Below are 144,179 nucleotides of genomic sequence, written 5' to 3' on the forward strand. Positions count from 1 at the left end.
ATAGAGACTGATACGGTATCCTCCCAGACTCATCAAGTATACCATTCCTTTTACGAAGAGATGAGTATAGATAATAAGATCCCCCATAATGCTAAAAACCTGTTCATCGATCTAGCTGAAAGTATTGCTGGTAGTCTTAATGTTACCAACTGCTATGTGTGTGGAGGTACTAACATGGGAGACCAATGGCCTTGGGAAGCAAAGGAGGTAATGTCCGGTTCTGAGGCAGTTGACCAATTAATATCTACACAAGCCGATTATCATATGAGTGTTAGAGGTAAATCTGAGTGGAGATTAAAGACCTCCATCATAGGTTATGTTTGCATAGCAAGGAAAGGAATAATGTATAACACTTCTGTAGGAGAATTAACTTGTCTAGGGCAAAAAGCTTATGATGATGATACAAAGAATACAACTTGGTGGTCGGCTTCAAATGTCTCAGAACCATCTAACCCGTTTGCTAGATATGCCAATTTAAAGGATGTGTGGTTTGATCTATCCATCACATCTACTTGGAGAGCCCCAGCAAATTTGTACTGGATCTGTGGTAAGAAAGCCTATTCGGAGCTGCCACAGGACTGGGAAGGGGCATGTGTGTTGGGTATGCTCAAACCATCCTTCTTCTTGTTACCGATTGAAACAGGTGAGACTTTAGGTGTTAAAGTGTATGATGTGAATCATAGGAAGAAAAGGGGACCCATAGAGATAGGCACCTGGGAAGATAATGAATGGCCTCCCCAGCGTATCATAGACTATTATGGGCCAGCCACGTGGGCTGAGGATGGTACCTTTGGTTATAGAACCCCTATTTATATGCTCAACCGTATTATAAGATTACAGGCGGTGGTTGAGATTATCACTAATGAAACATCACAGGCGCTCAATCTTCTAGCGAAGCATAACACCAGGATGAGGACAGCAGTATACCAGAATAGATTAGCCTTGGATTACCTTTTGGCAGTAGAGGGAGGTGTATGTGGGAAGTTTAACCTAAGCAATTGCTGTCTTCAAATAGACGACGAAGGGCAAGCAATAGCTGAGCTTACTAGCCATATGGTTAAACTAGCGCATGTGCCTACTCAGGTATGGAAAGGGTACAATCCAAGTAGTTGGTTTGGTAGCTGGTATGAGTGGTTTGGAGGGCTTAAGGCAGTGGTAGGTGGAGTCCTACTGATTTTACTGTTGTGTCTACTCCTACCGTGTCTTATACCCCTAGTAGTTAGGTCTGTGCAAAGCCTGATAGGAAGTATAGCAGAGAGGAAGGCTGCTGCACAGATAATGGCGATATATAAGTATAAGGCTCTAGATCAAGGAGAACAAATGCAGGAAGACGAGTGTTAAAAGATTCACATCATAAGATAAGTCTGGTCTGGTTCAAGGTAACTTGCGGTGTAAGCAAAACCAAGGTTAAGTGATGCCTCAAGTAATTGTAAAATATCAAGAGGCATCAAAGGGGGGAATGTGGTGGAATCTCGGTAAAAATAAATTTAGTAGGCCGAGATTACCACGTGGCATGTGTACGTGCATATGCTGACGTATCGATCAGTTGGTTGGACGTGGCAAGATACGATCAATAGTGTACGGAGCATGTGCAAGAATACAGGATATAGTATTCCCCTCCTCCATTGTGCTGGACAAGCCATGCGGTCAAACAGGAAGTTAATTCTTATTTGTATTGATTGGTCAAGGGAATGTGCGGGTGGAGCTTAATATGGGAGGAGTTATGTGCCTATATAAGGAGCCTGCACTATTGTCCGGGGCTCAGACTTTGCTGTATTTTGGTGACGCTAGTCCCTCTGAGTCCCGATCGGTGATCCAATAAAGAATCTCTTCCTTCCTGAAGAAACCTGTGTCCATCTCTCTGTGCTTGGCTTCCGTCAGTTTCTCCGGTATCATTTCTTATATATGCAGTGTTCTCCTTGTTCACATTTTTGTGATACAACTTTGAGATATAAATACATTAATAAAATTATGTAAATAAAGCAGCACCTTAAAGTGCGCTAGTCGAAAACAATACACTCTAATAATATCAGATATTTTAAGGTGCGCTGTGCCTTTAAGGGTTAAATTATTTAAAATTGGTGACTTCAGTGAGCACTGTAGAAGCATATACAGAGTATATTTTTTTTGAGAAATTGTTAATGGGGTTTGTTTGTTTTTTACCATATTTTGTGTGGTGTGAGATGATGTTATCAATGCATGACTTGAAAGATGAGAATTTGCCTCCATCGGAGTAGAAAGCACAGTGAATGGATGTCTGTGGCACAAATAATGAACAAAGGTTTTGTGAATACATCCACACTTTTTGTATTAAGTATAATTCATGTAAATATATCAGAAGCAACAATTAATAAAATATTAGGAATAAAAGGGAATCATGACATGTCACACATGTCATGTGTCCTTAAGGGGTTAAACCCGTTCATGAATGGATGGTAGTTTGTATATATTTTATAACTGAACGTATGACATCTGTCTTGTTTTTACGGAAGGAGGGTCCACACAAATACTGTGTTTCTTGTCCCAGGTCACACAAGTGATTAAGTTGGGCATGTTCAAAATGCACAAAGGGAACAATAAAGTAGTACAATCATATAAATCTAGGGAAGAGAATAAAACGTTCCAAAAACAAAAAACAGCCATAGCAGGAGCATGCTTATCGTGGGGGCATAAAAGGCATTAACTGATTTTGCGGTTGCTGTATTCTGTTTTTTTGTTTGTTTGTTTTTTGTATTTACGGTTACTTTGAATACATTTGTTCTGTTTTTTGTTTCCTGTGGATTTAGTGAGTTCACTGATGGTGGTTGCACAGACCAGGGAAGCAGAAATTAGAAACTGTAATCCTAAATCGCGTGTCCTGGATTTTTTGTATTGCTAAAGTGCACGCACAAATTAAGAAATTTAAGAAGAGTTTTATGGTTACCAGAAAAAAGTCAAACTTCTTCTACAGCATCCATCCAAAGGGGCATACACTATGGGAAACTCTAGACTCTAGGGAAGAGAATACAAAGTAGATTTCTACCTTGTTCACTTAAAGAGCTATTCCAACCAAAAAAAAACCAGTGAATTAATAACACTGGTTTTGGTTAAAGTAACCCTTGCTGGCAAAACTTGCCTACAATCCCATGGTAAAGCCAAGTTCTCCCCGCAGTATGGTCACCTCTGGTAACTTCACTCTATGTCACTACAAGTGTAGGGATATCATGGAGACCAGACAAAGGGAGGGTCTGTCACCATTAATTGTCCATCACTTGCATGCGGACAACGGACACCTGTCATGCATAGATTTGCCATTAGCAGCTTGGAATGCTCATTCAGGGTCACAATACAAATACAAAAAGAGAAGTCCTGCGCTTAGTCCCATTACTACTGGGCCAGCAGCAACGACTACAATACACATCAGCCCCAATATATAGTAAAAACCAAAGATAAGAAAATGTTACTTGCGCTTTCTCCTTAATCCCTATGTATATTTAGACAAATGGAGGTTATTTAGTTGCTCCAATGGCCATTGGAGGGAATGCCCGCCTGCCAACGTCAAGGCAGACCCCCCTTGTTAAGGGTTAATAAGTATAGGGGTGTATATAAAAAAATACCCCTTTCTGTCTCATTAGAGATATCTTTGCCAGAAGCTCAAGGAAGCAGGCTGAAGGGTCAGTGTTAGGACCCGCTTAGGGGGGTCTGCCTTGACGTTGGCAGGCGGGCATTCCCTCCAATGGCCATTGGAGCAACTAAATGACCTCCATTTGTCTAAATATACATAGGGATTAAGGAGAAAGCGCAGGTAACGTTTTTCTTTTCTTTGGTTTTTACTATATATTGGGGCTGATGTGTGTTGTAGTCCTTGCTGCTTAAGCGCAGGACTTCTCTTTTTGTATTTGTATTTACTTTGTATCACACAGCCTGGTTACAATGCTGCTACCCATCCCATGTGTTCCCTATTAAGGGTTAATAAGTATAGGGGTGTATATAAAAAATACCCCTTTCTGTCTCATTAGAGATATCTTTGCCAGAAGCTCAAGGAAGCAGGCTGAAGGGTCAGTGTTAGGACCCGCTTAGGGGGGTCTGCCTTGACGTTGGCAGGTGGGCATTCCCTCCAATGGCCATTGGAGCAACTAAATGACCTCCATTTGTCTAAATATACATAGGGATTAAGGAGAAAGTGCAAGTGACATTTTCTTATCTTGGGTCACAATAGACACTACTGTCGGCCATTATTCATCTAATGATCAATCCAAGGTGTTCTGAAGGTAAAAGGTAACCAACAGATGGCGCTGTACAGGCATATAAGATCTTTAACAAGCAACAGTCGGCATTGCGCAGGCTCCACAGCCAAATTCATGTGGTTGGTAGAGAGCACATAAGACATGTGACACATAACCAAATCTATAATGGGCACAGGGTGACTTAGACATAAGAAACATCTAGGAAATCACAAGAGGTGTCAGACATACAAAAACAGACCGTTCCATAACTCCCAACAGCAAACCCAGTCACACATAATACCAAGCGAAGGTGTAGCAACTCTGGAGAAAATGGAGGCCAACCGTTCCTAAAATAGCTGAGAGAGAGTAGTGCAGAGTTTATGGTCCCAGCGATGGTGAATACCGTCACATGCATATTTTAATACAAATGTTAGTTCTGTAACAAATACAGTCCTAAATTTAAATAAAATGTCACAATATTGCATGACAAGTGTGCAGCATGGGTATATTCAATATATTTCAGAGTGTTATATTTTTTAATCATATTCACAGATTTACTGAAGAATTAAATAAAAACTATGTACCGTATTTATCGGCGTATAACACGCACAGGCGTATAACACGCACCTCATTTTTAGAAAGAAATTCCAGGAAATTTCCCCCCTCATCCCATAGTATTCCCCCCCCTCATCCCATAGTATTCCCCCCTCATCCCATAGTGTCCCCCCTTTCCATAGTATTCTCCCCCCTTTCCATAGTATTCTCCCCCCTCCCATAGTATTCCCCCCTCCTCCCATAGTATTCCCCCCCTCCTCCCATAGTATTCCCCCCCCTCATCCCATAGTATTCCCCCCTCATCCCATAGTGTCCCCCCTTTCCATAGTATTCTCCCCCCTCCCATAGTATTCCCCCCTCCTCCCATAGTATTCCCCCCCTCCTCCCATAGTATTCTCCCCCCTCCCCTCCCATAGTATTCTCCCCCCCTCCCCTCCCATAGTATTCTCCCCCCCCTCCCCTCCCATAGTATATAGTATTCTCCCCCCTCCCCTCCCATAGTATTCTCCCCCCCCTCCCCTCGTATTCTCCCCCCCTCCCCTCCCATAGTATTCTCCCCCCCTCCCCTCCCATAGTATTCTCCCCCCCTCCCCTCCCATAGTATTCTCCCCTCTCCCCTCCCATAGTATTCTCCCCCCTCCCCTCCCATAGTGTACTTTCCTCCCCCTCCCCTCCCATAGTGTACTTTCCTCCTCCTCCCCTCCCATAGTGTACTTCCCCTCCTCCCCTCCCATAGTGTACTTTCCTCCCCCTCCCCTCCCATAGTGTACTTTCCTCCCCCTCCCCTCCCATAGTGTACTTTCCTCCCCCTCCCCTCCCATAGTGTACTTTCCTCCCCCTCCCCTCCCCTCCCATAGTGTACTTTCCTCCCCCTCCCCTCCCCTCCCATAGTGTACTTTCCTCCCCTCCCATAATTACTTACCTGTCCTGAAGCGTGGGCCGGCTTCACACCGTGCACCGCGGAACAGGAACTTTAATTTAAGGTTCCGGTTTCCGGCGGGACTGAAAGGAAGTGTGCACACTATTGTGCACACTTCCTTTCAGTCCCGCCGGAAACCGGAACCTTAAATTAAAGTTCCTGTACCGCGGTGCGCGCTGTGAAGCCGGCCCACGCTTCAGGACAGGTAAGTAATTATGGGATATCGGCGTATAACACGCACCCACGATTTTTCCCCTATTTTCAGGGGAAAAAAGTGCGTGTTATACGCCGATAAATACGGTAATTAAAAATCCCCAATATAGTTACTAGAAGGGTGGAGGGGGCATCCACTGGACTGGTTTGGGATCCAATGGATAAAAACAAGCAAAATATAGTGTATACAAGCTGTAATCATTGAACTGTTTTTTTGTGATTTTGAACATTTAAAATGAGAAAAGTTAATGGTAGATACATAAATGAAAAAGGATGCAATTCTGATCTTTATTAAAATAGTGGACATTTTATTTTTACACTTTTTTTGACAAGTGTTTACAACTACAAGTGGTTTTATTTTGTAAAAATTAATGAAAAAATAGATTAGACTTTTTTTAATAAAGACATATGGCTGTTACATTTACATAAAGTGCTCTAAACAGTAATCTTTCTACACACTGTGCTTTTAATTTCAGATATTTTTTTAACTCTATACAACAGGGCTGACTAATTTGTAGTGTCAAGTTCTTGTATGACTGCAATTTGTATGAAACATCGCTGAAGGCGAGGGTGTACACAAAATACACCCTTTAGAGTTAGATGGGCCAACTTGAAACATTACAAATGTATTTGCCATTAAGAGGATTAAAATAAACTTCTAAATTAAACTCTTTACAATGTAAATCACATGACGCACTAGGTTCGTTATACACTTTAAGTGCTGTGGGTAGTACATTTAAAATAAACATTAATTAATGCTGGGGTCCACAAATTTTAAAAGAAATGAGAAATTAAAAATGTTGGAAGGGGGATATTTCTTTTGCATTTCCACCATTACTTATTTATTTTAAGGGCACCATGATGCTTGGCACGGTCTGCTCTATTTGAATTGTGCCCAGATATATAGGCTTCTAGCAAGCAGTGCATATGTATACATATATATAGTAATGAAACAGAACTGGAGTTTTGTAAATCTGGACATTACATAGTAAGTGCGTTTAATAGTAGGTGGAGTTACCCTTCTCTTATTTATTTACTATAGTAGTTATAACTTCACACTGATTATCAGAAGTATAATGTTCACATACTTTGATCTATTTTTTTTTTTATTTTTATAAACCCATATTTAATGTTTTATTTGAAATTTCCCAAGAAAGTTGATCCTTCTTCTGATGTGCTACCTGATCCATTTTCATCAGAGTCGTGTGAACAGTGGTATTCAACTTTGGGTGGTTTCCCCGGAACCCAAATGATATGCAGGCTGCAGGATATCATTTCCTAAATAGAAATATATATATGTTTATTTACATATAGGTAGATATTTAAAATCCATCATGAATTTTAATTTGCTTTCTGTAGTGTTTATTACATTTTAGAAATGTTTTACATCCTTACCTCATTTGGGGTTTCGTACAGAAGGACATCATAATCGAATGAGATTAAATCATCCTTTCGGATCTGGGAAGAAAGAGAAAAAATTAGTTAGAGTTGGTTTTGATGAATGTTACTTAGCTTCCCACCAGAATAGAGAAAGTTATAAGTTGCAGACATATATTTAAATAAATAATGAAGGTAAAGAGGTACAAACATCTAACGTTCGAGCACTTGCTGCTACTAAACTACAATTAACATATAATTTATCATAATGTTCTTGATCATTTTAATTGGATAAAATAATAAAGTTGAAAAAAAAATCTTACATTCACTGGATTAGTAATGCCACGGAACATTGTACTTTTCACATACCAAGTGGGGAATAATTATTTATACAGACCTATTGTCACGGCGGCAACATACATCAGTAACCCCCTTGCCCTGTCTAGATTGTCCTACATGTGTCTGTTTATGTGTCTGTTTGTTACTGGCTATCCATTAATGCAATAAACTCTGTATTTTCTGTCATGTGATGAAAATTGCCTGACAACACTGGTTTATTATTATTATTGACATTTATATAGCGGCAACTAATGCCACAGCATTTTACAATATTATAAAAGGGAAACATTTAACAATAAATGAGACAATTACAAAATGTTACAGGAACAATAGTTTGATTAGGACCTTTTTATGTGATAGATCTCCTGTTACTGTGTCATCAGACATGTGGCTTAACCACTATCTTTTTCAGAATAACATGGATTGTGGTCCTACCAACACCACCTTTCTCCGTCAACCCTTCTAGGAGGTGCATATACTCAAGCACCTTACCAAAATTCCAACCTATATGACCGTCATCATCAGATAATGGAGGTGCATCATATACGATAAAAAAATCCTAAATAATATTACAGTATTTTTTCATTTCAGTCTTTCTTTACAAAATGTTGCCACCATTCCTGGCATTATAAGACAAGAGTCAATGCTAGATGTTCTACTTTGTATTCATCTTCTTACCACTTGCTTAACGTTCTTGATTTGTTGCAGAACGTATTCAAGTTTCTCTGTGCTTTTTTCCCACATTACATAACTACTTCCCAATTCAGCAAGATCCAAAATTGGCACAAACTCAGGCTCCACATTTCCAAAGCTGTCTGCAGGGACAAGAAACAACAGATTAAATGGATGCATACTGAAAGAATTTGTTACATCAATCTACCAGGCATACACAGCCAACATAACTTAGGGACAGGTGGCGTTCTGATCTGACGCATACCTTGCACCTCTGGGATAGACAATCCAGGGACAAGTCTAGGGTGAAGAAACAGTAAGAGATCTCAGGGGAAAGCTCACAAGCCCCCTCAGGCTCAGGGCCCAATGTTGTAAATACCACCATTACTTTACTACAGGGGCATCAAACATGATTATTTTCCTAAACTCGATGGTATTTATTCAGGAAACCTTAATTTTTGGAGAAGTGATAAGTTTGCATTTCTCTTTTTAATGCACCAAAATTACCATTTTAGTGAATTCCTCTCTTCTAATTCAGTTTACAGAATTTACAGTTACAGAATTTAAAATCCCAACCCCAAGGTTAAAATAATTTTCTTTTTTTTAACCTAGCTCAAATCAGACATTTTTTTAAATGTAATTTTACATCGAATAGAAGTATAGGCTCATGTTGACGGTTAGTTGTATGGAGTTGCATCCAAGAACTGTTCACAGTAACAGATACAAAGTACGTTCTACAGACTGAGCAAGAAGAAAACAAAACTGGGTGAAAAACGCTCTAGAAAACAGAAGATATAGATGGAAGAAAATGTACTTGTGAGGCCCAACATAGTTGATAAGTAAGTGACTGTTCAAAGAAACACTATAGCATTCCAAATGCTAAAGTATGCCCATGTCTCTAACTTTAGGTCCATGCCTTAATCGCTCTCCTCCTCCAACGACGTCATGCCAATGGCGGACCTAATGCACATGCGATTTTGAAGGTGTTAAACGTCCTAATGCAAAGCGTGAAAAGCCAGGAAGCGCTTCTGGTGGCTGGAAGACAGCCATTAGAGGTTGTTTAACCCTGCAATGTAAACATTGCAGTTTCTCTGTGAAATGTTTTCACTTGCAGGGTTAACCCCTTAAGGACACATGACATGTCTGACACGTCATGATTCCTTTTTATTCCAGAAGCTTGGTCCTTAAGGGGTTAAGGACACATGACATGTGTGACATGTCATGATTCCCTTTTATTCAAGAAGTTGTGTCCTTAAGGGGTTAAGGGGACTGGGGCACTTCACCCAAACCATTTCAATGAAACAAAGAGGTCTGGGTGCCTATAGTGTACATTTAAAGTCTATATCTATGATGTCGGGACAAGATGGCTAGCTGTGTAAAAATACTAAGTTAAACACTGGGTATCTCTGATTAGGTTAGCCAGACCTCCCAAACTTTCTTATATATCCTCAAAAAAGCCAAATCTTTGTTAGGAGTTTGAAAGTAGCTCCTCCATCCAATTTTCTACAGTGGGAGAAATTGACTATTTTAAATACAGTGGAATAACAGAGTTTACATTAGAACATTAAAGGGACACTTCAGACCCCTAAAGTTTCTTGCGTAAGGAGTGTAACCTCTTTTTCCATTTTAAAAAAGCGGCGATTTCAAGAGAAATGTAAACTTTTATAAATTAACCTTCTTACACCCACTGGCTGTAAATGATAAAACCAGTCATATTACTTATTGGTTGAAGTGGACAGTCGCAGAAAATCTGGCCTGGGTTAAAAGGGGATGGCTTGGAAAGTCTGCAGACAAGAGAGCAGCAGCTTTTGGAAGCTGTTTTTAGTTATACCTGCAGTAAAAATATGCATAATTAAATGCATATATGTTTTCATTGGGGACATATCTACTAAACAATGATTTTTGTTTATTTTTGTATTTGGACACTGGAGTATCCCTAGCAAGGAGTTCTTATATCATTTAGGAGACATGTTTGTGATGGAACAATATTAGGGCTGATTATTCTGGAAAAGATGCGCCAGTAATGTTAAGGGTGATGGGAAGAACTGCATCCCAGAAGGATTTAATAAACTGGCATATCCACCAGATTTGACTTACTCCTCCAGCGTGTCCTATTTATCTTGGGGCATAGAAGCATGCACAGAGTGGGCCTAGTCACACCCTAATGCAGCCGGAGAGCTGACTGCTGAACAAGCCAGCAGGGAGATCAAAAGGTCTCCCCGACAGGCGCTGTGTCCTCCTTCCCCAAAAGCCAAGTGCTAGCTGTGGTCACACGCCGGGGAGGAGGGAAAAGTTGGCCTGTTCTTCCAGGCCAAATCCTCTGCTCCTTTTACTGTATTAGAGTTACCATGGCAACACACTGATACAGTTCTTAGAGCTGGCGAGAAGAAGCAGACATGTTACATTTCCCGCTGGACCACTAGGGATCAGGCTTTCATCGCTGCTGACCTAATGAAAGTCTCAGGGAAGGGGGAATAAACATTATTTAATATTATGTTTAATTAAAAAAAAAAATGTTTAATCTTCCCCTCAGCCCCTTATCTGCCCCACTATATCCCCTAAAGCTCCCACTACTGCCCCAAACCATCACTACAGCTCCTAAACCCTTACTACTGCCCCAAACTCCAACTTAAGCCTCTGTCCCCCCACTACAGCTCCTATTTCGCACTAACACCCCTAACCCCCTGCTACAACCCCTTATCTCCACACTACATCATCTAACTCCCCCACTTCCACATCTACCCCCCACTACAGCCCTTAACCACAGCCACTAATCTATTTCTACCGCACTAGAGTATCTCACCCCCACTACAGCCCCTAACTCCAACTCCAGACACTATTCCTCAACTACATGCCCTATCTCTGCTACAGCCCGTATTCCCCACTTCAGCCCCTATCCCCAAATATAGCTAACCCCACTACTGTCCCTAACATACACTATAGCTCCCAGCCCCCACTACCACCCCTATCCATCACTAGAACCTCTATCCACTCACTACAAACCCTATCCCCTGACTATTGCCTTTAAAACCTCACTACAGCATCCCCTCCAGCTAGCTATACTGGGCTGAGGGGCATCTTGTACTAAATGTTAGTTCCACTTCCCATCTTGTACTAAATGTAGTTCCACTACTTCCCTTATGTATTTGCCATATTTCACACATTGCCACACACAACACTCACATCGGCCCAAGCGTATCACTCACAGTTACACTCGCAGCTACAAGTACCACTCACAGCTACCACACGCAGGCACACACATCACTTACAGTGCTACACACAGTCAGCTTTATACGTCACGCACAGAAAGTCACAACATACACACAGCTACAATACTTAAAGGAACACTATAGTCACCTAAATTACTTTAGCTAAATAAAGCAGTTTTAGTGTATAGATCATTCCCCTGCAATTTCACTGCTCAATTCACTGTCATTTAGGAGTTAAATCACTTTGTTTCTGTTTATGCAGCACTAGCCACACCTCCCCTGGCTATGATTGACAGAGCCTGCATGAAAAAAAAAACTGGTTTCACTTTCAAACAGATGTAATTTACCTTAAATAATTGTATCTCAATCTCTAAATTGAACTTTAATCACATACTGGAGTCTCTTGCAGGGTCTAGCAAGCTATTAACATAGCAGGGGATAAGAAAATCTTAATTAAACAGAACTTGCAATAAAGAAAGCCTAAATAGGGCTCTCTTTACAGGAAGTGTTTATGGAAGGCTGTGCAAGTCACATGCAGGGAGGTTGAGCAGTGAGGCTGCAGGGGCATGTTCTATACACCAAAACTGCTTCATTAAGCTAAAGTTGTTCAGGTGACTATAGTGTCCCTTAAAACATAATGGTTTATAGATTTATTTATACTTTAGTTTAATTTCTGTGTCTCAGTAGTTCTTACCGGGAATGTTCTTTCCAATAAGAGGGGTAGTTTGCTGCTTCATTTTCTTGTAGAAATTATAATCGTCGTCATGAGCCTGCATCATACTTCCATTACCTGAACAGGTCACAGATATGGCGGGATGTGGGTTCTCTTGGTGAAAGTATACTGTTGCAGAGCACAGGCTAATATCATCCTATACAGGGAAAAATGCACACAAGTCATAAAAAGGTCTGTCGGGCTTTCACTCAGGTGCAGTGGAAGCCAATGTACAATCCCCCAAACACCCTGTAATCTGGAACAGTGTGCACTCTGTAATTTAGGAAAGGTGCACCTAATTTACATCATCATCACATGTTCTACCTTAATCAAACATGGCATACTGCAACACATCCTATGTACAGAGTAGTAGACACCAGTGTTGGTATAAAATTAGATCTCGGCTCTCTCATCGCCAGGTCTTCCTTGGTAAATCCCCTCTTTGTTTTAGAAGCTCCGAATGTTCGGTATGTTAAAAGAAGACTGCAAGAAACATAACCACTACTGCATTGTAGTGGTTATGGTTCCAGGAGTTTCCTGGCACCTCCCCATTGTAAGGCGTCAAACAGTTTTAGAACAACAGCAACATGAGGTTTTTCTGAGTGAAAAGAGCTTCCTGCTCTCAATGAGTGGTGGTGGGGTGTTTCACCATCTAGAGCCCAGTCAAGAAGCCAATCCATTCAAAAATGGTTTGACTCGGGGGGCGGGGCCTGAGCTTCATGGCGGCTGGACGTGCCTCGTGTGAGCTCCGAGCTCAATCTTCTTTTCTAGCCCGAATTAAAGCACTCCAGCCAGCCAGAACCCACAAAAACGCCTGAAGCTTGGTCATACTTACCTCAGGAGCCAGCCGAAGTGCCCCCAGGTCTGCCGCCCTCGGGTGCACGGAGCGTCCGTCGAGGGTGTCGGGAGTGAGGCCTAGAAGCATCGCCGGACGGGTGAGGCGGCCGATCCCCCGCTCTGCGCGACCTAGTGCCCTCCCAAGCCGGTAATACAGCCCTGTTCCCCCCCCCTCTGGACCGGTGGGGGTTATCCCGGTCCACCCTAGCGTGTACCTGGCACCAAGCAAATTTAAGCTAATCGCAGAAACACAGAAACACATCAGATGGCGGCCCAACATACCCTACAGGACAACAACTCCCAGCAATCCGAGCCGGAGCCTCTAAGCCCGGCACAGATCACTCAAAGGAGACTGGACGAAATTTTTACCCGTTTCTGGGCAGGATTGGAGGCACGCCAAAAAGCAGCCAAGCCCCAACACCGGGTGGACGACTGGGAAGCTGAGAACCGGACGGTAAGGGGGCCCCCTATGATCGTTCATGTATCTAAAGTACATAAACCCCCGTCCATCAAGAGATCACCTAGGCCGAGGGCCGCAAGGGGCAGAACCTCATGGCACCGTCCACACAGGCGGAGGATCATCCGCTACAAGCAGCCACCTAAAACCAAATCCTCCTGCTTACCCCTTAGAGGGGAGAACAGGGACCCCAGGAGCCCCCAGGTCCATGGCACGAAGAGGCTGGCCTGTCAACCGGCCTGGGGCTGGAGGGATGCACAACAGAGCCATCAGAAAGCTACAGCCACCCTCATCCTCAGTGCACAAGACTCACACTTCCTATCCATGGGAATAGGCTGAATTAACGCCCGCCGCCCAAAGCTGTACGGCCACCATGGGACTAACACCAGTTGACACTGCTGGGACTTCCATATATGTCTCACACGGGACAGCCTGACTGGGTTTCACATACGCATGCATGCTGCAGCTGTCTAACTTTTATGTTTTGCTTTACCTGCTTTTGTGTTAAAAGTTTTCTCAGGCTAGCTTGATCTTAAACAATAACGTACACAATATTTTTTGATGCAGTATCTCATGCGTTATAAACAAGCGGACGCTATGAACCCAACCAGGGTATTGGATGACTATCCTCCAGGTGGAGCAGGGCAGCCATCCTGAAAGGACCGAACCATGCCTTTAATGTTTATCTTTGTTTGTTTTTCACTTATGACGTTTAGCACTGCAAAACTCCCTGACCTAAGGCAACAAGAGATACTTAAGCTGGATAACCCTCTAACTATTCTCCTAAAACCCTGTCTGACACCTAGTTTTGTTTTTAACCTTATATGTCCAGGCTGCGTTAATGGTACTTATAGCCACTCATGTTATAGTCCAAACCTCACATAACTGTATAGTACAGTGTTTCTATCAACTGACTACTCAGTACAAGCATAAGCATTATCACACTTTAGACAATTTTGTTAAAGCTTGTTTAGCCATGAACGCCAGACCTGACTATGAAGCCTATCTTTATTACTTTTGTTTATTATCCTTAAAAAATGTGCAATTGATCTACATATGCCATGTACCTGTGTTTTTGGAGTGCTTGTAATTGCTATTGTGGCATTGCAAGCATAACTGTCATCTCCTGCACATCAAAAATAAAGAATTAAAAAAAAAAAAAAAAATGGTTTGACTCCTTGCAATGGCGCTGCGCCAGGGCACTCCTAACACCATAACCACTAGAGCACACTGTGTTTATGAGGCTCGGCGTGTTCCCTGAATGTGTGCAATGTAAACCAACTTCACAGCAGCAATAAAAAAAAATCACTATATGTTTAGCAATTGGGTTGTATAAATAAGACATTTAAAAAAAAATCGGTTTCTCTAAATAGTTATAGCCGTAGGATTTCAAACTCTCAATTACATATGAAGTTAAATGTTAAACATGAAATGTTACTTTAGTACAATGACTAGATCATTAACTGGCTACATAGAAGAACGTCCAAGGTAAGTTGCCAAACCATGCTAAAACAGTTTAACATCTTACCGTGTGATGGAGCCAGAGCACTCCTAGCACCATAACCACTACAGCGGGCTGTAGTGGTTATGGTGTTTGGAGTGTCCCTTCAATACTAATAGCACAGAGATCTGTAACATAAAAAGGCATAGTGTTATATCATTTGTTATTCTTTCTTTTCTTAGACTATACCTTTGTATTTAAAAGCATGAGATTAGATGATCAGACTGACATAAATGGAATATTTACTCCTAACCTAACAAATGATTAGAAGATGAAACCAAATGGGTTTATTCACCAAACACTGCATTTCAAACTGCATTACACATCATTAGTGAATAGTGAGTTCCTTGAAAAACAAGAGTTTTGTATAGTTGGGTACTTACATTGTTTTTCTGGGCCCTGGTTGTAAATGTAATGTAGTATTTGTTTCCCACTTCTGGAACAGACTGAAAAAAATAAATTAAATACATTTAAAAAAATTATAATAATAAATATATATATATAAATATATATAAAACTTTTTGCTGAACTGATCCTGATGAAAGCCACGGACGATGGCTGAAACGTTGATTATGACTATAATTATGTTTTAACAAGAAATGGAATAAAGAAAAAGACCGTGAGTGCAAGCCTTTTTTCACTATTTTTATTATTATTTTTGGCTGTGGCTAGGATGCACCCGGCATTTGGAAAAATCTGAAAGTGTGTGTGCAGGGATAAAAAGGAATATATATATATATATATATGTATACACACACACATTTCTATACAAAACATCTGACAATCACACAGTGAATTAGAACACAGTTTAAGATATAGGGTTGCTTCATCAGACTAACAATCTGAATTTGATACTTGATACAATATAGCTAATATTTTTACCATATAATTTATATAATGTGTTAATTTATTTCCAAGAGAGGTAACCTACATCAAAATAATGTATGACGACACGTTAGGGAATCAGTAACTGATGATAAATTCTCTGTTCAAACTACCTTAAAGAAATATGAGTATAATTACACCAATGCAAATGTACGATGTATTCAGAACAGAGTATAAAACTCCAGAGGTATAATTCATATCTATTTATATATATATATATAGTAGGTCCTCTCCTGCAACTGTGATCAAAACAAAACTCTAAGCCCTCAATGAATACTATCCTAGCAACCTGCTTTTCTATCCTTCCCTTACCTTTTGTGTCACATTACCCCACTCCCTCTAGCATGTAAGCTCATTGAGCAGGGCCCTTAACCCCTCTGTTCCTGTTTGTCCAACTTGTCTGGTTACAAATATGTGTCTGTTAGTCCACCCATTGTACAGCGCTATGGAACTTTTTGGCGTTTTAGAAATAATAATAATAATAATGTATAACATTTTGGCAACAGATTTCAAGGTAACATTTTAACACATTTGTCATTTACGAATCATCCTATGTAACTATCACACTGCACTAAATACTTTATTTTCCTTCCAATTATTTATATTGAAATTAATGTAAAAATATGCAATCCTCAGCAGTCAAATTGGCAGTTTCTTTGTAATAGATACATATAATATATATATATCAAATAAATGTTCCATTTTATACTCCACAAAATGGCGCCTTCCTTAGTAAATGTAAAATTTCCTAACAGAGGTTTCCCTGTCAGGTTTCTTCAATAAATTGGGAATTTTCTATGGAATGCCAAATTGTAGGCCGAAACAGTCAAATTAGAAAAATTCTGATCAGTTTAATGAGTTGCACTCATTACATTTTTCGCGTACATGATATAAATTTCGGAAAGTGTTTAAAACGCAGCTGTTCTCAAAGTTCTCAGTCATACCATGTGTTGTGTAGCAAAACTGAATTTGTATAGGACAACTTGAGGCTGTAAAAAACCCAAAAACGTGTGCGTGTTGATGCTATTGTCTAATCTTTCATATTTTAAAGCTACTGGGTCTTTATATAACTCTGAACATTAGTCAATCCTCAGTATATGAAGACTTTCTTAAGAAGGTTCTTTGGAAAAGAAAAACATTTACTGTAACAGATTACACAATTGCCGTTAAGTGGGAATTCCCTTTCTGTTAAAAACACACAGAAAGCCCATTTCCTATTTTATCCACAATCCGTTCTACTTACAGGAAATTAACATTATGTAATTTGCTGCAACATTTCTTCAGACAGGGATATAATTACAATAGGTGGTGCTCTAGGTGTATTCAAGCAAACACTCCCCCTTAATTACCCAGCAACCCTCTCACATTCAACCACAAACTACATTATTATTTTTATATAGCGCCAACAAATCCGTAGCGCTGTACAATGGGTGGACTAACAAACATGTAATTGTAACCAGACGAGTTGGACACACAGGAACAAAGGGGTTGAGGGCCCTGCTCAATGAGCTTACATGCTAGAGGGAGTAGTATATAGTGACACAAAAGGTAATGGTTGGAGTAGAGAAGATTCTAGATTGGTAGAATAGTATTCACTGAAGTATGTTTTGTTAATTTTCTAAAATGACAGTTGCAGGAGAGGAATCAGTAGGGAGCTATTAACAGTTTACAGTTTACATGGAATGCCAATGCCATCAGAACACCCAGCAACTACCTAACAGCCACAAATTGTACATATAGCATCCGCCAAACACATATATAACTGATACAGTGTCGATAATAGCCTGATTTAGCACTGATATCATGATGTCAAACAGCACCCACAAACAACACCACATATGTGCAACCACATATCTGTCTTCTAATACTCATATTAGGGTTATAGCACCCCTATATGAACTATACAAAACCTTCTGACCACTCAGTAGAGACATGATGAGCTTTGCAAAACCCTACCCCCTTTTCTACATTGCAGAGTAGTCATCAGAGCTTTTAGGTCACATCCACAACTTGTCTGACTTTCTTGACAGCTTTTCATAAATAGACAACCATATTTCCCATATTGTGCTCTAAAAATTGAAGAAAATACTGACCAAGGTGCAACCTTACCTCCCATTGCTGTACCATTTTTGCCATACAGATTCAATTATTTCACTGTTAACATATACAAGGATCCCATACTTTCTTTTGCTTCATCTAAATATTTTATTGATCCCATTGAATCTGAGTTTTAGCTTTCTTGCCTATGTGGAAGCGATGAAAGTGCATATTGTAGAATTTTTTAAAAAAAAAGGCATTTTTTTTACTTGCTCCATGATTGTGCATCTGGCAAATCATAGAGCAAGTAACAGATAACTGGGTTTTTTGGAGAAGGTACAGCAGATATCCCACCTACACAGCCACACAGATACACACACTGTCATATACACACACAGAAACACGCATGTGAGTACACACACTGAGATACACACATTTGCACATACACTCAGATACACACACTCACACACTCACACACAGATGCACACTCTGCACACACATTGTATATGATTTGCACCCGTCTCCCCCATAATACTCAGTAAACAGGGGCACGGTTGCCGCAGCCTTTTAAGAGCCGACTGGGCCCCTATAACATTAAGACATAGTTCAGGATTTCAATGAGACAAATATAGATAGTATTACCAAATCAGGCCAGACACAAACATTTGAAAATATATCAATACATTTATTAGTATATATCTGGCCTGCATTAGGAGTTGGCTACACTAATTGGTGTTACCATATCAGCTGATCAACATTCCTGGCTGCATTCTGTTTTTAGCTTGCATGATCCCAATTTCAAACAACAGGTTAATGAATAAGAAACCTGTGCCATGTCTTCTGCTAGTGCAGTGAAAATGTAAAACATTGACAGACCACTATGGTTATTAACCTTAATTAGATGGGTAAAATGTTTGGACACATTTGCCAGAACGAGGCGGAAATTGTCAGCAGGGCTGCTATCATGGGGGTATATATTAATATATATACATACACACACACACAGCCGCAGGCAAAGGAGATCAAAGACCCCCCTCCATGGACCATTGCACACTTATGCTGCAGGAGGTGGAGCTTAGGAGATTCTCAGTCTGCACCTACACGAGTCCTCTCTCTCACAAGCCGTGGCCTGTCAGTACATTGCCATGGGTTACTACAGCAATGAGCTGATACCACAATGCTACAACACCAGCCTAGGCTTGAAAGTAGAGCCTGCACCAGGCAGAAGTGAAGGCCGTGTGCCAGTATCAATGGACCACCAAGAAATGTCATGTTTACCCTCCCTGGCCTGAAATAAAATAATAAATACATAAAACTGCTTTCTTCTTAACCCCACAGAACACAATCCCTATCCTGTCAGAAATTCACACACTGCATTCCTTACACAAACATAGACTGCATCCACTATACATACACTGGATTTACAATAGGCATACACTAAATACCCTAAACATATACATTTATATAAACTACAAACACACATTACATGGTCTACAAACACTACATTCCATTCCAAGCTTATTTTCATCACAGAGGCCCAGTGACAAGAACGCCCCCTCTCAAAATGAGCATGTTGGTATAACGTTCTTCCAGGACAAATCGTATACAGTACTGAAGAGCTCTCACATGAGATAAATGTCCTGGATTTGTTCTGCGCAGCACAAGAAAATTTATTGACACATTTGCGCTGTGTTTGCTTGTGACTTGTCTCTGGTGTCTGGAATGTAGTGTGTGAGTAGATAGTGCAATGTGTTTGTAGGAGATCCAGAGTGCATATAAGGGATGTAGTGTGTGTTTGTCTAGAATGTAGTGTGTGTAAGTGGTGCTGTGCGTGTATAAGGGATGTAGTGTTTGTGTGTTCGCAATGTAGTGTATGTAATTGGTAGAGTGTGTGTGTATAAGGTATGTATTGTCAGTATCAATAGGGGATTTAGTGTGTATGGGTGCAGGGCTTAAGATTTGTATGTGTGAGGGTTGCAGTGCGTGTGTGTGAGGGATGCCATGTGTATGTGTGTGAAGGGTGCAGTGTGTGTGTGTGGGCGGGGGGTGCATTGTGGGGGGAGCAGCGTGTGTCTGTGTGAGGCAGGACAGAGCAAAGCAAATATATTTATTTTTTAATAAAAAAAAAAAATCCTAAACATTATATCCCCCCTCCCTTCTTAACTTAGGCCCGGATAGGGAAACATTGCTTGCAAGCCCTGATGGTCCAGTGTTACTGAGTGAACTTTAGCTCATTGGCTAGAATTTACTCTCTTGAGACCTGGTTGGAGTGTTGCCATAGTAACCACTTTGTGAGAGGAATCTACAGGGGCAGCACTGACTGCAACTCTAAGTGCCTGCTAGATTTTGGTGGAATTGGGGGCGGGTCCTATTTGTGGATTCAGGCCCCACAGTCCCAACTTCCAAGCCTTGAACATTGAAAGTGGCCCCAGTATTTCTGATGAAATCCCAGTTTATCTGCCAAATCTGGGCAGCTACTAGCCAGGCCTAACATTTACTCTCCACTGCAAACCTGGAGATTCTGTTTTAAAATAACCAGGACTGAATTTACACTCAGTAATTCACAATACATGTAGGCATGTATCAGGGTCACGCATTTGGCGTTTGCATACACATCCAGAATTGTTCTGTCTGTTGCTTTATAACATGATATGACTTTATACTCTGGTTTTTCATGCATGTATCAGGGTCACCACATGTTCTTTATATTTGGCAAATGTATAATATAAGGCTCCTTTAAAGAAACGCTCCAAGCACTATAACCACTACAATGCACTGTATTGTTTATGGTGCCAGCGGTGCCTTGCCCCTCACCTCCTCAATATAAAGTATCAAACCACTTTAGAGTGGTTTGACCTTGAGTTCTGCTGGGCAGGCCCGGATTAACATAGGGGCTGATGGAGCTGCAGCCCTGCTCTCTCCCCTGTCCACGACTAATGCAGAATGCTGCAGTACTTATGGTGCTTTGAATATTTCTTTAATCAATGCTATATTGTAGAATTATTGTATATAAGCCCTGCCCCAACATAGTTATTGACAACAACAGACGTTTACAGACATTAATCAAGGTCACTTAATGCAAATGGTGCTGCAGGGTAGCAACCATTTCAGTATAGGCCATGTAGTATACATTTTCCTTAAGTGACTTTGATTTATTAATGTATAATAGAACAAGCCGTTTCAAAAAGACTTGCACTGTCAGTACTGTTCTTTACAGTGGGAAATGTCTAGTACTCCAAACAAATGTTCTGAATCTCAATATAAAAGGCAATAGCTGAACTAAACACATAACTGATTGCTACATTTTTCCAGTTCATCTTGCGGACTAATAATTCAAATTAATTTTTAATTCACAGGTACATGAAGGTAGTTTTGCCAATGAGTGATTATATCCTAGTCAATGAAGACACAATCATGAAGGTCTAGGTTAACCCTTTTAATACCAATTACATTTCTTACTATCATCACAATCTGGCAACTAAATAATGTATATGCCAGTGTGGAGTACCTTGATTATTCCACTTCAAGAGCTGTATAAAGTCTTGCTGTCATTCTATTATGGAGAGATTCCATGTTGGGTAATGAGCCATCGGGAACGGATGGTTGTAGGGTTATAGAATGTAATTGTTCCTTTGGGAGTTAAAAATATTGAACTGGAGATGTGTTAACTAAACTGGAGATGTGTTCACTAAACTTTGTGGTGCACTGCCTATTAATTTAAACCATAAAATTACAATTACCATTATTTATATAGTGCCAACATTTTCTGTAACTCTGGTCAATGTGTAAACAAGACAAATGTTTAATTCATGTTTGATGTACCGGAACAGTAGGTGAAGAGGGAACTGCCAAAATGAGGTTAAAATCTCAAAGGATGAGGGACAAATACACAGAGGAAATATGAAGGATGTGGGGGTGTTTGGTAGGAGGGAGCACAGTAGATGAGAGATAGCAAAGGGAAGTTTATAAGGAAACAGGGATTAAGGGAGAGCTAGTATGCTTCTGAAAAGCCCTGGAAATGTTGTGCCCATTCACAAGAAAGGTAGTAGGGAGGAGTCAGGCAACTATAGGCCAGTAAGCCTTACTTCAGTAGTGGGGAAAGTAATGGAAACCATGTTAAAGGATAGGATTGTTGAACATCTAAAATCACATGGATTTCAAGATCAGAGACAACATGGGTTTACTTCAGGGAGATCATGCCAAACTAATCTTACAGATTTTTTTTCGATTGGGTAACTAAAATAATAGATCAGGGTGGAGCAGTAGACATTGCTTAACTAGATTTCAGTAAGGCTTTTGACACTGTTGCACATAGAAGGCTTATCAATAAACTGAAATCTTTAAGTTTGGATTCCAATATTGTTGAATGGGTAAGGAAGTGGCTGAGTGACAGGCAACGGAGGGTTGTAGTCAATGGAGTATATTCGAAGCATGGGCTTGTCACCAGTGGGGTACCTCAGGGATCTGTACTTAGACCCATTCTCTTTAATATTTTTATTAGTGATATTGCAGAAGGTCTCGATGGTAAGGTATGTCTTTTAGCTGATGATACTAAGATATGTAACAGGGTTGATTTTTCAGGAGGGATAATCCAAATGGCAAATGATTTAGATAAACTATAAAAATGGTCAGAGCTGTGGCAACTGACATTTAATGTGGATAAGTGCAAGATAAAGCTCCTTGGATGTAAAAACCCAAGGGCAGAGTACAGTAATGTGATACCCTACTAACCTCAACATCTGAGGAAAGGGATTTAGGGGTGATTATTTCTGATGACTTAAAGGTAGGCAGACAATGTAATAGACAGGCAGGAAATGCTAGCAGAATGCTTGGTTGTATAGGGAGAGGTATTAGCAGTAGAAAGAGAGAAGTGATCATGCCATTGTACAGAACACTGGTGAGACCTCACTTGGAGTATTGTACGCAGTACTGGAGACCGTATCTTCAGAAGGATATTGATACTTTAGAGAGAGTGCAAAAAATGGCTACTAAACTGGTTCATGGATTGCAGGATAAAACTTACAAGGAAAGGTTAAAGGATCTTAACATGTATAACTTGGAAGAAAGACGAGACAAGGGGAATATGATAGAAACATTTAAATACATAAAGGGAATCAACACATATAGAATGTAAGCTCGAGAGGGGCGTGGCTTGACTGCACATGGAGTAGGTCGCACGCTGCACTTGCTCCCGGGCCCCGATCCGCCTAAACCCAGACCCTGAGCGAAATTTGCGGTCCACATGGGGAGAACCAAACGTATGACGACCCCGAGACCTCCTCCTACGCCCCATACCACCCTTAGACCCGGTCCGATGGACGAATTTCTGTCCACACCTCAGCACCTCAGAGATACACGCGGCACGGACAAGATGGCGCCCACCTCCCCGAGCACCAGCAGCCTGGCGGGCTCCGCGAGTGACACACCCGGCGCAGCTGCGCTGTCCCAAATGTCGCTGGACATAGCGGCTATATCGGCCAACATGCTCACACGAAGTGACAAGACGGCCCTGGTCGCGGAGCTGCGTACCGTCATCCGGGAAGAGGTAGCCGCGGTGCGCAGGGACCTGACGGCCCTGGAGCAGAGGGTGGATGACCTGGAAGAGACTCGCCTCCAAACTGTGCAATACCAGCAGGCCACAGACCTAGCTACGGCGAGACAGGGGAATATACTTCTTGAGATGCGCAGACAGGTCGAGGACCTGGACAACAGAGGCCGCCGCAATAACATACGGGTACGGGGCCTCCCTGAAGCCGACAATGAGTCCCCACGGGAACTGCTGACGGGCCTTTTCTTGTACCTGCTAGGAGAAGACGCACCCCCTGATATTTCCATGGAACGCGCACATAGAGCGCTCCGAGGCCCTAGAAGAGATGGCCAGCCCAGGGACCTGATTTGCTGCCTCACTTCGTTCCAACTCAAGGACGCCATAATGAGAGCGGCCAGGGCCCGACGCACGCTCACATATATGGACTCCCAGGTCATGCTCTTCCAAGACCTGTCGCCTCTCACGCTAGATGCCCGCAGAGCGCTGAAACCGCTCACGACCATGCTAACGGAGAAGCGGATTCCCTATAAATGGGGCTTCCCATTCAGCCTACAAGCCAAGATCGAGAACCGTTGGCACTCGCTGCGCTGGCCCAACGACGTCGTCAGATTCCTCCAGTCCGCTGGACTGCCACATGTCCACGTTCCTAACTGGATTCTTGAGTATCCGCCTGCACGTCCGACTGGACCCCACCCAGCGGCCGAGAACCTGTCGGGCGACCGTGTTGCCCCCCTTCCGCAACGACGTGGAGGCCCTGCCGGCCCAGAAGAATAACACCCGGTGACGCCACTACCGACCACCTTTGCCTAGAACCATGGACCTCACCCTACGCTACCTAGCCCTTATAAAGGTACCACACCTGTCCCTCTGACTTTGCTGATTTCCGACCTCATCCTGTACTAGGTGGACACTGTGAAGTTGACCGCAGGTTAGTGGGGCACTATCACTAGCTCATTGCAGGGCTTAAGACTTAGAGCTGCACTTTGGGTGGGGGGGTTTTTTTTTTTTGGGGGGTCACGGACAGTACTGGGTGGGCTGTGATGCGTTGGACTGTTTGGGAGGCGGGTTTGGGCTGCCCAACCTCATGTAGTGCTGGCTCTTAGTCGTACCCGGGCCTGGCAGGTTGACACACTCAGGGGGCAAGGTATTGAGGTACGACTCCCCACGTGTAATGATCTTGCCTATATCCATTGTTTTCAACTTTGTTTTCCCATGACATGCTTAACTTGTTTTTCAGACAACACCCCTGGCACATATCCCATAGCTAACGATAATTAACGTGCCACCTTACTGGTTCATATATCTTGTAATGCATTGCACTGTATTCCACATGTTGACCCGCCCCATTGATTCCCGTCTTAGAGATGTCGTGGTGTTTAGCCCGCGGCACTTAATGCCCCAGTACTTGCCGCCCACCTAGCGAGGATTAAACAGCTGACGTAGGTGCGGCACCACACTGCCCGATGTAGGTCGTGTTAAATTGTACTTATATTGTTGGCCACTTCCTTTGCCTCCATTCACACGTTCCCCAGAGAGGCTTCGATAACTGGACTGTTGTACTTGTATGTCTAACGGTTTGTGATGCTTTATTTCGAAAATGTTTAATTAATAACGTGTATTCCAAAGTTGACATGGGTGCCGTTGCGTTTTCCATGACATACGTTGTTCTTGCATACGCCTACTATGCTGTCACCCCCTGCTGCGCTACTGCACGGCCACTCCCTGTATAATAGGATAGCTCGCACATGGGCCGGGGTGACGGGTGCTGGTCTCCCTTGCGTAATGGGTACACTACCGCCATTCATATGCCCTTTCTATATAGCCGATACGCCTAAATTATACCACACGTGCCGCCTGCGGCATCATATGCTACTGGGGCCGGTACTGCACTGCTCTCGCTTCTTATCCAGCTACATGCTACATTGCTTGGTGCCGCGCGTGGCGATCCCCTCCCCCCCCTTACTGCCATAACCCACCTGAGCGCCCTATACACACGTGTCGCGCCCCATTTCCAGGTTCCCGCTATGCCTCAGGCACGCGCAGCAGGGCCCTAATGGGATGCAAGGCACGCCGCCTACTATAGGTACTGTGGGCCAACACTCATATTGTTATTCTCCGTAAAACTAGTACCATACGCACACCCAAGAGATCCATACCCTGTGCTTGTTATATTTGTGTAGAAAAATGTTTGTGGTTTCCCGAACCCTGTTATGGTTTTGCTGATGACTTGGGCTAAAAGGCCGATGTTGAGAATATAACGTTCTGTTCACATGTGTTGTCCTACATTGTATTGTGTTACACTGTGCTGTATTAACCGTATCTTTGAATGACACACGGCTCTGACTACCACTTCCCGCAGGCCTGCCCTGGGGGCCAGCCCCCTCCCCCCCCCCCCCCCCACCCCCGCTTTGCCTTCCCCCTCCGCCCGCCCTCTGGACAGGGACGTAAACCCACGGTGCTGACAGATGCCCCTACGTTACCGACGGACTTGCAACCCCCCCTTCTTCTCCCCCCCCCCACTCCCCTGGACACGCAAAGATCTAGACAGCCATCTCCCGCGGCGGATTGGGAGCCGAGGGACATGGGTGCCGATTACATCCCTTCACGTGACACAGACTCCGTGGGTGGCCTTCCCCGCACCTCACGCAACTGAACTTTTTTGTAAATAAGACCGTAGTTCTACGAGACTTTCCAGACCCACAGTCTCCCGAACGCTGTCAACCGGTCAAGGTTCACACGTTGCATTTACTCTCCCTCCTCCCCCCTCCCCCCCCCCCCTTACTGGATGGCGTACTCCCATCCCCCAGGCGTCCACCGTGCGGGGGCTGGAGCGGGATTCGGCCCGGCCCTGCTTAAATACTGGTCCAATAATACTGGGGGCCTCAACCAACCGGAGAAACGTTCGCACCTGCTCCGCCGTCTTTGGGCGGAGAGGGTGTCCGTGGCGTTCCTGCAGGAGACGCACTTTCGGGGTCCTAATGCTCCCAAACTGGAAAACAAACGTTTCCCCCTGGCTTACTATGCCAACCACCCTGACTCTAAGAGAGCAGGCGTAGCAATATTGTTCGCACACAACACACCCTTCTGCCACGTAGAGACCCAAAGAGATCCGGGAGGCAGGTATATTTTTATCAAGGGTACGATAGCTGACCACACGTACACATTCGCTTGCTTATACTCCCCTAACCGCGGCCAGCACACCTTTCTTTCCCGCACCTTAAACAGGCTGAACAGGTTCAGGGAGGGGCTTCTTTTGGTGGCTGGTGACCTGAACATGCCACTTGACCCACTCCTGGACACGTCACGGGGAACATGCACGCTCCCGCCGCACTGCTTGCGGACAGCTACTAGGGCTCTGACTAACTTAGGACTAGTAGACTGCTGGAGAACCGCACACCCTGATGACAGAGACTACACACACTTCTCACACGTCCACCGCCATTATAGCCGTATTGACTATATTTTCATGTCCCAGGAATACCTCTCCCTCCTACGCGACGCGCACATTGGAATCACGACCCACTCGGACCACGCCCCGGTTACAGTCTGCATGAGCTCCCCACTTTACAAACCAAAGGACAGGCAATGGAAACTGAACGCATCCCTACTGACTGACCCTGTCACCCGCGCATCCACACATCAGACGCTCACACAATACTTCGACACTAACGAAAACCCGGACACACCACCCCTGACGGTCTGGGAGGCACACAAATGTGTTGTGAGGGGCCACTACATCGCCATTTGCACTCAACGTAAGAGAGATAGACTCAAGCATTTCACCAATCTCACCACCAGGGTTACTGACTTGGAGAACAAGCACAAACAGACATTAGATGACGACACCTACCTACAACTGACTGAGGCTAGGAGGGATCTTAGGGACCACCTTTCGCAGGGACTGCTGCACACCCTGTCGAAGTCGGCCAGATACTTTTATGAACACTCGAATAAGAGTGGTCGACTTTTAGCACGGATGCTCCAGACAAAAAGACGGACGCAACACATTCATAAAATAAACACACCTGGCCAACGTAGCACACGACTCCCAGGAGGCATTCTTGAAGCCTTTCAGACCTACTACGCTGACTTATACAACCAGACACAGACCGCTCACGGACAAACATCTCAGACGCACCAACGTCAAATCACCGACTACCTCTCCCAGCACATAGCCAAAACGCTCACCCAGGAACAATCGGAGGACCTAGAACTACCCCTGACACTTGACGAACTTAAAGGCGCTCTAAAGTGCATGAAGCCTCACAAAGCACCGGGCCCGGACGGATTACCGGTCTCATACCTTCGCACTTTTAGTGACACACTCTTGCCTAAACTTCTATCCGGTCTGAACTCGATTCGCGAAGGAGGGCAGTTCCCGACAGACACGCTAGCCGCCACCATCACAATAATCCCCAAGGAAGGTAAAGACCCATCTAATTGCTCGAGTTACCGCCCGATCTCGCTCCTAAACTCGGACCTTAAGCTCTTTGCTAAAGCGCTAGCACTGCGGATCTCCCCGCTCCTCCCGGATCTGATTCACCCAGATCAGGTCGGGTTTATCCCGGGTAGGGAAGCCCGTGACGACACGATCCGGGCCCTTAACGTCATCCATATCGCTAAATCCAAGAAACGCGAGGTTGTCCTGTTATCGACGGATGCCGAAAAGGCGTTCGACCGGGTAGATTGGTCATACCTCGCGTCCACTCTCCACCACTTCAGATTTGGCCCACAGCTGCGCAACTGGGTGGCGGCTTTGTACACGACCCCGACAGCACGCATTCGCGTCAGCGGTGCACTGACGAAACCTTTCCCCATCAGCAATGGCACGCGGCAAGGTTGTCCCCTGTCCCCCCTCCTGTTTGCCCTCTCTCTAGAGCCTTTCCTGGAGGCGGTCAGACGGGACGGGGGTATTACGGGGGTGACCCTGGAAGCGGAAGAACACAAACTTGCCGCCTATGCTGATGACATGTTGTTCTTCCTGGAGCAACCCTTAATTTCCATCCCTAACCTCCTCAAAGCGTTCCGCGACTTTCATCGAGTTTCCAACTTGAAATTAAATATGTCCAAGTCAGAGGCCCTACCTCTCCTCGATAACACCGAGCTGGTTGATCGGTTGAGCTCAGAGTTCGCCTTCTCCTGGCGACCAGATAGACTACGGTACCTGGGCACTTGGCTGCCGAGGGATCTCGCACAACTTTACCCGATGAACTTTCCTCCCCTACTCGCTACTATCCAAAAGGACCTATTGCGTTGGTCCCCAATGTATCTCACCTGGTTCGGCCGCATACAAGCCCTGAAAATGAATGTCCTCCCCAGACTTCTATATCTTTTCACGACACTACCTGTCGCGATCCCACAAACGTTCTTCCGTACACTGGCCAGAGACATCCGTAGCTTTGTATGGAACCGCTCCGCTTCCCGCATTCGCAGAGCCACCCTGGAACGCCCAAAGTCAGCAGGGGGGGCCGGACTACCTTCCGTGCAACGATACTACCAGGCCACACATCTACAAAGGGTGGTGGACTGGCACGCGAACACGGGTGCCAGGAGATGGGTGTCTATGGAGGTACAGCAATCTCGCGGTACGATCCCTGCTAGACTCTGGCTTGGCTCCCTTACGTATTCCGAGCTCCGACTCCACAATCCCCTCATAGACGCCACCCTTAGGGTATGGTGCTCATTACGCTTCACGCACAGGCTCACCACATCACCTAACCCACTGACCCCGATCACACATAACCCGTCTCTCGCGGACGGTCTCACCCCCGCGGCAATGCGAAATTTTCACCAGACGGACTGGCTCTACCTGCATCAGTGGATCGCAGACAGGGCCCTTAAACCGTTACCCGATGTCGTATCGATTCAGCAGCCGACCCTGATAGACGCGTTCCACTATCACCAGGTGAAGACATACTACACAAACATCCAAGGCAAAGACCACATTCACAGACAACTGACCGACTTCGAACAATTGTGCACTGACAGAAAACACCTTGACCACGCTGTATCCCACCTCTACGTACGCCTACTGACACCGGACAATGAGGGCACACTGGGGTTCACGGACAGGTGGGAACGGGAGACGGGCGTGCACTTGACTGCCCAGGAGTGGGGCAAAGTCTTTCTCCTAACCCACAAATGCTCCATTAGCTCCAAATACCAGGAGATGAGCTACAAATTACTCACGCGCTGGTATAGAACCCCTGAGGTGCTCAGACACATGCATGGTACAACCTCTGGCGACTGCTGGAGATGTCACTCCGCTCTGGGCACCACCCTTCATATTTGGTGGACTTGCACACGCATAGCTCCATACTGGCACATGATACACGATAAAATTAAAGAAATCACGGACACGGACCTCCCATTCTTGCCTCTGGCAATGCTCCTTCACCACACATCCATGCCCATTCAACAGTACAAAAAGTCCCTCACAATACACCTGCTCTCTGCTGCGAAAAGCCTTATCCCGCTGCTTTGGAAAAGCCAGGCGGCACCCACTTACAAGCAATGGGTAGACAAGGTTGAGGAGATCCGTGGGATGGAAATGCTAACTGCGTCCCTGCGGGAGCGCTCGGACAAGTGCGCCCTCCAATGGTACCCCTGGACGTCCTATACTGCACGGGGACGGGCCTGACCTCGTACTCCGGGCCCCCCCAGGAGACGCCTGATACCCTCGCCTGCTACCCCGATCCATATCCCTATGACGGGGATTAGTCCCCAGACTTAGCCACCCCCCCCTCCTATACCCAACCTTTGACTCATCTGACAGCTATAGACGCGCCTGTAATACATTTTACACCTGAGGAAGGTGCCCCATATTACTAACTATAACCCGCTTAGGCGGACACGCTGTACACTGATTGTGACTTTATCATTGCTGAAACATTATACTCGATTATGTATCCATGCCGGGCTCGATGTTCTGAGCCGATGTATGTCATCCTTTGCAATTTGATGTTTGTTTCCCCTGCCCCTCCCCTCCCTTTTCTTTTTTCTGTACCCCTTCCTTACTTGAAAAATCTCTCATAAATAAAGAATGTCTAAAAAAAAAAAAAGAATGTAAGCTCGATTGAGCAGGGTCCTCTTCAACCTATTGTTCCCGTAAGTTTATTTGTAATTGTCCTATTTATAGTTAAATCCCCCTCTCATAATATTGTAAAGCGCTACGGAATCTGTTGGCGTTATATAAATGGCAATAATAATAATAATAATAATAATACAGTAAAGGAGGAGACTATATTTAAAAGAAGAAAAACTACCACAACAAGAGGACATAGTCTTAAATTAGAGGGGCAAAAATTTAAAAATAAAATCAGGAAGTATTACTTTACTGAGAGGGTAGTGGATGCATGGAATAGCCTTACAGCTGAAGTAGTAGAGGTTAACACAGAGAGGGAGATTAAGCATGCGTGGGATAGGCATAAGTCTATCCTAGACTTAAGATAAGGCCAGGGACTAATTAAAAGTATTTAAAAAATTGGACAGACTAGATGGGCCGAATGGTTCTTATCTGCCGTCACATTCTATGTTTCTATGTTTATCAACTTGTATTACGTGTACCTCAAGGGGTACGTGCACCAAAAGCAGGAGGTACACCAAGACATGGCGGGCTGGCAACTTTAGGGCCCCCCCAGGAGGATGTGCGCTAAGGCAGAGAAGGCACCCGAGCGGCTCTCTGTGATCTTCCAGCACTGCTCCCTCACACGCCCTACGGTGATAAGTCATCCAGCCCCGACATCACAACACATGAGCGAGCAGAGCGAGAAGACTATGAAGATGAGAGCAGCAACACTAGATACCAAGGAAAGGTATGGGTTTGGGTGGACTTAATAAAAATATGTTGTGAGTGTGTAAGAGAATGAGTGTGTGTCTGTCTGTGAGTGTGTGTTTCTCTGTCAGTGTTTGTCGGTCAGTGAATGTGTGTTTGTTAGTGTGTGTCATATCAGTGATACTTCACTTTGTGATTAATAGTTCATACACTCCTCCTTACATTTTACATTATGTCATATTTATTTGAAAAATATTCTTTACTACCTTTAGTCAAGCTTGTTCTCCAATATGGGATTAACTTAAATATCAGTGTCTACACATTTCGTTTGGAATTTAAATGAACATAAATTACTTTTTTGATGCAGAGGCACTTAGGATTTCTTTTAAGACCTGCAGGTGTACTTTCCCATAAAAGGTTGAGAAATGCTGCTCTAAAGAAGTGTGTTTAGGGAATATCTTTAAGTACTGCAGAGACTGGGAGAGTTGAATGTGCTGCAGGAGAGCATTCCATAAGGAAACTAAATAAGAATTGTAAATAAGATTATAGAAATGTCAAGGTGCTCTGCACACGCATTGCTAATGGGGGTCCTTGGGGGGATGAAGCCCCAGATGTGAGGCACTTTTAGGTCCCGGATGTCTACAGATAGTGGAGGAGGCAGAAATACATTAGCTTTTTTATTTTTAATTTACATCAGGCTTCTGCTTCTCAAAGCAGCTGCCTATTAGAAAAAGAGAGATCTGTAGTGTAGTGTTCTGTTGGGCTACTTAGGGGGAGTGAGTGGTGCCCCCTGGATCTGGAGGGGGTGCTTAGGAACAGAACTATGTTGCACATCCCTTTATTAGATAGGTAGACAGGATGGCATTTAATAACAGTTTTTTTTAAACATGTGCATGTTTCTGGCTATGCTGTCTTGAAATCCTGGACAGCATAGCAGCTCGCTGTTCATCAGTGGAAAATGCGGGGATATGTCACTTCACTGTTAATGGAGAGGCCATTGAGTTTCCATCGCGCTCAAGCCCCAAATGTTTCTGAAACCTAGGAGAACCCCTTGTACCATGAGTACCCTAGCATCCCCCCGTGTAAGTGTAAGTAGTCAAACTTTTTCCAAATAATGTGACAATGTACCTGGGATCTGCCACGAGCACCACTGGAGCAAAGATCTTATATTAGTTCCACTAAGCTAAGCTCTGCCATGTAGTGCTCGCTCATTGGCTGATAGCATCAGCTGAGGGGCCAAAAGCCAATGAGCACCTCTCTGCACCACTCTCTGCAGGAGCATGTGGGCAATGGAGGCCCAGGTAAGTTGTCAAGCTGTTCTTAAACGTTTTGGCTACTTACACTGGGGGTGGAATGACATGGCACTCCTGGGACCATAACCACAATAGTCCTTTATGGTGGTTGGAGTGTTCTTTTAATGAAAAAAAACACACCCAGCATAACTAACTGTAACCTAATTTACATATTGTACTGTACACATGTATGCAGACAGCACTGTAATCTACACTAGCAAACTAAATCTACCACAGCTTGAGGCTGTGCTCCAAGAACAGTTCACAGAGGGAGAAAAGTGGATCGCAGATAACAAATGTTTCCTAAACACTGACAAAGCTGTCACAATGACCTTTGGAACAGTACCTAAATTACATAAAGTACAAAATTCCCATCTATGCATCAGCACATAATTAAATAACACACTGACCACAGTCCGTTCTTTCAAATGTCTAGGTCTGTGGCTAGACCCTAACCTATCTTTTGGCCTCCATGTTAAAAAAAACTCTACGAAACTTTATCCAGAACTAGGTGCCCTGTACAGAAACAAATCCTGCCAGTAAGGAAACTGATCGTACAACAAATGCTAATGCCAGTTATTAAATATGGGGATGTAGTGTATGCAACCACACTGCAAACCCACCTTCGGAAACTTACTTCAGTGTATCAATCCAGACGCACCATTCATCTTTCCAGCCTTGTGTTTAGGAGCTTTTTTGGGATGCTCCCACACTACCCAAGTAGAATGCTCTCCCCAACTGTTCCCACCGTCTATAACCCTGTCGTCCAGTACCAGCACTGTATTTAGTCTACCCAAAAAAAAAAGTGTCCCCATCCTCATTTTCCTGCAATTATGGAATAACCTCACAGACATGATCAAATCTTCCTCCAGTCTAAAATCCTTTAAAGGGACACTATAGTCACCTGAACAACTTTAGCTTAATGAAGCAGTTTTGGTGTATAGAACATGCCCCTGCAGCCTCACTGCTCAATCCTCTGCCATTTAGGAGTTAAATCCCTTTGTTTATGAACCCTAGTCACACCTCCCTGCATGTGACTTGCACAGCCTTCCATAAACACTTCCTGTAAAGAGAGCCCTATTTAGGCTTTCTTTATTGCAAGTTCTGTTTAATTAAGATTTTCTTATCCCCTGCTATGTTAATAGCTTGCTAGACCCTGCAAGAGCCTCCTGTATGTGATTAAAGTTTAATTTAAAGATTGAGATACAATTATTTTAAGGTAAATTACATCTGTTTGAAAGTGAAACCAGTTTTTTTTTCATGCAGGCTCTGTCAATCATAGCCAGGGGAGGTGTGGCTAGGGCTGTGAATTGAGCAGTGAAATTGCAGGGGAATTATTTATACACTAAAACTGCTTTATTTAGCTAAAGTAATTTAGGCGACTATTGTGTTCCTGATCTCTGTCAACATACCTCAATATAGAATGCCCTTGCAATCATGGTTAATTTTCTTACCTGTTCTTTGTTAAATCTAGATATGTGTATTTTAATATTACTTTGTATTTTTAATATTATATTGTACTCTACTGTAACAATGCAATGTTTGTGGGCTCAGGACATACTTGAAAACAAGAGAAATCCCAATGTATCCTTCCTAGTAAAATAGTTTATCAATCAATAAATAGCATGGTTAGCTTTAAAGGACCACTCTAGGCACCCAGACCACTTCAGCTTAATGAAGTGGTCTGGGTGCCAGGTCCAGCTAGGGTTAACTAATTGTTTTATAAACATAGCAGTTTCAGAGAAACTGCTATGTTTATCAATTAGTTAAGCCTTCCCCTTTTTCCTCTAGTGGCTGTCTCACTGACAGCCGCTAGAGGCGCTTGCGTGATTCTCACTGTGAAAATCACAGTGAGAGCACGCAAGCGTCCATAGGAAAGCATTATGAATGCTTTCCTATGTGACCGGCTGAATGCGCGCGCAGCTCTTGCCGCGCGTGCGCATTCAGCCGACGGGGAGGAGAAGAGGCGGATCGGAGGAGGAGAGCAGGAGGATATCTCTCCGCCCAGCGCTGGAAAAAGGTAAGATTTAACCCCTTTCCCCTTTCCAGAGCCGGGCGGGAGGGGGTCCCTGAGGGTGGGGGCACCCTCAGGGCACTCTAGTGCCAGGAAAACGAGTATGCTTTCCTGGCACTAGAGTGGTCCTTTAAGGAAAAGAACTTTCCAAAAACATTAATTATTCAAAAATCCTGAACAAGTACAGAGAAATCAAATATGCAATTGCTAATTTAAGTAACAAAGAAATCTAATTAGCCTAAAAAAATGACAAGCATACAACACACACAAAAAAATATACCACCTGCCCAGAAAAACTACACGGATCCTGCAGAATGGGCCTCATTGAGCCATGCCATTTAAATAGTATCTGTGAATTATACATTTCCCTCTTTATGGCTATTATCACAGTTTGTCTTTCAGAAAGTGACCTGGCAGGTGGCCATTTAAGCTTTGAGGTGTAATGATGCATACAAAGTTACTCTTCCCAAGTTCATGCCGTCCGTAAATGAAAACTGTCTGTATATTTTTTTTTACAAGTTACTATACAATGAATTGGAATGCTAGTATCATGAAAATATGTGCTTTTTACATATCAAGGGAAATTCCTTAGGCCTAGCTGCACAGATTTATTTGTTCTCAACCAACTTGTATAATCAGGTGAAATGGCCTAAAGAAAAACCTCCAATTTGGGTACTCACTAGCGTAATAGCAGTTACAAAACCAAATATTCCACCACTTCTAAAACAGGACGGTGATCAATTTGGAGATTTCAGCCAGCATGCCCTGAATTCAGCATCTGTGCAATGAGATAGCCTACTGGCAGGTTAAACTGTTTAAATAAATACGTTGATAGCTAAATATATGCTGATCCATTAGCTTTGTGGCTTAACCCCCCCATACCCCACCCCACTTTGCACAACAATTAAAAATAACATATAAAAACAGATTTGTATTCCAGTTTTTGTTTCAAAACTACTCTCTTCAGTTGACTCCAAACACAATCTCAGCGGTGTATGTATATGTAGCTGAGATTAATCATTGACAAAATGTACATTTATTGTTTCTTTGTTGTATTGTTTGTGTTAATACCTGCAAAGCTTTTTTTTTTTTTTGTTTATTACTTTGAGTTTTCTGGAGGTTTTTGATTTAACATGTTTTATCATGATAAAGGCTACCTGTATATCTAGATAGAACTACATGTATTGCACTGTATATGGGTACTACAAACTGTATTATTCTGCATGTCTTAGTAGCACTATCTGTGTCAGTGTATCCAAGTAGCATGGACTGTATTACTGTATGTCTGAGTAGTACTATCTGTGTCAGTGTATCCGAGTAGCATGGACTGTATTACTGTATGTCTGAGTAGCACTATTTGTGTCAGTGTATCCGAGTAGCATGGACTGTATTACTGTATGTCTGAGTAGCACTATCTGTGTCAGTGTTTCTGAGTAGCATGGACAGTATTACTGTATGTCTGAGTAGCACTATCTGTGTCAGTGTATCCAAGTAGCATGGACTGTATTACTGTATGTCTGAGTAGCACTATCTGTGTCAGTGTATTCGAGTAGCATGGACAGTATTACTGTATGTCTGAGTAGCACTATCTGTGTCAGTGTATCCGAGTAGCATGGACTGTATTACTGTATGTCTGAGTAGCACTATCTGTGTCAGTGTATCCGAGTAGCATGGACTGTATTACTGTATGTCTGAGTAGCACTATCTGTGTCAGTGTATTTGAGTAGCATGGACTGTATTACTGTATGTCTGAGTAGCACTATCTGTGTCAGTGTATCCGAGTAGCATGGACTGTATTACTGTATGTCTGAGTAGCACTATCTGTGTCAGTGTATCCGAGTAGCATGGACTGTATTACTGTATGTCTGAGTAGCACTATCTGTGTCAGTGTATCCGAGTAGCTTGGACTGTATTACTGTATGTCTGAGTAGCACTATCTGTGTCAGTGTATCCGAGTAGCATGGACTGTATTACTGTATGTCTGAGTAGCACTATCTGTGTCAGTGTGTCCAAGTAGCATGGACTGTATTACTGTAGGTCTGAGTAGCACTATCTGTGTCAGTGTATACGAATAGCATGGACTGTATTACTGTATGTCTGAGTAGCACTATCTGTGTCAGTGTATCCAAGTAGCATGGACTGTATTACTGTATGTCTGAGTAGCACTATCTGTGTCAGTGTATCCGAGTAGCATGGACTGTATTACTGTATGTCTGAGTAGCACTATCTGTGTCAGTGTATCCGAGTAGCATGGACTGTATTACTGTATGTCTGAGTAGCACTATCTGTGTCAGTGTATCCGAGTAGCATGGACTGTATTACTGTATGTCTGAGTAGCACTATCTGTGTCAGTGTATCCGAGTAGCATGGACTGTATTACTGTATGTCTGAGTAGCACTATCTGTGTCAGTGTATCCGAGTAGCATGGACTGTATTACTGTATGTCTGAGTAGCACTATCTGTGTCAGTGTATCCGAGTAGCATGGACTGTATTACTGTATGTCTGAGTAGCACTATCTGTGTCAGTGTATCCGAGTAGCATGGACTGTATTACTGTATGTCTGAGTAGCACTATCTGTGTCAGTGTATCCAAGTAGCATGGACTGTATTACTGTATGTCTGAGTAGCACTATCTGTGTCAGTGTATCCGAGTAGCATGGACAGTATTACTGTATGTCTGAGTAGCACTATCTGTGTCAGTGTGTCCAAGTAGCATGGACTGTATTACTGTAGGTCTGAGTAGCACTATCTGTGTCAGTGTATACGAATAGCATGGACTGTATTACTGTATGTCTGAGTAGCACTATCTGTGTCAGTGTATCCAAGTAGCATGGACTGTATTACTGTATGTCTGAGTAGCACTATCTGTGTCAGTGTATCCGAGTAGCATGGACTGTATTACTGTATGTCTGAGTAGCACTATCTGTGTCAGTGTATCCGAGTAGCATGGACAGTATTACTGTATGTCTGAGTAGCACTATCTGTGTCAGTGTATCCGAGTAGCATGGACTGTATTACTGTATGTCTGAGTAGCACTATCTGTGTCAGTGTATCCGAGTAGCATGGACTGTATTACTGTATGTCTGAGTAGCACTATCTGTGTCAGTGTATCCGAGTAGCATGGACTGTATTACTGTATGTCTGAGTAGCACTATCTGTGCCAGTGTACTAGCTGTTTACTAACCATGAAGGGCTGCAATAAACATCCGGAAATGTAAAGCCGTGAGCTGAACCGATCACTCTATACATTGTATGCAATCTCTTAGCCAAAGCAAATGGTATTCCATTCTTTGGAATATTTAGCTTACAGGTAAAGTGCTTTATTTGACTGCATGGTTTATTGGATGCACCTTTTACCAAGCCCCTTGAGCAAAAGCTGTTGTACTTCTTGTTATTATTCCACTATAGACATCTGCACAAACAAGGGTGAGAAGTCCATTGAACCCTGTGTGTAGAAGGCGTGATACACAATGACATCAATGGCAGTACTGAAGAGGTTTACATTTCCAGTGCAGCTCTTTGCTATGTGATAAAACAAATCCCATTCCAGTATTGTCTCATAAAAGACAGTCATTTACATTAAAAATCCAGAGGATCTGGCCCATAAAAGTACAGCTTAAAACACATCTTTGGGTTTTCAGGAAGCAGGGTGAGGCCTTCATTTTCCACATCTGGTTTCCTGCCTGGCTGTCCACATGCAAAGATAATGCAGATACAAACATGCCAAGACAGAAACCCTTGATAATATTGTAGCTTAGAATCCATGTACATTGCTTAGGAGTGATAATGAGAGAAGTTATAATAAAGCAATTACATATCCTAGGCATTGGTCTTGATGGTCAACTATGATGACGAGCTTAGTCAAGGTATGTAGCTAGAATATGAGAGACGGGCTAGATATAATTATGAGATAAAAACATGTACGTTTACCACCGGATGTCAACCCCAAGATTATGTGTCATAAGAGAGAGAATAATAAGCGGAGCTGCCCTAAAGTAGTACAGCAAATAAGCCATACCGAGGCATGGAAGGTTTTACTTAGTGGCAGGTGGGTAATAGTGGACATTGATTTCCAGGATCCCTGTTGCAGGAGAGTTTAGTACATGGCGATTATCAACCGGCCTTATTGGGCTGTGTTTATTTTCAGCGGGACTGCAGATGAGCCCAAGGGAGAATTAAGTAAGCTCCATAATGGGGGTGGGGTTTTGCGTTTGGGGAGCAATTATGAGCATTGTCGCATTACGTAGGGGTGTTAATGACCCATATAGGTCTGAGGGTCCCGGAGGACAAATCTAGGGAAGAGCAAACAAGAACGTAAAACAAAACAAAGTGCAGAGGTACAATATTACATAAAGCAAGTTTAATGGTAAGCAAGTTTAAGGTAAGGTTAACATAGGGAGGTCATTCGGTTAGGCGCCTCATCCTAGGGCCATCGAGTTGGCAGGTGTAAAGACCGCTACGTTTTCAACGTCCCACTCGTGTGTAGGTCTGTTTGGCCTGGAAGTAGTTTTAGCAGTCAGTCTCAGAGATTGCAGGAAGCTCTCGGCGTTGGACACTGAGGTGAGTCTGTGCCTGTTACCATTCCTCTCTGCCACAAGCGCCTGTGGGTTCCCCCACCTGTATTGAATGTCTGCTGTTTGCAGTTGAGAGGTCACCTCCTTCAATGTTGCACACCATTGCAATTTGAACCTGCTGAGGTCTTGAAAGAAGCACAGTGAATGCTGTTCAAAAATGGTGATTGGCCTTTGACTTGTGCCATAAATGTGTCCTTGTCAGTTCGTGACCGAAAACATACTATAACATCTCTTGATCCAGAGGGTTTGTTTCTAAGGCTCCCTGGGAGGCAGTATATCCCATCTAGTAGCATTCCTTTAGCCTGTTTGGGTGTTAGAGTAGTGGAGATTAGTCTCCTGATGAACTGTGGGAGCTCGCCAGCATTGATAGCATTTGGGATCCCCCGGGTTTTTAAATTGCGCTGTCTTGCCATATCTTCCAGCTGTCCCATTTTTGCCCTCAGCTCTGCACATGTAAGGGCTGAGCTGTTGTGGTGTCCTGTTTGACTCCGAGGCTGCTGACATTTTCCTCTGTGGATTGTATCCTGCCTGCCAGAGTGCCTAGGTCTGTTTTCAGGACCGCCATTTCCGAGGCAATGTAGTCCTAGATCTCCGTAACCATCGCGGTGATGTCTGTTTTTGTGGCCAATTGCGGGTCGGGCTGCCGCTGGGGAAGAACTTTGCCACTTTGGGTGTGTGGCTAAAGCTCCTCCGGTTCTGGATCTTTCTCCTCTGAGGCCGATGTGGATCAGCGTGGTGTATCTGCCATTTGATCCGCCATTTTAGGCCTGGATGGCTGGGTGAGTAAGAAGCTGATATCCCGGGTGTGGCTCTCACTCGAACCCCAAGATTTGCGGGAGTGCTTGCCCATGGTCTCTTGCTCCAGTTTGTGCTTTCTAAGTACAAACCAGCTTACCCAAATAGGGTAATTTTGGGTTTCAGGACTATTCTGTATGGGAGCTCAGGGTGAATGCGACCGCTCTGTTAGCTAGTTGGCTCCGCCCCCCTACATACATTTTTGATGCCGGGAAATGTGGATCAATCTCATTCTTTTCCTCCTTACTATACTGGAACAACGTATGTGCCAATTATCTTTTCAAGATTCACTTATTTTACTATGGGAAAGAATAGTACAGTGGCACACAGTGGGAACGAACCTCATAAACTGATAAAAAAAAATTGTATTTACAATATTTATTTTTTGAGATAAGAGATCAGTAGTATATGCCTGGATAGCTGTGCAATTAGGAGTTACGTATATAATCTGTGCATAGTGATATAGGCTGTCGCCAGTAATATCTGCAGTGATAAAACCATTCAAATGTATCTGCAGCCCACTATGTAAATATGCTTGATATGGGAGCATTCATTCACAACAACTGATAGTTGACCTTATTCAAATTTCTCATATGGAAATTATAGTTAAAGGTAAAGGCCCAAAAATAATTAATAAAAAGTCTCTGAACATTATAGGGAAAGTCCAGGCACCAATAGTGCAATCATGGGGGGCGGAGCTTAGCGGGCAAAGCGGACGGTCGCATGGTAGCGGGGCTCCCGATAATTGAGCCGACAAACCCCCTATACAAACGAGCAAAAGGATCAAATCACCTCTCCAGACAGCCATCGAGACCCACACATCCTCAATGGGTCGAAAAACGAAAAAGGCGAAAGCCGAAAAACCCCGACAGAGCATGGATATCGGGGCTCTGTGGCGGCAGGCACAGGCCGCAACCGGAGCGCACATGGCGGCTATGCATGGCGGATGCTCCGATTTTTCGGATGGGACCTCTGAAGGAGAGGATGGGGACCCCTCACAGCCCGAGACCATACAGGTACAAACGCTGGTACAGGCACAGCCACCCATGAAAGCACCCACCCCAGTTACTATGGAGGCTTTGGGGGAACTCATGGCAGACCACCATAGAAAGATAGCTGCAGATGTGGCCCTACTCAGGGAAGATTTTAAACTTGTCACAGTCAGGCTGGGAGCTGTGGAAGGCACCGCCAATAATCACACAACGCAGATTGCAGAATTACAAGCGGCAGTACATGACCTAAAGCAGCAGACCCTGCTCCACGAGCAGCTACTTGCCTCCCAAGAGGATAAACTTCGCCGGAACAACATAAAACTTAGGGGAGTCCTGGACTTTGTCCCAGAGGCGGAACTACCACATCTGGCCAGAAGGCTTCTCACCACGCTAGTGACCCCGAGAACAGCCAAGGCGATCACCCTCGATGGCATATTCCGCCTACCAAAGTCCGCGAGAGCCCCACAAACCGCCACAGGGGACCTCATAGTCCGGTTTCAATCCATCAGTGACAAGCAAGCAATCATGGCAGCAGTTAGAGGCCAACCGACACTTACCTTCGAGGGGATGGCACTTTCCTTTTTCTCTGATCTCTCAGGGGGGACATTGGCGTGGAGGAGATCCCTGGGCCCATTCACATCCCTCTTACGACAACACCAAATCCGGTACCGCTGGGGACCAGAGCGCACCCTTCTGGTTGACCGAGGAGGCAGCTCTCACATGGTCCATAACATGCAGGAGGCCACGGAGGCACTGGGACTATTGAACCTCCCCACGACTGCGCTCACTACAGCGACAGACACAGCTGGACCCACGCGCACACTAGGGAGGAACGCAGCCGCCGCACCGGAATTTGTCCCTCGACGACCACCTGCAAACCCATATGCGGCAGCCACTACATGAACTGGAGCCCGGTACTGTGGGACTCACTTTAGGGCATGCCCCCCACCGTCGACCATTTGCATAAGACTCTACACATGTTACAGTTGAGAACATTTTAAGTGTTAATTTTGCAACCACGGAAATAGTTTATTTTTATTTTTCTTCTTCTTCACTAACCTCACTAGAATGTGCCTAATAACTTCCTGCTCACGCATATGTTGACATACGTTGTGCACACAATCTCTTACAGCTTAAAGGCTTCTTATGCAATACCACATATACACTAGACCCGCTACTCACTGTACTCCTAAACAAGTTAAAACGTATTGAATCTTGGACATATTTCAGGAGCACCCACACTATTACAGGCATCCAAAGGCACTTTCACGCCATTTATCTATGGCCCCACCTGAGCTTCCCCTCGGGGTTACAGGCGCTACCTGACCGGCACAAGGGGACGCTAAACTACTCGCTATAGACAGAAACAGGGTAGACAGAACGCAAGGGCCACCAGCTCATCTCAGGGTTATACAGCAGGGCCCACACTACGCAGTACAGCTCCCTTCAGCATAGAACAAATAACATGCACGCCCATGCATGGCGCATCATTATGTTCCAGGACCGAGCTTTAGGTCACCTACGATATGCGGACAACTACTGCCCCCCACAGCCACATCAGCTTCACCCCTCATATGCCGCAGCTAAGCGCCCTGCGAATATTATTCTCACATTGTTTCAATGTCATATGTCCAACGATGGACAACTTAATTAATGCCAAAGTTATGTTTAGCTTATTCATCGTTTTAATGTTTTCAGTTTTGCGAGAGATAACCTAGAGAAAACACTCTCACTTGATAGTTAGCTGGTTTCTGCTTATTTTCAGTAGACATACTCGATGACCATGTATTCACTTATACCCACAAAAAAGTGCAAGGAATCTGTATACCACGGCACTGTTACCTCATGTAAGTTTAAATTGGGCTTGTACCACTGTCGTGGCGCAACAAGCCTGCTATGTTCATGATTTGCACAATAAAATAAAGATTGACAAAAAAAAAACAATAGTGCAATCATGCATCTGACAGCACATCATTAAAACTTTTTTGCATAATGTTAAATGTAAAATTCTCTACAGTTTTATTCCCTTGCTACTCTCAGCAGTGGTGTTACAAGGTGGATGCGGGGTGTGTGCACAAGGGTGTGCATCATGGGGGGGGGGGGGGGGAGATGACACCAGGGCTGGTCTTTGGGGTGTGCGAGCTGTGCGAAGGTGAAGTAGGGCAGGGTTTTGTAGAAGGGGTAGTTTGACAGGTTGTGAATGTACCGCCTCCAAACAGACGGCGAGAGTGGGGGTGGGGGGGCACCACAAGATTGGCTTGCACAAGGCACCTGAACACATAAGACCGGCCCTGGGTGACACCACCGACACCAGACAGGCAGGATCTTTACTTAGTAACCTCTAGCCTGGCTGAGTCCTGCGATGGTGTCACCTCTGGTTAGGACGCATCATGCCGCTTTGCCCACAGCTCGAATTCTATTATTTTCATATGATATTGTAATTTAAAGGTCATTTTAATTTTCCTAGTTGTTAATGTCACTATTGCCATTACATTTATATGGGAGTTATGATTTACGAGTTCCATTAGTAAAAATTAAAAAAATAAAAACCCACATTATTAAGGGGGTTGGGGTGACATCGTGAGTTACTGCACCGGGTGACACCAACCGTGACTCTCAGTGGAATTTGTGTAACAACTTCCAGAAAAATGTACACCTGTATATTTACTATATATCTCCACACAATATTTTTTCATTCAAGCAACATGTGCATTTTAATGGCCACCAAGGAAGAATCTACTAGATCAGGAACTGAGTTGGTAAATCAACTGGGCAGACGCATCATCCTACCCACTTAGTCCACAGCAAAGGTGGCTATATATAGATATATCCTTCAAAGAAGGATTTAGATTAGAACCCAAAATTGATCAGTTCATGAGCTACAGCTTGTAGTTTAATGTTTGGGGGGTGGGTCCTGTGCGTTGTCCCTCTCTGCGAGGATATGGGGGGATTTAACATTGTTAGGATGGGTGGGTCTGCATTAACCTGCAGGCCTTTCAGACTCACTCAATGTGCAGCCAAATGAAGGGTGACAAGAGTGGGAGTCATACGTTGGTGAATGTGAACCCTGATAAGAGGAGATCACTGAGCCATTCTGTTCCCAGTGTTGCTACACATATTGCATGGTGTTAGGTTCTATGTAAGTCAGCTGACAGCTGCATACACTAATTAAAACATTTATCTAAGTGCATAGTGCCATCAATTTCTTTTCTTCAAATATTTATTTGCCAAAAAGGTTGTTTACAGCATGTAAAAAGTTTGCTCATACAGAAATTTCACATAAAAGAGAATATTCACAGGAGGCCCGTATATTAGAGACAGCTTTCGTTATCAATACCGATATCAGTATTGGTATGTATCCAGGACACGTTGTGTATCCCTAAAGTGCAGGTTCCTTTCTAGAAATACTTATATATAGAACGCTGGTCAGAGTTAAACAGAAATACTCCACTCTCTTCCTCGGTGTACTCCAGTAAATGCTTAATAAAAATCTAAATAAGTATTTTAAATGAGCTGTAAACATCAATTCATAGCATACTTTGTGTTATTTCAAACCAAACCAAAAAAGGTTTTGAACCAGAACATGGATCCCATGCCGCCAGGGGTAAAGGGCACCACCCCATAATGAAAATAATTGACATTTAGTAAGGTGATAAGTTGGAAAGATGGTAAAGTGGAGACAGATAGAGAGTTTCACTAACTTTATGTGTGAGGCCATAAACCAAATTGCACTTGGGTAGTCCTTGATTTTAGCGGACTTTTCAGGCAAAGTTCAGGGCACCTCATTACATAGTTGCATAGCTGAAAAGAGACATGCGTCCATCAAGTTCAGCATTTCTCACATATGTTTTTTCTGTTGATCCAAAAGAAGGCAAAAAACCCTGTTCGAAGTACTTCTAAATTTGAAACAAACTTGGAATAAAATGCCTTCTTGTCCCAGAATGATATTCAGATATCTCCTTGGATGTAATGAAAAATTATATTCCAGAATATTATGTTTTTGCAAGTATTTATCCAATTGCTTTTTAAACATCTGTATAGACTCTGATAAAACCATCTCTTCAGGCAGAGAATTCCATATCTTTACTGTTCTTACTGTAAAAAACCCTTTCCTTTGCCTTAAACTAAATCTTCTTTCTTCCAGTCTAAATGTGTGACCTCATGTCCTGTGTATAGTCTTGTTTATGAATAGATTTCCAGACGATGGTTTCTGTTCGCCCCGAATATATTTGTATAATGCTATCATATCACCTCTGAGGTACAATTTTTCCAAACTAAAGAGATTTACATTTTTTTAACCTTTCTTCGTAACTAAAATGCTCCATTCCTTTTAATAATTTTGTAGCCCACCTCTGCACTTTTTCTAGTGCCATAATATCCTTCTTTAAAACAGGTGCCCAAAATTGCACAGCATATTCAAGGTGTGGTCTTACCAGTGATTTATAAAGAGGCAAAATTATATTTTCACCCCGAGAATTAATGTCCCTATTTATACACATTGTTGCCTATAACAATTCCCAAATCCTTCTCGTGTGTTGCTTTCCCTAATTCACTACCATTTAGGGTGTGCATTATTTATCCCGAAGAGCATAATTTTACATTATTCTACATACATCTTCATCTGCCAGTGCCCAGTTCCCCAATCTATCTAAATCCCTCTGCAGTGAAGTAATATCCTGCTCACATTGTTTTACTTTACAGAGTTTTGTGTCGTCTGCAAACACTGAAACATGACTTTCAATGCTTATTGCAAGATCCTTTATAAATATGTTAAATCATTTAAAATACCTAGTAATTACTACACTTCTGCAAAAATAGTTTGTACCACTTCTCTGAATAACATTTCTGGTAATCTTCAATCAATTCGGAATAATTTTCCCTGTGGTTTTATCCTAACAGGTAAGCTTGATTCAGAGGTTCGGGATTGTTCCGATATAGATCAACAAGAATTTTACTTGGACAAATAATGAATACTAACTTCTTGCAGACGTCCAGTGCAAATTGCTAGTATCCACAATTCAATTCTAAACAAAAAGACACATCATTCTCTCCTTAGGTCTTTTTTCTAATGTTCAAGGTATTTTTCATCAGTAGAAGTAATTGCATTGATTAGATCTCTTTCATAAGACATGCATGCCAAAGATTCTGCTTCTTCTAATACAGCAGATGTTCACAGCACTTCTCTTTGTATCAATGCACAGAGAGCCTATTTATAGTCAGGAATGTACTGGATAGAACCGTGAAACTGAAATTATGATATGGAGTACAATATTATTTTGCCTTTTTTTCCCCATCCCTTGATGCACTGCATGCCAACACTTTGGAGGTTAATGCAATAAATACACAAGCTGAGGAACTTCTGTGACGCATTTATTTTAGAACACAAACACTCTGCAAGACACGGACACTGAGTTAAAGTCAATCAAGCACAGAGATTGTTTATGGGAACTGGGGAGGGAGAGGAAACGTTATAGCAACCTGCAATCATTTTGGTAACATGACTCTCATTAAAAAGATTGAAGAGAGAGCCCAATACATTTTGCCAGTATCTGCAGATTTTTCAGATAGCTGAGTTTTTCGTGTCTCTCCCATTCTGGATTTCTGTAGGCCTGGGGGATTTGCAGTAAATCAAATTTGAGTCCTTCCTTTGCCCTTATATCAGTTATGTGTCTAGAATGTGTTGCTGACATCAGAGAGTGGGAATGGAAGGGCCTGTTAAGTCATGACATTGTGATAATTGCCAAGCTTGTAGTTCAGGGTTACAGTATACAATTCAGCATTTGGAGGCAATCCTGTCAAACAAAGCAGCAGCCAATGTGACCTTTATACTGGAACAACATGGAGGTAGTTGTGTCTTCTTTATATGTATTATTGGACACCAGGAGACAGGGACAGATTGTAGATTAACCCCTTTGCGACAATGGCCATTTTCACCCTAGCATCCAAGCAATGCTGGCCATTTTGCTGTGTGTCTTTTAACTCATAATATTTCCCCTTCCTTATTTAGTGTACATACACATATTTTATATTGTATTTAAAGGGTGGCCAGTGATGCACATGTAAAAAATCCTCAGTATATGTAAACAAAAAACTCTAAAGTAGTTTGTATGAATAACATTAAAAAAGGTAAATGCCCATAGTGTAGAACATTCTCTCAAAAAGTACCTATTTGTTGTGATTTTGTGATACTTACCCGTCCTATGAATGACATTAAGATAATCACCGTCATCATTGAATAATACACTAAAAGGGTTCACTGTTTGTTCTTTAAATGAGAAAGGGGCTGGAGGATGGCCCCCTTGCCCCCTACTCATTGACGATCCCTTGGATACGTGGAGACCTATGGTCTGTGACCAAGGGGTTAAAATAATTATATGAAGAACAGGGCAACTTGGCAAAGTTACCCTTCTTACTCCTGATCAATTCTTCTGAGTGAGTGGAAGGTTTGTAATGGAGACTAACACGGTTTGTACCTGTTCAGTGTTGCCTTAAACCTGGGCCATTCAGAGAACAATTGCCTACACTAAAATGCCAGGCACAGGATTAATCATAAATCGAACAATACAATAATGATTTATATTTGAGCAGTTAATGCTTCAGTTATCTATTTATACTAACACCCAGGCCTTTGTTCTCATTTGCCAACAAGCATGTGGTCATGCGTCGGATTATGGCACAATGGCATCTTGACCTCAGGGCTTCAACACCTATAAAAGGCACTAACCATTAACTTACACAATACAAATTACAGTCAGCTTAGTATGCTTAGCTTCAAATAAACATTAGTGCAAGTGTAACAATACTCATTGCTGGCAACATTCTAACCTGGAAACTCTCTCATACCCACAGATACATCTTCCTACCTATCACTCATTCTTATATCTTTCTTTAGCATCCGACTCTCTGCCATCTCTAGTGATGTCCCAGCGCTATCTGAAACTGAGCAAAAATTATCCCCTTGTTCCATTTCCTCAGGTTTACTGAAACTTTGTCTGACTACTGACTGCATAAAATATTCCCAACAAACTGTCCCCCCGTGGTATTTATTTATTCATTTATGTTTACTCTGGTTTCTCTTTTAACCTTTAACCTGTTGCGTCGTCCTCCTCCTCAAAAATATAGGTCATACACATCAATTTCCCACTCAAATTAACACAAAAATATTCCACTTCATCTTGTTGTTCCCTATCTTGACAAGAAAGGTTGAATGAACTCCACAATAAACAACATTTCAAGTTTGGAGTGGTTCATCCTCCCTCTTCTGCAGACCCACTGATTCCTCATCCAATCAAGGATAATTACCACAAGTTGCAAATCTCTCCATAACACTATCTCCCTTACATCTCTCCCTCCTCATCTTCTTGTTTCTATTAATTAGCCCAACTCTTTGAAAACTTATGTCCCATAATAAATAAGACAAAATGAGGTTTTATAATTAAGTGGTTGCCCACTCCCTCCATTAACTCTCACAATGCCATTTATGGTGAGAGGCCATAAGAGGGACCATGTAGCCAGTTTGTTTTTTAATTATATGTCTGCTGGCTCCTTCAGCGGCCAGTTATTGTATATTTCTGTAGCTCTGAATGCAAAGAGGAGATGAATTTACTTTTGTTAAAGTGTCTCCAGATAAAATAGGTCAAAGCGAATTCTGTATGTTTTGGTGTTTGATAAATATAAGAATCCTATAATATAGTCTAGTTAGTGTCTGATTGTTTAATATTTTTTTTTTTTTTGCAGACACAGAATTGTTCAGAGCCTTTGGAGAAAAAAACAAAACAGGATTTGCAGATCTGGGGATTTATTTTTTTAACCAAATTTTCCTAATCCGCAGAGTATTCAGACTTTACTGAATAACTGTGCATGTATACAGTGAGAGTCCAAAGGGGTTGTTTACTAAACAGTGAATTGTAGTTTATTGAAAACCACAAAGCACAGTTTATGTTTAACCCCTTAAGGACCATACTTCTGGAATAAAAGGGAATCATGACATGTCATGTGTCCTTAAGGGGTTAAATAGATGGCTTGGAATAAATCCCAACCATATTTTGACTTAGTCTGAATTTTGCAATTTAGTTTTCAATTCACTACAATTCACTGTTTAGTGACACTAATACAAATAACACTATCACCATCTACCACATTGTTTTGGTTAAGGCTAAAACAGTCAAACTGGAGGTATTCACCAAGATAGCTATACATTCAGCACAGCTAGTTTGGTCTTATGTATACATATACACAATTCCTTGGGAAAATACTGGCAAATCACAGTACAATGAATAACCCCAATTGCCTGTCTTTATCCCATCTTACATTCTAAATGAAGTTACATAAGAATACATAGAGTCGACTACTATGCTGATTGAACACATTGCACATCAGGGGGATTTCAAATGTCCTGTGGGTGTTGGATTTAAGAAAATTAAAGTAATATATTTTCCGAAAGGAGAATGTTTTCTTAGTAGAAGAATAGTATTTATTTTTGCAAACAGATGCATAAAAGAACACAATCTGGTTAAACAGTCGATGCAAACCAAATACTGCCTGTGAATCTAAAAGAAAAATCAATAGATAGATTGCTATAGCAACCAGGCAGCTATGCAATGACTGCTATAGCAACCGGCTAGTGGTGCAGATATCTTGCGTTTTATTTCATGGTAATGCTCTCGTCATTGTCTTAGAAGATATCCAGGGACATTAGAAATGCTAATCTATGCAGAAATCGCCATAAATGAGAAGGGTTACTTCTGGGAAGATAATCTAATCAGAATCAGAACGCAGAGGATTTCTGAAATGATTTTACATTTTTAACAGTTTGCATTTAAAAGTGCTAGAAAGACTCAGACAGAATAACATTGCCTGTGTGTGTTTGTAGTAATCTGGTAAGATTTGAACCATTTGTGAATAGAGTGTAGGATACTATGTTGCAGAGCTATTGATCTGAATGCAGCTGAGAGGATAGAATGCAGCAATGCCCTCACATTGGGAGACTACCCACTCACCCCAGTCCTGTCACTTACCTTCACACTGGCCTTGGTGACCTGGTAGAGGGTCCTCAGGTAGTTGGGTGAGCCAGTCTGGTAGTTGAGGTATTGCACAGCTAACAAGGCTGGGTGTCTGGCTTCCCTGTGATTAGTTGGGATATCACGGGTTTTCCACAGATCTGCAGACAATGCAAAGGGCAAAGCTTGTGCAGCCAGGGGCAGGAGAACCAGGAGACAGAGGGTCTGATGCATGGTGTCTGATCCGGATTAATGTCAGGCTGAGGGGCTGCTCACAGTCTCTCCTCTGATCTCCTTGTGTCGTGATCCTGCTATAAGTAGTATTAATACTGCCTGCTCTCCGGGGTCCTCCCATTAGGACGTACATGTCATTGCTGGGAAGTCCCCTTTTCTCGGTGATAGCCTGCTCTCCCCCCTCATTGTTAAATCTTAACCTTTCCTCCCACCAGAAATACCTCAGTGTGGGTAATCATACAACCATTCCTCCTCTAGCTTTTCTTATTATTAATTTTAAAATATTCTAATAGATTAACCCATTACTTACCCCATCACATACAGGTTCATATTTTAATTAGATTTTTTTTTAATTTTTTTTATGCTAGCATGTTAAAAGAATACTTTAAGAACATATGCCATCCCAGGATGAAATGTCTGTTTAAGACTTAGAGACTTTGTTTTTTTTAATTGGGTTAAAAGTAAATTAGAATAAGCATCAAGTCAGCTTAGGAGAGCAGAGAGCAGGGAAGAGATGCATGATTATTGGTTACACCAGGAATTGTGGAATATGAACAATGAGAATTAAAATTTTAGGAGAGAAAAGCCAACCTTGGTGAATCACTGGATTTTGATTTTTTTCTCTAGTTTTTAATTCTGCTATTTTGAGGGAACATACGCAATAATTAACAAAATGCCCACAGATTCTGCTTTAGTGAATACATCCGAGGGATAAGCGCTACAGAATCTGTTGGCGCTATATAAATGTCAATAATAATAATAATAATAATAATGCATTTTAGACTGTGACCTCCAAAGAATTTCCATTCTCATTCCCAGTCCATAACAATGTTTCGGAATGAAACCCAAATGGCAACATTAGCAAAACTGTCACTATGGATGGGATGAAGTCATTTCATTTAACTGCTTTAGTACAAAAATAAAACAAAAACAAAACAGTTTTGTATTATTGATTGTTTGCGATAATGAAAGTTCAAATCATGTTTTATACTTGGTATAAAATATTGTGGTGAAACTACGTTTATGCACTCTGACATATTTAACGGGCTCCACTTAAGACTGAGTTGTGGGGCATTGAAAATGGATTTTCATAATTTAAGGCCAGTGTGGCATTACTGATTTGAGTATTTTAGCCACCTTGTGTGTCAACTTTCAACTTTGTATAAATCACTGATATATTAGACCCGCCCAGTGGTGAGTCTTAAAACAATATATAAGTGAGTTCATACCATAGTAAAAATTAAGGGGAGGAGTAATCATTTCTAATTGGGGGAAAGGGGGCATGCCGATATCTGACTGGTGTCCAGTGGCGGAACTAAAATAAAAAGGGCCCTGGTGCAATAATTATTTTGGCCCCCCTCTCTATTACAAGGATGTCAAAAAGGCAGATCACCATATGTCGGTCAACTCCCACAATGCTTTGCCAGCTTGGCATCCAACATTTGCCCTTCCTTGCAAGGTTGTATTCAGCACACATGCAGATACACACAATGACACACATACAAATGCAAACACTGACACACATACATACACATACATAATTACACAGGTACAGAGATGCAAATACACAGACACAGGTACACACAAAGATACACTGACAAACATTCAGATACACAAACACACAGATACACACTGACACACATGCAGTTACACAGACACACACTAACACACATACAAATAAACACAGGCACACTGATATATACAATAACAAATATACAGATGCACACATAATGACAATGGAGATACAGACACACAAATACACATGATATAAAAGAGAGCGCATATAGTAAAAAATATAATAAAAGTAATAATAATAAAAAACCTACGTAGTAGCCTATATTTAGTCTAAATAGAACAATACAATAGTACCTAGGGTACTCTGAAAGTAACAGCAGCTGAAACAAAAATAATTTTCCAAATTCCTATGTAAAGATGCTAATTTGTATTGTCAGCGCTTAATAGATATTCCCCTTAAATATAACAAGGGTGCATATGTATGCAAATTGTATCTTAAAAAAACTGTAATAAAAAACTGAAAAAAACTGTAATAAAAAACGAACTGTATCAAAAACTGTGGTGTAGGACAGTGATGTAGTAGTAAACGTCTCAAAAAAGTCCAAAGTCTGTAAAATCAGCGTATGAGATCCTGAGGGGGGAAATCCGGATTCTTTAGTAGTAAATGGGGACCCAGAAGTGTGTATAGAGAAATTCCTTAAGGCAAAGAGAGACAAAAAGAATATATAGTGTAACTCTATAACAATTTATTGCCCCGGGATATAAAAAGATCCCCCCCAACATAGGAACTCTTACACAAATTAAAATATTGTACTCATCGTGGGAGACCATGCAGAAAAAACCTTGTGGCTGCTCGCATGGGCGTCCGCAGGAATTTTTCCAGGGGGGGGGAGGGGGGAGGGGCATAATTGTAATGACATCTATGCTTGGCCCCTTTTTGACAGTGTCATGAAGGGGAGGAGCATAGTGATTATCACATAAAGCCAGGATGAATAGCGTTTTCACAACTATGGTGTCAGGAATACATGTTTGTATTCCTGACACAATAGTGTTCCTTCCTTTAAGGGGTTAAACCACTCTCAAATGGTTTAACACCAAAGGCTTCCTCCAGTTTCAGGTCCCTCAGTGGTATTCGGCATCTGAAACGGAGTGTCAGGAAGTGCAGATTGACGTCAGGCATGGGTGCCGCTGATTGGCTAGAGTTGACAGTTGACGCTCTAAGCCAATCGCTAGTTCCCGGTTCATAATTTATTTTAACTTTTTTATGAATGGGGAGCTACTGATTGGCTTAGAGTGCCAGCTGACCGCTCTAGCCAATCAGCAACACCCCTACCCAGCGGCACTCTGTGCTTCCTGACACTCAGTAAATAAAAGTGAACATATTAACACTGATGTTTTTTTTTACCTGGGGAGATGAGAAAGTCCAGAGTTTCCCTGCCAGGCCCAGGTACCAAAGCCTTATGATGTGGTGTCCAGAATAAAGTGGAGGGTTCTGTTCATTTGTCCTTCCTGCTCCAATCTCCTTTTCTTCTCCTTCATTTGACAGTCTTCTTTTTCTTCTGACACGGTCTTCTATATGTGGCTCCTTCTGCTCCTTTACCTTTCTGCTCCTTTCTGCTTATTTTGCGCCCTTCTGCTCCTTTCTCATTCAAATTCCTTTCTGCTCCTTGAGACCCTTTCTGCTCCTTCTCCTACTTTAGCTTTGGGCTCCTTGCTGCCCCTTTCTGCTCCTTCTTCAACTTTACCTTTGTGCTCCTTCTGATTCTTTCTGCTCCCTTACCTTTGTTCTCCTTCTGTCCCTTTCTGCTCCTTGCAGACCCTTCCTGACCCTCGCTGACACTGCTCCTTGCATACCCTTCCTGCTCCCCCATCCCTCACTCCCCTAATCTATAGGCTGCCCCCCCATCCCTTACTCCCCTAAAATATAGGCTGCCCCCCATCCCTCACTCCCCTAATATATAAGCTGCCCCCCATCCATCACTCCCCTAATATTTAGGCTTCCCCATCCCTCACTCCCCTAATATATAGGCTGCCCCCCATCCCTCACTCCCCTAATATATGGGCTGCCCCCCCAGCGCTCACTCCCCTAATATATAGGCTGCCCCCCATCCCTCACTCCCCTAATATTTAGGCTGCCCCCCCATCCCTCACTTCCCTAATATATAGGCTGCCCCCCATCCCTCACTCCCCTAATATATAGGCTGCCCCCCTATCCCTCACTCCCCTAATATTTAGGCTGCCCCCCCATCCCTCACTCCCCTAATATAAAGGCTGCCCCCCCATCCCTCACTCCCCTAATATTTAGGCTGCCCCCCCCATCCCTCACTCCCCTAATATATAGGCTGCCCCTCCCTCACTCCCCTAATATATAGGCTGCCCCCCATCCCTCACTCCCCTAATATTTAGGCTGCCCCCCATCCCTCACTCCCCTAGTATATATGCCGCCCCCCCATCCCTCACTCCCCTAATATTTAGGCTGCCCCTCCATCCCTCACTCCCCTAATATTTAGGCTTTCCCCCCATCCCTCACTCCCCTAATATTTAGGCTGCCCCCCCATCCCTCACTCCCCTAATATATAGGCTGCCCCTCCCTCACTCCCCTAATATATAGGCTGCCCCCCATCCCTCACTCCCCTAATATTTAGGCTGCCCCCCCATCCCTCACTCCCCTAGTATATAGGCTGCCCCCCCATCCCTCACTCCCCTAATATTTAGGCTGCCCCCCCATCCCTCACTCCCCTAATATTTAGGCTGTCCCCCATCCCTCACTCCCCTAATATTTAGGCTGCCCCCCCATCCCTTACTCCCCTAATATATAGGCTGCCCCCCATCCCTCACTCCCCTAATATATAGGCTGCCCCCCCATCCCTCACTCCCCTAATATTTAGGCTTCCCCCCCCATCCCTCACTCCCCTAATATATAGGCTGCCCCCCATCCCTCACTCCCCTAATATATAGGCTGCCCCCCATCCCTCACTCCCCTAATACATGGGCTGCCCCCCCCCCCCAGCCCTCACTCCCCTAACATATAGGCTGCCCCCCATCCCTCACTCCCCTAATATTTAGGCTGCCCCCCCATCCCTCACTTCCCTAATATATAGGCTGCCCCCCATCCCTCACTCCCCTAATATATAGGCTGCCCCCCTATCCCTCACTCCCCTAATATTTAGGCTGCCCCCCATCCCTCACTCCCCTAATATAAAGGCTGCCCCCCCATCCCTCACTCCCCTAATATTTAGGCTGCCCCCCCATCCCTCACTCCCCTAATATATAGGCTGCCCCTCCCTCACTCCCCTAATATATAGGCTGCCCCCCATCCCTCACTCCCCTAATATTTAGGCTGCCCCCCCCCATCCCTCACTCCCCTAGTATATAGGCTGCCCCTCCCTCACTCCCCTAATATATAGGCTGCCCCCCATCCCTCACTCCCCTAATATTTAGGCTGCCCCCCCCATCCCTCACTCCCCTAATATATAGGCTGCCCCCATCCCTCACTCCCCTAATATTTAGGCTGCCCCCCCCATCCCTCACTCCCCTAGTATATAGGCTGCCCCCCATCCCTCACTCCCCTAATATTTAGGCTGCCCCCCCATCCCTCACTCCCCTAATATTTAGGCTGCCCCCCATCCCTCACTCCCCTATATTTAGGCTGCCCCCCCATCCCTCACTCCCCGAATATATAGGCTGACCCCTATCCCTTACTCCCCTAATATTTAGGCTGCCCCCCCATCCCTCACTCCCCTAATATATAGGCTGCCCCCCATCCCTCACTCCCCTAATATTTAGGCTGCCCCCCATCCCTCACTCCCCTAATATATAGGCTGCCCCCCCATCCCTCACTCCCCTAATATATAGGCTGCCCCCCCCATCCCTCACTCCCCTGATATATAGGCTGCCCCCCCATCCCTCACTCCCCTGATATATAGGCTGCCCCCCATCCCTCACTCCCCTAATATATAGGCTGCCCCCCATCCCTCACTCCCCTAATATATAGGCTTCCCCCCCATCCCTCACTCCCCTAATCTATAGGCTATTTTAAACCCCCCACCCCATCCCTCACTCCCCTAATATATAGGCTGCCCCCCATCCCTCACTCCCCTAATCTATAGGCTGCCCCCCCATCCCTTACTCCCCTAATCTATAGGCTATTTTAAACCCCCCCACCCCATCCCTCACTTACCTAATCTATAGGCTGTCTGTTGCCTGCATGTGTTGCTCCCCTGCGGTTTCAATCAGCAGAGAGAAGCAGGGATAGGTGCAGCTTCCTATCCCTATCTCTCTCCATACACAGGCCGGCGCCGGTATTGCACTGTATTTTCAATTTCACACGAAAATCAGCAGAACAAGCTAAAAAGTGCAGGGGGGAGGGGGGCAAGTGCCCCCCCCTTCCCCCCCCCCCCCCCCCGCGGACGCCCATGGCTGCTCGTTATCCTAAAGTTCCAAATGGATCGTCCGGTTCCCCAAAGGAGACAGCGTCTACCCGGTGGGCTGTCCGTAAGTGTTCAAATGGGGAAGCACTGAGGATAAGTCCGGCTTCTTTCAGGAGCTTTAGCAGAGGAGGGTATGCTGCAAACAAATTCCCTCGCACCTCATCAACGCGTTTCGCCCTTCTTCTGAGGGCTTTTTCAAGATAGGTGCTATGACCGTTGCTTAGCGGTTTTATACTTTGCCGGGCAAACGGATTCAAAATTCTTAAAGATATATACTCTTCTTGAAAAACAGTAATTTAAAAAAGTCTTATCTACACTGTAGAATACATTGGCTTCTGTGTGCAATAGTAGATTACAATACTGCAATGTATTTTAGCTTATTTACACAAATATCAAGAGCTGTTGTACAATACTTTCCTAGTGTTATTTAGAAACAACTTAAAAATTACATAAACATAACATAAAAATGCATTAACTTTCAGATATATAGCGAACCCTATAGCAGAAATTACTAATAAGATATTTGCACATCTTACTCTTATATTTTAATATTAATGCTGGCATCATTTATCTGTATAAGTAAAAGTTAACTTAGTAGATCAACCCCAGTGTATACTGGTGAGTGACTGCTACAGTTAAATGCTGAGACCTGGTATGGATACCTTAACTACTGTGTCACTGCAAGAAATATCCGCCACCTGCGGTTAAAAGAATAAAAATTGACTACCTATTGAATAAACAATAGTGAATGCAGGACTCTGTGGAAAAGGTATTTGGGTGCTTGAATATATGTTTAACAAATTGGCATTATTCTGTAGAAAATGTATCAGCTAATTGTATCCTTTCTTACCATAAAATGGTAAAAAAAAAAAAAATATATATAGAATAGCTGAATAGATGATCTAGTAAAAGTATAATTAATTCAATAAACCAATACACTAAGAGATATAGTGGGTAGGAAAAACAAACAAATGTATCTGTATAAGGTGGTAGCTTCCATTCTTCCCTATCACTGCTAATGGTTTAGTAGGCACTCCTAACTTGGGAATTATACTCTTTGCAACGTTTATTGTCTCAAAGTATCCACTTGTTTAAAATTTCTCAAAAGGACAGAAACTGTGTAACAAATTACGACTCTACGGGGCGGGGCCTGACCGCGGAAGGGAGCAGACGCATGTCGCTGCTGCTCCCGTAGCTGATCCGACTTAATGCCGATTTCTGACAAGCGGAGACCGCGAGCTGACTCGAGTTGGAACCCACTCGACTGGGGAACCCGAGACCTGCAAATTGACACCACGAACGTGGATTTTGGCAGTGGGTCAGTGCCCCCTAATGTTGCGGCCTACAAGCATGGCGGCGGTGGGGGAGACGGCCGCTCTCTCACCGTCCACAAGTACAGTAAGGTCCCGTTCCCCCCCCTATGGACCGGCGGGGGTTATCCCGGTCCTTACCACGCTGACACATACTGCCCATCGACCTTCAACTGCCCACTCAAGCCTGGGTTCGGAATGCTCCAGACCCGGCAACATGGCGGACGCAACCCAACCCACGAGGCCAGCGCCCACGAATCAGCAACCTACAGGCCTGGACCTGGCATTTCAGCAATTCTGGGACAGGTGGGAGCAACTCCTCACGAGACCCTTCCTATCCCCCGAAAGCCCGACGGGGAAAATAGAAAAGCAGAGGAAGAGCGGGCCTACCCTGGGCACTACCCACCCTCCTAGTCCAGCACGGACCACCGACCTATCGACCGGTCCGAGGGTCATAGGGAGATTATCTCCACGGCATCGACCACATCGCCGGAGGCCCAACCGCCGCTGGCGGCGCAGAACCACCAGGGCCCTCCGTGGCGCCCCAGCAGGGAAAAACTCGGCCTACATGTACACCCGAGTTTGTGGCACCGAGATGCAGACCCCACAAGAGACCTGGGGCCAAGCGGAGGTCTTCACAGCCGCGCAAGACACCTGCACCCTGGGGACCCCTCCAACTTCAATCTCCACAAAGTCACGGGAAGGGATCGGCTGAGGAAGTGGGCCGGGGCCAGCGACCAAGCCGGGAGCTGTACACCCCGCCAGGACTGATCCACAAGGTTTGCGAAACCGTCACTGTCAGGACCCCTTGACCCAGCGATGCTCCGATCTCCCAGTATGACATCTAGACAGACTCATAAATAGCACAGCCGTGCAACACTTGTGCATATGTTGGACATAGAACCATATCACTAGCATTTCATCTGTATATGACTTAGCTCGCTACCTATGCTTTTTTGTCTAGATTGTATTACCAGACAATACCAGCCCTACCTATGATTATTAGGCATGTTATGCTACACGTTTATAGCACTGGGCATGGCCTGCATACTCCAGCCATACTAACTGGCTTTGCATAGCTACCTTCTTGTATCATATAAGTTTTAATCCTGTTATATGGTTAGATAGGCCTCATACCACAGGCATAAGCGGGGTATGTACTGTTATGTTATCCTATTGTCTTCTTATGCTCACACACAATGATACATAGCCTGTTAATGACAAGCATATTAAACACGCACGCGCCATGTTGGCCATAGTTTAGCCTTGAATTTCGCAGCCACCCTATCTGGGCTGGACTACGGAACCGCTGAAAATACTATAACTAAGCTGCTCTAGTCAATTATCGTTTAGCCTGCTCGCGAGGTATCGCATGAGACAGCCCTGTATAAGAGACGTCGTACTGTGTCACTGCTCAGCCTGTATACTCCGACTTTACATAACTCTTAGATTCCTTAACCTAGTCTTAGCTTGTATTTACATATCCAGCAACTGAATAACCGTTTGACGTAACCTTAATATTCTACACAAAAATGAGGCTAGCACTATATAGAGATGATATGCCTTACATTGTATTATCCCTGACTTGTTTGAAATTTTATTGTCTCCCTTCTTACTTTCTGTACCCACATACCTTTATGCCTCAATAAAAAAAGAGATTTACAAAAAAAAAAAAAAAAAAATTACGACTCTACAGAGAAGTGAATATATTGTTATATGTATCAAAATTATAACCAAGAGCTATTTCTTTTCGGCCATAGAAAAATACATTGTAATTTTCTTATACTCCTATATTGTGGTGGCAGTAATGACTCTTGTTTCCTTAAGGGGAATGACTTTTGTGATTGTCGATGAGATATATTTCGCTTTAGAGTACGTGAACAATTTTTCTTGAAGGTATACTCTATAATAAAACAATATTGCTTAAAGATTTCTAATCAATTCAAAATTTGTTATTTCACTATCTACAAAAAGTGGGGATATGACCCAAATTTCCCTGATTGCTATATCACTACAGTATGTTGGCTAGTTCTAATTCTGCATTTAAACCTGAAGGAGTTAAGGTTTTCAGACTGTATATCCAGAACATTTCCCGGTATGTTGAAACTTTACTCAATTCAACTCCCCTACAAACATAAAGACACACACACAGATATGCACACGGACACACATGCAGATACACAGACACACAAAGCACAGAATGACACTCATCCAGCTACAAGCACTGACAAACATACAGACACACACACAGATATGCACATGGACACACATGCAGATACACAGACACACAAAGCACAGGATGACACTCATACAGCTACAAGCACTGACAAACATACAGACACACACACAGATATGCACACGGACACACATGCAGATACACAGACACACAGAATGACTCACAAAGCACAGAATGACACTCATACAGCTACAAGCACTGACAAACAGTGGCGGGACTACTGCCAGCTCTGGGAGTTCCATCACTGAGTTGTTGCCAAACTGTTCCTGCCTTCCAGAGTCTGGGGCCCAGAGCACTCAGGAAGCCCAGCACAGCGTGATGTGTATCGCTCAACAGGGGCCTGGTTAGAGTGCATGTGTATATATGTTAATATCAGTGTGTGTGTGTATCTGTGGGTCACTGTGTATATGTGTCAGTGTATCTGTGTGTGTTTGTGTGTGTCAGTATATATATCTGTGTGTCACTGCGTGTATCTGAGTGTGTCAGTGTGCATCTGTGTCAAGGTGTGTGTAGTGTTTCCAGTGTGTGTATTTGTGTGCCACTGTGTGTATCTGAATGTGTATCTTTGTGTTAATGAGTGTATCTGTGTGTCAAGGTGTGTGTGTGTGTGTGTGTATCTGAGTTTGTGCATGTGTGTCAGTGTATCAGAGTGTATGTATGTGTGCCAGTGTGTATATGTGTCAGTGTCCATCTGTGTGCCAATGTGTGCATCTTTGTGCCAGTGTGTATCTGCGTATCAATTTGTGCATCTGTGTGTCTATGTTTGTGTATGTGTTAGTGTCTATATGAATGTGTGTGTCTGTGTGTGTGTGTGTATCTGTGTGTTAATGTGTGTTTGTAAGTATTTATGTTTGTGGTAGTGTATATGCATACGTCCCAGCAAACACCAACACAGCATGCTAACATACCCCAGCAATCAAATAAAAACATTACATACAAACAAACAAACCCCTGCACTCAAACTACAAAATTATATACAAACACACCCTTTCACTCAAACACTAATACTACACACAATTGTACATCCACATTTAAAAGTCAACACTACACCCAAACACACCAACGCACTCAAATGCAAACTTTACATACAAACACACCCCTGACTCCAATTTTGCACAGAATTCACATTTGCCTTACAGAATTCTTGTTCTGAGATGGCTAATGACACCACAGTGACACTGCAGCAACAGAGAGTTTAATCTCTAAATGCGAAACTGCACATATAGAATCATATCAAATCTATGAAGTGGATATGGTGCTTGAAGTATAGCATTAATACAGTGGGTATACCTAGTACAGTGTGTGTCCTCATCCCCCTTTTCGATTACACCCCATACTGATCCCCCATACAATGTTCTTCCCCCCAAATGAACACAGTTGGGCAGAGTTGGCATCTGCCATATGGGTAGACAGGTTCCTACTCTGCCAAGTGCGAGCAGAGTACAGTGGCAGGTGCCACACTTTTAGTTCCCTCACTTTTTTCCCCAGGACTTGACCACTGGTTGTATTAATAACTTATTGACAACATTTGCACCTGCATCGACATATAAACATCCTTTTACATTCTAACCAAGTAGTTTTTCTACCCTCAGCTTCACTGCTCAGATGGCTGTGGGTTAAATAGGGTCATAAGGTCCTCTAATGGCAATTAATTCTGTCTGTATTGTTTTTGTAGATTATTACATTCAAGGAGAAATTGTGTACAGAAAAAAATGAGATCTTTATTTCCAACTATTACACCTGTTTCTTTCCTTATTGTCTAACTAGACCGCTTTTTAAATGAAGAAATGCAGGTATTATGTTTTAACAGTCATTGTGCACAGGTTTGCTCTCTGTCTACCTAATGCAACGTTTCCCTTTCTCTATTGTTTCAATTAACATTTTATATTCTCTCTCTATACATATATGCACTTTCTGTTCCTGTATGCTCTGTTTTGCATTTCCGTTTCATGTCGCAATATTTTTTGTTTTGTTTTTTTGTTCTTGTATTTCCTTTATTCCTATTTTTTCTGTTGCCAGTCTTTCTTCAGGTGCTTCCCTGATTATTTCTTCCTTCTTTTTTTTTTTTTTTTAACCTTCATATCCCTCCTCTCAGCCCTTTTGTGTTTTTCTGTTTCTCTTGAAACTCCTTTCTGCGTCTCTCTCTCTGTCTTATCTCCCCATATGCTTTTCTTTCATCAGAGTTTGCCAGAAAATAAAATAATACTGGATCTCAGACTAGATTGTGAGAAAAGTGAATTTATTTGGTAATAAAACTGACCTGTTAACCAGGGCCATGTTTACAATGTGTAAGGTTCTAAGCTAGTCAGTATTGTGAACCCCCCCCCCCCCCCCTCAGAAAACCCCATCATAAGCACATATACAGTCAGCAAAATATATATAATTAGCCATTTACTGGCATCTAATCAGACACACATGTATAGAATTATCCATGTATAACTTGTCACACACAAAACAACCCAATTAGCAACACAATCACATGGTAGAACACATACACAGACACCCTCTAGCAGACATACACACACATACTTAGACACCTCTTAGAAAAATCCCACACCTATACTGATACAATAAACTATAGATGATTCCAAATGATTTCATTGTTGTCACACTAATTACTTAGGAACTTCTCTGCAAATGTCAAAGTGGTTTGTAGGTTGAGTCACATGCATACAACCTTGTAACTGTATTTCCTTGAAGCTTGCAGTCCTTGGGCACTTTTCCAGTCTACATGTAAAACCTTTAGAAAAGGCATCTGCACACCTGCTCCGCTCATATTGCCTGAATTTGGAAACAGGAATTATCAGCTTGGAACAGAGCTATTGTTAAGTGAATTAGGCATTCGCCTACATGCTAGCTCAGAGGGTGTGCCCTGCCACAGCATGGGCTGCACGACATTACAGTGAGGCGTTTTGGGGTCTGCAACTCTGGTGGGTGCATTTAACTATTGATAGTCAATCCTGAAAGACTCAGTGATCCACCGGCAGACCCAATGCAACAGACACAGGCCAAAACAACAATGTCTTCACACATAAACATACAGTGCCTACATATATGCAGCAGCCCACATATATACACAGCACACACTCATTTGTCAAGTACACATACACATACAACAAGGATCAGACTCCACATATACTGCCTTCATCATAGAAACATAGAATGTGACGGCAGATAAGAACCATTCGGCCCATCTAGTCTGCCCAATTTTCTAAATAATTTCATTAGTCCCTGGCATTATCTTATAGTTAGGATAGCCTTATGCATATCCCACGCATGCTTAAACTCCCTCACTGTGTTAACCTCTACCACTTCAACTGGAAGGCTATTCCATGCATAATAAATTTAATATATAACTTTTAATAGAGCCCTTAAAATCAGAGTGGAAATCACCACCAACAGTGAAACAAACTTGGTAAAAGAGGATCTGTTCAAAAGTTACAGTGTCCTCAGAACAAAAATCTATTTGCGCAGAAGACCGATATTTGCCCAAATCAGAGATATATAAGTAAGATTGTATGCAAACGCCTACAAATTCACGGCAGCAATACAATTAATCATTCATAATGGCATATATCTACAGTGGTACTAACCTCTAACAATTGTTACTATTGGGTTCACTAATGACCGTGATTGATCCCCGACGTATCTGTACATTTAAGGCTTTGACCAGGCACCATCTAAAGTTGTATTATACGAACTATGTTAGCATTTTGATACACTGTTATCTAAGGGGTTAGATATAGTTGTGGGCGCATTAGCGATCTCCATGTAGGAGGTCTCAGCCTTTATTTTTACCCTGTTACCAAGACTAACGTTGTATCTGCGCACCTTTCATTACAACATTTATTAGCAACTGTGTGTGCAGCCAATATCGGATAGCCTTTAAGACTCATTCGTATGATTTATTGTGTGTGCAGTATAAATCGTAGAGTTACGTTACGAGCATACTATTTAACAAATAGTTATCTACGGGTAATTGTGCTTTTGCACCAACTAGATTTCAGAATTGAGGATACTGCATAAATTCTGTACAGCTCCTCATTTACTAATGATCATCACCTCGATTACCTCTACGGGGGCTATCCCCACATTAGTCTAATATCATACTAGGATCGTTCTTAGTACCACTGTAGATATATGCCATTATGAATGATTAATTGTATTGCTGCCGTGAATTTGTAGGCGTTTGCATACAATCTTACTTATATATCTCTGATTTGGGCAAATATCGGTCTTCTGCGCAAATAGATTTTTGTTCTGAGGACACTGTAACTTTTGAACAGTTCCTCTTTTACCAAGTTTGTTTCACTGTTGGTGGTGATTTCCACTCTGATTTTAAGGGCTCTATTAAAAGTTATATATTAAATTTATTACACTTGGGCACTCATCCTCCTCCTCTCTGTGTATACTACTTTTGTAGTTCCTTTAGGGTTAACCCCTTACCTGTGAGTGCCCCTTTCAGGCTTCCAGGTCTTTTCTGTTTTCTCCTTGCTATTCCATGCATCCACTACCCTCTCAGTAAAGTAATACTTCCTGATATTATTTTTAAACCTTTGCCTCTCTAGATTTATGTCCTCTCCTCCTTTACACACAGCAACCTTCAACAAGCTAGCATGAACATAACATAAGAAAGGGAGAATGGGAGCGATACAGTCAGAAAAAATTGAGAAAATGAATAAAAGAAAAAGTGAGGACTTTTTTTTTTTTGAGTAAGACAGTGCCCTGGACCTACAGGTGTGAGCAGTGTTCATTTAAAGGAGAAGTCTAAGCACCTTAACCACACCATGTCTTGCTGTTTGAAAGCTACAGGAGCCATTGTCTAGTTCTGGATCAGATTGGTGTTGAGCAGTTTTACCATAACTGTGGGTCCCTAAGCAGGCCCGGACTGACCATCAGGCAAACAAGGCAAATGCGCAGTGGGCCGCAATTGCCATGGCTGATCGGGGAGAACAAACGATCTCCCCTGCCAGACCATGCAGGGTAGCACAAGCCCAAAGATAATGCTCTGACCTTTCATGGGCTGGTGGGGAGATTAGGTTAGCTTGTTTGGTGGAAGGGAGCAAGGCAGCCACTGTCTGTGTTTTTCACAATCTCTGATAGTATCAGAGCATTGCTGTCAGGGCCGGACTGGGAAAAAAATGTGGGCATTTTTTATTCACAGTGGGCATTTGTTATTCACAGTGGCCCACTGAAAAGGGGGCGGGGCCAGATAGGGTGTGTGTTGTCATCCCCAATGACAAGCATGCCCCATCTCAAAGTGAGCATGTTGGTTCAATGCTCTTCCAGGGCATGAGAAAAAAGCCCTGTATTTGTTCTGCACAGTGCAAGCAAATTTAATAACATGCTTGTGTTGTGTTTGCTTGAAACTTGTCTCACGGGTTTCCATAATTTTGATACTCACTGTATCCCATTTATGGAGACACTATGTGTTTGCTTACATGGAATCTAGTGTGTGCATAGGGGATCCAGAGTGTATATGTCAGAAATGTAGTGTGTGTGTAGGGCATCTAGTGTGTGTTTGAAGGACTCAGAGTGTGTATAGGTGTATAGGGGGCTGCTGTGTGTATGTGTGAGGTGTGCAGTGGGTGTGTGAGGGCTGTAGTGTGCATTTGTGAGGAGTATAGTGTGTGGGGGTGGTGCAGTATGTGTGTGTGAGGGTGCTGTGTGTGTGTGAGGTGTGCAGTGTGTGTGTGAGTGCTGTGTGTGTTAGGATGCTGTGTGAGGGTGATGTGTGTGTATTAGGGTGATGTGTGAGGATGATGTGTGTGTGTTAGGGTGCTGTGTGAGGGTGGTGTGTGTGTGTTAGAATGCTGTGTGAGGGTGATGTGTATGTGTGTGTGTGTTAGGGTGCTGTGTGAGGGTGTTGTGTGTGTGTTAGGATGCTGTGTGAGGGTGTTGTGTGTGTGTGAGGGTGCTGTGTGAGGGTGTTGTGTGTGTGTTAGGATGCTGTGTGAGGGTGATGTGTGTGTTTGTAAGGATTGTGTGTTGGGGAGGCAGGTAAATGTCAAGAATGATGTATTTTTATTTTTTTATAATAATATATATATATTTTTTAAACAGACATTATACCCCCCCACCCCCTTCTTACCTGTAGCCTGGAAAGGGGGGCAGGGGGGTCATGCTGCTGCTGCCATCCCTGTTGGTCCTAGTGGTGTGAACGCGAGACCAGTACCGTTGCCATGGTTGCCACGGTCTGGAGAGAAACCCGGCGGAGCTGCAAGTTAGAGCTCCTCTGGGCTCCTCTCCTGGCTTTCTCCCTCCCTCTCTCCCCTGCCGGTGACCACGTTTGACTGCATGTGGGCTGGTGAGGGATATCGGCCCTTCATCGAACACAGCGGGGCCGGCGGTCAGATGGTGGCCATCGCGGCCCACCGGGCATTTGCCTGGTTTTCCCCAATGGCCAGTCCGGGCCTGATGGCTGTGGTAACCTGCGGCAATGGTGTGAACCACTGGTGCTTGCGAGAGGAATAGACATGGTCTGTACCTCTTATACAAACACACTATAACAACTATACACACAATATACCCTCTATACACACACTACACTACAATGCCGGGCTTAGTTCATAAGAGATGAGTAATAAGCTGGAGTTTAGATCTGATGATGCTCAATAAGCAGGATGTTTTATGCTGGCACATGGTCCAACAGGCTAGATTGTAACGCTTGCAAGAATTTAAATAATCCTTAAAGGGTTAATGAGAGAAGGTATACCCCACTGTGTTTTTAAGTATGCTCCAGGACTTCTGTATCTCGCAAAGAAACAAAACCAAAAAACAAAACTTTGTGTGCCTCTGAACTGTACAGAATTGTGCAAGGCCATTGGAAGTGGAACATTAACCTCACATGTGCTGTGCCTGGTTCACGCATAATCCCCAACTGAGCTTGAAATAGTTTACTGGCTTAACCCCTTAAGGACCAAACTTCTGGAATAAAATGGAATAATGACGTGTCACACACGTCATGTGTCCTTAAGGGGTTAATGTTTCATTAGCAGTGCAGCTGATGTACGCACATATTCATATTAAAACTCAAAGAAGAGAAACATGTAGTGCCCACTCCTAGTTCCAGTAATCATATTACTTGTTCAGTGACACAAGCAGTTTCAAAACATGTTGGGAAGTGGGTCACACTGTGGGAAGACAATATGTAAACTGAATATAATCTGGATTATTTGAGACAGTTGCTTAACTAGTTGACAAATCATAAATTGCATGTTTACTTTGTTTTACTATTGGGAATAAAATTATGAGTTATACATGTCTAGTGGCAGTCTAGTACACTTTGCACAGCCAGTAATATTATACTTAAAGTTAACCCATCACGACAGATTCACAGTTAATTGCTCCCAAAGCACTAAATATGTGACTATATTTAAATGAAGAGAAACTACCACAACAAGAGGACATAGTCTTAAATTAGAGAAGCCACGGTTTGAAAATAATATCAGGAAGTATTACTTTACTGAGAGGGTAGTTGATGCATGGAATAGCCTTCCAGCTGAAGTGGTAGAGGTTAACACAGTAAAGGAGTTTAAGCATGCGTGGGATAGGCATAAGGCTATCCTAACTATAAGATAAGGCCAGAGACTAATGAAAGTATTTAGAAAATTGGGCAGACTAGATGGGCTGAATGGTTCTTATCCAGGGCCGGACTGGCCCACCGGGATACCGGGGAATTTCCCGGTGGGCTGGTGGACTTGGGGCCGGCAGTGCAGCATTTTACACATTTTTCCCTCCTGTGAGGTTTTGTGTGAGGCTGGGGCAGATAATTACCTAAGTGGCTGCTACACAGACAGAGGTGGCAGCCACCTCCAGCAGGGAGGAGAGAGAGTCTCCCACACTGCCAGCTCCTCTGCACGGCCAGTCTGGTAGGATCCAGCCCCCGCACTGGAGCTCCGCCCACCAGCCTCAGCCTGGTGAACTTTCACACAGGAAGAGGAAGTACAGGAAGCACCTGAACAGGATCCACACTGCTAGTGACAGGTAATTGTATGATTGATACTGAGAGAGAGAGAGAGAGAGAGTGTGAGAGAGAGAGTGTGGATGAGAGAGTGTGAGAGACAGAGAGAGAGAGTGAGAGAGTGTTAGAGACAGTGATACCGGAGAAACTGACGGAAGCCAAGCACAGAGAGATGGACACAGGTTTCTTCAGGAAGGAAGAGATTCTTTATTGGATCACCGATCGGGACTCAGAGGGACTAGCGTCACCAAAATACAGCAAAGTCTGAGTACTGAATACATAGAGTACATTCCTTATATAGCACTGTAGCTCCTCCCACAATTAACTACACCCACACATACCCTTAACCTATTTAATGAATAGAGTCTAAACTCATCCATCCGGTCTAACCACGTGGCTCATCTGATACAAAGGAGAGGGACGCGTAATTCCAGTTCTTACATTCCTGCACCTGGTCAGTACAGTGATGACAGTATCTTAGCTACGTGTTATTAACTAACTGATACTACAAACACATATACATACATATGCCTTGTGGCAATCTTAGCCTGCTAAACTTGTATTTTACTGGAATTACATCACATTCCCCCCTTTGATGCCTCTGATATTTCACAATTACTTGAGGCATCACTTAACCTTGGTTTGCATATACCTCAGGTTACCATGAACCAGACCAGACTTATCTTATGATGTGAATCTTCAACATTCATCTTCTTGCATTGGTTCTCCCTGATCTAGAGCCTTATACTTATATATCGCCATTATCTGTGCAGCAGCCTTCCTCTCTGCTATACTTCCTATCAGGCTTTGCACAGACCTAACTACTAAGGGTATAAGACACGGTAGGAGTAGACACAACAGTAAAATCAGTAGGACTCCACCTACCACTGCCTTAAGCCCTCCAAACCACTCATACCAGCTACCAAACCAACTACTTGGATTGTACCCTTTCCATACCTGAGTAGGCACATGCACTAGTTTAACCATATGGCTAGTAAGCTCAGCTATTGCTTGCCCTTCGTCATCTATTTGAAGACAGCAATTACTTAGGTTAAACTTCCCACATACACCTCCCTCTACTGCCAAAAGGTAATCCAAGGCTAATCTATTTTGGTAGACTGCTGTCCTCATCCTGGTGTTATGCTTCGCTAGAAGATTGAGCGCTTGTGATGTTTCATTAGTGATAATCTCAACCACCGCCTGTAACCTTATAATACGGTTGAGCATATAAATAGGGGTTCTATAACCAAAGGTACCATCCTCAGCCCACGTGGCTGGCCCATAGTAATCTATGATACGCTGGGGAGGCCATTCATTATCTTCCCAGGTGCCTATCTCTATGGGTCCCCTTTTCTTCCTATGATTCACATCATACACTTTAACACCTAAAGTCTCACCTGTTTCAATCGGTAACAAGAAGAAGGATGGTTTGAGCATACCCAACACACATGCCCCTTCCCAGTCCTGTGGCAGCTCCGAATAGGCTTTCTTACCACAGATCCAGTACAAATTTGCTGGGGCTCTCCAGGTAGATGTGATGGATAGATCAAACCACACATCCTTTAAACTGGCATATCTAGCAAACGGGTTAGATGGTTCTGAGACATTTGAAGCCGACCACCAAGTTGTATTCTTTGTATCATCATCATAAGCTTTTTGCCCTAGACAAGTTAATTCTCCTACAGAAGTATTATACATTATTCCTTTCCTTGCTATGCAAACATAACCTATGATGGAGGTCTTTAATCTCCACTCAGATTTACCTCTAACACTCATCTGATAATCGGCTTGTGAAGATATTAATTGTTGAACTGCCTCAGAACCGGACATTACCTCCTTTGCTTCCTAAGGCCATTGGTCTCCCATGTTAGTACCTCCACACACATAGCAGTTGGTAACATTAAGACTACCGGCAATACTTTCAGCTAAATCGATGAACAGGTTTTTAGCATTATGGGGGATCTTATTATCTATACTCATCTCTTCGTAAAAGGAATGGTATACTTGATGAGTCTGGGAGGATACCGTATCAGTCTCTATTCCTATAAACAATAATGTCCCAGGATCTAAACCCGTCCCGTATATCTGAAACCCAAATAAATTACCATATTTATCTAAGAACTTGTCGGGGTTATTTATAAGAATATGGACTGGATTGCATTCCATAGACTTACAGTATGGATTGGTAGGCAACTTAGTCACTATCATGTCTTTATCTACTGTCTGTCCCCAAGTCGCCCACCCCACACAAGACCAATATGGACAAAAGTTATAGTCTTTATTTGGGCATCTAGGACTCACATATTTATTTTTACTACTGGGACAAATATATTTATCATTAGACCCATACGTCCTCTCCCATCTAAGATCCCCACATACATTCCACGGTTTTCTACCACTTGATATCGCCTTACATGCATCAAATAGCAGAACACCCGAAGAATGTACGGATTCTAACACCGTCTTATTAATTAGGGTCCCCTGAGGATCTCCATTCCTGAGAGTCAACCAAATTGTACGAGGCTGATACTCCGGACTGAAGCACTTAGGTTCTCCTACTCCTAAATGGCACACACTATAATCTATATTTAAGTATCTACATCTCGATACATCTCCTTTACATTCGTATTGTGAATGCCAAATTAGGGTTTGGGAAATATGGTTACCTGTTCTCGTAGTCTTAATGCATACCTCACAGCTAGGAGTGTCGGTACCTCTACCTTCCTGAATATAAAAACACATATAAATAAACACTATCAAAAGCACATCTTTCGCCGTCATCCTCAGTCTTCGTCCGTGCGATGGCGCCTCAGCTTCCAGGATGTGAGGGGCTGCAGGGAATGGAGTTCTGCTCATCTTCACAGGTGTCCCTTCGAGACTTTCCTGGCTTATACACTATGTGATGGTAAGCGGACAGGCTTTATTATGGCCTTCTCACTCACACCTGTAACAATAAAATTTGTAATCCACAATAATTCCTCGTTACTCCGACTGAGTAGTGCGTTTTAACCGGATCTTGCAGGGATTCTCTGGATCTGCTGTAACTTGCCAAGAATCGACTGCTGCTGGTTTAACCCTGGAGTGATGTATCCACGGAGTTACTTCGGCTACTTTTATCGCTGTAGGGGTAGACAAAAGAACAACATAAGGACCTCTCCACTTGGGCCCTAACGGTACATTATTCCACTCTTTAATCCACACTTGGTCTCCTGGATGATAACTATGAACAGGGGGATAAATATTCACAGGTAATCTATCTTGTACCCATTTCTGTACCTCCTCCATAGTCTTACCCAACTCTACAACCTGCTGCCGGGTAATTCCTTCTCCCAACTGACTCAAGTCCCCCCTTAAGTTACCAAGTACGGGAGGTGGTCGCCCATACATGATTTCAAAAGGAGAGAGGCCCATCCTTCTGGTAGGGGTACTGCGGATTCGCAATAAAGCTATGGGTAAGAGAACGTTCCACTTAAGTTGGGTTTCCTGACACATTTTAGCCAACTGGTTCTTTATAGTTCTATTCATTCTCTCTACCTTACCAGAACTCTGGGGTCTATATGCAGTATGAAGCCTCCACTTTATACCAAGCATATGAGTCAGTTGTTGTAGGCACTGATGAACAAAAGCTGGACCATTGTCCGATCCTATAGAACAGGGTAGTCCATATCGGGGTATTATTTCTCGTAGCAGGAATCTCACAACTTCTCCTGCTTTCTCTGTACGAGTAGGACATGCTTCTACCCAGCCTGAATAGGTGCACACAATTACCAGCAGGTAACGATGTCCACCCGATTTAGGCATCACTGTAAAGTCTATTTGTAGATCGGACATGGGGAGTCCCCCCATAAACTGAACTCCTGGTGGCTTTACTGGTCCTTGTCTTGCATTATTCTTAGCACACGTTACACATCTGCGTACAATGGCCTGAGTCAAGTTGGACAATCTTGGTATGTAGAAATGTTTCCTGAGAGATTCTTCAGTACTGTCTCTCCCAGAATGTGTCCCGTTGTGATAATTTTGGACAATTTCTACCGCTAGTGATGCTGGTATGACTATTCTTCCATCTTCTAGCTGATACCACTTGTTCTCCAAATACTTTCCCGGTTCAGTCTTTAACCACTCCTCTTCTTGAGCTGTATAAACTGGAGTCCATTGGGACAGTGGAGTTGGTATAAGAGCAGCTATATGCCCTACATACTCCTGTCTTCCTGATTCAGCAGCACGCTTAGCTGCACTATCTGCCATCCGATTTCCCTTGGTTACATCACCATCTCCTCTCAGATGCGCTCGACAATGTATGATACCGACTTCTTTCGGCTCCCACACTGCTTCCAATAGTTGTAGGATTTCAGCTGCGTACTTGATTTCTTTGCCTTCTGAATTCAGTAGTCCTCTTTCTTTATACAAAGCTCCGTGGGCATGAGTGGTTAAAAACGCATACTTAGAGTCCGTATAGATATTTACTCTTAAACCTTCAGCCAATTGTAACGCTCGTGTTAGTGCTATTAATTCTGCCTTTTGTGCTGATGTTCCTTTCGCCAATGGCCGAGCTTCTATCACCTTGTCTATGGTTGTTACTGCATATCCTGCATAGCGGATCCCTTCTTTCACATAACTACTGCCGTCGGTGTAATATTGAACATCGGGGTTCTGGATGGGAAAATCACGAAGATCTGGTCTACTTGAAAATACTTCATCCATTACTTCCAAACAATCATGTTGACTTTCAGTAGGTTGCGGCAAAAGGGTAGCTGGATTTAAGGTGTTTACAGTCTCTAAATGCACTCTTGGGTTTTCACACAACATTGCTTGATACTTGGTCATACGGCTGTTACTAAACCAATGATTTCCTTTGTAATCCAACAACGTCTGTACTGCATGTGGGACTCGTACATAAAGTTCTTGACCCAGAGTGAGTTTATCGGCTTCAGCTACTAGCAGGGCGGCTGCAGCTACGGCTCTTAGACAAGGTGGAAGTCCGCTGGCCACTGCATCCAGTTGCTTAGACATGTAGGCAACAGGTCTTTGCCATGATCCCAAGTACTGTGTCAATACTCCCACAGCCATTCTTCTTTGCTCGTGTACATACAGGTAGAATGGTCGTGTGTGATCAGGTAGACCTAATGCTGGGGCACTCATCAAAGCCTTCTTCACATCTTCAAATGCCGTTTGCTGTTCTTGGGTCCATAAGAAGGGGTCGTGCTCTGTACCTTTGATGGCTGCGTACAGAGGTTTTGCCAGTATCGCATAGCTGGGAATCCATATCCTACAGAAGCCTGCTGCCCCCAAGAATTCTCGCACTTGTCTTCTATTCTTGGGTATTGGTATTTGGCAGACAGCTTCTTTTCTCTCTGGCCCCATAATTCTTTGACCTTCAGAGATATGGAATCCTAGATACTTGACAGTTGGCAAACACAACTGAGCCTTCTTCCTGGACACCTTGTATCCTGCCTTCCAGAGAATATGTAGTAGATCGTGCGTTGCTTGCTGACATTTTTCTTTTGTAACTGCTGCTATCAACAAGTCATCTACATATTGTAACAATACACACTCTCCTGGGATGGACTCGAAATCCAATAGATCTTGACTTAGGGCTGAACCAAATAGGGTAGGTGAATTTTTAAACCCTTGGGGCAGTCTTGTCCAAGTCATTTGGCGTTTTGAGCCCGTTACAGCGTTCTCCCATTGGAAAGCGAAAATACATTGACTTTCTGCGGCAATTCGGAGGCAAAAGAAGGCATCTTTGAGATCTAAGACTGTGAAGTAAGTAGCCCCGCCCGGAATTAAAGCAAGCAGGTTATATGGATTGGGTACAACTGGATGTATGCTAACAACCGCATCATTGACTGCTCTTAAGTCCTGTACAGGTCGATACTCATCTGTACCGGGCTTTTGAACAGGCAGCAATGGGGTGTTCCAGGGGGAAGTACAGAATTTTAGGATACCATACCGTATGAACTTATCCAGATAGGATTGGATGTTCTTCTTAGCCTTCTGCGGAATGTGATATTGTCTTAGGCTCACTGGATAAACCCCATGTTTCAGTTCAATTTTTATTGGTGGAATATTGCGGGCCAGTCCTGGTGGGTTGTTCTCTGCCCAAACTCCTGGTATGTTAAACAATGTCTCATCACTCCTAGGGTTTTGGCTAGTCAACACTGTATAAAGTCGCCACTCTTCTTCCTTTGGTACGGATAAAGTCATAATACCTGAAGGTCCATTAAACTTTAAAGATGTTGTTCCATCTGGTAGGAACGTAATCTGCGCTTGTAATTTGGATAGCATATCACGTCCCAGCAATTGGACTGGACATTCAGGCATATAAAGGAATTGGTGTTTTACTACGTGGCCTCCCAATGTACAGAGTCGACTTTTAAGAACCGGTCTTTCAGCACTTCTTCCAGTTGCTCCTATCACAGTAATAGTCCTTCCAGATGGAGGAGCAACTAGATTAGTCACCACTGAATGTTCAGCACCAGTGTCGATCATGAACGCACTCCTTTTCCCCCCTATTGATACATCGACCATAGGCTCCGCTCGACCAAGGGGGATGGAGCCCGGTCGGTATCAATAGTCCTCCATGACAGTGTCAGCCAATCCTACAAAGTCCCTACCTTCTCTATCGCGGGACCTTTGCGCTGCTGGAATATACCTGTCTTCCCTAACACTTCCTCTGTTCCCATTACTCCCTCTATAACCATTACTCCCTCCGGGACCTCCTCTACCTCTCGCTCTGCCTCTAAAGTTTCCGTAGCCTGCCCTGGGTTGGTCTCTCTCGTACTGCTCTCTTTGCGGACATTCGTTCCTCCAATGCCCTTCTTCCTTGCAATACGCACACTGATCCCTACTCAAAGGCTCCCTACTCCATCTATTATTGCCTCTATCTGGGCCCCGTTTATCTACGCCTGCGATCGCTACCGCTAGCATATCAGCCTTTTTACGCATCTTGCGCTCTTCCTCTTTCTTACTTTCTGTATCCCTGTTCATATAGACCTTATTTGCTACCTCCATTAGTTGGGTGATGGACATACCTGCAAACCCTTCTAACTTTTGTAGCTTGCGCTTAATATCTCCGTATGCTTGGCTGACAAAGGCGGAGTTAACCATTCGGGAATTGTCTGCGTCTTCCGGATTAAAGGGGGTGTACAAGCGGTACGCCTCCAATAATCGGTCATAAAAGACACTGGGCGCTTCATCGCTTTTCTGGATCACCTCAACTGTCTTCGACATGTTAATGGCTTTCTTTCCTCCGGCTTTCATGCCAGCAATTATAGCGTCTCTATAGGCTCTGAGTTGAACCATATCAGCACCATTTACGTTCCAATCGGGATCGGTGTTGGGATAGTGTGTCGCGGCCCATGCTGCTGGATTGGCTTGGTTCAAAGCACGGGCTCTATCCTCTAATGCTTTAATGGCTGCTTGATTTATTCTTGTCCTTTCCTCATTGTTAAATAAAGTCATTAGTAACTGCTGGCAATCAGCCCATGTCGGATTATGCGTCTGTACTATTGAGGTGAACAGATCAGTCATGGCTTGTGGTTTCTCAGTATACGAGGAATTATGGGTCTTCCAGTTTAAAAGGTCGGTAGTGGTGAAAGGGACATATACGAAGACAGGGTCAGCGTGTGCCATTTGACCTGCGGCATCGATATAAGCTGACCCGGGATTTAAGCGAAGAGGCATCTGATAGTGCTTTAATTGTTGGGCACCAGTCAACTGTCGGGTTTGGATGGGGCTACGTAGGGAAGCGTCAGTCATGGGTTCCGGTCGGGGAGATATAGGGTATGGGGATGTGGGAGGTTGGTTTTGGGAAAAGGTAGTGAATAGAACACTTCGGGCCGAGCTAGATGAAGCTTGACCGGAAGTCTGAAGTGGCGCCAAATCAGGATATTCGTTTCTAATGGGGGTGGGTTCTGGTTCCGGAAGGGGAGATTTAGTATGAGGGGGGGTGGATCCTGTACTGGAGGAGGAAGCGGAAGTGGATGAGGGTAATGAGGGAAGGGTTACAGGACTTCCTGTATTTGCGTCACTTCCTCTTACCGGAAAGTAAGGGGGCGGCAAAGGGATCTCGGACTCAGGGGGCGTGTCCAAAATGGGCCTAACACCAGTCCTAGTGGACGAGCAAGTCCTAGCTACCATGAGGCGACACTGCTCCTCGTGGCATGTCCGGAGCCATTTTGGCGAGTCATTTACGGCCTGTCTCCAACAATCAATATAAGGAAACTGGCCGTAAAGTTCAGGCCTACCTGATACAGCCACGTGTAAGCGCTGTACCAGAGTTGGATCCAAACTGCCACGTGGCGGCCATGCCGCAACCAAAGTAGGCCACTCCCTAGTGCACAAAGTGACCAAACGTACAGGAGACATCTTTACCCCAAAATCACAAACTTTGAATCCCTTTTTAAAATTCTTAACCATACATCCTAAGGGATCCGGAATCGTTGACTGCGACGCACCCATACTTAACAGTGGAACGTCGTCGACAACGATTACTATACACGCGTACTATTCAACAGTCACACCCGTTTCCTCTGGCAACAGCACCACGTGGTATGGTTACCAAGTGAAACGTACACAATAACAATAAACACTCAGGGAATTCCCATACACACACAGCTGCTACACCAGTCACTATATAATCAATATTATGCCCTTTGGCGTAACTACACAGTCACCCACGCTATAATTCTCTATATACGAATTACCCGTCTATAACACACCCCAGTAACATCGTCTTTTACAAATAGCGGTTACAGTACGGTTAGCATAGGTCAAAGCACAAGTTAAGGTCACAATACAATTATTAGTGGTTATGGTGTTAAAACATGCAATGGACGACAATGATTAGTACTTATTATATAATGTCAGTAAATATACAGGGTTATGGTACCGTGCACTATAATACAGCAACACACTATTAACACTCTCGCTAGATGGCTGAGCTCGCGCTATCTAACAAGATATACACTTTACTAAAACAATCGTTAACACATTTACAATTCCCAACTAAACTATTGGCCAGTACCTTGAATGGACTACCTAAAACTATATACACCCGTTTTGGTTAGCCACACTGCCCAATCACCACATATACATAGCGAGCTAGAGAACCGAATTTACACAGGCGCCTCTTAGTCGCACTATACAACGAGCTAGAGATCCGAATTTACACAGGCGCCTCTTAGTCGTACTATCAAAAGTCTAGTGGGTTCCAAATTTACACGCCTTCCCACTTAGCCCAGATAGGATGAGAACTAGCGAACCGAATTTACACAGGCGCCGCTTAGTCTCCCGGTCCCTCCGACCTAGCGAACGTAATATACACCCTAGAACGCTAGTCTAGACAAGACACCGGTGTCCGGCTAGGGCTATCTTACACCAGGACCCCGCCTGACTAACCAAATCAAACGGTCTGACTAAAGAGCGTTCGATCGAGCGGTGCGCCTTCGCTCCTTCCCTCCGACAGAGGGGGCAGATACACAGATTCAAAACCCCTTTGGGCCTACCGCACAATCGGTATACCCCTAGTGGGTCCTGCCGTCTAAAACAGCAGTTGTCTTACCTCCTCGTTCCTGAACCTGAGTTCACACTCATCGACGGGGACACCCCAGCACTTCTCACGTAGAGGCCGATGATCTCCTGGACAACAGACCAGTGGCGCCGAGACGAAGGGAGGTCCACGCAGAAGTTCAGGGGTGCAGCCGTAGAGAACGTGGGCAAAGATAGACCGTCTCACGCCTCTGCCTCTCAGCTACCGTTGAACGATGAGCTTCCCGGCCAACGCACCAAATGATACCGGAGAAACTGACGGAAGCCAAGCACAGAGAGATGGACACAGGTTTCTTCAGGAAGGAAGAGATTCTTTATTGGATCACCGATCGGGACTCAGAGGGACTAGCGTCACCAAAATACAGCAAAGTCTGAGTACTGAATACATAGAGTACATTCCTTATATAGCACTGTAGCTCCTCCCACAATTAACTACACCCACACATACCCTTAACCTATTTAATGAATAGAGTCTAAACTCATCCATCCGGTCTAACCACGTGGCTCATCTGATACAAAGGAGAGGGACGCGTAATTCCAGTTCTTACATTCCTGCACCTGGTCAGTACAGTGATGACAGTATCTTAGCTACGTGTTATTAACTAACTGATACTACAAACACATATACATACATATGCCTTGTGGCAATCTTAGCCTGCTAAACTTGTATTTTACTGGAATTACATCACAACAGAGAGAGTGTTAGAGAGAGAGTGTGTGAGAGACAGAGAGAGAGTGTGAGAGACTGAGAGAGTGAGAGAGTGAGAGAGAGAGTGTGTGAGAGAGTGTGTGAGAGAGAGAGGGAGAGAGTGTGAGAGAGAGTGAGAGTAAGAGAGAGAGTGTGAGTGAGAGAGTGTGAGAGACTGAGAGAGTGAGAGAGAGTGAGAGAGAGTGTGAGAGTGTGAGAGAGGGAGAGTGTGTGAGAGGGAGAGAGTGAGAGTAAGAGAGTGTGAGAGAGAGTGAGAGAGAGTGAGAGAGAGTGAGAGAGAGTGAGAGTGTGAGAGAGAGTGTGTGAGAGACTGAGAGAGAGAGTGTGAGAGAGAGAGAGAGTGAGAGTGTGAGAGAGAGTGTGTGAGAGACAGAGAGAGAGTGTGAGTGAGAGAGTGTGAGTGAGAGAGAGACTGAGAGAGTGTGAGAGAGTGAGAGAGAGTGAGAGAGAGTGAGAGAGAGTGAGAGAGTGTGAGAGAGTGAGAGAGAGTGTGAGAGAGAGTGAGAGTGTGAGAGAGGAGAGTGTGAGAGACTGAGAGAGTGAGAGACTGAGAGAGTGAGAGACTGAGAGAGTGAGAGACTGAGAGAGTGAGAGACTGAGAGAGTGAGAGACTGAGAGAGTGAGAGACTGAGAGAGTGAGAGAGAGTGTGTGAGTGTGAGAGACTGAGAGAGTGAGAGAGAGTGTGAGAGGGAGAGAGTGTGAGAGGGAGAGAGTGTGAGAGGGAGAGAGTGTGAGAGGGAGAGAGTGTGAGAGGGAGAGAGTGTGAGAGGGAGAGTGTGAGAGAGGGAGAGTGTGAGAGAGGGAGAGTGTGAGAGAGGGAGAGTGTGAGAGAGGGAGAGTGTGAGAGTGAGAGTAAGAGAGTGAGAGTGTGTGAGAGACTGAGAGAGAGAGTGTGAGAGACTGAGAGAGTGAGAGTGAGAGAGTGTGAGAGACTGAGAGACTGAGAGAGGGAGAGAGGGAGAGAGTGTGAGAGGGAGAGAGTGTGAGAGGGAGAGAGTGTGAGAGGGAGAGAGTGTGAGAGGGAGAGAGTGTGAGAGGGAGAGAGTGTGAGAGAGAGAGAGTGTGAGAGAGAGAGTGTGAGTGAGAGTAAGAGAGTGAGAGAGAGTGAGAGTGTGAGAGAGAGAGTGTGAGAGAGAGTGAGAGTGAGAGTAAGAGAGTGAGAGAGAGTGAGAGTGTGAGAGAGAGTGTGTGAGAGACTGAGAGAGAGAGTGTGAGAGAGACTGTGAGAGAGAGTAAGAGAGTGAGAGAGAGTGAGAGTGTGAGAGAGAGTGTGTGAGAGACAGAGAGAGAGTGTGAGTGAGTGTGAGAGAGGAGAGAGTGAGAGACTGAGAGAGTGAGAGAGTGAGAGAGTGAGAGACTGAGAGAGGGAGAGAGAGTGTGAGAGGGAGAGAGTGTGAGAGGGAGAGAGTGTGAGAGGGAGAGAGTGTGAGAGGGAGAGAGTGTGAGAGGGAGAGTGTGTGAGAGAGGGAGAGTGTGTGAGAGAGGGAGAGTGTGTGAGAGAGGGAGAGAGAGTGAGAGTGAGAGAGAGTGTGTGAGAGACAGAGAGAGAGTGTGTGAGAGACAGAGAGTGTGTGAGAGAGTGTGAGAGAGTGTGTGAGAGAGAGAGAGTGTGTGAGAGAGTGTGTGAGAGAGAGAGAGGGAGAGAGTGTGAGAGTGTGAGAGAGAGAATGAGAGTGAGTGTGTGTGTATCAGTGAGCTTGTGGTGTGCTTGTGTGTATCAGTGAGCTTGTAGTGTGCATCAGTGAGCTTGTGGTGTGCTTGTGTGTTTGTCAGTGAGCTTGTAGTGTGCTTGTGTATCAGTGAGCTTGTAGTGTGCTTGTGTGTGTATTAGTGAGCATGTGTGTTTGTCAGTGAGCTTGTGGTGTGCTTGTGTGTATATCCGTGAGCTTGTGGTGTGCTTGTGTGTATATCCGTGAGCTTGTAGTGTGCTTGTGTGTATATCCGTGAGCTTGTGTGTATCAGTGAGCTTGTAGTGTGCTTGTGTGTATCAGTGAGCTTGTAGTGTGCATCAGTGAGCTTGTGGTGTGCTTGTGTGTTTGTCAGTGAGCTTGTAGTGTGCTTGTGTATCAGTGAGCTTGTGGTGTGCTTGTGTGTATATCCGTGAGCTTGTGGTGTGCTTGTGTGTATATCCGTGAGCTTGTAGTGTGCTTGTGTGTGTATCAGTGAGCTTGTGTGTATCAGTGAGCTTGTAGTGTGCTTGTGTATATCAGTGAGCTTGTAGTGTGCATCAGTGAGCTTGTGGTGTGCTTGTGTGTTTGTCAGTGAGCTTGTAGTGTGCTTGTGTATCAGTGAGCTTGTAGTGTGCTTGTGTGTGTATCAGTGAGCTTGTAGTGTGCTTGTGTGTGTATCAGAGATCTTCTGTGTGTCAGTAAGCTTGTGTGGGTCAGAGCACTTCTGTGTTTGTCATTATCAAGCTTGTGTTAGTCAGAGAGGTTGTGTGTGTGGTGAGCTTGTCTGTAGTTAGGTTGTGTTTGTCACTGAGTTTGTCTCTAGTGTGCTTGAGTGAATGTCAGTGAATTTGTGTACGGCAGTAAGCTTGTCTGTAGTGAGCTTGTGCATGTGTCAGAGAGCTTTTGTGTTTATCGGTGAGCTTGTCTGTAGTGAGCTCTTTTGTGTCAGTGAGCTTTTCTGTAGTCAGTGTGTGTATGTGCCATTGAACTAGTGTGATTTATTAATGTGGGACATTCTTTTAATATATATATATTTTCTGAAATTATACAATTGACACACTGATGCCGATATGCTGATATTGACATGGAGTGTTTCCCTGCTTAAAGAATTGTCCCCAAGCAGAGCCAGTCACAACGGACAGGGAGCGTCCTGGAGGGTGGTGGTTATAGCACTGTAACACCCATGGATCATCTAGAGCGAGGGGCTGCAGGTAAGACAAAAGTCTTCTTCAAAGTGCATACATATAAACAATACAAGCATACTATGTGACACAATGAATTAGAGGGCTGAAATATTTTTTTTCCAGGGCTGCTTTCTGTTCCCAGTCCGGCCCTGTTCTTATCTGCCGTCACATTCTATGTTTCTATGTTGTTATAAATGATATATTTAGTGGCTTTGGAAGCTGTTAAATCGTTACTTACCTGCACCCCCTTGCTCAGCAATGACATTCTCTCCTCAGAGGTTCATATCATGTTGGCCCCTCATTACAGCGTAGCATATGGTTTGCAATTTGCGAGGAGTGACGGAGGAATTGAGACATTGTCTACTGATAGTCCTATATGCTTGGTTTATATCTATTTATCTATTTATAAGTTCAATTTAATAAATATTCTCCATCTATAAATGGTACTTCACTATTGTGGCCCCATTATGTTTTTTCATTACATGCTCATTCGGTCTATGGACCACAAGATCCTGTTTAATTACACTTCCATCTGTGCATTAAAAGTGTTGCCTTCAGCACCTGCAGAAGACACAGCAGGAAAAGTGCTGGCCAGGAAATTAAGTAATATGTGTTTAACGTTTTTCACGTTGTCAGTGCATTCCCGGTAGCACTTAGAGCAGGGGTGTCCACAAGGTAGATCCCAAAATGTTGTGGCACTACAACTCCCATGATGCTTTGCATGCCTTTAGACTGAAAAGGATCATGGAAGCTATACTTTTAAAACATCTGGGGACCTTTTGGCCACCCCTGACTTAAAGTTTCTGTTTAGACATATTCCCCTATGATATGTTTTGCTGTTGTTTTTTTAGTATCTCCTCTGTTGTAAGGTGTTTGGAGGATTTAGAGGAGTTTCAGGGAAAGTATGTATTTATATTTTCACTGGGTGTTTTTATACGAGTTTGTTTTTAGAAGGAAATGAGAGACTGTCAGAGAAATAGTGGGAGATTAGAAAAACATTCAACATTAGGAAAACAGGCGTATATGATGTTACGTAAACAAAGTGATTTAAAGGGAAACTCCAGTGCCAGGAAAACAACCCGTTTTCCTGTCACTGCAGGTCCCCTCTCCCTCCCACCTCCCAATCCCCGGTTGCTGAAGGGGTGAAAACCCCTTCAGTAACTTACCTGAGACCACCGCCCTCAGCGGTGGATTCGGGTCGACGCCACTCCTCCTCGACATTACGTCGGACGGTGGGCGAGACTGATCCCGCCCACTGGCCAGGGAGACCTATAGGAAAAGCCAGAGCTCCCCATAGGAAAGCATTGAAAATGCTTTTCAATGCTTTCCAATGGGGAATTGAGCTACGCCGGAGTTCCTCACACAGCGTGAGGACGCCCAGCGACGCTGTAACACAGATAATCTGTGCTATGAAGCAGAAAGTGCCCTCTAGTGGCTGTCTAGTAGACAGCCACTAGAGGTGGAGTGAACCCTGCAAGGTAATTATTGCAGTTTATGAAAAACTGCAATAATTACACTTGCAGGGTTAAGAGAAGTGGGAGTTGGCACCCAGACCACTCCAATGGGCAGAAGTGGTCTGGGTGCCTGAAGTGTCCCTTTAACTCCTAAATGGAAGGTAATTGAGCAGTGAGATTATCTATAAACTAAACTTGTTTTGTTACTTATAGATAGGGTTACCAGATTCACCATGTTTTCAGGGACACATATCACGTATACATATTGATGGTCAGCACATAGTATGCAGAATTCAGAAGTAAGATGTGTATAAGATTAAGTAATTAGGCAATGAAGAATCCTGCAGAATATGCATTATACATGCTGCAGGGCAACCATTTTCATAAATATGACAATATTATATGTGTCCCCGAAGACATATAATGGATATGGTAACCCTATGTATAGTGTCCCTTTAAATTCTCAACAATTCACGTAACTAATAATGAATGTCATTATAGTTAATATACATGTATTTTAGTAATAATAACCTTATATGCTTGATACAGGGACATACGAACATATATTCCCACTTACCCAGCATGTAAAAGGTTAAATACTAAATAAACAATGTGCCTGGTCATAGTTATTAGGTGTGGTGGTTCCCAAATAAAAGTTGCCAGGAGTCAAGATTTTTTTCTGCTGAAACCATCTACAAGTTTTGTTTCACAACTGCAGTAAACGGAAACAGAACAATAAGTATGACATCCCATTGCTCTTGCTTGACTGATGTAAGGCAAACAAGAAGAGGTGTTGTGCAAGTCATATTTCCACACTATGCAGATTAGCATGGCAAGTGTTTGTTAGAAGTTGTCAGGCTAAGACTAGGCCCAACATGCAGACATGGATTAGCAATGGTAGAAAGTAGAATGGATAGATATGTATTACCAGTCCTTAGAGCAGTGGTTTCCAAACCAGTCCCCAAGGCACGTCTACCAGTCCAGGATTTAGGTGTTTTCTAAAAACACCTTAGACAATGGGTAATCCCTAAATCCTGGGCTGGTGGACGTGCCTTGAGGACTGATTTGGAAACCATTGCCTTAGAGAAACAGCAATTGGGAGAAATTGTGAAGTCAGTATGTTAGCCCAGCCGAAAAATCACAGAATGTAACCATAATGATGCCAACATCAAGGGTTATCAAAAGTAGAGTCCAGACAAGCCAAAAATCAGTAAACCGAGAATCGAGGTAAACAGTAATATGCATGCTATCGGAATACCACAAGGGAAGCCACGACAGAGCAAAGTCTAGCAGGCAAGGAGAGGTTTAAACAGTCCTAAAACACTTGTGATTGGCTTGCATGAGTCATTTGACACTGTAAGATGAACAGACGATGTTGCAGGAACGATGCGGGTGAATCTGTATTGGAAAAAACACATCATCTCCGGATGAGACATAGGTGCAGGATTGGAGCATGCAGTATCCGAAGTGATGCCAGAATGGCGAGGTTTAGCAAGCCTGTGGGATACAGATGCTATTATGGCAGGAGCAGGAACAGTGATTCAATGAAACCGCAGGAACACAACAGGTATGGTGACAGTCATATAATGCAGGGTAAGGGATACACAGCATAATGTAGGGATAATTTGGGGGCAAAATATAAAAAATAATATTCTGTGAAAATAACCCTGCCATTTTTTCTAAAACCACAAGGAATGTTTGTAATTTCTGGGGCAGTTCCTTTAGGGATGCTGTGAGAGCAACAATTACTATTCAACATTAAAGGGATCCTATAGTGCCAGGAAAACAATCCCGTTTTCCTGACACTATAGGCTCTTGGAGTGCCCCCCTCCCTCAGGGCCCCCCTCTCTAGGCGCTGAAGGGGTTAAAACCCCTTCAGCCACTTATCTTAATCCATCGCCTGGCTCCCTCGGCACTGGTGGCCTCTTCTCCCCCGCCGACGTCAGCTCCCGAGTGGAGCCGAATGCGCATTCGCAAATTCAAACCCGCCCATAGGAAAGCATTACTCAATGCTTTCCTATGGGGATCTTATTTGACGCTGGACTCCGTGAAGACGTCCAGCTTAATTTCAGTGCGATTTACTCAGTAGAAATCGTGGAAGCGGCCTCTAGTGGCTGTCAGGGAAACAGCCACTAGAGGCTGGATTAACCCTGCAGTATAAACATAGCAGTTTCTCTGAAACTGCCATGTTTTCAGTTGCAGGGTTAAAACTAGGGGGACCTGGCACCCAGACCACTTCATGAAGCTGAAGTGGTCTGGGTGCGTATAGTGGTCCTTTAATATCCATAGGCAGTCGCCCAAACCCTAGAAATGTAAACATTATTTCATTTCTCCTCTACTCTGCATGCTTTCTCTATGCTGATTGCCCAGTGCAAAAGGCAGGTTTCATAGCAATGAATGACAGGGAGCTAAGGTGTGGGTACCCATTTGCAGAATAAGATGTGGATTAATTCATGTATTTGTATTTTTTTACACATACTGTATATTTATTTGTTAAATGTAGTGATAAGTAAACAGAGGATTACAAATTTATGGAAATTGATGGTTTCCCTTTAATAATCGGTACTTTATTACAACACATATGCAATCAGAGTAATGTAGTATACAACTCATAACAAAAATTGCTTAAAAAATAATTAATTGAGCTGGAGTAAACCTTTACAGCTGTCAATGTAGAAATAAATATCACAAATACTCAAAGTGAGTTGAATGTCAAATGTTTCGCATGAATTTATATTTATTCCATTTTATGTGACTAAGAGTTAATTTCCTCAATCTACAATAATTGTTGTTTTATGTTTCCTGTGGGGACCTTAATTACCTCAATAAGAGCATTTCAATGTATTCTTGCATCTCCTGGGTAGCCTTTATTTATAAGTATGCCTGAATTATTTAAACGCTATGCTAGTTTCCTATTTTGCTAGCCTGCAGTTTTCGTTCACAAAAGGTCACTGGATGGATGGCTCAGTGTGATAGAGATTTTGAGTAAGAATTCATTAATACATATATGATGTATCTTTAAAGTGATCCTCTCTTTGGCAGGTTCACTTTATCTGACCCCCCTTCCTCTCAAATCCAATTAATATATCAATCAACATATCTATAAATTATCGTATTCAAAGTAAAGTTTATAGATATCGACATCCCATGGCCACAGCTAAGTGGGTTGTTATATTACTATAACACCCAACCTGTTCTTACCCAACCCTTCGCACAGTGGAAATGGCTTGGCCCAAGCAGACCAATCCTCATCTATGATACAACACTCGGACTGCACTACCAGCATGTAGGCATCTGAATGGAGTGACGTCCATCACTCCATTCCTGTACTATCTAATCAGTAGACATGTGCATTCGTTCCAAATGTCCGGGAAGTACCCGAATATCCGAATAGATGAATTGCCGAATTGCCGAATTTCCGAAGTGTCGAAGTTCCAAAGTGCTGAAGTGCCGAAGTTCCGAAGTTGCCAAAGTTCCGAAGCACAGTATTGCTTAAGAACTAATATACTTACCCAGTGGAAGAATGAAGAATGTTACACTGTATACAATTTTAAATAAAAAGTATACAAACATAGCCAATCAAAAATCAAGTAACACACATTCATATAAAATGCAAGTTACTTGGCCAGTCAATGTAATGACAGGAATGAATAAGTAGATAACTCCCTAATTCCCACAGTATTAAAGAACTATCTTCTAAAGATTACTTAGTATTAGTAAATTATGCCCCTACTTGCTATACCGTGAGTAGGGGCATGTCTATTAAACAGTGAGCAGCCTATGGCTACTCAATGTTTTAAAAAAAAAAAAGGTCCCCCCCTCCCGAGCCCCCACCCGTGCCGCGCGAGTGGGGGCTTCTAACCTGAAGCGGGGACCTATTGCCCCCCCTGGCCCCCACATGCCTAAAGTAAAATAATGTGGGGGGGACCTATTGTCCTCCCCCCCGGCCCCCACCCCTGAGCGGCGAGTGGGGACCCTAAATCAGAATAAGGGGGAGACCTATTGTCCTCCCCCCCGGCCCTGACCCCTGAGTGGCGGGTGGGGGCCCTAAATAAGAATAAGGGGGGGGACCTAATGTCCCCCCCCTGCCCCACCACCCCTGAGTGGCAGATGGGGGCCCTAAATTAGAATAAGGGGGGACCTAATGTCCTCCCCTTGTCTCCCACCCCTGAGCGGCGGGTGGGGGCCCTAAATACTAATAAGGGGGGGGCTAATGTCCTCCCCCTGGCCCCCACCCCTGAGCGGCGGGTGGGGGCCCTAAATACTAATAAGGGGGGGCCTAATGTCCTCCTCCCTGGCCCCCACCCCTGAGCAGCGGGTGGGGGCCCTAAATTAGAATAAGGGGGGGGCCTAATGTCCTCCCCCCGGCCCCCACCCCTGAGCGGTGGGTGGGGGCCCAAAATACTACTAAGGGGTGGACACCTAATGAGCGGTGGGTGGGGGCCCTACATACTAATAAGGGGGGGGCCTAATGTCCTCCCCCCTGGCCCCCACCCCTGAGCGGCGAGTGGGGACCCTAAATCAGAATAAGGGGGAGACCTATTGTCCTCCCCCCCGGCCCTGACCCCTGAGTGGCGGGTGGGGGCCCTAAATAAGAATAAGGGGGGGGACCTAATGTCCCCCCCCTGCCCCACCACCCCTGAGTGGCAGATGGGGGCCCTAAATTAGAATAAGGGGGGACCTAATGTCCTCCCCTTGTCTCCCACCCCTGAGCGGCGGGTGGGGGCCCTAAATACTAATAAGGGGGGGGCTAATGTCCTCCCCCTGGCCCCCAACCCTGAGTGGTGGGTGGGGGCCCTAAATACTAATAGAGGGGGACCTTATGTTCTCCCCCCTGTGCAGTGTTAGTGTTGGAATGCAGGGGTGTATTTGTGTGCAGTGTTAGCGCATGTTAGCCAGATACACACACAAAGCCAGATACACACTGACACAAACACTGCCAGATACACACACACACAGCCAAATTCACACACCACAGCCCAAGGCTGCCATCAGAAATTTTAAGGGCCCCTGTCAAAGCTCAAGGTGTGGGCCCCATGGGGCCCACCCACAAGTCCGTCCACAGGGCTCCTACCGATGATGCAGGACTGAATGTGAATTAGAATGTGTGTAGTGGATGTAGTTTTTGTGTGTATTAGATACTGTTTGTGCAGCGAATGCAGAGTGTGTGTTTGTGTAGTGGATGGATGTAGTGTGTGTACAGTGAATACAGAGTGTTTGTGTAGTGGATGTAGTGTGTGCGTGTAGTGATGTAGTGGATGTGGTGTTTGTGTGTATTAGATACAATGTGTTTAGTGGATGCAGTGTCTGTGTAGTGGATGTGTGTGTGTATTAGACGCAGTGTCTGTGTATAATAATGCAGAGTGTTTAAATGTGTTTAAATGTGTGGTGGATGTAGTGTGTATAGTGAATGCAGGATGTTTGTGTAGTGGATGCTGTGTGTATAGTTAATGCAGAGTGTATGAGTGTAATGAATGAAGAGTGTGCCAGTGTAGTGAATGCAGAGTGTGTGTCAGTGTAGTGGATGCAGTGTGTTAGTGTGTAGTGAATGCAGGGTGTGTTAGTGTGTAGTGAATGCAGAGTGTGTGTCAGTGTAGTGAATGCAGAGTGTGTCAGTGTAGTGAATGCAGAGTGTGTGTCAGTGTAGTGAATGCAGAGTGTGTGTTAGTGCAGTGAATGCAGAGTGTGTGTCAGTGTAGTGAATGCAGAGTGTGTCAGTGTAGTGAATGCAGAGTGTGTGTTAGTGCAGTGAATGCAGAGTGTGTGTTAGTGTAGTGAATGCAGAGTGTGTGTTAGTGTAGTGAATGCAGAGTGTTTGTTAGTGCAGTGAATGCAGAGTGTGTGTTAGTGCAGTGAATGCAGAGTGTGTGTTAGTGCAGTGAATGCAGAGTGTGTGTTAGTGTAATAAATGCAGAGTGTGTGTTAGTGTAATAAATGCAGAGTGTGTGTTAGTGCAATGAATGCAGTGTGTGTGCTAGTGTAGTGAATGCAGAGTGTGTGCTAGTGCAGTGAATGCAGAGTGTATGTTAGTGAAATGAATGCAGAGTGTGTGTTAGTGAAATGAATGCAGAGTGTGTGTTAGTGCAATGAATGCAGAGTGCGTGTTAGTGCAGTGAATGCAGAGTGTGTTAGTGCAGTGAATGCAGATTGTGTTTTAGTGCCGTGAATGCAGAGTGTGTGTTAGTGCAGTGAATGCAGAGTGTGTGTTAGTGCAGTGAATGCAGAGTGTGTGTTAGTGCAGTGAATGCAGAGTGTGTGTTAGTGCAGTGAATGCAGAGTGTGTGTTAGTGCAGTGAATGCAGAGTGCGTGTTATTGTAATGAATGCAGAGTGCGTGTTATTGTAATGAATGCAGAGTGTGTGTTAGTGTAGTGAATGTAGAGTGTGTGTTAGTGTAATGAATGCAGAGTGTGTGTTGTACTAGTGTATGCATGTTGTGTAAATGGAGCATTCCCCCCCACCCGCCACTTTAAAAGTGATAAATGTTATTCCCCACTTCCTGCTTCTTACCTGGTCCAGGGAGGGGGGAGATTCCATCCCTGTTGGTCCCGTGGCATTGTGGGGCCCCTGTATTTTCAGAGGGGGCTGTGGGGATATTTATGGGGTGATAAATATTAAAATAATATTTTCATAAAAATTAATTTAATAATTTTTATTATATCAAAAATGTATATAATGGCACTGTCCCTGAATTTAATAATATAATAAAGCTGAGAATTTCCCACTATTTCATTCTCTTAGATCCTGGAAGCCGATCATCAGAGGATTTTATTCCACACAGTGAATCACAATTCTTTATAAAAATATAATTTATTGTGACAATAATAATAAAAATAATAATATGTAAAATGTGTGATAATCATCAGTGAATATTTATGTATAACATCGTATACAATATGGTAATGGCTAAACACAGTACAAGGGCTACAGCATCAACTGTCAAGAACTTAGCAAGATTTATGAGGGTACTTCACACAGAACACAGAACTCAAAACTTCACAGCACAGCGAGAAGCCATAAAATCTTGGCTATCAGTTAGATCCCGATTAACTATTCCACTGCTGGTTACAATCCTCCTAGGCATATAATATCCTATTCCATTGCAATTTCAATTAAAACAATGTTCACACCAGATCATTAACCATTCCTGGAACCATCCAATAAGAATAATCTACCAGATTTTACATTAGTCGAATTTTAATTTCCCTACATGAGATATACTATCTTATTTCAGAGCAAATCAATACATCTGGATAAATACAGCGGTATGCTAACTTATGACAAATTTATCATTAATATATCGTTATCTTACTTCACCTGCAGTTATGGAGTTTTTATAACCATATATTCTTTTAGTTAACTAAGATTTCTAATAATTGAAATCTGACCGAGATTTATCCAGGCATATATTCCTGCTATTAGTACATTTTTAATTAATTTAATTAAATCCAACCAGCATAATTACCAGTTATATTGTAGAAGTTCTTATCAGATGAATTCAAAGATCTGTCCCAGGAATTGAATGCAAGTATGATTGTGATTGTATGGAGGTGTGCATGTAATAGAGAAAGTGGAGTTGGTTAGAAAGTAATAGGTGTCCAGGAAATTGTTTCTTAAGTTGTTTTAAGAGAGTTTGAATGTGTTCAAAGAGTATAAGTCTTTGAATGTCAGATTTAAGTGTCAGTCCCATAGTGTCTCCTCAATGTGTGTCCTGAATCCAAGTGTCCTCTCTTCCCTTTGTTCTTACTTTTTAAAGGGCCAAACTTTCTGTACGTCATTAGTTGATCGGGCCGATAGAGAACTGGAGGTGTGTCTACCTAATCTAGTATTATCTCGTTTTTGGTCAAAAGATGGCGCAATTACATCACCAAAATTTCTTGTCCTGGAAAGAGTTAACTCAAAATGATGATGATTTTGACATAATTTTGGCTTATCTATAATGACTCTAGAGAGAGGGAAGAGCTGTAATGTACTGATGCAGTCTGCTGCCCCCCACCCCCTGCAAATACAGGGAGCCGGGGGCCTGCGGCTGCACATATATATAGCGATCATCGCTTTATATATGTGTGCAGAGAGGGAATGTGGGGCCCGGGACTGCCAAAGCAGGTTGTCACCCCCTGATGGTGGCCCTGCCACATACACACACACAGCCACACACACACACACGCACACACAGTCCGATAAACACACGCACTGACTCAGACCCAGGTACACACACAAATATCAATTTACTTCATATTTTTGCCACCCTCCTGTCTCCTTAACTTTTAGGTACAGAAGGGTGGCTTCCCTGGGGTCCAGTGGGAGCTGGATGACCAAGGCTGATGGGAGTCTGACTTCCTCAGTCCATCTCCTGCTCCTGTATATGCCTCCTCCCCAGCGCCACTATGTTACTTGGGAGGAAGTGATCACACCTCACTTCCTCCCAGCAGGCAGCATGAAAGGGGGTGGTCCGTAGCACTCTTAAAGGGCTGGCAGCCCCTTATTACATAAGGTGTCGCAGCACACAGGGTTTGGATGCAGGCAGGGTGCCCATAGGGCAGCTGCTTTGGGCACCCCAGGAGTAACTGGGCCCGGGGCAGCTGCCCGTTTTCCCCCCTTTAATGACGTCCTGGATGGTGGAGAAAACAATTTTTAACCCTTTAAAGTGTTAGCAATACAAATATGTATTCCTAACACTGTAGTGTCCTCTGGTCTCCTCCTCCGTCCCCCCCCCCCCAACCTCGCACCTCCTTCCCTGTGGCACATAAAGGGTTGAATAAACCGCTTTTTCTTCACCTGATTCCAGCATCGATGTTGGCCCTTCAGCTCTTTCCACATCATCCGATGGGGGGACCTAATGCACATGCGCACACTCAGGGCCGGCCTTAGGCATTTGGGCGCCCTGTGCAAAAAATCTTCACCGCGCCCCCCCTCCCCCTCCCCCACTCCTTACCCCTTCCCACACACCCTGTCACACACACACACAGGCAGACAGCCACACACACACACAGGCAGACAGCCACACACAAACACACAGGCAGATAGCCAAACACACAGAGGCAAACAGCCACACACACACACAGACAAACAGTCAAACACACACTGTCAGACAGCCACACACACACAGTCACAGACAGACACACACACACACACACTGGCAGACAGTCACACACACACTGGCAGACAGTCACACACACACACGCACGCAGACAGTCACACACACGCACGCACGCAGACAGTCACACACACGCGCAGACAGTCACACACACACACACACAAACATAGGCAAACAGTCACACACACACAGGCAGACAGCCACACACACAAACACACTTACACACACACACACTGACAGACACACACTAACATACACAGACACACACTAACATACACAGACACACACTAACATACACACACACACACTAACATACACAGACACACACTAACAGACACAGACACACACTAACATACACACACACACACTAACATACACAGACACACACTAACATACACACACACACACACACACTAACAGACACACACACTCACCCACATTAACACATTTTTTTAAATTTATTTAGACACCCCCCCCAGTCTCCTTACCTTTGGGAATGCTGGGGGGGGGGTCTCTTCCTCCCTGGTGGTCCAGTGGCTGCTGGGCTGGGCGGGCGGGCGGGCGGCTGGCGAGGGAGCACTTCCTCTGAGCTGTATGCTCAGCTCCCTCGCGCGCCGCACAGTGAGGCTGGGAGGCGGAGCCGGAATATGACGTCATATTCCGGCTCCCAGCCTCACTCTGCGGCGCGCGAGGGAGCTGAGCATACAGCTCAGAGGAAGTGCTCCCTCGCCAGCCGCCCGCCAGCGCTGCCCGACCGCCCGGCATGTCTGTTAGCCGCAAGGCTAACAAGACATTTGCCTTGGGCATTTGGGGGGCGGCTTTTTTTGCCGCCCCCTGGAAAATGCCGCCCAAGGCAAATGCCTTGTTAGCATTGCGGCTAACAGACATGCCGTGTGAGCTATGCGGCCGCAGGGCGCCCCCTGCACCATGGCGCCCTGTGCGGCCGCACAGCTCGCACACCCCTAAGGCCGGCCCTGCGCACACTACATCCACACCACTTCAATGAACTCAAGTGGTCTGGGTGCCTATAGTGTCCCTTTAAGGATGGAGGCAATTGTAAAAGTTCTGATCAAAACAAAACCTGGAATTTGAGGTATATGTCTGTTCAACTATAATTTACCTCTTTCATATTAAGTACACCCACACTTATTATATAATTTTGTTGAAGAGAAACAGGGCTTTTATTACACATTATTGAGGAATGTAGTCTTCATGCCTAATTCCCAGATTTTACTATTCACATGACGTAAAGTCATGATTTTATTAAAGACACGGAGGCGAGTATTATGCATAACTCTTTCTTTATTTCCTCAGCAGCAAATATAGAGGAATATAAATATATCAAAAATGAAAGAAAAAACTGTATAGGTACACAGGCAACCAATCACATAACATAGGAAGTGACTATATAAGGCCTGTGTCTCCCACAATCCTCCTCTTTCTTGCGAAAACCGAAGACCAGGTAAGAAGAACGATATCCCACTTGGCCAAAACCGGAAACCGGAACAATTCGATAACTTCAAGCTAAAAGAGAGAGAGAAATATGGTAATAACCAAACTCCAAACTGTGGGCTTACCAAAACAGACTGTCGGTTATTCATATGACAAAACTGAAATCTGAAAAATATAATAGACATAATTAATCAATATAACCATACAGAATACATGAAATTCAAATAAAAACAGACCAAATCTCAACATACCTGAATATGCCAATCGCATCTCACCCCATACCCCACACTGGGAGGGTGGGAGGGAATAATACTCGCCTCCGTGTCTTTAATAAAATCATGACTTTACGTCATGTTAATAGTAAAATCTGGGAATTTTATTAAAGACACGGAGGCTCATATTATGCAAGTTCAAAGCTGTGCTATCACCTGAGATGCGATGTGCACAATAGGTCTGAAGTAGAAATTGCGGAAGGTCGACTCTCGAGACCAATCCGCTGCTCGCATAATGTCCTCCAAACGACATCCAACTGTAGACGCTTTCAAAGCCATAGCTCCCCGAACCGAATGTGGCGTGAAGACAGAGGTGTCTATACCTGCCATAGACAGGAGCCATCTTACCCAACGCGCCAGCGTTGGCGTTGAAACAGGTCGGTGAGGTGCACGAAAAGAAATGAACAAGGGATGCGAATCCGATGAACGTAGAGGTTGCGTAGCTTCTAGATAGGCCTTTAGGCAATCCACTGGACAGAGTGCCGGACTCCCTGAGAATGTAGGATACACAAACGACTTGGAAGCTGATTTTGTCCTCCTGGATATGTTGAAGCTAACACCCTCCGGGGTGAAAACAATGGCGTCCCAGTCAAGGGCCCTGACGTCGGAGACCCTCTTACACGAAATCAAACAAAGCAACATGACCAACTTGGAGGACAATTGCTTAAGGGTCAAATCTTGGTTAGGATACCATGACGACAGAAACTGTAGCATCACGTTAACGTCCCAAAAGGCAGAGAAACAAGCCTTGGGAGGGTGGGCGAGGCGAATGCCCTTGAGAAGGCGACACACAAAAGGGTGCTTGCCTACGGGCGAACCATCCAAACCATTATGTCCAGCTGATATAGCGGAACGGAAAAGGTTGATAGTGCGATACGCCTTGCCTGAATCAAACAGAAATGTGAGGAACTCCAAAATCATATGGAGAGGGGACAGATACGGGATCCATAGCCCGTTCCATGCACCAACCAGACCATGAGTTCCATGAAGAGCGGTAGGCCAATCTCGTACCTGGAGCCCAGGCATTATCGAGGAGCAGGAGAGTAGACTGCGAAACGTTCGGGACAACCCAGGATCCCCTGAAAGGAGCCACGCCCTCAGAGGTAACTGATGACCGAGTACCAGTCCGTGCGAGTTCCCATCCGGGTCCAAAAGAAGGTCCTGGAAGTTCGGAATCAGTCGGGGGTAGTCCACCGACAACCCCATCAAGCGTGGAAACCATGGGCGGGATCTCCACAGAGGTGTGATCAGTGCCAGGGAACAATTGTGACGGATCAACTTCGAGATCGTGCGAGCGATCATGTTGAATGGTGGGAAGGCATATAGGCGGCCTGGTGGCCATTCCTGGAGAAAAGCATCCGTTGCCACAGCTGCCGGATCCGGCCTCCAGCTGTAAAACTCCGGGAGTTGAGTGTTCAGGCGTGAAGCGAATAGTTCCAACTCGAACCGTCCCCATAGTCTGTCCAGACCTTGGAATACGGAAACGTGCAAGCACCAATCCCCCGAGTCTCCCGAATTGTCCAGACCTGGGAAGTGTTCCGCCTGCACCGAGACATTGTTGAGAAGGCAAAATTGCCAAAAGTCCTTCGCCGACAGTGCCAACATTCTGGAGTTTGTTCCCCCCAGGTGATTTATGTACCGGACTGCCGACACGTTGTCCATCTTGAGGAGAACGCAGCAGTTTGCTCGGTCCGGGGTCAGGCTGCGGATCGCGAAGGCCCCCGCCAGAAGTTCCAGACAATTGATGTGTAAGGACTTCTCTATGTCGGATCATCTGCCTCCTGTGGAAACGTCTCCACCATGAGCACCCCATCGGATTCGATTACGATATTCGGGATCGAACCGAAGATGGCTCTTCCGTTCCAGGCCTCCATGTGGGCCAACCACCACACTATCTCGTCTCTGGATTCCTCGTCCAGTCGTATCCGGGAATCGTAAGAATGACCTGAACGGAGGTGTGAACCTTTGAGCCATTGGAGGGCACGGTAGTGTAGCGGGCCCGGAAATATCGCCTGAATAGAAGCCGCCAGAAGACCGATAATCCTTTCCAGTTGACTGACGGACGTATTCGGCACCCGAAGAGCCCTTCGGAGCTCCTTTTGAATGGTCTTCATCTTGGAGTCCGGCAAGTACAGGAACTGCCTGATGGAATCCACTTGGAAACCCAGGAACTCTATCGACTGTGAAGGGGTCATGACCGACTTGTCCCAGTTGACCAGAAAACCCAAGTTCTGGAGAAGGTTGATCGTCCAATCCAAGTGTAACAGTAAGGAGTAGTGTATGCCCTCCATCTGGAAATGTTGGCAGCGGAGAAACGCGTTGAGGGGATGGAGATTTATCACAGGGCGGACCCCGCCTCCCTTCTTTGGCACCAGGAAAAGATTGTTCGTGAAGCCTGGAGAGGCCAACGGCATCTCCTCTATGGCACCTTTCGTGAACATCTCTTCTACCTGTCAGGATCGGGACAGGGATCCAACACGCAGAGTACAAACAGTAGCCAGATACGTATACCGGACCTTAGAATGGCCGGACTAACGTAAGTAGTACAGTATAGAATGGTCAAAGACAAGCCGAGGTCGAGGGTAACAGAAGACAGGTAAGCGAGAGACAAGCCGAATCAAGGGTAACAGAGATAAGCAGAGTAAGGTAAACAAGCCGGGTCAAAACCAAAAGGGATAATAGAATACACAAGCACTGAGTGACTAGAACAAGCTAGAACCACGACAGGGCAATGAGCTAATGAAAGAAGCTCTGTTAAATACCCTGTTCAGAGCAGTAACCACGCCTCCAAGGCGTCCTGATTGGTCCTGCAGCAATTGAGTGAAAGGTCGTTCCGGAGGAGTGTCCTGATGACAACTTCCTGCCTAGATGCTGTAAAAGGCAGTCACTCCCTCGCGGCCGGCCTTGCATGACCGGATAGACCGTGGGGAAGGGAGCCATCAGGCCGTCTGGATGGAGGAACAGCTAAGTCTCTACCTCTTTCGGAGGTAGAGACCACAGGTACCCTGACAGTACCCCCCCTCTCAGATACGCCCACCGGGCGGAATACACCAGGGCGAGAAGGGAATCGAGAGTGAAACGCCCTGCGGAGACGGGGAGCATGCACCTCCTCCTAAGGTACCCAACTTCTCTCCTCAGGACCATAACCCTTCCAATCGACCAGATATTGCAGTTTCCCCCGGGAGATTCGAGAATCAACGATGGAATTGACCTCATACTCCTCCTGACCCTCCACCTGAACTGAGCGGGGAGGGGCGATCGTGGAGGAGAACCTGTTACATATTAATGGTTTTAGCAAGGAAACATGAAATGAATTAGGAATGCATAAGGCATTAGGCAACGCTAAACGATACGCAACTGGGTTAATTTGAGACAGTACCCTGTAAGGTCCAATATATCGAGGAGCAAACTTCATGGACGGCACTTTTAACCGAATGTTTCTAGTACTTAACCATACTCTATCGCCTGGAACAAACACCGGTGCTGCCCTTCTACGTTTGTCAGCGTGTTTTTTAACCAGCGTAGAATTGTGCAGAAGGATTTGTCGAGTTTGATCCCACAACTTTCTTAAATTGGCAACATGAACATCCACCGACGGTATCCCTTGAGAAGAAGACTCCGAAGGAAGGATGGAAGGATGAAAGCCATAATTCAAGAAAAAAGGGCTAGAATGCGTAGAATCACAAATGAGATTGTTATGTGCAAACTCCGCCCAAGGAATCAAACCGACCCAATCGTCCTGGTGTTCTGAAACGAAACAACGTAAATATTGTTCAACTTTTTGGTTAGTGCGTTCAGCAGCTCCATTGGACTGAGGTTGATAGGCAGAGGAGAAATTCAATTTGATGCCTAGTTGGGAGCAGAATGATCTCCAAAAACGGGAAACAAATTGGGAGCCTCTGTCAGAGACAATCTGGGAAGGTATCCCATGCAAACGGAAAATCTCCCTGGCGAATATCTCCGCTAATTCGGGCGAAGATGGGAGTTTAGGTAAGGGAATGAAGTGAGCCATTTTAGTAAATCTGTCTACCACAGTGAGGATGACAGTCTGCTTTTTAGAGATCGGCAAATCAACAATGAAGTCCATTGCCAGGCAGGACCAAGGCTTTTCAGGAACCTCTAAAGGGTGCAGAAATCCGCATGGAAGCGAATGGGGTAGCTTGGTCTTGGTACAAACTTCACATGCCCCGATGAATTCTTTAATATCCTTGTGTAAGTCAGGCCACCAAAAATCTTTAGAGACCAGCGCATAAGTCTTGCGGATACCAGGATGCCCAGCCACCTTGCTGTTATGGAGACAGCGTAGCACCTCCAGTTGGAGAGCGGCAGGAACGAAGTGTCGATCCCCAGGGGTCTGTTTGGGTGCCAAATGCTGAAACTTCATGATCTCAGAAAGCAATGGAGAGTGAATCCTGAGATTCGTGTTCGCGATGATATTCCCCTTAGGAGCTATGGAGGACAGAAGTGGTTCAGTCATAGTGGATGGTTCATATTGACGAGACAATGCATCGGCTTTAGAGTTCTTAGAACCAGGTCTATACGTAAGTACATAATTAAAGTGAGTGAGGAACAAGGCCCAGCGAGCCTGCCTGGCGGACAAGCGCTTTGCCTCCCCAATATAAGACAAGTTCTTATGATCCGTTAGAATAGTAAAAGGGTGTAGTGTCCCTTCCAGTAAATGTCTCCACTCCTTAAAAGCCTTAATGACCGCTAACAGTTCCCTCTCCCCGATGTCATATCTGCTCTCAGGCCCAGAAAATTTTTTAGAGAAGAAACCACAAGGGTGTAACGGTTTATCCACCCCTAACCTTTGAGACAGAACAGCCCCAACTCCTGTCTCAGAAGCATCGACCTCGAGCAAGAAAGGCAGAGTCGTATCAGGATGAACTAGAATGGGAGCTGAGGCAAAAAGTTCCTTGAGAGTCTTAAAAGCACCAAGAGCTTCCTCAGACCAGAACTTAGTATCAGCCCCTTGTTTGGTCATATTGGTAATAGGCGCAATGATAGAGGAGTAACCCTTAATGAAGCGCCTATTGTAGTTGGAAAAACCAATAAACCTTTGGATAGCCTTGAGTCCTTTGGGCAAAGGCCAGTCTAAAATAGATTGGAGTTTACCAGGATCCATTTTAAAACCTTCCCCAGAAATCACGTACCCAAGAAAGTCTACCTGAGACTGATCAAAACTGCACTTCTCCAATTTGCAGTATAGGCCATGTTGCAGAAGTTTGTGTAACATCTTTCTGACCTGTCTATGGTGAGTCTCAATCTCCTTAGAGTGTATTAGTATGTCGTCCAGGTAAACAATGACACAATCATGCTGAAACTCCCTAAGTACCTCATTAAACAAATCTTGAAATACTGCAGGAGCATTGCATAGTCCAAATGGCATAACAGTGTATTCGTAATGGCCATACCGGGTATTGAATGCCGTCATCCACTCGTGACCTTGCTGGATTCTCACCAAATTGTAAGCCCCTCTGAGATCTAACTTGGTGAAGATTTTGGAGCCCTTAAGACGATCAAATAACTCGGTAATCAGTGGGATAGGATAGGCATTTCTGACAGTTATTTTATTCAAGCCTCGGTAATCGATACAAGGTCTCAGCGTGCCATCCTTCTTCTTAATGAAAAAGAACCCCGCCCCGGCCGGAGAAGAATACCTCCTGATAAATCCCTTTTCTAAATTCTCCTGAATATACTCCTCTAGAACTGAGTTTTCCTGAACAGACAAAGGATATACATGGCCCCTCGGAGGCATAGTCCCGGGTAGAAGCTTAATTTTACAGTCAAATGACCTGTGTGGCGGCAAAGAATCGGCATTCTTCTTGTCAAACACTGCCCTTAAGTCTAGGTAAAGGTCTGGTATTTGTCTCTCTGTGGACTGAGTAGGATTCTCCTGTATGTTAATATTAGCTAATGGAGAAACCTTGCACAAACACCGATCCTGGCAGCCCTGGCCCCACGAGAGTATCTCCCCTAACTCCCAATCGATAATAGGGTTATGTTCTTTCAACCATGGGTACCCCAGAACTATGGGAACGGAAGGAGACGAAATGAGCAGAAGAGATAAATTCTCCACGTGTAGGATACCAACATTTAACTCAATGGGTATGGTCTCACGAAAGATAACAGGGTCTAGTAGTGGTCTACCATCTATGGCCTCAACGGCCAAGGGTGTCTCCCTTAGCTGAGATGGGAAATTGTTTTTACTAGCAAAGGCTTGGTCGATAAAATTCTCAGCAGCACCGGAATCTATCAAAGCCATAGCCCTTACTACTTCCCTCCCGCAAGTTAAGGAAACTGGTAGCAGAAGCCTGTGATCTTTATAATTAGGAGTAGAGGACAAAATAGAAACACCCAAGGCCTGTCCTCTAGAGAGACTTAGGTGCGAGCGTTTCCCGGGCGGTTAGAACAGTTCGAGAGTAAATGACCCTTAGCTCCACAATACATACACAAACCCTCTCTTCTCCTGTACTGTCTTTCCTCCTCAGAGAGGCAGGTATACCCTATCTGCATAGGTTCAGGAAGCAAAGATACTGTGGAGTCAGGACTTGGAAAAGCGGGGGCTAACCTAAAAGAAGGTCTCCGGTTCCTCTCTCGAGTGTTCTGTCTCTCTCTTAAACGTTCATCTATACGAGAGATGAACGAAATTAAATCCTCTAAATTCTCAGGGAGTTCTCTGGTAGCAACCTCATCAAGGATTACTTCAGATAAGCCATTCAAAAATACATCCATATACGCCTGCTCATTCCACTTGACTTCTGACGCCAGAGACCTGAACTCTAGTGCATAATCCACCAGTGTTTGGTTCTCCTGTTTCAGACGCAACAGTAATCTGGCTGCATTAACCTTTCTACCTGGAGGGTCAAATGTTTTTCTAAAAGCAGTTACAAAGGCGTTATAGTTATAAACTAATGGGTTATCGTTCTCCCATAATGGGTTGGCCCATCTCAGAGCTTTCTCAATAAGTAGGGTGATAATAAATCCTACCTTTGCCCTATCTGTAGGATAAGAGCGAGGTTGCAATTCAAAGTGGATACTAATTTGGTTTAAGAAACCACGACACTTCTCAGGAGCCCCACCATAGCGTACTGGGGGGGTAATGCAAGAAGAAGCACCCACTGTGGCTACCTCTAGACCTGAACCGACAGGAGAAACAGGGGTATTACGTATCTCCTCTGGTGGGTTATTGGCACGAGATAATAGAGCCTGTAGCGCAAGCGCCATCTGATCCATTCTGTGATCCATGGCTTCAAACCTAGGATCAGGAGAAGCCAGCTGACTGTTTGTACTTGCAGGATCCATTGGCCCTGTCGTAATGTCAGGATCGGGATAGGGATCCAACACGCAGAGTACAAACAGTAGCCAGATACGTATACCGGACCTTAGAATGGCCGGACTAACGTAAGTAGTACAGTATAGAATGGTCAAAGACAAGCCGAGGTCGAGGGTAACAGAAGACAGGTAAGCGAGAGACAAGCCGAATCAAGGGTAACAGAGATAAGCAGAGTAAGGTAAACAAGCCGGGTCAAAACCAAAAGGGATAATAGAATACACAAGCACTGAGTGACTAGAACAAGCTAGAACCACGACAGGGCAATGAGCTAATGAAAGAAGCTCTGTTAAATACCCTGTTCAGAGCAGTAACCGCGCCTCCAAGGCGTCCTGATTGGTCCTGCAGCAATTGAGTGACAGGTCGTTCCGGAGGAGTGTCCTGATGACAACTTCCTGCCTAGATGCTGTAAAAGGCAGTCACTCCCTCGCGGCCGGCCTTGCATGACCGGATAGACCGTGGGGAAGGGAGCCATCAGGCCGTCTGGATGGAGGAACAGCTAAGTCTCTACCTCTTTCGGAGGTAGAGACCACAGGTACCCTGACACTACCTCCGTGGAAATCATTTCGTCTTGATCCAGCGGGAGAGACAACTCTCTGGGGATGGAAACTTGGACAGGCATAGAAACAAACTCCAGGTGATAACCCTTCACACATTGCAGAACCCAAGCGTCTGAACTTATCTTTGACCACCCTCGGTAAAAAATGGCTAGCCTCCCTGCCACCCGTACATGATCGAGAGGGGAAAAAAGGGTACTCACCATAAGGACGTCTGCCCGAAGTGGCACCACGGGGGTATCTGGAGCCCCAGGATCTCCCTCTGGCCGGGAAGAAGGGAGGTGTCCTCGTATCCTGAAATCCTCGGGAAGGAAAGAAGGAACCTCTGGTGGTTCGAAACGAGCCTCGGAAGCCGCGGCCGGGTGGACGGTTCCTGCTACGCCCGGCCCCTCCGAAAACCTTGGGTGCGAACATGCGCTTCATGTTTGCCTGGGCCTTGTCTATGGCCGCAAAGGTCTTCACATAGGGACCTAGGTCTTTAACAAAGGAGGTTCCGAATAATAAACCCTCTTCAGAGGGGTCAGGTTCCGCCACCGTCATGGCTGCCAACCTGGGGTCGATCTTAAGGAGAATCGCCTTAGGCTTTTCCCGAAGACATGGCGGCATTCGCGTTCCCCAAAAGGCAGATCGTCCTCTGGACCCATCCAATGGCCACATCGACATCCAAAACGGAATCCCCAGCTCTAGCGGCATCTAGCAGTTCATACAATTTTGACAGGGGGCCCAGGGTATCTAATATTTTATCTTGGCATCCCTTGAGGGAAAAATCCAACCCCTTTTTGGGCTTCCAGCCTGACTTGTTCAGGAACTGGGAAATTTGGGGATCAATATCCGGAGTCTTACAGGCCGAGCCCGGGAGAGAGGGCCTAGGGCATTCGGCACGTAGCTTGTTGCGACACTCCTTGGAGAGGGGGGTACGCAGGCGTTTAGCCACATATTGGGCAATATGGTCCGGAGGGACCCATTCTGCTGACCGTGGGTGGCGAAGGTCGTCAGGGTCGAACAGGGGGTTGCCCTGGGGGTCGAAAACGGCCTTACTGTCCCCAGTGGGGATCTTAGCCTGACCAAGGGTAATGGCAGAGGAACCAGAAGGGGTAACACCCGTAATGGGTAATTCCTCGCCCGACTCGCCCTCATCGCAGGAGTCATACTCCACAGCATCAGAGTCATGTTCCACAATCCGGTCGCTATCCGACTCATCCTCTAGGGCCTTAGCCCGTTTCCACAGTCTAGCCTTTTTAGCCCGGCCAGGGGCTCTTTTGCGCGTGGGGTGCGCACTGTCTGTGACCACATCCAGTGTGTCAGTCATGGCAGGTAAAACCTGCATCGAGGAGTGGGAATCAACGTGCTTAGATTTAGCCTTCACCTTACGGGCACCAGGCACAGTCTGGACAGGGGAAGGGGACCCCACACCCAGGAGGGTAGGAGTAGCCAGTGAGGGCATAAGCATAGAATGCAGGGACTGAGAGAAGGAGAAAGAAACAGCACCCATAGCTGAAGCAAAAGCCTTTGCAATGAAGAAGCCATAGTGGCATCCAGCAGGGCCTGAAATTCCTGGGAGGCGATAGCTCCCTCAGGGTTATCAGCATTAAAATCATCAGAGGTGCCTTCAGGCCCATCATCCCTATCCTGCATGGTGGCAAAAATAATAGGGAAATATACCTTTAAGCGAATAAAGTATAAAAGGCTAGAGAAATATATGTGCAAATATATCTTAAAGATTACAACTATAGTAGACTAGGGAATGTACCTTTAAAATAAACGAAAACAGAAGGGTTGAGTAACCCACAAAAAAATACAAGGGAAAGGGAAAACTTGCCCGCTGGTGCACTCAGGGGACCCAGAGACCGGGAGACAAACCGCACGGTAGCAGAGTGAGCGACCGATCAGAGCTAGACGGACCGCCTAAAATGGCCGCCGCACGTGCAACAGAACGATCGAGGACTGACTCCCGGCGGGGGAAGGGGCGCGTGCACCTTACCCGCGCGGGCAGCCCGCAATCGAGGAGAAACAGCAGAGCAGAAAAACACAGCCGTGGCAGATGAAACAGCCGCGGCCGGGAAAACAGTACAGGTTCCTGCGCGGCACCCGCAGGGGGTAGGGAGAGCGCAGGGGAAAACCAAAGAGCCGAGAGGGAAACCCAGGGCACAGGACAGGGGATAGCCCGAGCACACCAGCGGAAGGTTGCACAGATAAAGGCAACCAGAAACAAATAACCATAAGCAATAATAGCAGGCAATAACAACAAACAATAAACAATAAATCATGATAAAATCCAAGAGCAAGTGCAAAATATTTAGCTGTCTGAGGTAAGCAGCAAAGAAAAAGGGGGATTGTGGGAGACACAGGCCTTATATAGTCACTTCCTATGTTATGTGATTGGTTGCCTGTGTACCTATACAGTTTTTTTCTTTCATTTTTGATATATTTATATTCCTCGATCTTTGCTGCTGAGGAAATAAAGAAAGAGTTATGCATAATATGAGCCTCCGTGTCTTTAATAAAATTGCAATTTAATATGAATAAAATCTAAAATGTGTGAGAAATTAAGACATTTTGTTATTTACTTAGTTCTGCATGGCATTTTAACAATGAATGTCATTTTTACTGCAATAAAACACTCATATTTGTGTTCAGCGAGGTGTCACCAGTACAACAGTACTCCCCATGTTCATGTGGTTTTGAAAACTTACAGGTTCAAATATAGTTGTCACCAAAATGTATCGCTGAAATGGTAAGTTGGGGGCCGAGGGGGTGTCGATCCGCTGGGAAAGCTGTGCTGCCCTGTGGCATTGAAGCCCAGATTCTTCAGGAGAGCATAGCATGCCCACTGTCCTTAAGGGGTTAAATAAGTTTTTCTTCCAATATATGCATTTGCTAGCAATTCTGCTAACACAATATGTAGATGGCATTTAATGTACATTGAAAACAAACTTGTATGTATTGTGCTATCTAAACTTTAAATTTACAAACTAAAGAAAACAGATGATAGATGATGTTCAAATACATTTTTAGCATTTAATATTGTCAACTGAAAAATTTAATTATTGACATTCCTTCTGACTCATTCTGTCACTTGCATTGCTGGATAAATAGAATTATAGAATTTGAAGATAGATGAAAGGTAGTTAGTAATCAGTGGTGAGAAAAAAATTGTAAACCCCTTAGGACTGGTTTATATTTCTCAACTACATTGTTAGCAGATTGTAATCTAAATCCAAATAGTAAATAAAACCTAACACAACAAATCACCCATAAACTCAATGTCCTGTCAACATTTAAATACCAACATCTGACTCAGTACTCAATATGTTTTGTGAAGGAGCGGTATTATTTTCACAGCTTTTGTCACACTTAACGGGGCATCGTTGACCTCAAGTAAATATTACCTGTTGGTCCCGTAGATTCCAATGAGTCTTGACCTAGTCATTGTTTCTTCATTTTTCTTGCAAGCTTAAATGGTTGCTGTAACGGATCCACTGGCACCCCGACTGGGTACCTCCGTTAATGGATGCTCCTAGCGCTTCCTGAGGCCTCCAAGCACTCTGGCAGACACCACAATCACCGAATCAGAGAAGCGTATAAATCCTCTCAAGCATATGAATGCTGTAGACCGTTGAATAGGAACCATACGAATAGGCTTACACTCCTAGCAGTCAACTGGAACAGCATGCAATAAATCCTTCCCCCAATAATGAGACGACACTTCACTTTGAGGGTAAAACAGGAACTCTCCACTGGCACATCCAGCCTGGCTTTTATTACAATTGTACACATACAGGCCACACCCAGGGGGAGGCATAAAATAACCAGTCAGATACATGGTACAACCCACACATCCCCTCCCCTCAGATAACCAGTTAACATAATTATACAGCCAGGAAAACTACAGTTTTTATACATGTGCTATAACTTTAAATCCATACATCCAATCTTCCAATCATCCAATCTTCTTCTAAAAACCACATATTTAGAATCAGCACACTTTAAACATACACCCTTCCAAAAATCAGACAAATCCCTCCAGTGGATCAAAAGTTAGCTGGAGGTCCCTTTATGACCGACCGCAAGCACAATTTCCTGCCCAAAACAGTTCCATAGATTTGGGCTGTGCGGTCGGTCAATTTCATACGGAATAACGACTAAGTCCCATTTCGAACGTGTAGGAGTGTAGGAGAAGGTAAGGGTCAGCGGTGTTGGGTAAAATGTGTAGCCGATTTCAGTTCCACAGAATCTTTAGCATACACCGCTGACCGCGTTCGACTGAACAAACATGGCTGCCGCCACGTGTTCGTTTGCACGAACTGCGGCCACCCAGTGGTCGACAATTAACCTGCAGTAACCTCACAGCCTGGGAGGTAAATTGCCTGCACACTTTAACTTCTGGGTGGTCCGCCTGTGTGGTACTTGGTTCAGTAAGCCCTATTTACTGAACCAAGAGGGAGAAAGCCAGGGGCAAGTTATTTTACAGGTCTGGGGACATAGTCTTAAAGGAGCATTGTTCACCAAAGTTACAAGATGTCCCCAGATGGTTCTTAAAGGGCCATACACACCGAATAAAAGTCCATACGTTTTCAGGGGCCATAGTCTTAAAGGGTATTGTTACCCAAAGTCTCAATATGTCCCCAGACAGTTCTTAAAGGGCCAGCAGCAGTACAATAAAATACCATTCACTGTGCTTAAAGGGCCAGCAGTCGCACAATAAAATACAATATGCCCCAAATAACCCAGGGGCCATAATCAGCAGGTAGGAGGCGGGCAACCAGGCTTCTCCAGGGCCCAGTGGCGAGTTTGGTTTCGCCACAGTTGCTCCTAGCACCATGAGTCTTGGAGTGTGTATGCAGCATTTCACTATGAAACCTTGCACATACAGAGAAAATGCTCTTTGTTTCCACAGGTGTAACTACATCTCTAGCAGTGTCATTGGAGCATTAGCTAGCTTGGAACAAAGATTCTGGGATGGCTAATATTAATTCTGTGGATAGATGGCATCTGTCATCAGCACGCACAGCATGTTGGCAACAGACACCCAATGGTGGGACGTCTAACCCCCTAATGCTGCTGATGTCCTCCACTCAGACCATTCTCCCTGACATCCCTCCCCCACCAGCTAGGATGAGTGACGGGAGTTGGATTGGGATTCTGGGAGAACATAGCCTCTGTACTTAAGGGCATGTACGTTTTTTTTTTTTTACATTAATGGGTTACTCAAAAACAGGTTGGAGTGACCAGTTAAGATTCTTGAACTGTGGCATGACCTATGTCTAGTCTTGTTTTAGCCCACTGGATACATTTCTTCCTTAGAATATTCTGATACTCTCACACATCATGGCTGTGTTACTGATTGTAGGTCAACCATGTCACGGTGCAAAAAAACAGCCACATATCAACAATGACAAGAACTTGGCTAATTCACCTAAAGTTTACCATTTTATTTTCAATTCACTGCAATCCAAATTTAGTAAATAAGCGGAAGCCTGCTTTATTGGCAGCCTTCAGACACCTCTCAAAATGCATAGCCCATCATATGATGAATTATAGCTAATATATTGTCTTTCCAGCCATTTGTCTGAGCCCATAGGAGACTGTGAGAGTATACCAACACCTACCAAGCCAGAAAATATTTATTTCTGGAGGAGATAATGAGGAATGTAGTCTTCATGCCTAATTGACATTGCAATGCATCAGGAATACTGGAGTCCAGCCTTAAAGAGACACTATAACTCATAGGCGTGCGTAGCCTATTGCATAAGGGTGCGTAGCCTATTGCATAAGGGTGTGCACCCTAAAGCACAAACACACACACCGCGTATGTATATATATATATATATGCACACACTGCTGTGTGGGTGCTGTGTGTAGGTGCCGTGTGTGTGTGTAGGCGCTGTGTGTGTGTGTGTAGGCGCTGTGTGTGTGTAAGGGTGCTGTTAGTGTGAGGTGCTGTGTATGTAAGGGTGCTGCTAGTGTGAGGGTGCTGTGTGTGTAAGGATGCTGTGTGTGTAAGGATGCTGTTAGTGTGTGTATGTGTGTGTTGTTAGTGTGTGTTTGTTGCTAGTGTGTGTGTTGTTAGTGTGTGTGCTGTTAGTGTGTGTGTTGTTAGTGAGTTCACTCTCGCGAGAATGCTCAGATCTCACGAGAGGAACCCGGCGGAGCTGCTGGTTAGAGCACCCCAGGTCCTCTCCTGCCTCCCTCCCTCCCTGCCTGTGGGTCGTGAGGGAGATCTTTGATCTCCCTCACCAGCCCACGGAGGGAGGCACATAGTGTGGGCTGCGGGGATTAGGGTGTGCCAAGGCACACCCGGCACACCCTTTGCGCACGCCTATGCTATAACTTAATATAGGGATTCTGATGTCTACCTGCAGGCTCAGTAATTTAATTTAAAACTCTCCTTTCAAAGACAAAAATAGCTTCTAAATGCCTGGCTGTGGGAAAGCATTAGATTGGCTGAGATCATCAAAATTAATGATCTCACCCATGGAAGCGGTGCCATTGTGGCGAGACCCGCGCAGAAATGAGGAAAAGGTAAGTAAAATAACATTTTACTCCATTCTGGGGGGAGTGGCATGGTGTTGGAAAATAGCCTTCTTGACTATGTTTACTTTTAAACCAGTTTTAGTTCGATATCTCTCCTCGTTTTATTGTTAATGCTCATCCTAAATTTTACGGTCTGTCTTTTTTATTTTTTATTTTTAAAAACATCATAAATGGGATCTTCCATTTTTTCATTTATATTCAAATGCAGTGATCTATTTTCTTTGTAGTTGTCAGTGTATTGTTATTTTCAGCCTCTATTGTCTGCCATTTATTTTCCATTTCTACCTATCTTGTGCAATGATTTTTTTTCTCTATTTCTCTTTCATGTTTTCTTTGTATTATGATAGTCTCCCCACTATTTTATTTTCTGTTCTGTCTTTCTTTCTCACTCTTTTTCCCTTCTACTTCAGGGCTGGCCTCCATCCATAAGAGAAACAAACTGGTTGGTCAGGGTTCAGTTCTGTCAGCCTTATTTTGGAACAAGGGCTGAAAATAACCAATTACAAGATCCCAAAGTAGTGCTGCTGAACAGCAATCATTAAAAGAGGGTAATAGTGAAATGCAGGAAGTGGCACATTTTTTATTTATTTTTTTATATTTACAAAAAAAATTTAATCTGGCACTCTACTTAAAAATGTGTAAACAAATACCTTAATCAGACCAGTGTGCTGCACTGTGCCCCAAAGTATATGAAATACAAAAATATGAGAGCACTGGATTTCAAATCAATCAAATTAATGTATTGAAGGAGCGGTGAGGAACTGGAAGCTTGCATGACCCACTGGACCCTGGGAGAAGACCCAGATTAGCTTTCACACAGCTACGGAGGCTGGAAGGGCCAAAAAAATAAAGCTTTTAAAATGATCACAGAAATAAAATTAATTTGTGAGTGTATGTACGAGACTGTGTAAATGTGTGTGTGCCTGTCAGTGTGCATCTGTCAGTGAGTGTGTGTGACTGTCAGTGAGTATTTCTGTAAGTGAATTTGTTTTAAATCAGTGAGAGTGTGTCTGTCAGTGAGTGTGTGTCTATCACTGAGGTCTTTCTTATGTTTTATGGTACTCTTTGCAGACCTTTGTTTTGGAAGAGATTATACTATGTATCCATGTGTGGGTGCATTATTATTTATTTATTTATAAAATATTTAACCAGGAAAGATACATTGAGATTTCTCTTGTTTTCAAGTATGTCCTGGGTCCACAAAACATTGCATTGATACATTATGGTACATTAAAATACAAAAACAATATTAATACACAATATATACCGTATATACTTGAGTATAAGACGAGTTTTTCAGCACATTTTTTGTGCTGAAAACCCCCCACTCGTCTTATACTCGAGTCAATGTCTGTATTATGGCAACTTACATTGCCATAATACAGACAAGGACCGCCGGGCTCATTACAAGCCCGGCGGTCCTGTTGGGGGCTGGCAGCGAGCTGTTACTTACCTTCATAGCAGCTCCTGTCAGCTCCCTTCTCTCACCTCCGGTCCGGTCAGCTCCCCACTGCAAGTCTTGCGAGAGCCGCGGGGTCAGAGCGTTGTCACGGGTTACCGTGGCAACGCTCCGCGCGGCACTCAGACCGCGAGACTTGCTGACAGGGGAGCTGCACGGACCGGAGGTGAGAGAATTGAGCTGACAGGAGCTGCTGTGAAGGTAAGTAAACGCTCTCTGCCAGCCCCCCTCCTACACAGCCCACGCCACTGGACCACCAGGGAATGAGAGCCCCCCTCCCTGGCCAGCTAACAAGCAGGGAAGGGGGACGAAAAAATATAAATACAAATTTAAATAAAACAAAATAAAAATAATATATTAATAATATTAAAAAAATAATATAAAAATAAAATATAATATCTATAAAAAAAATAATATTAAAATAATAATAATAATTTTAAAAAAATTATAAAAATGCCCACGCCCCACCAAGGCTCTGCATCACACACACAAACACACTCTGCATCACACACACACACACTGCATTCATACACACACTACACACACTGCATTCATACACACACACACACTGCATTCATACACACACACACTGCATTCATACACACACACACTGCATTCATACACACACTGCATTCATACACACACACACTGCATTCAAACAAACACACACACTGCATTCAAACAAACACACACACTGCATTCAAACAAACACACACACCGCATTCATACAAACACACTGCATTATATACACACACACTGCATTCATTATATACACACACTGTAAATAAATATTCAATTGATATAATATTTTGGGGATATAATTTTATTTAGAAATTTACCAGTAGCTGCTGCATTTCCCACCCTAGTCTTATACTCGAGTCAATAAGTTTTCACAGTTTTTTTTAGGGTAAAATTAGGGGTCTCGACTTATATTCGGGTCAACTTATACTCGAGTATATACGGTATACAAAATTTAACATAGAACAGGTAAGCAATATATAATCAACTATGACACGTGCATTCTGTTTTGAGGTATGTAGAGAGGGATCTGTTAAAGGCTTGGGGAAGATTTGAAAGTGTGCGGGAGGTTATTCCATAATTGTGGTGCTCTGTAGGAAAAGGAGGATCGGGCCACTTTCTTTTTGTATTGAGGTAGACTAAATAAAGTGCTGGTACTGGGTCGGAGGTTATAGGAGGTGGAAACAGCCGGGGAGAGCATTCTGCTTGGGTAGAGTGGGAGCTTTCCAGAAAAGCTCTTAAACACAAGGCTGGAAAGAGGAAGGGTGCGTCGGAATTCCAGTGACAGCCAGTTTAGTTATTTTAGCATGTCACAATGGTGGGTCCTGCAATTACATTGTAGCACAAATCGGCAGAACGAGTTATACAATGTATTGAGCTTATTAATAGGAGATTGCGGTGCAGATGCATATACTACATCCCCATAATCAATGATTGGCATCAGCATTTGCTGTACAATCTTCTCCTTTACTGTAGGGCTTAGGCAGGATGTGTTTCTGTACAGGGCACCTAGTTTTGGATAAAGTTTAGATGCAAGTTTTTCTATGTGGACGCCATAAGATAGATTGGGGTCTAAAAACATACCCAAGTATTTGAAAGAGTGGACTGCGGTCAGTGTGCCATTTGAATTTGTTTTGATGGATAGGTGGGAATTGTGTAATTTGTGTAATTGAGGTACTGTTCCTAGGATCATTGTGACAGTTTTGTCAGTGTTTAGGAAGAGTTTGTTTTCTTGCAATCCACTTTTCTACCTCTGTAAACTGGTCTTGGAGCACAGCCTCAAGCTGCGGTAGATTGGATTTGCTTGCATAGATTACTGTGTCGCCTGCGTACATGTGTACATTTAAGGATTTGCAGACATTAGCCAGATCATTTATGCATAATGTGAATAGTAGGGGGCTGAGAATGGAACCTTGGGGAACATTAAATATGTAAAAGGCATTTATCTTGCCCTGAAAGTCCATTACATAGTATAAAGCTATTCAGTGGTAGAACTACCGCCATCTGAACCGGGGGGCTGCCGGCTCAGGGGGCCCTTTGGTTGGCCCATGGACTTATGGCCACCCGATGGCATTGCTTCTATATCGCCGATTAGGTGCCCGGTCAAGCGATGTGGCCCTTTAAGATCACAACCTGGCCACTGTGATAGCTGACTAGGAGGAAGTGACAGCAGATTACTTTCTCCCTGCTTAAATAGAGTGCCATGCTTGAGGAAGGAGGCGGCAGCAGGTTGCAGCACCACAGACCACATGGAGGGACAGAGGCTGCCGTGTGTATGTATCAGTGTGTGTTTATCTGTTTGTTTGCACATCTGAGTATCAGGGTGTGTATCTGTGTGTGTGTATATGTCAGTGTGTATGTCTGTGTGTCTGCATCTGTGTATGTGTTGGTGCGCTTCTCTGTGTGTGATTATGTGTCAGTGTGTGTATGTTTGTCAGTGTGCATGTGTGTCATGGTGCATGTATCTCTGTTTGTCAGGTTGTGTATTTGTGTGTGTATGTCAGTGTGTATCCGTGTATCAGGGTGTTTTGGGGTGCTTTTGAAGTTTTGGGAAAAAAAAGTTTTTCTGCCTGGAGATAATTGAGTTATTACAGTATCTGACCCAATTATCTCCCAGGCAGAGAGGAAGGACTGTATGTTTATTATGGGAGTAAATTACTTTGTAAACCTGTTGTGATTGGTGGATAACTTTGTGTTGAAGTCACCAACAAGGTCCATGTGGGAGTACCCCTTACATGGGGACTTCTATAAAAGCCAGTGTGGCACCATTAAAATCATTCCTGTTTCACCCTTCATCAAGATGTTTGGGTACCTGTCTACTTTGCTGGGAGAATACACTTGGGAGGCTGACATTTGTATGGAGAATCGGTCGAATCAACACCTGAACTTCGAGCTGTATTCACTCAGGCTCTAGCAGTTCAGGTGGAAATAGGCGAACGGGTATGTATTATACCAGCGTTCGTTACACTAACGACCTAATTGCAGCTAAATCCAAAGGCCACTACTCCATACTAATTTTTCTTCACCTCTCTGCTGCCTTTGACACTGTTGATCATGCTTTCCTTCTTTAAACTCTTCAACCACTCCGTCTCTGTGACTCTATACTCTCGTGATTTTCCTCTTATCTCTCCCAACGCTCATTCAGTGTCTCCTTTTCTAATGATACCTCCATCCCTTGTCCTGTCTCGGTTGGAGTCCCCCAAGGTCCCCTTCTATTTTCTCTTTATACTTTAATCCCATGAACGAAGTCTGTTCACACTGTTTTTTTTAAAGGGCCCATAGTCTTTTGGTAAGAAGCTGGCCAGCAGGCCCATCCAAGAACACGTGGCGAGGCTCAGTTCGTCACACCACATCCTGTAGATTCCACATTAAAAACATAGCACGCGGGGCGTGGTCTGCGGTAGGAGCGAGCTGGACGTGTCCGTGTAAAGCTCCGCCGGGATCACCGGGTCAACAGCTGATAAAAGCCACAAGATCGTAAGTTAATTATTAGCTACCTGCGGGGGAATCTGAGATGGACAAACGGGCCCCGAAAAAGCAGACGAAAAAGCACACTGAGCAGGGCGCTACGGTGTCGGATCTCTTCGTGGCCTCCCGCGTTATGAGGAATACCACCCAAGATGGCGGACAGGAGAGCACTGGAGGGCCTCGATCTCCGTCCAGCCCGGGCTCCAGCGTGGCACCTGGACCCCAAGAGCAGGACGCCAAAAAGATACTGGCAACCTTGGCGGAGGTAAGGATTTACTTGGCAACGGAGATAGCCAGGAATACCGCCGAAGTCAAGGCTGAGATTCATGCGCTGGGGACCAGAACTGCAGTCCTAGAACAACGTGTGGAGTCCACGGTGGAAGCCCACAACGCGGCCGCTGCTCAAATTAAAAAATTAACATCCAGGTTAGCGGCGGCTGAATCTGCGTTGGATGACCTGGGCAACCGCTCGCGAAGGAATAACATCAGGCTACGGGGTCTGCCAGAACAGGAGGGGGAAGGCTGCCTGATTGAGGTGGTTTCCTCCATATTTAAACCGCTCCTCCCAAATATACCTGAAAGCCACTGGCATATTGAGAGAGCGCACCACGCACTGCGAGCCCGCCGGGCAAATGATAACAGGCCCAGAGATGTCATCATCAAGTTTCAATTTTTTCAAACGAAGGAAGCTTTGATGAGACACGGAAGAGAAGGCCAAATTAAGTACAAAGGAGCTGAACTGGCCTTGTATCAAGACCTAACGCCGGACACCCTGAGGCAGCGGTGGGAATGGTGGCCTATAACGGAATTGCTCCAGCGGCATTCCATTAAATATGCGTGGGGACATCCGTTTCGGCTGATGGCCTTTAAGGACGGACGCTCTAGGATCCTACACCCGGGCGGCGATCCGGTGTCATTTCTACATGAGCTAGGGGTGCAGGGCACGGGAGGAATCACGGTTCCAGATGCAGCGACAGCGACGGTACATCCCCTCCCCCGAGATTGGTACACGGCGGGCAAATGAGGTCAGAAGGGTACTCTCTTCCGTTTTGGGGCCAGTTCCTTGAGGGGATAGCACCCAAATGGGGTGGTTGGCTGAGGGGTGTTCTGCATCCTGATTTTGGTAGGAGGGTTTTTTTTTTCTATCTGTCGGCATGTTTTTCTGTTTTTGGTTTAGGGTTTTTTTTGCCCGCTGAGAACGGGTTCTTTTCACTCGGCCCGAGGCTCTCTTTCGGGAGGGCTCCGATTTGTCATGGGGAGGGTTAGGGCTTGTGACTCCTTGCGAAGACTCCTTGTGATGAGGAGTGGGGTAGTATCCCTATTTTTGGGCCCCTTTGGGGTCACGTTTTCAGCGCTTATCCATGCCCGCACCCAGTTTATAACCAAAGCACGGTGTAGATACTAGCTTGTATGTGGATGCTTAGAATTTTTAACCGGGGCCTGGACTTAAATCTTCCAAAATAGTCGATGGGTGGCGGAAGGTTGTTGTGGGCGGTGGGATGGATTGCGGCGGGGAGATAAATAGTTTTTTTGTTCCACAACTATTGTTTTATTCAATGTATGGTTTGCTTTTATCTCCCTAAATGTTTCTATTTTTCGAGTTTCTGCTATCAAGAGTAAGCTGAGGTTAGCTGTTGAGATACGTGGTGGTGGGTGGCTGGGGGATACCATAATCGATCTCTAGCTTTTTGTAAGCGTCACTCGCGCCACCTAGCAGAGCATTAGCTCAGAGGGCTCCTCAAACATGTTGTAAGGCGCGGGATCTGTGATTATGCGAGGGGAGGGGGGGGGCTCATGAGTCTTTGCCGTCCCACTTCCCATTTCCGACTAAGGGGAATGTACCATACTTTATGGGCTTCACAATATTCGCAAGGTGAGAGATAGTGCTATGCCGTACGCACCATAGTTCTACTGGTCGGGCTTACTTAGGCGTTTACGACACTACTGTCATCTTTAGTGGAACCATTAAGCTTTCTGGGGGATTGAGACGGCGAGGGAATCGTGGGATGGGTGAATTGATGGGGGAAGGAGAGAGCCCGGGAAGGAGAGCAAGTATAATAACCCTCGGCAGATTGTAGTGGGATGTCCCTACTGGGCAACTGTACCGGCAACGGAGGCTTACGATTATTTATTCTAGGATGCGGTCTCATTAAAAATTTGGGTTGGTCTGTGTCCCTGGTCCTGTGGGACCTCTGAGGAATGCTGGAGGGACAGGGACTCATACCCCATATAGGCCTGGCTATCGGTAAGACCAGGCACCAGTTGTATATAATATGTTTCTCAATTCTTTTCTTCCTTTTTTCCAACTTATTCTTATTCTTTCCCCTTTTATTCCCTTTGCATTCCTTACCCTATCTTTCCCTGGAGGGTGGTGTGGGGGAGGTACCCCTAAGGAATGGCCGGAGATTAACTGAAGTCCACTTGAGGGATGAACAAGTCCAATCAAGGAGATGGAGCAGGACGACTGGTAAGAATACATTGATTGGTGCCACGTGCACTAAGCAGGCTAAAACGCGCTGGCAAAATATGTTCCTTCCACCCGCAAGAAAGGTAAATGAGGTAAATTTAGAGTGCATGCTTAACAATATGCCTTATCATAGCGAAACCAATAGGGCAGGTCCATGCCGGTGAAGATATTGTCATTGAATGTTAAGGGACTCAACGCACCCAAAAAAAGGCGCCTCATGTTTAGGGACCTCAAAAGATTAAACCACGATATAGCTTTCCTGCAGGAGACGCACATCCAGGCGTCGGCGAAGTTTGCGCTTAGGGACCATGTGTACCGCACCAGATATGAGTCTAGAGCTCTCAATAAGAGGAATGGGGTAGCTATTTTGATACATCACAGATGCCCACTCACAGTTTCAAAGATACACACAGACTCGGGAGGCCGCTTTGTACTACTGTCGGGAACGCTATACTCCCATAGTATACATATTCTCAATCTTTATGGCCCGAACGACCCTTCTAAGGAGTTCTGGGCGGAATTGACTCAGGTAATCAGTGCATTGCCACATGGAATGGTAATAGTAGGGGGCAATTTTAATGCAGCTCCATGCCCAGCGACAGATAGGGGACTTGGTAAAAATCTCCCTAGATCACACAAAAGGGGCGGGCAGGACAAATTATTACATATTTTCATGCAAGATACAGGCCTCATTGATGTTTGGAGGGCGCAACACCCGGATGATAATTTTACATTTTACTCAGCACCCCATGATACCTATTCGAGAATTGATTTGTTTTTGGTTAATCCGTCCTCAGTCCCCAAGGTATCGGAGTCGACTGTAGGCTCCATCACTTGGTCGGATCATGCAGACGTTTCCCTAACACTGGATAAACTAAGTGTGGCGTCCCCGTGGTCCTGGAAATTGAATACGTCTCTGCTTCGTGATCCTGAGATTGTCAAGACGGTGAGGAGGGAATTAACTGACTATTTTGCTAGAGAAGCCGAATCAGACCTGTCAAAGGTGACGGTGTGGTCGGCTCATAAAACAGTGATTAGAGGCATTTTGATTTGTGAAGCTACATTGAAGAAAAAACGCAAAACCCTATCGCTATCATCCCTTCTAGAGTCTTTGCGTAAGGCTGAACAAAGATATAAGACTGATGCTACAACCACTAATTTACAGGCGGTTCAGGAACTGAGGGCCTCGGTCAGAGGAACGCTGCTAGACGATACGGCACGGGCTATCATAGGGTCTAAATGGACCTACTTTGAAAAAGCTAACAAGATGGACATCCTACTGGCGAGGTCACTCCGACCACGACAGCAAAGGACTCACATCACTAAAATCAAAGTTGCCTCGGGTCAATGCCGCACAGACCCAACAGACATAGCAACGGTATTTACAGAATTTTTCACTAAACTATACAATCATTCCACAACAGACCCAGCCGGAATACAAAGTGAAAGAGACAGAATACAAGAGTTTCTTGCTGGGCTGGACTTACCAAAACTAAATGAGGCGGAAGTTGAAAGCTTGAGGAAACCAATCTCGGCGGAGGAAGTAGACATGGCAATCTGTACATTGAAGAGTAACAAGGCACCGGGACCGGATGGCTTTGATGGCTCTTATTATAAAACTTTTAGGGAAGAACTGGTTCCGCATATGGAAGTTTGGCTCAACGAAATACTGGATGGAGGTCCTCCTGATAGAGACATGTCGCTAGCCGATATTGTCCTACTGCCGAAACCGGGTCGGGATCTGTCGATCCCGGAAAACTTTTGCACGATATCCCTTATCAACCACGATTCCAAAATACTGGCGAAAATTCTGGCCGCCAGGATAAACCCGATGCTGCCTCGATTGGTTCACCCGGACCAGGTGGGGTTTATACCAAATAGACAGCTTTTTGAGAATACCAGACGTAATGTAGACCTCATATGGAGACAAACCACCAGGAAAATACCGACAATGTTACTGTCGTTGGATGCCGAAAAGGCGTTCGACTGGGCTAAACGGCCTTACTTATTTACAATGCTAGATCATTTTGGCTTCCCAGCCCAGTTTACGACGGCGGTGCGAGCCATGTATGCCAACGTCAGGGTGCAAATTCGCATTTCGGGCGGAAGGATAAATCCATTCGGTCTGAGCAACGGCACTAGACAGGGCTGCCCATTGTCACCCTTATTGTTTGCTTTATCGTTAGAACCACTCCTTCAGGCAATACGCGCAGCTTCGGACATTAAAGGGGTAGATGTCGGAGGGCAAAGATATGTGGTGTCGGCATTCGCAGATGACGTCTTACTGACTCTGACTGAACCGAGGGAATCTATGGCGGCGCTAACAAATGTCTTGAAGGACTTTGGAGAGTTGGCCGGATACAAGGTAAATATGGACAAGTCTAGCGTACTACCTATAGGTATGCCAGAGCTGGACGTCGCTTACATAGAGATGACATATAACCGACGAATAACAAGAGATCACATAAAATATTTAGGCATACGATTAACGGCAGACCCATCTAAATTATTTCAACAGAATTGTACCCTGCTGATTAGGACATTGATAACGGATATGGAGAATTGGACCGATAAGGCAATTTCTTGGATAGGGAGGATTCATTCTGTGAAAATGAATGTACTCCCCAGAATATTGTTCTTGTTCTTGTTTCAGGCACTCCCGATTAAAGTAATGAGATCTGACTTGGGACCGCTTCAACAAACAATAGGCAAATCTCACGCAACATTCTTTACCGAGCTAGGGACAGGGGCGGCCTGGGCCTTCCACACATTTTTATTATGAGGCAGCCCAACTGGCCAAGGTGGCACTGTGGCACTCTCCACCGGAGGAAAGCAGATGGGTGGACCTGGAAGCGTCCCTTATGGGATTGGATATGCCTCAGTTCTATATGTGGACCCCTAGGGAGCACAGACCTAACATCACAGTGCCCTGTCCTGCGATTTTTAATTCCCTGAGGATATGGGACGCAGCCGCTCCTAAGTATGGCCTGGTGTCCTCCCCCTCTCCGATGACCCCTCTCTTGAGGAACAAGGCATTCCTACCAGGAATGACAGCCCGGGATTTTAGAGGCATTGAACGGGCAGGGCTACAGAGATTGCACCAGCTGTTAGAGGGGGGTCGTTTGTGACGTTTGAGGATTTGCAAAACAAAACGTCTTTGCAACCCTTTGATTTTTTTTTTAGATACCTGCAGATTAGAACTTATGCCCAAGACACTCAGGTTAAAAAAGTCGCGGAAACACAAATGACGTTCTTTGAAAGAATGTGCGCGAAGGAACAATTCCCGAGCAGACTGATTTCACTTCTTTACTCACAGTTGTGCAATAACACTTTAGAATGGGGAGGAATTACATGTATAGACCAATGGGAGGCGGACTTAGGAGAGACACTGGAGGGAGTGGAGTGGCAGGAAATATGGGAGGCGGCCGCGCAGTCCTCTATGTGTGTCTCGCTGCAGGAACAATCATATAAGATGCTATTTTGATGGTATGCTACACCGGTTAAGTTAAGCCGTATGAACCAAACTACTACAGACCTATGCTGGTGGGGGTGCGGTCTCAAGGGCACTTACATTCACATGTGGTTGGAATGCCCAATAGCACAAGTCTTTTGGCGGCAAATTGCGCAGTTGTTGCGAGACATATTTGAGAGAGAGGTTAAGCTAGACCCATGGGTGTTCTTGCTAGCTAGATCTATGGAGAACTGGACAAAAGCAGAACAGACCCTATTGCATAAGGTGAACCTAGCCGCTAGGAGAGCATTGGCGCAGGTGTGGCTGCGGAGTGAGGCTCCGGAAATTGCTGTGGTAATCCGGAAGATTAAAGATAATTATCTTATGGATGACCTAACAGCCCGGGTTAGAGGCACGATGAAAAAGTTCGAAAAAGTTTGGGGCCCTTGGGTAGCCAGCGCAGCAAGTGCTTGAGGTACACACAAAAGAGACTTCCCTGGATGGGATTAGATCAGTTGGAAATGGGTTGGCCTGGCTTCCCCCGCACCTCCCTCTTACTCCCTCCCCTAATTCTCTCACTTTCTAAAGTCCTACTTACCCCTCTTGCTTCTCTTTTCCTATTTTCCTTTTTACCGTGAGAACTACTCGCAATTGTTGCAATAAAACCATGCAATATGTAAATCACTTACATTTCAAGAGGACATGGACCTGTGCTCACAGGAACAAACAGATGGCAATTTTAAAGAGATTAAGATGCAGATTTCTAGGATCCGCACATGAACGCATTGGAAAGGATAGGGCACGTCCTCTCGACTAGAGAAATGTCTGTTTGGTAATTTGTAGCTTCTTTATGTCTTTTCTGATTTTCCTTTTATGTTATAAGTTTAAAATATACCAGGGAGGACAGGGAATCAGTGTTGTACTGTATGTCATTCACACTCCAAGATACATTGGTGCAGTAAAAGTATGCAAGGAGTGTCAATCTACCGTTCTTAAAGATGTAATGGGGATATGTCATACAAAATGTTACAACATCTTACAATGTTTTGATATATTGTGCTTTCACTGTAATGTTCTACCTTGGAATAAATAAAGAATTAAAAAAAAAAAAAATAGAAAAAACATAGCACGCATCCGCCCCATTGTTACGCAAGATGCTACCAAGGTGCTTGTCCATGCTCTAGTAATTTCCAGCATGGATTATTATAACCCTCTCCTAATTGGTCTTCCCAAAAGCCGTATTGCCCTGCTACAGTCTGTAGTGAATGCTGCCGCCAGACTGATTTTCCTCTCTAGTCAGTCCTCTCACACCTCACCCCTCTATCAGTCCTTACATTGGCTTCCTGTATCCTATAAGAGTCAATTCAAAGTGCTAACCCACACATATAAAGCACTGAACAATTCTAGCCCCTCTTATATCTCTTCACAGATCCATAGGTATGCCCCTTCTCGATCTCTCCGCTCTGCCCATGACCTTCTACTGTCCGCTGCTCGCACCCATAAGGCCAACCCAAGCTTGCAGGACTTGCGGGGGCTCCCTTCCTATGGAATAGCCTGCCTACCGGCATCAGACTCTCCCCTAGTCTTCAATTGTTTAAGAAGTGCCTTAAAACTCATCTCTTTAGGAAAGCTTATGGCCTCCCAGAGTAACCTCTACCTTACATACCTGTCTCTTGCTCTCTCCTAAAGGGCAACACTTTACTCTCTCCTCCAGCTCTTCTTCACACCCACCTTATTTGATTGCTATATCCTGTCCTACTGTGTTTTATACCCCACCTCCTATAGCAGGGGTCCTCAAACTTTTTAAACAGGGGGCCAGTTCACGGTCCCTCAGACACTGTTGGGGGCCGGACTATAAGAAATATGAACGAATTCCTATGCACACTGCACACACACGCATAAGGACATAAAAATAACATACTGACATACATAGATACATACATACATAGACAGACACAGACATACACATACATACATTCACACACATACATACTGAAATACATACACAAACAGATATACAGATACATACACACAGACAGACAGGCATACATACACATACATACTGACATACATACATACACACATACTGACATACACACACATACATACTGACAGACATACACACACATACATACTGACAGACATACATACATGCATACATAGTGACATACATAAATACACACACATATACATACATACATACATACATAGCTAATTTTGCTTGCCTTTTTTGCAGGAAGGTGGCTGTGGCTGATGGGAGTCGGAGTGGCTCCTGCGGCCTGGCTCTCTTTCCTCCCGCGCGGAGGGAGCTGGGAGGAAGTGACCGGCTGTCACTTCCTCCCAGCACTACTTTGTGGCTGAAATTTTTTAACCCCTTAAGGACACATGACATGTGTGACATGTCATGATTCCCTTTTATTCCAGAAGTTTGGTCCTTAAGGGGTTAAAGGGGCCCGGTCCCGCTATTGCACGGCCACAGCGCTGACCAGGCCCTTGAAGATATAGGACCAATCAGGTGGCCCTGGTTCCTTGGGCTGGGTTAAGGACCCTGGCGGCCCGGATGCGGCCTGCGGGCCGTAGTTTGAGGACCCCTGTCCTATAGACTTTAAGCTCATTTAAGCAGGGTCCTCTTCAACCTATCGTTCCTGTAAGTTTTCTTGTAATTGTCATATTTATAGTTAAATCCCCCCTCTCATAATATTGTAAAGTGCTACGGAATCTATTGGCGCTATATAAATGGCAATAATAATAATCATAATAATAATATTGTCAGCCCTTATATATTTCTTAACAACCATATGTAACAACCATATCACCAATGTTCACTGATGTTTTATACACATTTCGTGGTACCATCCACACTAAACATAAAGAATATTAAAAAAAACACATTATGAAAAAAAAAAACAAATGAACTTACTCCCTAGACTCCTATGTGCCTTTCAAACCTTACCAATTCCCTATGTTAGATATGCCTTTAAAACCCTACAAAAAGCAATAGATTTATTTATCTGGAATGGCTGTAAAAAAATGTGAATTCGCAGAAATACACTTTATATCCCGAGGAAATCAGGTTGACTAAGCTTCTCGAATTTCATGCATTAACTTCAAGCAGCACACCTAGCCCAAATACAACATTGGCATCTACTGCAGGGGAAAACGAGATGGGTGGACCTAGAGCACCTAACCTTTGGATGGGATCACCTGTCTATTTATATCTCTCTTCCCAAACTACACATACTCTTCCTTACACCTCTACCACAGTCTCATACACAGTTGAAAGCGGGAACAGCTCCATTAACAACTTTTGAATTAGATTGCATTTACTCACCCATGAGAAAAGGCCAGATATTGGACATATATCTATCCCTGGTCACTCATAAATCCCACCTTATACTCCCGTACATTGCAGCTTGGGAATCACTCTGAATGGGTCTTCAGACTGGCCAACACATGGGAAGGTACTGCTTCTCTTACCATCTGTGTGACACATCTGAAATAGGCTTACAAGATGTTATTCAGATGGTTCTTAACTCCCAAATCCCCTTAAATTTTCATCCTGAATAGCCTTTGCTATAAACGAACCATACGCGAACTCTGGTCCACCACCAAAATCCCTTCCACCCTGACAATCCGCAAGAAAATTCAGGATAACCTGGACGTAGACAAGTTAACATGCCAAATTTATGACACTCCTAAATCACAAATTTATGACACTCTTGGCTGGAAGGAGATACCACCCTACCATGATAGAAATTAGATGCTGTGACAAACGCCCCCTTGCCTGGATGTTCGCCACTGGCTCCTGGAGGAGTGTGGAGGATAGCTTCCTGCCCATTGACTATGGGCCATGCTAAAGGCTATTAAAAGACTTTTTGGGATTCCCTTGGACTGTTCGGGAACCGAACCAACCCACGAACTGCAGACCACCTCTGAGCTTATTGACCCTTGTTAACCTCTCCTGACACTTCAACCAGTGTGGGTTCTAATTGTGCAGCTGGGTGGCCGCCGTTCGTATAAACGAATGCATGGGAACTGTGTGGTGGCCATCTTGTTCGCGAGAATGCAGGCAGCGGTGTTTGGGCGTCAATCGCGTGGAACTAAAATTGGACACTGAAACTCACGAACACCGCTGAACTTGGATGAATGCCTGCTCCACACACGTCAGGAGAGCACCATTCGGTAGGTCTGTTCATATAGTTCTTACGAACAAACTCTACCAAGAAGCCAGAGTGTGCGTTCAGTATTTCATTCTCATGGAACTCCCAAAGTTGACCGGCAAAAGGACAAAACACCCTGAAACTATTTTGAGCATAGGACCATGTGTGCGGCTGGTCAGAAGTTCACCACGGTGGCGTTTCAGCGGTGTTCGTGGGATATGAGCGCTTTTCAGATATGTTGGGCACTCAGATCCATACTACCTTGGGATGTATAGTCTGTGGGGGGTCCTATGTGGTAAATATATTTTTTGGGGTGTTTTCATATTTTGTCATTTTATACTTAGTCATTGTGACATGGCATTTTGGGGACATTTTGTAGGCGTGTTTATGGGTGTGTTGTGGGAGTGTCATGGGTGTGTTTACTGTGTCCCTGTAATGTATAAAAGCATTCCATTGAGCTTTGATTAAACAGATAATTTTACCCCTTCATGAAGTCTAGGCTCATGTTTGGGGGATTAAGAGCTATATTCACACTTACTATCACTACCGCGTTTGGGACTTGGGAGATTCTTCACGGGTCTACTCAGCCGGAATATAGGGGATCCGTTACAGACGCCCTCACATGAATCTTCTTTTATCATCACTGGTACAGCGACGCTGCGGAATCCAGCGAAAACCCTATACCAATACCCTCCCTTACCTTCACTCTACTACACGTGGGTGGCGGGATGTCAGACACTCTTCCCCAAGTTAACAACTTCTCTATCTCCCCTGTCTTCTGCTTCACTGTACCCTAAAACACAGACATGAGACCAGCCACAAAGAGACAACTAATTTTCCTATGAAAGGAATAAAGGAACGGAACAATTTACAAACCTCTTAGAGCTACCCATACAACTCTCCATCCCCTTGGACACAGTACAACATAATACTTGCTCCCACTCATTTCCTTAGGCACAGAGTATTTTGTTCAGCCATATCCCTATAGGTCCTCCTCCAACTAATAGCTCAGATCCTCCTTTCATCTCTATAACGAATGTACTCTAAGCACTGACATTGTAATTTAGGTACCCTGATGTGACATCACTACTTGAATTGGTAAGTAAGGATTGCCTACCATGCTTTCTATATATATCCATGTCTCCAACCATGACATTGCTACCTCCAACTCAAGCCTAGGTCACAGTTCTTTCCTTGGCTGAAAATCTACCTGTGAGTCCACTGATTGGGGTTTGTTGTTCACTGACTGACACAAGTGGCTATAGACTTATCTTTCTCCTTTATGTTATCTTTCTCCTTTATGTTGATTTCTACTATTTGTGAAAATTCTAAATAAAGAGTTTATGAAAAAAAAAAAGTCAAAATACAGTGAATCTTTTTTTCTGTGATTTGTTTTTTTATTTTATTTTTAATGTTTTTAGCTGGAATTGTCAGTAATAAATATTTTCTGCAGAATCCTTTTGCACTGCCATTTGGAGTTCCTGGGAAAAGGGCGTAGTATGGTGTTACTCATAATTAACACTTAAAGGACCACTATAGTGCCAGGAAAACAAACAAACTCAGGGTCCCACTCCCGCTGGGCTGAAGGGGGAGGAAGGGGGTTAAACACTCACCTTTCTCCAGCGCCGGGCTCCCTCGGCGCTGGGTACTCTCCTCCTCCTTTGGTCGTCATCGGCTGAATGCGCATGTGCGGCAAGAGTCGCGCGCGCATTCAGCCAGTCCATAGGAAATCATTCTCAATGCTTTCCTATGGACGCTGGCGTCTTCTCGCTGTGAAAATCATAGTGAGAAGCGCGGAAGCGCCTCCAGCGGCTGTCAATGAGACAGCCACTAGAGGATGGATTAACCCTATTGTAGCATCTCTGAAACTGCTATGTTTACAGCAGGCAGGGTGAATCCTAGATGGACATGGCACCCAGACCACTTCATTGAGCTGAAGTGGTCTGGATGCCTATAGTGGTCCTTTAAGCTGTACATACCAGGAGCCAAGTTAGTGGTGTCTATAGTCAATGAGAACAATGGTTTATGTCTGTGCCATAGCAGTGACAGAAACATGCTTTGACATTGGAGAGTAGAAGATTGAGGGTCAATATGAATAAATGCTATGTGACAAAAAATTGATGACTGGAATAACCAAGCTCACCTACCACAGTAAGTAAAACCCATAATACTGTAACAAACAAATAAGAAATATAAGCAATATCTGAGATTTCAAAATGGGGGTTCTTTGAGACAGATAGTTTTTATCTGCAATCACAACCTTTGAAATGACACTCAGTAATAAAACCACAATTTAGTTATTTTGGCCCATAAATGCTGTCATTTTGCTCTGACAATGTGATAAATTACTGTGCTACATCACCTGCACATCTCAAGTTAGACTTTGGAACGTCCTCCCACAGAAACTAGAGAAATCATATTTCCACAATTATCCCAGAGTTCCTGGCTTGACATGCAAATTAGTGAAGTATGTGTTTTAGCCCTCACTCTGCATTTCTACAGGTACTCTTAGCAATAGACAATGTATGAAAAATATATATATTTTTTAAAACCAAAGCACTGGCTGTGATCCAAAAGCATCAGTGATCAGTAACCAACTCTGACAATATAAAATCTTGCTGTTTATGAGATATCGGCCAGACAGCCACCAGCGCTTCGATTCTCTAATGTTTTCATGTTTGCGGTTGTCACACATAGCATGATGATGCGAACGCAAAAATAGGAATATGCAGACAGCATGCCTGCATGTCCTAAATGAATGAACAAGCTATGTTGTCACATAGCTCATTATTCATGAACATCTACACCAAGCGTGTATGTGGTGTACTGCTGCTCAATGCTTCTCAATTAGAAGTATTGGATTGGATGAAAGTCATAAAGCCTTATGTCTTCAAAGCTGTAGAAAGCAATCTCTATGCACTGGATTAAAGGGAAGCCTAAATTCATTTTTAACTTTTTTTTTCATAAGAAGTGGAAGTTCGAAAAAAAGAAATCCAAAACAATTCACAGGCATATTAGGCTTAAAAGGAAAATAAATATTTAAAATATTGCCCCTTTAACCCTTTAAGGGCACATGACGTGTGTGACATGTCATGTTTCCCTTTTATTCCAGAAGTTTGGTCCTTAAGGGGTTAAAGTAAATATCAGCATCAAAGTTCTGCAAGAATGAGATACTGATGTCAGCCTCCCAACCTAATGTCTCTGCCCCTTTGGTGAAGCATTGGGTGGGTCACCGACAGATTGGAGGCTGAAATGTGTGCACTTATCTAGTCCAACTGCCTACATTCTCTAACTGCTCTTTTGTGAGACAGTTTAATATTTGATGTTACAATACTGCAACTGTTGCACCATGCCTAACCAGGTATGCCCTCTTATATCCTTAGCTCCAAACTTGCCTTCTGTAGAACCCTCGACACTTATGTCTGCAGATACATACTGCTTATTATTGCTAAGGGAGATAAACCTGGCCAAAATACGTCATAGAATTGTGCGTAGTCTACCAATTTGCAATCTGATCCAAGTGCATGCTGTACATTTCTTTTTTAATTTGTGTGTGTAACCTAGTAGTCAAGAGAATTGGCCAACAAAAGGGACATTGTTCTTGAAATCTTGAAAAATCTCATGATAAAAATAAAGTTTAATAAAGTTTCCCTTTAAATAGAGAAAATGGTGCCCATGTAATAGAAACGTCAGACATGCCCTGTTCTTAATTACTTAGCGCTGATAATATCATATTTGGATGGAGTATGGAAATGATTTGAACAGTCAAACAGGAAACCTTTGGTGTTGTTGATAAGCTAGTCACTTGCCTCTTAACAAGTTCCCTTTATTCAAAATATCAAGTTTTCCATGGGGATTATCAGTTTTGCAACAAAATAAGAATTAACTGAAGTCTAAAGATATTGGTGTTCGTACGGTTTATTTAAATATTTGTTCGGTCTCAAAAAATCTGGTGGAATCTCAACATGTAAAGTTAAAAATGACGATAAATTTTATCTCATAGCAAATAACGACAAAAGCCACATCATGGTATATCTGCTATGTACAATGGCAGAAAAACCAATCTCCGAGAGCCAAAAATCCTTGTGTGATTTGACTGGGTTGAAGGCTGTGATAATGTCTACTGTAACTCAACATTTCTCCTCTGATAAATTATAGGACATTGCATACTTGTTTCCATTGCATTGAAGGTTATGCAGATGAAAGCAACTGACAAGGAAATGCAGGAAATGTTTTAAACATATTAATATCATTGCAGAGTACTTTCCATTAAGGGAGGGCAGTGTTATAAATCAATAAATTTAGTCTGATATTTTTTATTTAAATAAAAATAAAATTCTTACTGCCCACAGACACCCCCTATCCTATGCCAGAAATGTATAAACAGACACTATATGCACTATACACACAGTCCACCCACTACACACACACATACTCCATCCGCACGCTACACACACCTTGTATCCACTGCACGCAAACATACTCCATCCGCTACATACATACTCCATCCGCTACATACAGCTTGTATCCACTGCACACACACATACCCCATCCGCTACACACATACTCCATCCGCTACATACAGCTTGTATCCACTGCACACACTGTATCAACTGTATACACACAAACTCTGCATTCACAATACACATACATACCTTGAATCCACACTTCATCCACTATATATATAAATATATATATATATTTACACACACACACACACTGTAGCCATCCTTGTTCGCTACACTGTACACACCGCTGAGTTAAATCCACTTTATTTATCATTGTGTCATGGGTGGCGGTTGGACCTTCTTCTTACCAAAGCTTATCTCCACCCAGGGCCGGACTGGGAATTAAAAGCAGCCCTGGAAAAAAATATTTACCAGCCCCATAATGCATCGCGCCAGCATAGTGTGCTCCCCCCTCTGTCTCTTTCTCCCTCCTTTCCCTGTGGCACTCTCCCTCCCCCTCTTTCTCTCTATTCTCCCCCCTCTGTCTCTTTCTCCCTCCTTTCCCTATGGCACTCTCCCCTCCCCCTCTGTTTCTCTATTCTCCCCCCTCTGTCTCTTTCTCCCTCCTTTCCTTGTGGCACTCTCCCTCCCCCTCTGTCTCTTTCTCCCTCGTTTCCCTATGGCACTCTCCCTCCCCCTCTGTCTCTTTCTCCCTCCTTTCCCTGTGGCACTCTCCCTCCCCCTCTGTCTCTCTATTCTCCCCCTCTGTCTCTTTCTCCCTCCTTTCCCTATGGCACTCTCCCTCCCCCTCTGTCTCTTTCTCCCTCCTTTCCCTGTGGCACTCTCCCTCCCCCTCTGTCTCTCTATTCTCCCCCTCTGTCTCTTTCTCCCTCCTTTCCCTATGACACTCTTCCTCCCCCTCTGTCTCTCTATTCTCCCCCCTCTGTCTCTTTCTCCCTCCTTTCGCGGTGGCACTCTCCCGCCCCCTCTGTCTCTCTATTCTCCCCCCTCTGTCTCTCTATTCTCCCCCTCTGTCTCTCTATTCTCCCCCTCTGTCTCTCTATTCTCCCCCTCTGTCTCTCTATTCTCCCCCTCTGTCTCTCTATTCTCCCCTCTGTCTCTCTATTCTCCCCCTCTGTCTCTCTATTCTCCCCCCTCTGTCTCTCTATTCTCCCCCCTCTGTCTCTCTATTCTCCCCCCTCTGTCTCTCTATTCTCCCCCCTCTGTCTCTCTATTCTCCCCCTGTGTCTCTCTATTCTCCCCCTGTGTCTCTCTATTCTCCCCCTCTGTCTCTCTATTCTCCCCCTCTGTCTCTTTCTCCCTCCTTTCCCTATGGCACTCTCCCTCCCCCTCTGTTTCTCTATTCCCCCCCTCTGTCTCTCTATTCTCCCCCCTCTGTCTCTTTCTCCCTCCTTTCCCTGTGGCACTCTCCCTCCCCCTCTGTCTCTTTCTCCCTCCTTTCCCTATGGCACTCTCCCTCCCCTCTGTCTCTCTATTCTCCGCCCTGTCTCTTTCTCCCTCCTTTCCCTATGACACTCTCCCTCCCCCTCTGTCTCTCTATTCTCCCCCCTCTGTCTCTTTCTCCCTCCTTTCCCTATGGCACTCTCCCTCCCCCTCTGTCTCTCTATTCTCCCCCCTCTGTCTCTTTCTCCCTCCTTTCCCTATGGCACTCTCCCTCCCCCTCTGTCTCTCTATTCTCCCCCCTCTGTCTCTCTATTCTCCCCCCTCTGTCTCTCTATTCTCCCCCCTCTGTCTCTTGTCTCTTTCTTCCCTGAACCCTCTACCTTTCTCCCCCCCACCCACCTGAGCAGGGCTGGTGGAAGGATTTTTGCCGCCCTAGGCAAAAAAACAATTTGCCGCCCCCCCTATGTTGTGACGTAACAACCATATGACTCACCCATCTCTGCTTATTTGCCCAGATTACAGTAAGGCCACTACATGCTGCACATAGGGATGTGCAGTGTATTTCAGTAGGATGTGTACCAGGAAATTATTCCCCTATGTTATTCTTTTAATATTATGTAATGTGAATATTTATTAAAATGTTGAGTGGATGTGTGGTGTGGGTGTGCGTCTTGTGTAGGGTGGCTGTAAGTGTAGTAGCTATGTGTTAGGTGTATGTTGTGGATTTCTGTGCGTGATGTATAAGGCTGGCTCTGTTTATAGTTGTGCGTGATGTGCGTGGCTGCATGTGGGTAGATGTGAGTGGTATCTTTATGTGTAGCTGTGTGAGTAGCCATGAGTGAAAAGTTTGGGCCACTGTGAGTGATATGTGTGAGGTGTAGGAAAAACATGTAAAAAGTAGAGGAATTTCCATTTAGCATAAGATGGGAAGGGAGAATCAGGGTTATCTCTAATTGTATTGGGGGTTTGCTGTTGATTGGGATCTCAGGCAGTACATGGGGGTTAGGGGCTGTAATGGATATAAGGAGCAGTAGGGGTGGGTCAAGACCTGTAGTGTAAGTGTCAGGGGCAGTATTGGTTGATCAGAGGCAATAGTGGGGTGGGGTGTTTTGAGCTGTAATCGTGGTTAGGTGCTGTAGTGGTTGCTGTAGTGGGGTTACAAATTTGTAGGGGGGGGGGGGGGTTAGGGGCAATAATGGGGATTAGAATCAGGAAAGAGAGAGCCCTAGACTGTGGCTATGCCTAAATGAAATGTTCAGCTTTAGGCAGAGCCACAGTCCAGGGCTCTCTCTTTCCTGTGAGTATGTCATCTCTTACTTTGTCACTATCACTCCACTTCCTTCTCTTATCACCCCTTAGCTGTTCTCCTCAATCCCCCGTTATTTCTGCTCTAACTTACCTCTTTCTGGTGTGTGGTCACTCTCTCTCTCCTCCAGCCCCTGAGCAGCATGCCTCTGCAGTAATCTTTCCTCCTGCAGACAGCTCCTCCTTGCAGTGTTTACCAAGTGCTGGGAGGGAGCCCACAGCATGTGAGTAGAAGGAGGAGGGGACGTGTTGTTACTCCCTATCCCCTCCTCTTATTCAGGACCGAGCACTCCTTCCAGCAAACAGACAGCAAGACCTGGTAGGGAGACTTCTAGTGCTGCCAGGTCTTGCTCTATTAAGGGAAAGTGAGGGGGCGGCCGACACCTCGCCCGGTCAGGGAAATCTTTTTATCTTCCTGACGGCTTGTTCAGCAGCAGGCTCTCCTCTGTGGTGCCCCCAGGGAGCTGGTGGCCTGATGAAAGCGCCGGCCCTGCACCTGAGAGGAGTCAGGGGGGGCAGCCACGTTTCATGCTGCAGCCTTGCCGGTCCGGCGGCATTTCTAATGCTGGGGGCTGAAGGAGGAGGGAGGAGCATGTCTCTGTACCATGCTCCCTCGCGGTTCCTGTGCTGGGAATTGTGGGAACCGCGAGGGAGCATGGTACAGAGACATGCTCCTCCCTCCTCCTTCAGCCCCCAGCATTAGTGACAGGAGTGCCGCCGGACCGGCGAGGCTGCCACCCGGTCCGGCGGCTCCAGTGTGGAATGCGGCCGCCGGCCGGCCCCCTCAGAGTGTGTGCCACCGGACCAGCCACCCGGTGGCACATACATTCCCAGCGCAGCCCCCAGCTGCCGCGGCCCACCGGGAAATTTCCCGGTATCCCGGTGGGCCAGTCCGGCCCTGTCTCCACCCCTGTGAGAACATCACTAAAGATAAAGACGCATTGGCACACAGTCTGCTGGTGTGGAAATCACTGTGATCTGCTTATACAGAAGTACTGAAACTCTTCATGAGAAGCCCTCACTTTCTCTTTAAGTATGGGCTCTATGTGAGTGAGGTTGGCAACTGTCTGGTTAACATCTGGGAGGTGTTATTAAAGATGCTCATAAAAGTACAGATGTCTCTTGAAATAATCATTTTTAAAAAATAAGACAGAGCAGACATGTTAATAACGTGCTTTAGGGTCTGGAGTGTTCCAATAACAGCTCACTCAATTGTTGGGTGAATATAGAGGATGCAATTTTTCTACCATGATTAGACTATATAAAGTATATTGAGGGAAGTATTACCAGTGACTGTACACAAGTATTGTCTATGGCGTACAGGAGCAATCAAGGATGGCTTATTATCTTGCAACTTATAGATGGTTTTGGTTTTTGGGAACCCAATTTTGCACTGATTCTGTGGCAAATGACCTGATCAACTTCCTTGGTGATTTTTGCACTCTTAGTACCAAAGGGTGCAGAGTTTTTCAGAGAATGCTTGAACAGGTCATTGTCAGAAATTGCTACTCCAAAGAACTTTCCCACGCTGTGTAAAATGACACAGAGCACTCTGATTGGCTGGATTTCAAGCTAACCAATCAGAGTGCTGTGACAGGTAAATGTAGAGACTTACCTGACAGAGTACTCTGATTGGATGGCTTGAACCAACCAACCAGAGTGCTCTGAGCCTAATTGCAGGGCGGGGCAAGGCTTATAAGCTTTCCCCCGCCCTGCAGAGCTGAGTCTGTGCAGAGCCCTCCATGGGTGAAGAAGGATAATTTTTTTTTGGGCTCGTTTTTTTTATTTTTTAAGTGCGTCGGTTATTATGGATTTTTAATTGGCCTTTTTTGGGACTGAAAAAAGAAGATTTTAGAAGAAAGAAAACATCAAATGGTAAGTTTTATTTAATTTTTTTTACAGGTACTTAGTTAATGGTCCCCCCTCATTATTTTTAAGGTGAGGGGTGTAGGTAGGGGTTAGTTTTTTTGGGAGGGGGGTGAGTAGGGGTTTGGGGACCCCTAGTCACCTGGGGGGGGGTAAAAAAATTTTAAGGCCCTCACCCGCCACTCAGGGGTGGGGGCCAGGGGGGAGGACAATAGGTCCCCCCTTATTATAATTTAGGGCCCCCACCCACCGCTCAGGGGTGGGGGCCGGGGGGGAGGACAATAGGTCCCCCCCTATTCTGATTTAGGGCCCCCACAGGCGGCTCACTGTTTAATAGACATGCCCCTACTCGCGGTATAGTGAGTAGGGGCAAAATGTACTAATACTAAGTAATTTTTACTTAGTATCAGTAAATTTGGCTGAAAGACCAATTTAGGTCTTTCAACCTTTTGGTAGATAACTCCATAATACCGTGGGAATTAGGGAGTTATCTACTAAGTGGCTGCAAGAGAAGTCCCGAAATTCCGAAGTGTCGAAGTTCTGAAGTTGCCGAAGTGCCGAAGCGAACCGAATTGCCGAAGTCCCGAATTGCCGAAGTCCCGAATTTTTGAATCCCAAACCGAAATTTTTCCCCATGCACATGACTAACATATAGTGCAGAAAACAGAATAAAAAACAATATAGTGTAAATCCACAAAAAGATGATGTCACAGCAGAATTTAATCTTAAGTAATTCAACTCACATGGATTAGAGCCTCAGGGGGACAGGCTCAAATCACATCAACAGTAGTGTCGTTGGTGACACTGCACCCTTTTGCTGGAGGAAATTGTCTCAGGAAACAAGATAAAAAGGGAAACTTCCTAGTGTGTTATGTTTCAATATAATTGTGAACATAAAGTACTGATGGTTATGCTCACCTTTTATAGAGCCAAGAAAACCTGGCTCTGGATAGTAGACCTGGGTGCCTCTGGAGGGGGGCACCTTCACTTCTTTAGCAACAAGAAATGGGTAAAGCCAATAGGACTTAAAAAATGTATTTCAACTTTAAATATAAAAACAAATAATAAAATGTACCATAAAGTGCATAAGTATAAATGTCCAAATGGTGGCTGGAAATCCGAGACGCTTTTAAATATTAAATACAACTTTTTTTTTTTTTTTTAATATTTAAATAGGGAAAGCATTGGATTGGCTAAAATCGGCACGGGGCGGGGCCAAATGGCGTTTTGGCCAATCAGGACCTCCTCATAGAGATGCATTGAATCAAAGGGATTCTCCATGAGGAAATCTAAGGAGTGGCCACTTGGAGGTGTCCCTAGGGGCAATATAAACACTGCCTTTTATCTGAAAAGGCAGTGTTTACATGAAAATGCCTGAAGGGAGCTATTATACTTACCAGAACAACTGCATTAAGCTGTAGTTGTTCTGGTGACTATAGTGTCCCTTTAATGCAAAATATGAATCCTCCTGTCATGTTGTAAAAAGTGTCAAAAGCCCATTGGGTGTCCCTCACACTTAGGGACGCTTGATGGGCATTGCTAATCAGGGACCCAGCAAGCTTGGTGTCTGGAGGAAGTAAGATCAGATCACTTCCTCCCAGTTAACAGAAATAGATGCGCGGTAGGACACAGAAAGGAGGCAAACTGAGGAAGGAAAACTACCATCACAGTCAGCCACTAGGGCATACTAGATCACAGGAAAACCACCCTGCTGCACCCAAAAGGTATGGAAACAGAAGGGTGGCTAAAAGTATGGAAATAAAGACTTGTGTTTGTATCAGTGTGTGTATGTGTAAATGTGTCAGTTTGTGTGTAACTGTATCTATGTCAGTATGTGTGTGTTAGTGTGTGTGTGTCTTTGCCATTATGTGTGTATCTGTGTCAGTATGTGTTTATATGTATGTGTGTGTATGTGTATCTGTTTCAGTGTGTATGTTTATATGTGTGTGTATGTATGTGTATCTGTGTATGTGTGTGTATCTCTCTGTGTGTGTATATAACCACACAAAATAACTTTTGCAATTCAAATTACTGAAAAAGGTAATGCTGACCCTGATAGAAAGGTGTCAGAAAACACAGTGCATCACAGTTTGCTGTGTATGAGGCTATATAGCCGCAGAGGAGTCAGAGTGCTCATGATGACCCCTGTTCACTGCTGAAGGCACCTTCAATGGAGACATGAGCATCAAAACTGGATTTTATAGTAGTGGAACAAGGTTTACTGGTCTGATGAATCATCTTTACTTTTAGTTCAGGTGGATGGCCAGGTGTGTAAGTGTCATTTACCTGGGGAAGAGATGGCAGCAGGATGCACTATGGAAAGAAGGCAGGCAGTGTTATACTCTGGGCAATGTTTTGCAGGGAAAACTTGGGTCCTGGCATTCATGTGGATGTTATTTTGACACGTACCACCTACCTAGACATTGTTGCAGACCAGGTACACACACCACTGCATGTTAATGATGTTCCATGTTCCTCTTTCAGCAGGATAATGCACCCAGCCACACTGAAAAAAATTGTTCAGGAATGGTTTGAAGAACATGCAAAAGAATTCAAGGTGTTGCTTTGGCCTCCAAATTCCCTTTATCTAAATCTTATGGAGAATCTGTGGAATGTGCTGGAAAAACAAATCCGATCCATGGAGACCCCCCTTGCAAATTGTTGGACCTTACGGAGCTGCTGCTAATGTGCGAGATACCACAAAATATGTTCTTGGGGAGTCCATGCCTCGATGCATCACAGCTGTTTTGGGAGCACAATGATATTAGCTGGTTCAGGGCCACCACCTGAAACTAATAACACACAAATAATGAAATGTTGCCATGTTTTTATTGAACACACCATGTAAACATTCACAGTGCAGGTGGAAAAAGTATGTGAACCCTTGGATTTAATAACCAGTTGAACCTCCTTTGGCAGCAATAACTTCAACCAAACGTTTCCTGTAGTTGCAGATCAGACGTGCACAACGGTCAGGAGTATTTCTTGACCATTCCTCTTTACAGAACTGTTTCAGTTCAGCAATATTCTTGGGATGTCTGGTGTGAATCGCTTTCTTGAGGTCATGCCACAGCATCTCAATCGGGTTGAGGTCAGGAATATGACTGGGCCACTTCAGAAGGCGTATTTTCTTCTGTTTAAGCCATTCTGTTGTTGATTTACTTCTATGCTTTGGGTCATTGTCCTGTAGCAACACCCATCTTCTGTTGAGCTTCAGCTGGTAGACAGATGGCCTTAAGTTCTCCTGCAAAATGTCTTGATAAACTTGGGAATTCATTTTTCCTTCAATGATAGCAATCCAGGGCCGGTGCAAGGATTTTTGCCGCCCCAGGCAAAAGTAAAGTTTGCCACCCCCCCCATATGACATCACAATGCCCCACCCATATGATCTGCCATGTTAACTAACGCAAGTTCTGCAGTGCCGCCGTGTTTACATTAAAAGGCCTGCAGGGACAGGCTATAGACACCAGAACTACTACATTAAGCTGAAGTGGTTCTGGGGACTATAGTGTTTCTTTAATGTGAGGTAAATTAGAGATTAGTGTCACTAATAATATACTAGATTGCCTACTTACAACCAGATGAGAATGATGATGGGCTCTAGCTGCAGTCAGGCTCCACTGGTCTGGTGTAGAACAGGCTCTCTGGAGGCTGTTTGTAACTGTGGTCACAAAAATCAATGTTCTGGGAGAACGGGAAGCAGCTCCATTTTTTTAACGCCCTCTACACAGCTCAAGGTCTGGGTCCCAGGGTCCACCTTCATGTTCCACCAATGAGTTTGTTCACAGGAGGTGGAGTAGGGGATGTCCTGATGTGTGTAAGGAATGCATTGTGTGAATCTGTGTTTGTATGTGTAAGGGCTGCAAGGTGTGTTTCTGTGTACGTACGGGATGCAGTGTGTGCATCTGTAAGGGGTGCATTGAGTGTGTGTAAGGGTTGCATTGCTTGTGTGTGTGTGTGTGTGTCTGTGTGTGTAATGCATTGTGTTTTTCTGTGTGCAAGGGGTGCATTGTGTGTGTGTGATGGATGTCAATCTCTCCCCCCTCCCTTGTCACTCTCTTCTCCCCCTCTCCCTCCCTTGTCACTCTCTTCTCCCCCCTTGTCCCTCTCTTCTCCCCATCCCTTGTCACTCTCTTCTCCCCTGCTTGCCCCCCCCTTTCAATTTATTCCCCCCACCCTCCCTGTCAATTTATTCCCCCACCCTGCCTGTCAATTTATCCCCCCCATGTCAATTTATTACCCCCCCTCCCTGTCCATTTATTACCCCCCCTGTCCATTTATTCCCCCTCCCTCCCTGTCAATTTATTACTTCCCCCTCCCTCCCTGTCAATTTATCCCCCCCTCCCTGCCCATTTATTCCCCTCCTACCTGTCAATTTATTAACCCCGTCCCTGTCCATTTATTACCCCCCCTCCCTGTCCATTTATTACCCCCCCTCCCTGTCCATTTATTCTCCCTCCCTGTCCATTTATTACTTCCCCCTCCCTCCCTGTCAATTTATTACCCCCCCCCCTCCCTCCCCTACCTATGTTGTAGCGTGGCCGAGCCCTGTATGGTCCGCGGGTACAGGGAGCTTTTGTTTTCTGTACCCAGCCGGACTAAAACGAAGTGCACTTCTTGTTAGTCCGGCCGGGTACAGGAGACAGATGCTCGGTAGATACAGGGCTCGGCCACGCTACAGTGAGGGAGTGACAGGAGGGAGCGCTGAGCGCTTACTTCCTGTCAGCCCCTCTCCTCATGCTGCGCCCGGGCGGTGTGCCCTCATGGACGCACCAGCCCGGGCAAAGCTGCAGCCGCCTGAGGCTCTCTGCAGAGCGCTCGGGCGGCTGCAGCATGAGGGGGGCCGGCGCTCCTGGCGGCTCCCCTTCCCAAGGGGCGCCCTAGGCGGCTGCCTAGTCCGCCTTACATGTAGCGCCGGCCCTGTAGCAATCCGTCCAGGCCCTGACGCAACAAAGCAGCCCCAATCCATGATGCCCCCACCACCATACTTCACAGTTGGGATTAGGTTTTGATGTTGGTGTGCTGTGCCTCTTTTTCGCCACACATAGTGTTGTGTGTTTCTTCCAAACAACTCAACTTTGGTTTCTTCTGTCCACAGAATATTTTGCCAGTACTGCTGTGGAACATCCAGGTGCTCTTGTGCAAACTGTAAACGTGCAGCAATGTTTTGTTTTTCCTCTGTGGTATCCATGAAATCCATTCTTGTTTAGTGTTTTACGTATTGTAGATTCGCTAACATGGATGTTAGCATTTGCCAGTGACTTTTGTAAGTCTTTATCTGACACTCTAGGATTCTTCTTCACCTCATTGAGCAGTCTGGGCTGTACTCTTGCAGTCATCTTTACAGGACGGCCACTCCTAGGGAGAGTAGCAGCAGTGCTGAATTTTCTCCATTTATAGACAATTTGTCTTACCATGGACTGATGAACAGCAAGGCTTTTGGAGATACTTTTATAACCCTTTCCAGCTTTATGCAAGTCAACAATTCTTAATCGTAGGTCTTCTGAGAGCTCTTTTGTGCGAGGCATCATTCACATCAGGCAATGCTTCTTGTGAAAAGCAAACCCAGAACTGGTGTGTGTTTTTTATAGGGCAGGGCAGCCAACACCTCCAATCTCATCTCATTGATTGGACTCCAGTTGGCTGACATCTCACTCCAATTAGCACTTGGAGATGTCATTAGTCTAGGGGTTCACATACTTTTTCCACCTGCACTGTGAATATTTACATGGTGTGTTCAATAACAACATGGCAACATTTCATTATTTGTGTGTTATTAGTTTAAGCAGACTGTGATTGTCTATTGTTGTGACTTAGATGATGATCAGATCACATTTTATGACCAATTTGTGCAGAAATCCATATCATTCCAAAGGGTTCACATACTTTTTCTTGCAACTGTATATAGGCATACATTCTGACACACACATATACAGACACACAGGCATACATAGTGACACATAGACATAGACACATACTAACATACATACAGACACACATGCATGAGGATATACACATACATACACAGACATACATACATACATACACACAGACATACATTCATTCATACTGGCATCCATACATATATACATACATACAGACATTAGACATGTGCAATTCCTTTCGGTCCGAATATGAATTCGGACGAATATCGGGCCATCCGGACATTCGGGTACTTACGAATGTCCGAATTGCTGAAGTGCCGAATTGCTGAGGTCCCGAAGTTCCGGAATTTCCGAAGTGCCGAAGATGCCGAAGCACAGTATTGCCTAAGTACTAATATACTTACCCAGTGAAAGAAGAAGAATGTTACATTGTAAACAATTTTAAATAAAAAGTATACAAACATAGCCAGGATTCAGCTGTAAGCATTTGCAACACTTACAACAATCAAGTATCATACATTCATATAAAATGTAAGTTACTTGGCCAGTCAGTGTAATGACAGGAATGAATAAGTAGATAACTCCCTAATTCCCACGGTATTAGGGAGCTATCTACTAAAAGGCTGAAAGACCTAAATTGGTCTTTCAGCCAAATTTACTAATACTAAGTAAAGATTACTTAGTATTAGTAAATTATGCCCCTACTCGCTATACCGCGAGTAGGTGCATGTCTATTAAACAGTGAGCAGCCTGTGGCTGCTCACTGTTTAAAAAGAAAAAAAAATAGGGTCCCCCCTCCTGCGACGCGCGAGTGGTGGCTTTTAAACTAATGTAAAATAATGGGGGGGGACCTATTGTCCCCCCCGGGCCCCCACCCCTGAGTGGTGGGTGGGGGCCCTAAATCAGAATAAGGGGGGGACCTAATGTCCTCCCCCTGGCCCCCACCCCTGAGTGGCGGGTGGGGGCCCTAAATCAGAATAAGGGGGGACACCTAATGTCCTCCCCCCTGGCACCCACCCCTGAGCGGCGGGTGGGGGCCCTAAATACTAATAAGGGGGGGATCTAAGGTCCTCCCCCCTGGCCCACACCCCTGAGCAGCGGGTGGGGGCCCTAAATACTAATAAGGGGGGGACCTAAGGTAATCCCCCCTGGCCCCCACCCCTGAGCGGTGGGTGGGGGCCATAAAAAATGTGTTCCCCCAGGTGACTAGGGGTCCCCAAACCCCTAGTCACCCCCTCCCCCCCAATAAAAATTATCACCCTACCTACCCCCCTCACCCTAAAAATAATGAGGGGGGGACCTTTAACTAAGTACCTGTAAAAAAAAAAAAAAACTTACCATTCGATGTTTTCTTTCTTCTAAAATCTTCTTTTTTCAGCTCCAAAAAAGGCTAATTAAAAAAACCATAATAACCGAAGCAAATATAAAAAAAAAAAACACGACTGAACTCTGCAGGGCGGGGCAAGGCTTATAAAGCCTTGCCCCGACCCTGCAATTAGGCTCAGAGCACTCTGATTGGTGGGTTTAAGCCATCCAATCAGAGTGCTCTGACAGGTAAATGAAGAGACTGGCAGGTAAGTCTCTACATTTACCTGTCACAGCACTCTGATTGGTTGGTTTGAAATCCACCAATCACAGTGCTCTGTGTCATTTTACACAGCGTGGGAAAGTTCTTTGGAATTTCCCCACGCTGTGTAATTTGACTCATAGCACTTAATCCACCAATTAGGCAAAATGTACTAATACGAAGTCATTTTTACTTAGTAAAAGTAAATTTGGCTGAAAGACCAAGGTCTTTCAGCCTTTTGGTAGATAACTCCCTAATACCGTGGGAATTAGGGAGTTATCTACTAAGCGGCTGCAATAGAAGTCCCAAAGTGCCGAAGTTCCGAAATTCCGAAGTGTCGAAGTGCCGAATTTCCGAAGTGTCGAAGTTCCGAAGTTGCCGAATTTTCGAAGTGTCGAAGTTCCGAAGTTGCCGAATTTCCGAAGTGTCAAAGTGCCGAAGTCCCGAATTGCGAAAATCCGGAATTTTGGAATACCGAACCGAACCGAAAATTTTCCCCATGCACATGCCTAACAGACATACTGACAGACATACAGACATACATACTGACATCCATACACACGTTCATAATGACATGCAGACATACATTCATACTTACACACATACAGACGTACATACATATATACATACATACATACATAATGACAGGTGGCCAATTCACGATCACTCAGACACTGTTGGGGGCCGGACTATAAACAATATGAACGAATTCCTATGCACACTGCACACACACGCATAAACACACACACACACACATACTGACATACATACATACATATATAAACAGACAGACACATATATACATATTGAAATACATAGAGATACATACACACAGACAGACATCCATACATACACACAGACATACATACTGACACATACATACTGACATACATACATACTAACACACATACATACGTGCTGACATACATGCTGACATACACACTGACAAACTGACACACATACTAACATACATAGATACACACACACACACATACATAGATACATACTGACATACACACATACATACTGACATACATAGGTAATAGGAGTAGGTGATGTGTAGAGTCCCACTGTATAAAAATTGAGAAAGGGAGGCCCTACCTTTAATCAATCTAAGGATAAAAAGGGATATGCAAACAAAAAGTATAACTTGAAAAAAGGGAGATCTACTAAACGGTGCCCAGGGGATCAATTGTCTGGAGTACTAGCTAGCATCTAAGTTCCAGTTCCCCTAGTGCCCGACTGACAGGAAGGTAGTGTAAACGAGGTTAGGGAGAGAGAAGAGGCACAGGGTCCCCAGAGAACAAGGGACCCGGTAATCAGGTCTAAACGCAGATGAAAAGCCTCACACAAAAAATAAATAAATAAATAAATCTCTCAATTCACCCTAAAAGTTACCTCGACACCGTGGTCTAACCACTAGTGTCTACCTAAACCAACTCTCCCTACTAAAGTTATAAATAAATAAACACCTAAAAATCAATAACCACAGTGGTAACAAAATAAAAAAGTGCTACCAAGTGCAGAGATTAGAGAAAAAGAAAACCCTTGACGCGCGTTTCGGCGTGTTTAAAACGCCATCATCAGGAGCCTGTTAACACGAGCAGCTTGTTGTTCCATTTAAATACCTATTGCTGATGAAACATGGCCATCAGCTGTTCAATGTGGGACTTCCTGAGGGGCGGAGTATCTAAACTCTATTCTGCAGTCCACCAGAGGTGTGGCATGTCGTCATATATTCTACACCCCAAAAATAGTGAAGACACACCCTGTCAATGACATAGCTTACCATACTATTTGTAAATTTGTAGATATGTAAATATGACACTTTTTATATGAACATGAACGGCCACTTTATTTTCACCTTGTTCATTTTGCCATTCGAGCCAAGATACTGTCTGCCTTATTGTATACATGCTGATTGGGGTTTACTTCCCCTAATTGGATGTTTATTTCTATATGTTTATAGGCATTATTCAGTCCATAAGACAGGTCCCTTTGCTGTACATTTAATGTACCCTGACCTGACTGGCATATGTGAGATCTTGTGTGGCAATTTTTTTACTGTACAATCAATGGGACAGCCTATGCAATAGATGCCCATACCGGATGCGACTCAGTGCAGCTCTCACAATGTTGTGAGCACTGCCAAGATGCTATTCCCCGCACACTTCCAGTCAGTTCCACTCCATAATACAGTGGATGTTCCAGTCACACTATGAGGTGCGCTTTGGGAATACTTTAAGCCCACCTCGCATATTCAGCCATCATGTCCAAATTACGCCCCGCCTGACTGCACTCTATAGGTCAGGACAGGGGTTTAAAAAAAATAAAAATAAAAAAAATAAAAATAAAAAAAATAATAACATGTACTTATGTGGCACCTTTCCCCTAGTGGGACACAGGATGTTCTTCAGCTCTCAGAGCTGACCAGATCAGCAGCTGACTAGTAGTATATGTTAATGTTGGATGGAGCTTGTTTTGCTGACCTTGGACGGATGGGGTGTTGGGTTGGCCCTGCCTTTTTTAGCAGGCTTTGTGGTCAGGGAGTTTGCCAGCTAAGCTATGTCATTGACAGGGTGTGTCTTCACTATGTTTTTGAGATGTAGAATATGTGACGACATGCCACACCTCTGGTGGACTGCAGAATAGAGCTTAGATACTCCGCCCCTCAGGAACTCCCACATTGAACAGCTGATGGCCATGTTTCATCAGCAATAGGTATTTAAATGGAACAACAAGCTGCTCATGTTCACAGGCTCATGATGACGGCGTTTTGAACACGCCGAAACGCGCGTCGAGCGTTTTCTTTTTCTTTAATCTCTGCACTTGGTAGCACTTTTTAAGCACTTAATTTTTGTTACCACTATGGTTATTGATTTTTAGGTGTTTATTTATTTATAACTTTAGTAGGGAGAGTTGGTTCAGGTAGACACTAGTGGTTATACCACGGTGTCGAGGTAACTTTTAGGGTGAATTGAGAGATTTTTTATTTTTTTTGTGTGAGGCTTTTCATCTGCGTTTAGACCTGATTACCCGGTCCCTTGTTCTCTGGGGACCCTGTGCCTCTTCTCTCTCCCTAACCTCGTTTACACTACCCTCCTGTCAGTCAGGCACTAGGGGAACTGGAACTTACATGCTAGCTAGTACTCCAGACAATTGATCCCCTGGGCATCGTTTAGTAGATCTCCCTTTTTTCAAGTTATACTTTTTGTTTGTGTTAAGACCTGCAATGGTTATGGTACTGCGGTCTTATATTCCTTTCCCAACAGCTGAGCCTAAGTGATTATAGCTACAGCAGGGAGTAGAGGAATAGTAGAGATGAATACAGCTTCCAAGACGATTCTTCCCAGCAAATAGAATATCCCCCAAACATAAGCCTAGACTTCATGAAGGGTGTAACAGGAATGATCTTTATTGCAAACAGGCTGGCTTTTATGAGAAATCCTCCTGCAAGAGGACCTCCCACAGCAAACAAATACATTAACCAATCATTATACAGTATTTCACTAATACACGCCTTCCCTCTGCCTGGGAGATATTGAGATAAGTTAAGGAATAAATCAATTATCTCCAGGCAAAGTGCACACATTTTCCCCAAAAGTTAGAACACCCCTTTCCCCACAAGGTATCCCCACAAATGCATATCCCCTGATAGCCCCGATCTGGGGGACAAACATATCCAAATTTCGCCCAGATCGGTTCAGGGGTTCTTGAAAAGTGTGGAAGTCATGTTTTACCGACCACACATGAGGCTCCTGCCCAAAACAGTTCCACGAATTCAGCGTGTGCGGTCGGTCAATGAGGAAAAAGGTGAAAAGTGAGCAAAATACCGAATAGATCCTCCTGGCTCATAGCAGCGATTGTTCCCCTTTTCTGCACGAACATAACTACTGAATGCCGCTCTTCTGGCTGTTCGGTAAGTGGGAGAAGCTGGTGTTCGGTAGTTTCAGCGGTGGTTCGTGAGGCTGAGTGTCCGATTTTAGTTCCAGCCACTCGACGACCAAGTCCCGCTGATTCCCCTCGTGCGAACAAGATGGCCGCCGTTTTCTTTTCCACGTAGCGTTCGGCTGTACGAACAGCGGCCACCCAGGGAACACTTAATCGACTGTGCTTTTGAACTTAACAAGCCAGGAGGGTGGTCGGTGTTCGGTAGTTTCAAACTGCCGAACTAATAACCAATATTTATACAGCAAATGGAGAAAACACACGAATACAGAAGAAAATATTGAAATAAAGTCCATTTTCTTCACAGTTTGCATATCCCTTTTTATCCTTAGATTGATTAAAGGTAGGGCCTCCCTTCCTCATTTTTTATACAGTGGAGCTCTCCTGATGTTGGTTTCCCCTTGTGGGACTCTACACATCACCTACTCCTATTACCTACATATTTTGGAGGGTTACACCCTCATTAGGTGGTTACAGTGGTGCAGCTCATGAGCCCTTGACTTGTATCCGGACCCCTGACCTGCACTCTGTTTACTTTATTTCTCCATTTTGTATTTCATACTGACATACATACATAGATACATACTGACATACACATATACAGCTAATTTTGCTTACCTTTTTTTTGCAGGTGGAAGGCTGTGGCTGATGGGAGTCGGCATGGCTCCTGCGGCCTGGCTTTTCTCCCTACCGCGCCGCACGGAGGGGAGGGAGCTGGGAGGAAGTGGCGGCCACTTCCTCCCAGAAGTACTTTGCAGCTGCGATTTTTTTTTTTTTAAAAGGGGCCCGGTCGCACTATTGCACCGCCGCAGCACTGACCGGGCCCCCTGAAGATATAGGGCCATTTCGGGTGGCCCTAAGTGCGTGGGCCACCCGATAGGCCCCAACAGTGTACGGGCCCTGGTGCAATTGCCCCCCCCATGGCCGCCGGGCCCATGACAACCGTCATGGTTGTCACCCCCTGATGGCGGCCCTGAGCTGGTTTTAATATTGTAGCTGATCATTGTATATGTACATATATATGTTTCTTGTTTGTTGTGCTTATTCATCCTCTTCTTTTTCTGACTTTGTTTTTATATATCTCCTCCAGAATCCCTAATGTATATTATTCCCTACTCATTCAAATTTTATATACTCTTGCTATCCCAATTTTAAAGGGACACTATAGTTACCCAGACCACTTCAGCTTAATGAAGTGGTCTGGGTGCCAGGTCCCTCAGGTTTTAACCCTGCAGATGCAAACATAGCAGTTTCAGAGAAACTGCTATGTTTACATTTGGGGTTAAGCCAGCCTCTAGTGGCTGTCTTCTGGACAGCCACTAGAGGCG

The 144,179-nt window shown here is 44.5% G+C and overlaps 1 protein-coding gene across 1 annotated transcript; it reads right to left on the reverse strand.

Moving 5' to 3' along the window:
* Positions 1–6,148: 6,148 nt before the first annotated feature.
* LOC134586782 (retinoic acid receptor responder protein 1-like) lies at positions 6,149–50,238 on the reverse strand. Its single transcript, XM_063442596.1, has 6 exons — positions 49,925–50,238; positions 15,380–15,442; positions 12,184–12,358; positions 8,287–8,423; positions 7,288–7,350; positions 6,149–7,170 (listed from the first exon to the last, which is right to left on the reverse strand). Exons 1-6 carry the CDS (start codon positions 50,138–50,140, stop codon positions 7,027–7,029), a joined length of 798 nt encoding a protein of 265 aa, XP_063298666.1. The 5' UTR covers positions 50,141–50,238; the 3' UTR covers positions 6,149–7,026.
* Between the last annotated feature and the right edge of the window lie 93,941 nt (positions 50,239–144,179).

The sequence above is a fragment of the Pelobates fuscus genome, chromosome 2 (genome assembly GCF_036172605.1).
Source record: "Pelobates fuscus isolate aPelFus1 chromosome 2, aPelFus1.pri, whole genome shotgun sequence".
NCBI classification, from domain to species: domain Eukaryota; kingdom Metazoa; phylum Chordata; class Amphibia; order Anura; family Pelobatidae; genus Pelobates; species Pelobates fuscus.

What these genes read in the sequence shown, in the direction of transcription:
- LOC134586782 (XM_063442596.1), bottom strand. Translation starts at nt 50,140, where the DNA reads ATGCATCAGACCCTCTGTCTCCTGGTTCTCCTGCCCCTGGCTGCACAA. An exon ending in TCACCAAGGCCAGTGTGAAG is followed by an intron (nt 15,443 to 49,924) that starts GTAAGTGACAGG and finishes TATTTTTTTCAG; the next exon opens with TCTGTTCCAGAAGTGGGAAA. An exon ending in TCAAGAACGTTAAGCAAGTG is followed by an intron (nt 7,351 to 8,286) that starts GTAAGAAGATGA and finishes CTTTCTTCCCAG; the next exon opens with ATCCGAAAGGATGATTTAAT.